The following is a 119,726-nucleotide window of genomic DNA, read 5'->3' on the forward strand; positions in this document are numbered from 1 at the left end:
CTATTTGCTTTAATATCTTGACTTTGATAATGATGCTTGCTGCAGCAATCAATAGTTGTCCTCACAGCTAATGTCACTCCCTCTCCCACACACCTCCTCACTTGTTGGGTGGCGAGATAGTACAACACAGACCCCCCCCCCCATTTTTCTCTCACACGCTTATATGTTTGCACTCTTCTTGTTCCTTTCACACTGTCTTCTTCTGTAATCCCTTTCTCCCTGTCTCCTTCTCTGCTTCCCCCGTCTATGTCTGACAGCTGTTGTTGCGTTGCTGTGTTTGCAGCCTACGCCTTATCTGGGCAAGGATTAATTTAGCTGCCATTAGCTGGCTCTCCACAGACCCTGCCCAGAGCTCTTAGAAAGGAGTGAACCAATTTAAGGAGCACGATTTGCAACACAGAGGACATCAGTACAGCTGGAGGACTTTAATATGTTTAATTCTGTCAATATTGAGTTTACAAATGGCTGGTCATTAACAACTATATAGATGCATAGGTAAAAAAGAAGGTGATGCCGGTGTTATCATACACCTAGAGTATGTCACAGTAAGCGCTGACAAAGCTTTCCCTTTGCATGGGATTTATGCTGAAATGAACCATCTTAGTTTTGGTTCCACTGCATATATGCATGCAAATTCTTTATCACACTTCCCTGGATTTTCTGGCTCTTATGCTTGTCATCAGCATGTTTTAGAACTTTAGAACTCACCTATCCAACTTTGTGTGCCTGATCTCCTGAAACCAAACCAAACTGTTGACCTTTCATTTTTCTCTCCATACATGAAAAAAACAACAGCAACTAACTAGCACGGTCATTTGGCACAAAAAACACTTACACTAAACTACATAGTGAGGAGGAACTGAATTTCAAAGTAAACATTTTAATTATGAACTTTACAACTACATTTACAAAAACACAAAATATTTGCAGTTATGTCAGAAAAATTAAAGAATCAAAAAATGCTGTTCAAAAAAAATAAAAAATCTTGCTGTTGGTTTATATAAAACATAAAGTTGTTGGTACATCTCTGATCTGCATAAACCGCATAAATCTTTCTTTCCATTAACTTACTTTAAATTCCAGTCGTATGCATATATCTAAACTATTTTATGTTTATTTTATGTTTTATGTGAAGCAAAATGAAGTTCGCAGTTGCGTTGCTTTTGTCACTGTTCGGCTCTATCTGTGCCGCGACCATTGCGAGTGTGGTCACTTCCTCGTTAAGCTAAGTCATCTGGCACCTCCGCTCAGCTCCGAAAATATGTCTTCACATCATGTCTCTCATACAGATCTACTCATGCATATTAATTGGAAATCAAATTGAAGGAGCCCCCCCCCCCCCCATCACTTTTGCAGAGGTATAAATGGAAAGCCATTAACCTGTTAATGACTGGCACACCTTGACACTCAATTAACTGAAATTATACATGCATTTATTCTATTTGTGTTGCACAGTTCAAACATCAAAACAAAGCATGAAATGAGAGGCCCCAAGTGTGTGACAAATGCAGATCATATCATATTTTTTGCCTTGTGTCTTGTCAAACCAAATATTACAGTTTTTATTCCTGCAGGCCGGAGGAAAACTAAGCCTCCGTTGAGATTTGTCTCTTCTTGTCATCGCTTCAAAGTGCCGGGTCATTACTGCACCACAAGCAGCTTGGCTTAATGTCTTTTGACTTAACACTAATGACTGACTCTGCATCTGTCCCTGCAGGGAGGAGAACGGGCGAGAGCGCTATGAAAAGTCACGCTAACTCTTATTTGCAACAATTAAGATGGCAATTCTCATTTCATCAGGTTTTTTAAATGACTACCATGAGGATGGTTTCAGTTCTCATTTGCGTGTTAACAAAGAACTCAGGTCCCATTAGAGGACAGCAAAGGGAAGGACAGAGCACAAGCAGAGAGAAAAGGGTAAAAAAAGAAAAAGAAAAGGAAAAGAAAAGAAAAGAGGAGAATAGATGGATGGAGAGGAAAAGAACAGGAAGTAGTTGAGCACAGACAAAATAAATGGAAGGATGACCAAAAAGGAGAGTTGAGCAATAGAGAGAATTTATGAAGGACATAAAATGAAGCAAACTGGATGGGAGGGGAGGAAGTGATGAGAGGAGACAAGAGGGTAGGAGAAGAATGGGAAGTTTAGAGGAGAGAAAAGGAAATAGGACTTTTAGATCTGGCATGTGGTACATGTACATGGCTGGTTTTCTTCCCTCCACCTACCCTCCCATCACTCCATTGTTACTGCTTCTCCTTCAACTCCTCCTTTTCCCCCAGCCTGTGTGCTGTGTTGGATATCCCATGCATATTTAACATAGCTGCATCTTCAAAGCTATGAACTTATTCATTAGCATTTGGAGAGCTCATGAAAGCATGCAGAGTGCTAGCAACCTCGCTGCACCCCTACACCTCCTCTCATCCAACTCCACATCATCCGCTGATTACACAATGTACGCCGCTTCTACGCCCAAGCTGTCCAAGCCCCCTCAGTATATCCGTCTTTTTTTTTTTTTTTTTGAGCACAAAATTTAATTACTGATGTTACATTAGGACTGACTTCCTATTTAAAACAGAGAATGGAGTGGGAGAGGTAACAGGATCTCTATGTACGGGCTTGCAACAGAAACAAGACCGCTTTTTGAAAGGCTCTTCTTCGACAGGATGTTTGGTTGTATTTGTACTGTAATACATGCTACTGTTTGACTGTACTTGTACTCTAACATTCTATCTAATAAATATATTCACCATCATCATTAGGCTTTCTCTCCCTTTATCAGCCACCACTCTGGTTCTTTCTTTATCTAACTGTTCCCCTTCTTCTTCGTGGAAAGACTGGGAGTGGAGGGTAAGGAATGGGAATCTCGTTCTTGTTCTCCCTTTTTCTGTCTTAGCCTCTATACCCACAGAATAGTCAGGAAACAGTCGGATGCTGGCTTAATTGGACAGGAAAGAATGTTTTCCAATTCCCACTTAGTTCCACTCATTGAATTAATTGAAAAGTGGGCATCTTTTCGAACAGAACCCACGTGTGGACACAGAGGATTTTTCACCGTCCCCTCACTGTCTCTCTCTGTGAAGACAGAGGCTCTTGACGTTGAGACAATGCACTCAAAGCATGTATGGATCTCCACGCCGCCTCCATCACGAAGGATTGATTCCTCTCCCACACAAATACACAGGAGACCATGTGGCCTGATTGACATCGAAAGAGAGAGACGAGATAATGCAGAACCAATATAGGAAAAAAGGGAGGGCGGGGGTGTGGGTGGTGGAGAAGGAGGAAGAGGAGGGGAAGGAGTGGGGTGAGGCGCTGGTGGAGAGACGCTTGAGATAGTGGGTGTTTTAGAGAAAAGAGGGGTCGGCAATGAGAGAGGGAGTCTGCAGAGGAACAGATTGGCTTCCAATTCATCCTTCCCTGTCCTTCAAAGCACCAATTCAGCACTCTCTCTCTCTCTCTCACACACACACACACCACATTGTGCATGTACAAGCATGGGCCTCATACTGTTAGTGTGCAAATTCAAATGTACATGGACATCACGAGTAAAAGAAGCTCTGTTGATTCCATCACATGCAGGTATATATTTATAGGCCAGACACTCCTCCAAATCCTTTGCTGCTTATCCATCTTTGACACAGAATCTCTTGGTGGGACCAGAGACTGGAGTTGGTGACTTTAAAGATATGGGTCAACAAAACACAAGGGGCATTGTTTTGCTCAAAAGGAAATGGATTTATGTGCAGCCAGAATGTGCTGTGACCTTCAACACACCATCAGACTAATTTCTCCTTACTGTTGTCCCTTGTTTGCTGCAAAGACGTTCCATTGGTGGCACCTCAGTGTTTCACAACATACCAGTCAATACAGTGGATTCATTAGTTTTTAGAACCACACAATTTGCTTCTCTCCGGTTCGACCCATGGGAATCTGAGTCGGTGGTGACAGATGGAAAAAGGCGGCATTATTTGTTTTCCTATCACAATGCGTGGAGAGATGCACCATTAAAGCCATGTATTGTTTTTGTTTTTTTACATAATGAAAGTCTTTTTTTTTATGTATACTCTTTGGGCACGTTCATTTTGTTGTCAGAAGCTAAGAATCAATGTCATGTGCTATAACATTTCCATGAACACAAACAAATTGTAATTCTACACTCACGTTCAACAATTACCTCTCAATACAGCTATTACATTTTTAGCTAGTAGAAATTATGCATCATTAAACAGTACATGCAAGTTATTGAAAACGCAAGTAAGTATTTCATTATGTTGTGTTTTTTTCAAGCTAACATAAGTTTGTCTGACCGACTCTAAGTTGACTCCTCACTGACTTATGTTGTCTAACCAACCGAGTAACTGCTCAAGGAGTGTTTTGTGTAGCATTAGATCACACTTGCAACCAGTAATCCCAGCTCTTACTTTTAAATATGCAGCTGGAGTCGGCACCTGCTTGGCTTAGTGCTGCAAAAAAGACTGGAAACAAATCAACTGGACTGGCGCCATTCGAAGGTCGAAAATACTACTATATATTTTTGTGTTTTGTCCTCTTGGACACTTGTAGCTGCAATTTGTTTGGCTGCTGTAGTGATATACCAGGACCTTTTGTCCCAATACCTGGTAAAGATGATAAAGTAATTAAAAGTAATTAAGTAAAGTAATAAAGTAGTAACAATATGCTAGTAAAAAGAAGACTTTTAATTAAACCCTGAACATATTAAAAAGTATGTTTAAATGACAAATTCAAACCCACGAGACTGCACCAGCTTGAATGACATCATGAACCGGAGGACAGCTGGAGGGGATGCTGTTTCATGGGTGCTGTGGAGATCATTTAGCCATGTGATCAAAACAGATCACATGGCTAAATGCATTCAACAGGCAACCAGCAAAGACATTTCTTTCCCCAAAATGGATTTAAGTATACGACTGATGGTCTCCATAGTGTTGCCGTCTTCTGAATGAGCTTAGACTTTCTGCATTCGAAGTTCTTCTGTTGTTCTTTTTTTCTCCTTGCAGCTCTGACAAAACTTCTCACCCCCCCCCCCCCCCCCTCCCCACTACCTACACATTTTTCGTATCGTATCGTATCGAGTCGGTCAGACTGCATCAGACAGCGACCGGGATCATTAGACTTGCTGATGTAATGAGCTCATACTGTGCACTTGCTTTGGCAAAGGTTTGAGCTTCTGACATAAACACACAAACACACACACCAAGCGCACACACACACACACACACACACATTAAAATTGATTGGGCCTGTGCTGATTTCCCTGGGCAAATATGCGACGCATGGTTGCTATCGTGGGGAGTAGCTGTCAGCTCCATCACCTGCAATGTATACTGTAGTACATGAGCCATGATATTGGACCCTCTGTGTGTGTGTGAGTTTAGAGAGAGAAAGAGAGAAGGGGGGGGGGGGCAGAAAGTAGTTACAGTCTCGTAGGTTTCGGAGGGATTTCATAATCAGAATTAATTACTTTGTACCCACATTTGTATTTATTTATTTTGATGAAGATGTGAAATCCTTGAGTGCATGCAGGACACTCCTGCAGCGATAAGCAATTATGAATTCACTGTTTAAAATAGCTTTAAAATGTTTTCACTGTTATATTTTTGTCCTCGTTCTCTCTCCCTCTGGCAAAAGTATATTCTTATGAGCAGTGAAAATCTCTTTTAGTCTGAATTGATTCCAATGAAAGCGGTTCCCACCGACCAGTGTGTGGCTGACAACCTGGACAGCGTTGTCCAGAAAAGAGCTCTATAAAACCAGTGCATTATTCTATATATTATTATTATGATCATATCTGATTGCATTTGGGCAGGTCGTTAGTTTTAATTATTAATTCGAGCTTTAGTTATTAATTGATCCTAAATGCAGCAGAGGCAGATCTTTAAAAAAAAAGAATAAGAAAATATTCGATTGTGAGACAGGGTGGCATCTAATCGGTGCAGATTCACCATGAACGTAACCCTGCCACCACTAAGTGGCGTGCCATAAACAAATCAACTTAAAACGGTCCACTTAAGTCAATCACTTCTCAAACTGATGAGTGCACGTTTCTTGCGAGAGCAGATGGTTGAGGGAATAAGACGTTTTATATGACGATATGTATTTTCCCTGCAAAGCAAAACATGTCACATGTTGATTCCAGTTACTGTGTAGCTGCTACACAGAACATACGTGATCAATGGTTTTCAGCTAATTTCACGCATGTTTTGTGGAACCCCTAAAGCTGTGCATCTCACAACTGGTGAAGTGATTTGCTTGTTTTACATTTTTAGGCACATTTGATTTTTTTTTTTTAATGTCAGTTTGCTCATGGTAGCGAGACATCTGTGTCCTTGAATACATATTTAAAATATTCTGAATGGTTTGTGATGTGCAGATTCAAGTTTCTGTTGGGTCACATCGGGAGAAGAGAAGGTTATTGATCATGTTAACTGGTATTCAACAAAGCTCTTACTGTTCTTATTGTTGTTAGTTCTATAGATAATCTTACTATGAGCCAAATCCTTGCTGTTGATTTATTAAAGAAATGGCAGAGGAAGCTGCTTAAATAAAAAAGGAAAGCTGGCCCAATGTAAAACAAGAATATATTTTTAGTTGGAACGTTAACATTTATGCAGAAGTCTGTCTTGATTTAATTAACTTGATCATTCTGGTTATATAAACTTTCTAATCAGCAGAATTTTCTGATGTTTCTGAAGACTGCAGTTCTAATTACAGATTGACATCACGCCGAGTCAAGCAGCCAGCCTCTCACTCTCAAGCAAGTGTTGAGAATCATCTTTGCCCAAAAGACCAGAGAGGCGTTTGTTTTCTTTTCAAAGTCTTGGTATCTTCTGAAACATTCTCTGTGGTTTGAAGTCTAGTTTTTATCCTCCAGCCCTTCTTGTACTTTCATATATCTGTTTTATTCCACTCTTTCATCATGTTAGCTTTCAGCTGGAGGAGGCGCGTTAAGCAAGAGGTAAACAACTTCTATTACATGATATGCTTTGTGATGGAAAAACACTCAGAGTAAAACATAACGGGGTGGAGGAAGTGTTTATTTGCAGTTTTCCGGCCACTCTGTGTAGTTGTAGTTGTGTGCATTAAGACAAGCATGAAATCAGTTGAGTCGGGCTCAAACTACAGAAGGCTAAAGACAATTTCACCTGCCTTCACGCCTCCCTACAATCAGTGGAAGAAAAGTGTTCTGAAGCTTTGATTGTCCCCGGTTCCCGGCCCGGATTACCTGGTAGTAGAATGCGTTTACAGACCCAATCTTATACCTCCCAGTTGTTTTCAAGGACAGTCTGGGCCACCCTGATCAATTTCAAGTCACTGCTTCTCCAGAGTTCTTGTTGCACCCTTAGGTGTGACATCCTGCTGTGTGTGACGGGCCCCACTTTAAATCATTTACTGAGCAGTTAAGATTTGCTTTGAGATTTTGAGAGAAGAAGATTCTCAATATGTGTTGTGAAACATGATTTAAAAAGTCCTCTCTCGCTTCATAAACACCTTCAAGTGGGTACAGTAGCCCCACTCTAATGGAATTGCAGTCTATCCGAGTCACCAGTTGACCTTTACTGCATGTTTGGATGGTGGGAGGAACCCAGACAACCTGAAAGGAACCCTTGCAGACAAGGGGAGAACATGCAAACTCCAAACAGAAAGGTCCCAGGTGAATGCAAGCATTGGACCTTTGTGCTCCGAGGCAACACTACCAATTACACCAGAGTACTGGACTGGCCTTTTTCTGTGTTTAAAATATATCAAATCAATATTGCTGTTTTCTTTCCACCTATATGGTTTTTAAGGTGTTTTGATTGCTTTCAAAAGTTTAAAGCTGCTAATATAAAACGTAGAAATCCATATAAAAATAGACGACTGAGGTGACAGATATGTGTGTTTTAAAATGCTACATCTTTATGTAGCACTATTGAAAATGAATGATTGTTCCACCAGACAGATCCTATTAGTCAGAAAAGGAGTAGTGGAATTAATTTCTCAGGATTTGGAGGCTAATTAATTCCCAGTCAATCTAAATTTGAAATTTGGCCGATTTGTCAATTACTTCTCTTTGAGAGATTTGTCAGCTCAAGCGGTGAAATTCCCCTTTTGTCATCCTTCCCTTGTGTCTGTACAGCTGAACAATGGATACAACCCCCCATAGCTAGGCCAGTTGTACGGCTATATGACCTCCAATGAAGTATATGCAGTAGGTTTTTGCAATATTTCCTTTTTCCATTGCAAATTTGTCATGTCTCTATGTAGCGATGCTTGATGTTCTGGAACCACGTAAGCATCAAGTCCATCAATCAGCATTACCACAGTAACGTTAGAAGAACTTCACTTCCCCCATGTCCAGTGGAGAGGAAAAGCAATTATGCAGGTAGTCTGTGAAAGGGAGAGGTTGCACGAGAGAGAGAAGGAAAACCTGAATAGCAATAAAAGGAGAGACATGAGGATTGCATGCTTATTCCCACAAAGAGACATAAAGGTTTGTCTCTTTGTACCGTATGCCTGCTTGATTATTGGCTTTCAATAATTGACTGTACTTTCAATGCATAAACTGCCTCTCTGGCTATGTGAGGCTGATTACCGGTAATACAAATATCAAGTGTGACTGTTTGCAACGTATTTTCATTATTTGAAAAATGAAAACAGGGAAAGTTCCCGTCTTTAGTATGAGTCTGACTGTCCTGACTGTTGAAGCTTTCAAATGAGTCACTTCCAAAGTAAGTAAGAAAACAAACTACAATGTTGGTGATGTAAAAATGTGAAAATGAAGTGTTTTTATGCTATTGTCAACTGATATTGCTTATGGCAATTTAAAAACAACACTGAATGAAATAAGCGACAGTGTTGCACAAGGTAGCAGTGTCTGTGTGCAGATTATGTTTCTGCATTGGGCAGCTTTCCCTTTGTTTTTCTTCAGAAAACTGTCAGCCAGAAAGCTTTTTGCGGTGAGCTGCATTATGCTGTTCTATTCATCTCTGACTGCTTTGTGTGACTGGTCTGTGCCCCCCGCACATTTTCCTCCTACTAGGCTGACCTTGATATACACACATATATTCTCTATGGGGTTCAAATCTGGGTGTCTGACCACTAAATCCATGACTGTGTTGTTTGCTTTTATCTTTTTTGATAAATGGCCGATTGTCTTTCAATGCTACAACACAAGTTGTGCAGGCTTTCGTGTTTCAGATAAATGTATTTTTTTCTCATGAAACCATCTCGCCACTGCCAGATAGTTAGTAAGTTAGATAGTTTCCCATTTGTTGATTGACTTTCTTGTAATTTACTTAGCCTTGATATGTTCAAGCCAATAACAATACAACTCCAAGAGCTAAAAATATGTTCTCTTTACGCATTTATAATATTGCCGGTATTTACTCTGGCTTTCATAAATAAAAGGCCTCTCTGGGCAGAGCTACTGAATCATTTGGATGGCCATCTACTTAAGCCTCTGTCAATAATTCATCTCAATTAAGGTACAGAGCAGAAATGAGCATGCACTGAGTCCAGGCCGATCTGGCTCCTATCGATTCTGTGCTAATGCCAGACATCCATCCAAGGCTGGTGTACTTCCATGGTGTCAGTCAGTCAACAAGTGCTGTAATCTACTGTTCACATAAAGCCAGTAACAAGACAAAACCATTAGAATCTATTACTGCCGTCTGGGTGTGACATGACGATTGATCGTTTCTGCACAATGGAGGGATCGGATTGAGAGAGGTTGGAGGACAGTTCGCTCTCTATCATTTTACGAGTTGAATTTTGCCTTCTTTAGTTTGTGGGGAATATTAAAGATGGACTTTCTGAGTTGTTTTCACCTGCCAAAGATCAAACAACACACACACACACAAAAGGAATACAAAAATCTCATAAAATCATGGTGGAATTCCTAATACATATCTGGACTGACTTTGTCTTTCTTTCACCAATGTGTGTTTGTGTGTGTGTGTGTGTGTGTTTCAGGCCTAAAATGTTGCAGTATATTTACAAAGGCCAAATATTAACAGTTACTGCTTCTGTGTCAGTTGTCCTATCTTCTGTGATGCATAACCCGGTGGAAGTGTCATCGCTCCTGTCAGCGCCACCAGTGTTGACATTTTCACATCCAGTGACATTGTTGTCAAGGTACCAACATGTAATTTCCACTCACCTGTGTTGTGATAGGACTGTTGGTCTTTTCATCAGATGCAGTGTTGGTCCGTCGTTGTCGTGGAAAGAGACCGCACTATTTACCGACACAATTCTGACTAAAGGACAGGAGAAATTGAAAAGCTTTGTTGAGCTATGGACACATGAGTACACATCACTTTTGAACTGATGGCGGTAGTAGTACACTACCTGTGAGCAGTAGTAGCTTGTTTATCATACTTTGCTCTCTGTGGCGTAAAAATATATGAAATCAGAACTTATTCATTTTCTTAACCGCTTAATCCAAAATTACAGGATCTACTGGAGCCTATCCCAGCTGTCTACGGGCGAGAGGCGGGGTACACCCTGGACCAGTTCATTACAGGGCCACACATAGACAGACAATCATTCACACACACACACACCTACAGACAATTTAGTGTCACCAATTCACCTAAGCTGCATGTTATTAGTGGTGGGAGGAAACCGGAGAACCCGGAGAGAATTCCTCCCAGAAAGGCCCCAAATTGGATTTGACCCTGTTAACCTTCTTGCTGTGACGCAACAGTAATATCCACTGCACCACAATGCTGCCATGAGCCTGGATGGCTCAGTTGGTAGATCGTCAGGCTTTTAATCTGAGGGTCCAGGGTTCAAGTCCCTGTTCAGGTGAATATTTATTTAATGAGCATAGACACCACAGTCAGAGAAACTATTAAAAATTAAAAATGTATGAATGATTGCATGGCATGGGATTTCAGACTCACTTGCTGATTGAGCGTGGTAATGACAGTGCTATCCATAAAGTTGTGAATAGCTTAAGGTCTTGGAGGGAAGTGGGCAGATGCTTGCTAATGTTAGCTGCAGCTGTTGCAGGTATACCTGCGCTTTCAGAATGTTTTGGGACACACAACATTAAAGTGTGGTAAGATTGTGTTTGACCAGGATTTAGCTCATCTTAGACATGATGTAATACAAATACTGCAGCAAGTGTAACCACACCCCTACATAGTATGGAATCCCATCCTCTTTTTCCTCTATATTGTTAGTTATTCACTCAGATGCACTCTAATATAGACATTTGGTGTAAATTGATTTCATGTGAGTTTGTAGTACCAGTGTAATTCTTTCAGAGTATGGTCACCCAAACCTACAATGATGTTCCATTTTAGGCATTGCAAGAGAGCGATTGGATTCAACAATAAAGAAAAATGCATGTAATGTTGCATCAAAACTGACTCAATTGTTGTAATATTATTTTCTTGCCATATCCAGAATCCTCCTTGCCTTCTCTCCTGCTCTTATTTTCCTGATTCCTGCAGTCCCTGGGGAGCTATCTGTGGCAGTTTGACATATATGTGTGTTATTTTGCATCTACTTCTCGAACCCAGTGACTTATGTTGTCTCTTTGTCAATCTCTGCAGTAACATTCTTTTTTATGGTTTTGCCTCAAGCAGAATGACGTGCACAAGTGCTTGACAGCATATAAGTGTGGTATAGCTCAATTATATGAATAACACGCTGTGGAGATTCTCCTTTTTAAAATTCCTTTCCTCACTTGAGCTGGAGAAGAACCAGCAGGTTTTGACAGATTAGCCTCATTGTACTCTTCAAGTCAATATGACTTGTATTAAAACCCATCAGACAGGCACTCACATTATGATGTATGACAACAACATCCTTATGGACACAGACTGTGCCTTTCCTTCTCTGTGTTGCTTTTTGTCAAGCTGGTATTGGTATTTTTATACTCGAACAAGCAGCTCTGCAGTTTTTGCTGTAGACAATTTAGACATTGTTGCTGTTGTTATTCTAAGAACATTTAATCAATCAGGAATTTAAAAAAAAAGACTGTATGGCATGTGCTTCACATGAGGCACTGTGGGCATCTACACAAACACAATGTACACCCAACAAATGCTATCAGCCTACTAAAACTTATTGTTGCACACAGATGGAAAAATGGCCAAATGATGTGGAAAAAAAAACTGAAACATTATAAAGAAAGCTTGCCTTGCCATTTATGTTTGAGCTAAAGCCTCATTAGTTTGAAGAAAGGAGGGGAAAATTGACCATTCTGACTGAAATTATGGGACATTTATCAGTCATAAATTGGATAACCTTTTACTTCTTGCATTTCTGTTGTTCAAGTGTATGAAGAGTCGTGCTTTTTTGTATCAGAAATGTTTCCGCTAAATTGGAAACACGTCTCGCTCTATCTTCTAAATTTAATTTTATGGGGCAAGTGAGTTAATACCTGCCATCTTAATGTCGAAACAATAAGTGGTGAAAATGATTTCAACTAAAAGTACCCTGCCTTGGACTGATAAGGGAGTTCATCCCGAATCCATATTGTATAAAAGACAGTATTTGTTGCTGTGCTGTTGCTTCAGGATTGCAGTCATCTTACATGACTATTATAATAGCATTTGAACATACACTCTTACATGGAAATAAGATGTCTATTTATGACATGTTTTTAGTCATGAACAGGAAATGTTCTCTTATGCATGTTGAAACAGCACTGGAAAGCAAGAGTAAATTCATAAAACAGGAAAATCACATTTAATCTAACGCCAACTGCACCTACTTTATGGCTTTTTAAACAGTGTGTATAGTCTATCTAAATGAAAGATGGATGTTAAATTAGTTTAAAGACCATTCCATTCTTCATTTCATTCCATTAATCTAGACTTGAATTAGTTATTTGATGTAATGAAAAGAGAGTGTTACTTCATGATTGACAGGTGAGCCCAATAGCAGGTAGGATTTACTACACCACTCACTGTAGGCGGCACCAGCCGATCACGGAGTCTGACTCCAAATGAGTTAATAAAACAAGATGTCATTCTCCGAGATACTTTGGCTTCATTTTTAAAGATAGATATAATTGTGCTGTCATCAAAACACATGAACTCCACATGATGTCATCATTGCATTAAATACATTTAGATGTGTTAGTTGCATCAAAGCATCGCCTTAATGCTAAAATTGAAACAGTCAAAAAATAAAATGTGCAAACATTTGGTATCAGTTTGTGCTTTTATTAAATGTAAATTACAAACAGAGTATTTGTATTAAAATATTCCAATTACAGAGAAATGTGTTCATGCATTTATTTGCATTAGCTATATATTACCGTGATGGTGTCTTTACAGGTTTAAACAAGAAATCAATCAAGCAGCTGCAGCTGATCCAGAATGCTGCTACAGATTCCTAAAACCAGGAAACAGGACCATATTTACACCGGTCCTCAAATCACTGCGCTAACTTCCTGTTAGTCCGGGGATGGAGTTCAAAATGTCTGTCTACAAAACACTGAATGGTCTCAGACCAAAATACATCCTGCACTTATTAGCTCCATATGAAGCATCCAGAGCGCACAGGTCATCGAGGACAAGGTTGATTGTGTGTTCCCAGAAGGTGAAGCAGCATTCAGCTATTATGCTCCTCACCTGGAACAAACTTCCTGAACACCTGAGGTCTGCTCAAACTGTCAGCTCTTTTAAATCAGGTCTGAAAACCAAATTGTTAACTGTAATTTGCTAATTCTATTTAATTGACTTTTAATGCACTTTTATTGCTTAAACTATGTTTTATTTCAAAATGTTTGATTTTAACAGCTACCTTTAATCATCTTTATAATTAGTTTTAAAGTTCTTTGGTGAATGCATTTCTTTGCCATTGTAAAGCAATTTGAATTTACATTGAGTATGAATTATGCAATTCAAATAAGCTTACCTTAATTGCATATTTGGTTTTCTGCAACTGGAGATTAAAAAAAAAATCTGGTTAAAATTGGGTCTTGGTTTTGGGAAGAGCAGAAGACAAAATAGCTTGGCCAGAGGGTCCAATTCAGTTGTTCTAATCTAGAGCTTTGGTCTCATCACGTGATATTTATCAGCAGACTTATATTGGCTATTGTGTAATTCTCAAAATGCCCTTTCTTTCCTGAGCACTTTAAGAATGCATTGCCAAGCTGGTTTAAAAACGGATTCAGGAAGCTATATTGTAGGCATCAGGATGAAATGTGAAAACATTCTATTGATTTTCTTAATACTTCGCATAAACGCTCATCTGCACTTATAGGGTACGTTTTAGTTTCATTCAGAAACTGTAAAGGGAAATCAGGGAAAAAAAGCTAGCTTGAACTGGGTTTGGAAATGTGAAAAAAATCAATCAATCCGATAATTAAGCAGTAAGTGATGAGCGGTGAAGTCTGTAATATGAACACCGCCTTTGGGCAGCAAAGCAAATTGACATCCATGAAATCCCATGCGGCTCCTCAGGAACCTGTGGGTGCGCTCCAAGAATGGACACTGCAAAAAAAAACAAAAAAAACAAATACTAAACAGGCAACATGTGTAGTTAAGCATTGCGTGTAAAAAAAAAAAAGTGCCATCTTTGTTGTTAAGCGTGAAGACATCCTCCAGGGAGCTCTGATGACGTAACGTGTTCTCTGTGGAAAACCTGGAATCTAAATCCCATTTCCTTATTTCATGATTCTTTTCTCTGTGATATTGTCTTATAAAAACAAAAACAAAAAGAATATGTAGGTTAATAATTATCACGATTAAAAAAAATGTTATTTAACATAAAATAAATGATTGATTGACATTGAGACGCCTCAGCTCGTCGAGATGTGCGCATTTTTTTATGGCGCGCACAAAGCTGAAGTCTCAGCATCCAAGGACACGAGAGCAAAAGCAGAGAGGAGAGGGGGGGAAAGAGGAGAGAGAGAAAGGTGCCTCCTCGCCATCGCCATAAGTGTCTCGCTCTTGTATCGATGTCGGTGTGAGCGCTGGAGACTGGAGTGGAGGAAAGGAGAAGCGGGGAATTTAACTTACGCGCGGACAAACCTATATGCTTGGATTTCGGCTCCTGTTTTTCTCTTCGCCAATGCCAACGGAAATATGCAGCGAAGCTTCACCATCCTCTACACCAGTTTACTGGGGATGTGCTTGGGTTCAAGCTCAAGTTTCCCAAGTAACATCAATATAGGTGAGGATGGCGCACACGCGTCCAGAGTCTTTTGTCTCAGCATTAAAAAAAAAAAAACCTTTATTTCTAGTTCTTCCCGTGCCGCTTTTCCATTTACGCATTTATTTATTTATTCTGGGGGGGTATTTTCCAGCGTGTTCAGCATTAACTCCCGATTCTTTGTTGCTCAACAGGAGGACTGTTCCCAACCGAATCGCACGAATATGGGGTTTTTCGCTTCGCCCTTTCGCATCACCAGGACATCCCCAAACTGGTGCCGCAGGTGGATATGGTCAAGCTGGGGAACAGCTTCTCCATGACATATGCCTGTGAGTATTATCGAACATTCCAGGTGTTCAGCGTCTTATCCTATACCCACCAAACCTGTTTAGCGACTTTAACGGAGAACTCAGTATCTGTAATCGGAATCCAGCATCGGATGTAATCGCTCAGGCAGCTTCTTATAATAACTGTTGCGTGGGGACCGCTAGAGACTTATTCTGTCCTCGTGATTTTGGGGCTTCGGGGATGCCACACGGGCATTTTGAATCAACCTCCGCAGCCTTACAAGAGATCCAACAGTCACAGTACATCGGGTTGTGCAGCCTGCATGCATTTTAAAACGACTGCCGCTGATCAAATCCGTCTCTAGACTGAGGCTGATAAATAATGAAATAAAGTCAAACAAAGCCAAGAGCGCAAATCAGGGCTCCGAGGCGAGGCGAACAAAAGACGAAAACGGCTGCAAATGCGTTTCTAATTATCCACGGATCACAAGACGATTATCTTTTCTTTCTTTTTTTTGTCTGGCAGAACACGCACCATTAAACCACGGCTTTCTAAAACATTCACTAAAACACGCGCACACACTCACCCACGCATGCACGTACACACAAATACAGGGCACATTTCAACTTTTGAGTCCTGTCGGATTACCTGCCTGATTTCTCTGCTGTGATTCTTGTAGTTATATAATTCGTCAGCAAACAGATCTGAGAGTGTCATTCATTCCTTATTTAAGTGAGGAGTGATTGTGACAGAGTGAATGAAGGCAATGTTTGCAATGGGATGTGATGTCCTAAAACTAGTTTTCATTTATATTGCCTTTTTTTTTTGTTCAAAGTAATAATGATCAATTCTGATGAGAATAATATTTATGTATATATTAGCTCATAAATATAACCTACTGCACTCCAGTTCACCGCCAATGGTTTTGTATTGATTTTGTATTGATTTATTTATTCCAGAGGTCACATTTGATCATAAATAAACTGGGACTTTGAATTCATTGTTAAGTGGGATAAACTTGCTATCGGTTTTGACAAATTGTTAAGGTTGTTATAATTTGAAGACAAAATAATTGTGGCTCCACCAGATCTGTGAGCACTGGCTGAGTGACAAAAACACAAACGCCACGCAAAGGGATAAAAATACGAATCCTTGGTGAGAGCAGTGGGGATGACATCCTCCAGCAGGGGATAATGGGGGGCTATTGTGTAAGCCAAACAATTACTCCATGTCTGAGCATTACTGAAGAAATGCCGGTCTAAATTGTTCCTTCTTTGTATGCTTCCTTTGTATTCCGATAACATTTTGTCCTCCTGCAATCTTCTCCGCTGTGTTTTTCCTCATTCAGCTGCTCTGATTATGCCCATAGCTCACTCAGTCCAGGAGATACCCTTTGACAACTCAGCCTTCTTGTCTCGCTGCCAAGTGTGTGACATTGCCAGAGTGACAGACATTTTAATTACGTCTCGCAGACGTCGAGCGCCGCGTTTCCACTTTGAAACTGCAGTCTGGAATTGAAAAAAAACTGATCTTTATTCTACGCCCACCTTGCTTGGTGACCGCCACGGATATCAATCGTAACAAGGAGAGGGGAAATAACTCAAGTCGGTTTTATGCAGAGAGAAAATACAAACATAATGACATTCTGACGGTCCCATTTTTTTCTGTAACCTTTACATTTTACAGTTCACTGCACAGATATAGCCACAGATGTCTTGTAAGATGTGAGACGGGAAACTGTTTATTGAATGCATGAATCAACATGCTCCACTTTAACACTGTACAAAATAAGCAAAGCCATAAACCAAGCACCATCAATCCAAAGTAAATAAAAAGCTAATATCTTTCACTGCACAATGACAACATCATCAGGTGCAAATCACACAATCTCAGATTCTAGCCATAGAATATGTGAATAAGTGGCTTCTCTTATTCATCACAATCACAGACATTATAGTCACGCTCTTCGGCTGTAAGATGTGAGCTCCTCTTCATCAGCATCAGGAGAGGACGTGCTGTATGCGCATTGTTGGCCATTCATGAGGCATGTAAGAGAAATTAAACTTGTGTAATCGCCTGCAGTCCAACTCGTCTCTCCCAGCTGTCGCCTGGGGTCGTTCTTTTATTTCCAAGTAGTGCCAGGGCTTATGATTCCTGGGCTCCGGTATTCCAAACACACTGACGCTGACAAATATCCCATAGGCCTGGGTTATTGCAAAATGGAGCCTTTTCTTCAGCGCCTATAATAATTGTGTGTCACTTAAAATGGTCCACACATGGAATTGACTTTTATTTTTCATGCAGCCCTTCTTTTTTTTTTGCTGCGAGGAATTTAATCTCAATCCGTCCACCATGATTCTCTGTAACTCAGTAAGCGACTTGAAAATGGCTTTCTAAGAACAGAAGCGTTCTTCTCTTGTTCGCCGACCTGTTTGTGGTTGAGCGTCTCCTGTTTGGCTGGTGAAGGGTAAATTGAGAAGTCATGCTGTCTTACTGCTAATCTGCATGGTCATCATTGTGTCTTGTGAGGTAAGAGCGCCCATTCGACCATGTCGGTCCTGAATAAAGTGTGGATTCACAGGAATTTAGTTTGCCATGAATTCCTTCATCAGTCGCTGATGGCAGATCTGGCATCTGCAGGGAGGTGACTGAGCACAGATGGGATATGTATCACCAACTGTTGCAGTTTAAAGCGTTTAGTGGCCAGTAGTTTGTGAGGCTTTACCATCAGGACTTTGGTGTAATCTGAATTCAAAGTATTGAGGCAGTCGCCTGCATACAATTACTTCTCACCTGCTTACACACATCTGCCGGTTGTTTGTAATCACATGTGCGTTTCTTCTGGGGTTGCATTTGTGCAGCAAAACATTGCGATGATCTCTTTGTTTACAGACTTTAACCTGTCGTCTTGTCATTGTCTTTAGCGTGTCGTTACCATGTTGTGGCTGTATTATGGTTTTGTCCACTGTGGTGAGAAAAAAGATAAATCACCGTTCAATTGAGGCCTCATCATCTTATTCACCACCTTCCCGATGAGGACTATGTGACTGGTGGGTAACAATCATCCGCATCCCTCCTCACGTAAGTCGTAGTCTTCTACGTCCATGGATATTACACTTTATTGCACAGACAGGCTCCTCTGCAGTCCCGCCTTTATTACCCTAAATAGCCAATTTGCAATTCCCACCGCCCGAGCTTGAAGGACTAATAAGGAAAGAACAAATTTTAAATATCACGTTTTGATTGAATGAGCACAGATGTCTGGACAAATATAATGTAATACAATTCAGCCAATAGGAAAAGCCACATACCAAACATTTACAAGTTATAAGCCGAGATAAATACAAACATTATAAGCAAATCTCCTTATCGACCACAGAGGTTAAATGTAATGCAGTCATAGGCATTCTTTCTGAGACGCTCAGAATCGGATTTGGAACAAGTCTTTACATGGAGTAACAATCATGCAGATGATTGGACATTCACTGCTGGCTTCTGCGGAAGGCTGAAGACTAGTTATTGCAAAGTGTTTTAAAATGTTCTATTATACAATAATGGCAGCAGGAATCATTTGGAAACCTGGATATACACCTGCCATCCTCCCGCCTCCGAGCCATTTACACCAGGAGGCAAGCAGAGCTGTGTAATGAAATGTAAACACACCCAAGATGCCTTCATTAATAAGATGGCCCTATGCTCAGAGGGGAATGTGATGTGAATTGGAGGGTCAGGCTGCTGCTGAACACTTCAGGGATGTTGCTGGTGAATCAAACATGGGCCCCATAGCAGAAGAAAGGGAAGAGGAAGGTGGGGGCGGGGTGGCGGTGTCCTAGAAAGACCACAGATCCAGTGCATTACAACAAATATCCAGGAGGTGGCTAATTAACAATCTTGAAATTAAAGCTTCATTCCTTCCTTACTTAAAATTGATTACAACTTGTTACTTCAGGTTTATATCCCGCCTCTCGCCCATAGAAAAGCCGGGCTTGGCAGCACCCGTTATATTTGCATGCCCATAGGTCAGTAAGTGAGGACCATGTGTATTTAATTAGGAATCCTATTTGTGATGAATCCATCAGCTCTGCAGGATATCCACCAATGTTCCCTCCATCCAGTCACGTCTCCTAGTCGTCTGTGTAGCTTCATCACATGTGACATCTTTTCTTCATTGTGTCACGCATATCACAGCAGCTCATGGGTGTGACGGTTGGCTGTGGTGCGGGCATGTCAGAAGGATTCAAAGTGGAAGTCGATGGCATGAATGAAAATGACACCTCTCCCTGCTGTGTGTCATTTGCTCTAAAAGCGTATTTGGATGTGGGGGCTGCAGAGTCGCATTTGTAAAGAGAAAGAAGGATCTCCTGGGGTGGCGCATAATGAGTCAGGAGTGAAAGGAAGCCTATTCCTGGATTTCTATTCATATGTGTGGAGGAGTGTGTCCATGTGAACATGCATCTGGGTGTCCATTCTGGCATTTGTGTGGGGTGTCTTGAGTGAGTGACAGTTCACCTCTGAAAGTGTGTGTGGGGGAGTGGGAGTGGGGAATGTGTGAAAAGCTGGGGGTGAATGGATCCTTGTGCATGAGGATGAATAGCGCTCCAGATTCGGTTAATACTCATCAGCTGGCACATGACCACTTCCTGCGCAACCAAGTCCTGCTGGCACACACACACATTCACAAGCGTGCACAAAACACACTCCATGTACACTTACACACATTCACTGGCACCTGCTTCAAGAGCAGAATAAATGGGGCATGAGGTCGATGAGTTGGGTGAACGAGGACAAGAAAATTACGACAAATAAATGTAGAGAAGAAAAAAAAAAGATATTAAACACAAACTTGAAAGTTGATGCAGAGCTGTCAGGATATTAATGACAGACAGCGGACTGAATCTGTGATTCTCTGGCTTCTTTCTTACCATCAGTTTCATAAAGCGAGTGTTGAGTCATTACAGATCTACATGTGCCTTTGTTTTCACATTTTAAATTACTGACTCATTTTACATGTTTCCAGTGGTTATAAATAACTGCCAGGGAAGCTGTGTACACGGTGAATATTAGTCACAGTTCCCCTCAGCTAGATATCACATTACCATAATCTGCTATTGACTTGGTTTATAATAAGGACTTTACAGAAACGCTAGCTTCATGTCAAATCCCTGCAGGCTCATGCCTATATTATCTACTTTTTGCTTTGATATTCTACATGTGCGCGGTGAGATTTAGACATGGGATATTTTGGGTTGAAAATATGCAGAGAATATTGCACCAAGCAACAACATTTACATTTCCGATGATAGCATTTTGAATTCGCCACTCAGTAACATTTGATTTTATGTCCAGTTCATCTGTCCTGGTGATAAGTCCTTCATTAAGACTAATTATTGCTCGGGGAGAAGACAATTTGTGTTGTTGCCGTGATACGGGCAGCGGTATTTCCCTCGGTCCAAGAAGGTCCTGGGAGAGGATACACTCATGATCAATAATGGAGTACAGAACCCTGCCCAGCTGATCAATATGGAGCAGACGAGGAGGATAGGGTGCTTCCCCCCCCAGACAGACATAGAGGGTAGGCATGATTTATCATTAAGGGACAGGATGAATGTAGGTCTATGTCTATAGCAGTCATTAACAGTTAGCGGTCAGATCCAGGGGTCGAAGAACGTCTGAGTTAAATCAAGCCCTGCATTGCTACAAATAGACAAATAGAGTCATGACTGCATGGTCATGGCATTAAAGGTATTAATTTAGATATTGATAATACTTGAAAAGAAGCAGTATAATACTAAATATAATTTGTAATAAATTAGGAGGAAGTGAGGTGAGACTGAAAACTCATGGACTTCCTAGCTCAAGAGGAATGATTTGTCCGTTTTTCATTTTAATCAAGCTCTCCTGTGATCCAAAGCAAAATGCATTACGGTGTTTGGAGCTGGAAATGTATGGGGAGTGATTTGTAAATACAGAAATGCAACTTTGAGTAATTGCTCGTGAATAAATGAGAAATCAATGAAGAACTGAACAGACACTCCCGAGTAGTTAATGGAAAACTCCAAATCATAGTTCGCAGAGTAGCTTAATGGTTAGTTCAAGATAAGCGGACATTAATCTTAAATGACTTGAAATACGCTGAGTCGACACTTTTTTCAGAACATTTTTCAGAAATGCAAATTGCATATACAATTTTATAAATGTTAAATTTTTGCCTTGATTGAGAGTTCATAATCTTCTCATCAACACTTTAATTCTTTTCTATATTTTCACTCTGAAACCCAGGCGGGGTGCTGAATATGGTTAGTACAGATACTGCAGTTTGCCTTTGCTTTCACAATAAAATGAGACCGAAATCCATGAAAGAAACAGTATTTTGCAAAAGTTGTGACTTTTCCCGTTGCTGAAAGATGTTATTTTAGCCAATGAGCCCCGGATTTTTATTTTATATACCGTAAATTCTGGACTATAAGCCGCAACTTTTTTCCCATGCTATGAACCTTGCGGCTTATATACCGGTGCGGCTTATATATGGATTTTTCCCATTTTCACTAAACCAATAAAATTGCCGAACGGGTCAAGTGAAACAACGTAACTTTTTAGTTTACAGTTCAGGTTAAATTGACTTAAACAACCAAAACAGTCAGACTGTAAGACAGGGGCGATGCTCTCCAAGTTTAGCTTTTCCCGTGTCCTTAAATGTTTTGCCTTTATTCACTATGAATCATACCCTTAGCAAGTTTTTTTTGGCACTTGATGTGATGTTAGTCAATAAACATTTTTTTTTACTGTTTACCATAATGTTTTTATTTTTGTTACAAGCCGTGTTTCGATAAAGCCTTTGTAAAGATTATATATTCAATATACCGGTAAACACCTGCGGCTTATATACCGGTGCGGCTTATGTATAAAATGGTTTTTCCTCTACAAATGTACTGGGTGCGGATTATATTCAGGCGCGCTCTATAGTCCGGAATTTACGGTGTATATATAAAGCTATTTTCAATTGATGACACTGTTTTCATTTTGAATTGAATTTCTTTAGAAATTGTGTACAATTGAATAACCGTCACATTCTGTTTTATTTATTTTTTAAAAGGTAGCCCAACTTTATTTTAATCAGGGCTTTCATTCCTGCGCGCGCACACACACACACACACACACACAAAGCTGACAAGAGACAAAGCTTGAGCAGATGCGGTTAATGTATTATTCATTGCAGCGTCTCCAAAGCAATCCATGATGTTTTAAGCATAAATGTGTTATAATAACACGTTAACTAATCCTTAAGCAGTGTAGTGCTTGAAAATAGTCATCTCTCCACAAAGTTCTGCCTGGAGAGGCTTAAAAACATTTTCATCCTCTGGAGATCTTTATTCTGCATCCCTTTGCAACCATCTGTCCCTTCTCCAGGAGGAGAACCACCATACAGAGTTTGTCAGCTGGGACGGATGTGTAAAAGGAAGAAGGAAGGTTAAGCTACAGTTTCAGACCTGGTTTCATGTTTTATTGTGTAGTGACCATGTTAATCATTGAGGTACAGACGGGCTTACGTCATGTCATGTTCAGGGGGATTACAGTGTGTTCACTGAGTTCCTGTGAATGTGGAAAAAACAGCAGATTGCGACTGTTGAGTAGAAAACAGAGAAGATGAAGGAGAAAAAGTAAAGAAACTAATGCTTGATCTCTCTGGGGCTAGCATCTGGCAGGTGCTGGTTTGATGAATGAGACGGCTTGCGGTGTGTGTTTTTTTGTACTCTACAGATCACTATAGCCCATAACAATCAATGTAGATCAGCTAAACCTGCTCCCCTTATAATTAGTGATGGGGGGGGGGGGGGTCTGTGTTGCTTTTCAAATGGGGGGAGGTCCATGCAGAGGTGAAAAAAAAAGAGTGCAAGGTTTGAACGGAGAAAATAAGCAGTCCATCCTTTAATCCACTCGCCCTCTATGTGATCATTTTCTAACCACCATCTGCCACATGATGGCAGCCCTAACGGCCATTCTGCACCTTGAGATTTGAGAGTTCTCTTGCGGTGCAACAGTCTTTGCCACACGTTGACCTCGCCACATTAACAAGGCACGCATTAGCGATGGCGGCCGCTTGCATCGTTTGTTCCACTCATCGCCTTCCTAAGCCTCGTGCCCATTCCTTCTCTGTATTCATGGAAGCGCACCAAGTATTTAAAACAAGTCTGTCGTCTATGGAAGCAATGGCAGCTGCGATGCGGAGGTCTGAACAGAGACGTGTAGGGCTGGCAATTAGAAAACAATGTGTTAGGAACCAGGATTTGTGCTGCGGGGTGGGAGGGGCCAGCTCCGGATGACGACAAGCTGTCACGGTGTCGCAGCGAAGACAGAATCACAGTCCCTCTTTTGTCATCCGAGGGGCTTCTGTGTACTTTAATGAGGAGCAAAGCGTACAAGCACATTAAGCAGTGTGGCGGGGTGTACCTGCACTTACTGCGACAGCAAAGGACTGCCGTTGTCATCTTCACGACTGCAGTAGGTGCCGCACGGTGCCGAATGACTGGCGCCCCGTGACACCAGGCATTCAGAAGACGCAGACGAAACAAACAAGACAAACGCTTACAATACAACGATGCATTCTCTGAGGCAGTTATCGTAGTCTTTTGTGATCAGTGTCTCCGATCAGAGAGGACAGGTACTATTTCATGCCTGTTCAAACCTGTGGCATTGATGCTAAATTGGTTATCTAGAGCTGTAAGCCAATCATCAGACACAAGTTCAATGTGAGAAAATGTGGCTGTGCAGATTTTGCATTATTCTATTATATTGGATTCATTGAAAGCCGTCAGATTCTGAGGAAAAACAGTGATTGTTAGTTGGACCTCTTGTCAGTTAATGTAAGAAAATCCATGCAGTGTTTCTGGCTGTTTGCAGAGCTTCTGAGACTCAGCTTTGCTATGAATCTTTCATTTCCCAGTAGCTCAGCTGAAATCTGATGAAGACAGTTGTGACCGCCACTGAGGAGATTTTGTTTTTTATCAGCGATTGTCTGTTAGCAGGATTACGCACGCAAATTTTTTTTTTATGAATTTTCATGTGGCTTGGTTGGATGATTTGGCATATGACAGAAGAATTTGTAAAATTCTGCAAAGCATATAAAGGGGTGGAGTCTGGAATTTGATTTCCATTCATCCATCCATCTTCTTGACGAGAGGGTCACATTCATCTCGTCTATAGCCGCTCATCCACCTTGTGGGTTACGGGTCTGCTGGAGCCGGTCCCAACTTGCTATGGGTGAGAAGAAGGGTACTCCCCGGATGAGACGCCAGCTCATTGCAGGGCCACGTGAAAGACAAACAACTATGCACGCTCACATTCACACCGATGGACAATTTATGTGCAACTAATTCACCCAAGCTGGACGTTTTTGGAGGTGGGAGGAAGCTGGAGAACCTGGAGAAAACCCACGGAGAATTTGATTTCACTTAATATTGCAATCTTTTTACCATTTCATTACATTACTTATTATTCCTACCGACCAACTACTTGATGGACTTCAATGCAACAATGGGGTTTCATATTATAATGATTTATCCTCATGCAAAAAAAAAGTCATATCATGGAACAATGACACAAGGAATTTGTAGTTAACTTGTTTCTGGTACATTAGTGTTCAAGTTTTGCATCTGGTCCTTTTTGCTCCACATATCCAACTCCATCACTTCTTTTGTCACATAAATCCACGTGTGAGTGGGCCCGTCCCCTGCACCTGTTGACACAGATAAACAGATGGGAGATAACTGAAGGGAGGATGTTAAGGGGATAATTTTCATTCTATCATCGAGGAGTTGATCTGGGCTGGCTCTCTGACCCGCTGCCCAGGTAACCGTTCATTCAGCAGGTGGCAGGACTCCAGAAATCCAAATTGGAACTACTGAGAGGACAGCAAGGAGGTGGGGCAATGGCCTCAAGGGAGAAATTTGGGGACAGAGGAAGGAGGAGGAGAAACGTTCAGAGCAGAGCTGCTCTCACACCCTCGATTACCCACGTAATGAGGCGATGTGGTGCCATTGTTTTAGTACTTTGAGAAAATAGGAGCGATCTAGATTTCGCTGTGTGGTCTCCGTGTCTGCTAGGTTGGCATCTGTTCTCTTTGTTCACAGCAGTTTTCCTGTCAGCGTTCCTCTCCTCTGTATCAAACAGCTTTGCCTTCGGTCACCCTCACCTATATTTCAAGTCGTGCTTGCTTTTTAGCTTGTCATTATTAACCTTCCATTATCCCTGCTTCAACTAACTGCTCTCTTGAGTATCCAGCCATCCATGCATTAATCTAGATTTGTTTTGCAGCTGCTCCAGTCACTGCTATTCCCAGCGATAGGTTTGGAATTGTGTCTCTTTGGTTGCCCTTTTTCTTCTTTCTCTTCTTCCAACCTTTGCATTAGCACCTGTTCTCCTCCTTTCTCCCTTTTCCTTATTATTATCGCTGTCTCTGTGCCACACACTGGTAACACCAGTGACATAAACACAATTTTATTGCTCTTGCACAGGTAGTAAATCTTCCTGAAGTTTGAGGAGCGGTAGCCGTTTATACCCGGGGGGGGAGAGCAAGTGCACAGCTCTGGAATATAAGGCTACAGGGCTTATGGGTTCTCCAATGAGGCAAAAAGTTACACACTCTGTTTCATTCAGTCATTCAGTCATTCATTCATAAGTGAATGAATCCAAGTCACAGGTATACACTGGAGCCCATCCCAGCTGACATTGGGTGAGAGGCGGAGAACACTCTGGACAAGTCGCCAGTTCATCGTAGGGCTACTTAGAGAGACAATCACCCACTCACACCTACAGTCAATCCACCTCAATCGCATGTTTTTGGAGGTGGGAGGAAGAACCCAGAGAGAACCCACACAGTCACGGGAGAACATGGAAACTCCACAAAGAAATCACCCAGGACCATCTTGATGTGAGGCAGCAGTACAACCCCTCTATATGCAACCGAGCTGCCCTAATCGGTTTGCAATAAATGAATAAATCACCTCCAAATGAATCATCTACTCCAGAATAGATTTCGTTATTTTCTGAGATCTCACAAAGCTCTTCTCACAGTTAAACCCTCTTTCTCAGCGAGGGCTTTAAAACCTCGTCGGTCCTGGGTATTTGGTCCCCTGGGTCCATGTCCTCGGAGTTGTGGGGGATTGATTCCGCTGTGTGAGTCAGCTGTGTTGGAGGGCTCAGAGAACTCACCTCGATCCATCCCCTGGGGGGATTATTCACAAGCACAGGCTGTGTGTGTGAGAGATGCTCTCTTGTCAAACACAGGGAGTATTTGGTATTTAGCTGGGGCGTCTAGAGGAATACAACCTTAGCAGCTCCTGCATGCATGTACTGTATGTGCAGCTCCTGAAATGTTAACTTCTTTTGCTCTGCCCCTTATTAGCCTCGCTGATTGTCCCTCTGAATGTTTAATAGGACAGAGGGAGGGGACCACAAATGCTCTCCGTTTTTATTGCACACATCATTTGACAGTTATTAGGCGTGGGTGGCTGAAGGCTGGAGGGCCACTGTGTGTGTCTTCCAGCATCTGGTGTCAGGTGTATTTATCTCTCCTCAAGAGGAGTCTGTGTTTGATCGAGTGACCTTTTGCCCTTGTGGAGGTGGTGTATATAATTTGTAAAGAATTGCTTAATGTGACAGCAACCTTCCTACGCCTGTCATCACTCTCACGTTTCAAAAGGATACTTCAATAGATCACTTAATAAACAACATATCAAAAATCTAAAAATGTGTAATAAATTAAAAACAATTATCCAAAAATATCAGCAATACATTTAGTATTGTCACATTTTTAAAGATTGTGTCAGGCTATTTTCAACAAAATCAGACATTTTCCATATTAAATGACAAATATAAATCTAATTGATTGTTGTGCTTGATTATTTAATCAGTTGCTGGACTCACCATTTAGAGTTATATTTGTGGAATCAAATACTTGAAATATCTTTCAGCAACAAAAGAATCAGAAAGAGGTACTTATAAGATTGGGTTCAAAATAAATGGGATTTGCGAGGCATGAAGTCAACTTGTGTCATAATAAGTCAAGGTGAGATCAGAAGGCCATGTTCACCTGTAGGGTGCGGTGAGAATGGAGCAGTCAGAAAATTCCCCCAGAACAATAGTTGCAACTTTAGAATGTGAATCTCCATTTTGCTGCCTGTTTTGACTAAAGCTTGGACCTCTATGTTTCATGAGATGGATTACCTAGTTGTAATTTGTAGGATTGAAGCTCATTGTATCTCTTTTGATTTGTTTTAGGCATATCATGCAATACAGATATATATATATATACACTCACCCACACAAAGAAGCTGATCTGTAAACAACAGTCCTAAACACACGTTGCTGAGCAGCTCCAGTGGAGCAGCTGAAAGGAAGGTACTGTTCACAAAAGCACCTTGATACCTTTGACTGATGCAGTTGGCCAGTATTTCGGGAAAAAGATTGGCCTTATTTACACAATTCACCATCAAATTGTCTCTTTCCTTAAATGTATGTATTTCTATAATTTAAAAACAAAATTAAAATCCAAAGTTATAACAAAGGGCTGTTAATGTATTTTTGCCAGATTCAAGTTTAATCTAGTGGCCAACTCGAACTCATGTGATTGAATCTGCTAACGTATTTTTTGTTTTCACCTGCGACTGTCTGTTTGTATAGTAGTGGCTTGTTCATTATCAAGATTGCACGGGCCAGGAAACAACCCATTAAAATTTGGTACGGATCTGGCTATAGGGGCGATATAAGCTCTTCTCACTGTTGACCTTTTCCATAATAACAAGATCACTACTACAATAATTTAATATTTTCAGGAATTAACATAATCAGGAAAGCCTGGGGAATATGAAATGCTATCATGTTGGTAAATCTAGTAGACCCTTCACTAAACAAACAAGTACAAGTGAAGAATTATATGCATATATTTAATTGATAAGGGTAGCTCAGAAGTCACTTCCATCACTTTAAACATGATACATTTTGTATATTTTCTGTCTGTGTTAATAATTAATACAATTTGTAGTGAGTAGAATTTGACTTTGTCCAAGGAGATCTCTGCCCCAGATGTCCAACCAGGCATGTGAGGGGGGAAAAAAACTCATGTTGACCCCTGCAGTAGGTTTGCATGGTTCTGTGCAGAGCAATAAACATGCATGGGCAGTATGTAGGATGTCGTTAACAACCCCTAGTAACCCTCTCATCAACCAAAACGTCAGATGCAGGAACAACTGACACAAACGCACCCTCTTTGTGCAGTCGGCACAGACACATCTGTCATTTGATATTTAGCTCATGCTAAGCAGAAGAACAGCTGCAGGGCACGGGAAACAGAGAATGGGGAAGACGGTAGCTGCGTGAGTTGTGTGTCTGACAGCTCCTCCTGTTAAGTAACTATCAGTCCCTTCAGGATTTGAGTTTTCCTCTCTTTTCCTGCAGCCCAAATCTCTTTGGCCAGACCGAATGCAAAGCAGCTTGTTGTCCATTCATATGGAAAGTTTCAAAGGAATGAAAATATAAAGTAAGGTTACTTCTAGTGAGCATTCCTGCACATCTGTGTGCACACACTGACACATTTTGTTTGTGCGTTATAGCTTGTTTCCAGTGTAGAATAAAATTGTGTACAGCAAAAGTGCTGCAACAATCCATTGTTCCAGAATTATCTGGAACAATGGATTATCAGAATTTGGCAAACCTGGGTCAGTTAGCAATATGCAAATTCCTTGAGAGGAAATCTAATCATGACTAAATATTCAAATGTTCATAATTCCCACTTCATCTTACAAAAGTATTTCAGCATCTCTGAGCAAGACTATAATATGTGCCAGAGAGAAACTGTTGCCCGGGCAACCGCAGTCCAGCCACCATGGCAGCTGTAGCTGCGGCAAGAAGACACAGCGTGCCAGGGTGGGCACGTGTTCCTGGGATCTTCAAGATCACTTTTGGCCTCTCAACCTGGCCTTAAATGTCAGTGCACATGCAGAGTGGCGTTAACAAGATGCTCACTCAAGCTGCAAACACTCAATGTACCACTCGTGTGTCCTGCCATGGGAGCGAGACTTTAGACTGTGGAGTAACACTAATGTTCTGCCTCGCTTGTGTCAAATTAGACAAGCACATGCATCTCTTTGTAAAATCGGCACGGGAGGTCAGTGCCACATGGTCGCTGCTTTCCTTTGTCAGATCGGCACACTGTAGGTATGAGAAATGGCTCATATTCACTGAAACATGGCAACTTGCTGTAGGGCAGAGTAATGGCACGCTACACAAAAAGTCAAACAAGCGCTCATTACCTTTTATCCAGGCAGAACACAAAGGCCAGTGGTGAAATTGGTCCTAGAAAATTGTAAGGGGGGGGGGGGATATAATGTGTGCTACGGGAAAGCGATAGCTGCGAGAGTGTCGATATAATGGCAAGAGCGTGTGCAGACCATGAAGGAAAGATAGTTTTGTCACTGAGTCAGCGTGGCGAGGCTCAAAATGTCTATTTCAGTGCTTGCTTTAAGTAGAGTGAGTCACCAGGTTTTTGGAGCACTAGAGGCTACATATGTGTGTGTGTGTGTGTGTGTGTGTGCGTGCATTCATGTGTGTGCACATTTACTTTTATGTGATACCGCTGAATCCGTCTCTCCTTCCCTCTTTCTCCTTCTGCAGCTATCTCTACACACACACACAGAGACACACATGCGCGCACACACACACACACATGCACACTTGCCTGCCCGGGGGTGCATGTCTGTGACAGGTTAGGCTCTTTGGGTGTGGGCCATCCTCTCCATCGCTGCCACAGCTTCTTGCAGTGAGCTGGACCTTTCATAGGGACAGGCAGCGGCTTCAATCTGTTTGGTAAATACTGTGATAAGTCAGGCCCAGCAAATAGCCACAGCAGAAAATAGCCCAAGCCAGACCTGCGTGTGCAAAGATAGCATGGAATTACAGAGAGGATATTCCATCCAAACACCAGGCCAAGGCCATAAATGAGCTATTTTAAGATATTAGTCAGTGCGATGGAAATCTGAGTGACGAGAAGACAACGGAGAGAGAGAGAGGGAGAAAAGCAAATGAGAAAAACCGCCTTCCGCTGCCGGTGAAATGTCAATGGAACCCACGAGATTCATTGATTAACCTCTTAACTCGTAATCTGTCTTCAGCTCCTGCATCGCTCACCGAACGCAACATACAGACTGGCAGTGCACAGATGGCCAGCATTGCATCCACAGGCTAGTAGCTCAATGGACAAATGCTAATAGAAGTACATCCAACGAAAAATTAATAAGCACTACATAATGAGTACATGTTTAATTGAAAGGATTAACTGTTTGGCTGCTCGTGTTGATGCCGTGTGTTTTTTTCTCCTGCTCCGGATTTTTATTTATTTTATATATCAGAATTGGCATGAAGTAATAATCAACAGTAAAATAGAAGCCATATTAAACTGAATCCAGTCGGCGGTTGTAGTTAAAAATCAATCTCTATCTATCTATCTATCATCTATCACGTCTTTCTCGTATGTAAATATTTGCTGTGTTTATTTATTGTTGTTGATAAAATGTAAATTAAGAGTTTTAGTTGGATTAAAGATGCTAACTCTCTGCGCTCTTTGATATTTTCTCTCTCTCTCTCTGTAACTGTCAGGTTTTCTTTGTTGAATATAGTTATTCCAAAATTCCGGGATTATTCCAGAGATGAACTTTCTCTGTGATTTCTCTCCCTGTCCTTTCTTTCTCTGGTAGTTTGTTCCCAGTTTTCCAAGGGTGTGTACGCCATCATTGGACTGTATGACAGGAAGACAGTCAACATGCTCATGTCATTTTGCGGCGCGCTGCACGTCTGCTTCGTCACTCCTTCCTTCCCCATCGAGACGGCCAACCAGTTTGTCATCCAACTGAGGCCTGAGCTCCAGGACGCTCTGGTGGGAGTGATCGACCACTACGGATGGACCAAGTTTGTTTACATGTACAGTTCTGACTCAGGTAGGAAACGTCAGCCTATATTTCATTATTCTTAGTGGCCATCATAATAAGACACCAAAGTTATTCTCTGAAACATGGAGGCTTTAAAATGGAGTATATATTATATTATAATCACATCTCCTAAAGTAATTATTGTCTTCATTCTCCTTTCAATGCCAGAATGTCTCGTTTCACCATTGGATTTCTTTGAAACATACTCGACCACGTGCTCATGATGACACTTAAAAGCAGACCCAGTCATTAAACCAACCAACATTAGCTGTCTTCATATTGCCATGGCGACAGCATTGGGGTCAATTATAGCCTTTGTGAAACAGTAGCGCATTTATTTTAGACCACCGTGTTCGCCACAGAATAAAGAAATCTTCATCTGCACTGCAGTACTAATCACACAACTAAACAACAATATTAATCTATTCATTGGGTATTTATCAGCAGGAATGTGGTTTGCATTTGTACCTTTGCTCATAGTACACCAGAAAAAAAAGTGCTATAGCTTACTATTTAAATAAATGAACCCCTGCGGAGGCAGCAGTAAACCACATCTGTCAGCCTCAGCTTCTACCTCCTGTCTTCTCTAGGCAATCGGCTTTACCCTTCCCACAATGCCTTGCCATCTGTCCCAGGTGTTGTGGGTATTAGAGCATGCCTATGAAATCTGTATTTTTATGTGTTTGCATGTGTGGCAAAAGCATACACAATTTAACTGCAGGTTTTGCACATTTACAAGTCTAATAAGTCACTTTTGGCCCAAGTGCTGGTTTATGTTGTAATAAACATTCCATCATTTCACTGCAGAGCTGAATATTAGGAACTTTGCCATCCCTCCACTTTGAGTGAAGTTTGTTTTTAATTGTTTGGAGTATGATCACCTTAAAATATTATTGGAATGCAATATGCAAATGGTATCATTCAATTAAAGCTGCCCTTTATAGCTGATATAGTGACAATATGCCTTGTAGCATGGTATTACAGCAAAAGGCGAGTTCATGTAGATGTTTTACTTATTTATTATACTTATGATAACCCTAACCAGGACAAGAAAAAGTGGTTCCAAGTGGTTTATAACTGACCTGTTTTTTTCTAAAACACTCAGATAGACACGTATTGCACAAACTCTGGGTCTCCAACTAATGAGGGTTTATAATCTGCTGTGAATGAAAACATCCCGCAGGGAATGAAAGCATCACATCGCAGGGACAGGGACAGGGACAGGGACAGAGACAGAGACAGAGACAGACAGCCACTCACACACTCACACTACGGACAATTCGGAGTACCGGTAATCAATTCACCTAAATTCCATGTGCTCGGAGGTGGGAGGAAACCGGAGAACCTGGAGAAAACCCACGCGGACATGGGGAGAACACAAACTCCACAGAGATAGGGATTGAACCCAGTACCTTCTTGCTGTGAGGCGACAGCCACCGCGCCGCCCCTGTGCTAAACTAAACATGTTTGAGCGGGGGATTATTTTTTCTGTCCATCCAGCGGTTCACTCTTTTTGCTTCTATCACATTATGTGTGATAAAGTTTGATATAATCAGTACCGCATCCCTTACTTTGATTCAACAGATGCTGCATTTTGCCATCCTTTCATTTGGGCCTTGTTTGAAGGACAAATATCACAAAAATATGCCGAGTGTTCCCATCACGATGTTCTTGCTGTAGCTGTGACTGTGTGTACCAGATACACATGACAATGAGGGCAAGATTGGCCTTAATGCCAACATTTCCCTTAATGTCAATGTGCCAAAAATAAAATGAGATAAAGGTAAAGCTCAGAAAGATTCTAAAATCTTGAGCTTAATGCCTCGGAGATTTTGTGTGTACAAGCAGCAAAGTATCAGTTGTGAATCACATATTCCATCATTTCACACTGCAAAGCACACAACTGATCTGTGGCAAGAGCTATTTTAAAGTGGTCTAAAGCCCTATTGATCCATGATGTGCTTTTTTTGAATCTTGATCCCGTCATTATGTACTCACACACTGTTGGGAATGTGTGTATTTACATGTGTGTGTGTGTGTGCACGGTCACCCCTGTTCGACTGAGGAGATGGAGATGGGATGAAGTCAGTGGAATGCTTATCAGTATGCCTCTGTTGCCTGGAAACTACACTGTAGTCACCATCACATCCTTATTTTAAGCCTTTAGAGAAAAATCACATTTAGTTGCGAGCAATTTCTGTGTGTGTTGCATATCAACATACATGTGTTGGTCCAGTGAATGAGTGATTAGTTACTAACACGCTTGTTGTCTGTATGCGTGTGTATGAGGCCAGCCCTTTGCATGCATGAATCCTGTCATTATTATCTTAAAAACGTTCAATAGATCGGTCAGGCCAGGTCATAAAAAATAGCAGTTTGATAAATAGCAGGTTCCAGGTGGGTGAAATGGCGTGAAGCATCTTCACTTAAAAAGAGCTGCTGTATGCATTTAGGGAGGGAACGTAACAGTGTAACTCTGCTAGTTATTTTAAGTTTATGACACACAGTTAATCCATTCTTCCATCCATCCATTTTCTTGTCGACGAATTCAACTCAATCGTCTGATCTACAGCTGACTACGTGCGAGAGGCGGGGTACACTCCGGAAACTATGCAGAGATGGGATTTGAACCCTGCACCACCATGCCATCCACACAGTTATCATTCAAAATACACACACTACATCACTCACTAATATTTCATATGGAGTATCTTGAACTTATTTTATTCTGTTTTGAAATACCTCCTATATCACATTCAATTACATGTTCAGGTTTTCCTGTGTTTTATCTGAAGCTAACAGACACACACACACCTACACGAACACACACACACACACACACACGCATACACACACACCTACACGAACACACACACACACACACACACGCATACACACACACCTACACGAACACACACACACACACACGCATACACACACACACACATACACACACACATACACACACGCACATATATATATATATATATTATTTCATACGTCTCTGGAGCCAGACTACCGGTACTTTTTTTCTGAACACATCTGTCTTACGCTCTAAGAAAATGCAAGAACAGGAAAACAAATTGGATAGACCATTAAACCCATTATAAGCAATAGTTAGGAAATTATTTTTTATAAAATATCATTTTCTCAACTCGCGTTCCCCGCTGTCCAGTCCTCCGTGCATTGCCTTTGGCCAGAAGCGTGTTTATGATGGCCCCAATTCCATCAGGATGTTATTCTCTTCCACAATTCCTTTGGGAGGCCATTTTTACATTAGCCCGTCCTGAACGAGCCTCCATGTCAGGCTGGCTCTGATGTATAGCTGTACATCAGATGTACATTTTCAAAAAGGCGAGAGGATATTCAGTGTAAATGCAGTGAGACAAAAAAAAGAAGTGAAGGAAGCATTTGATGTATGAAATATCAAGACATCATAATTCCGCTGCAGTGATAACACTGTGGGAAACTTGATACCGGGTTTCTCTGTAATATAACACTTTATCATGCCTCAGCTTTGACAAGGCTGGAAGACTGATTTTAGCTCCTGTTGATTGCTGCCCAGCATTAAGCTCAAGAGTTGGAGCATCATGTACAACATGTAGAACCAGATAAACAAAGAGATAAACGCACGACAACATAATGGGAGAAGTAAGATCATTAAAAAATAAAGTTATCAAATAATTAAAATGAGCTCAGGTTCAGAGGGACGGAGGCTCTGCTGCATCAGGTCGCCGTGCGTGGAGCTGTCCCTGGTGCTGAAACCAGGGCCTGATTATTCACTGATAGTTGTTCATTCATCTCAGGACCCACTGACCTTATTCTCAGCCGCAATTTACTGCCTCCCATCTTGCAATGACTGTCATTAGTTTCACAACTACTATTAAATCTTCCAACGCCAAGGAGTATCACCATCGACTCATGAGAATCGTCAAATGAGCGTAGACACCGAGAGAGGACAAACGACACCCCATGCGGCTTTATGGAAATACTTTGCTACTTTAACTGCTGTGTGCAATTTATTTATTTATTTATTTTGCGTAACAACTGTGTCTGTCAGCTCGAATCTGATTGCTCCGCTGCCAGCAGCGAAAGAGTGCAACAGCGAGTCCAACTGTAAATCAGAGCTCCTCTAATCACCTTCATTCCCCGTCTTAGTGTGAGCCTTTTAGCTTATTGGCTGCTCGGCGGCCTTCTTGCTTCAGAGTCCCAGCAGCAGATTGGTGACAAAGTAATTGAGTAGCGCCACCTGTAATTGGGGCGCCGAGGATGTAAAGCTGGCTGTGAGTGTGTCATCCGTGATGATGCATGGGCTAATGATTTGTGTGAAAGAGGTGATTATTTAGCTTGGCACTGTGTGAGGAGGGAAGGCGCACCTGTGGGTGTCAGTGTGTCTAATGGACTGACCCTCTCTTTGTACTTTATAACCAGAGCTACAGGGGAGATCCCGATTGATAAGCCTATAAAGAGCAGCTTAGTTTTCTGCACAGCTTCTGTATCATATAGCTTTTAGCTCATAATCCAAGAACATGCAACATTAAATCAGCCTGTATGATTTATGTCTCATGCTGCCCAATAGAAAATAGACATTAATACAAACGTCAGTGGACTAGCCACTCGTCATTTTAAGCTTCATTCATCTTAAAGTGTTTAGCAGAACTTAATGAATGCACACATTTAGCTCCTTCCTTAGCGCCCTTTTTTCGCCCGTCTTCACTCTTTGTCCAGGCCTGTCGGTGCTGCAGAAGGTTCTGGACACGGCGGCCGAGAGGAACTGGCTGGTGACATCGGTCAATGTGGAGACCATGACGGAGGCTTCCTTCTTGAAAGTGTTCCAGGACTTGGACAAAAGGAAGGAGGGTCAAATTATCATCGACTGCGAGACTGAGAGGCTCACCGGCATCCTGAAAAAGGTAGAGAGCTCTTCTGTGTTTTGAAACAAGGACAGAGTAATTAATTGTCGTATGCAATTCAGATATGAGACTGTAAACTCATTGCCTAATATAAAACCATAGTGTATGTTACGCTCCTGATTTAACAACAAGGCGTTTAACATGATCAGTGCATTTACCTCTTGGATCCAGACCAAGCTTATTATAAATGCAACAATTAGTCTTCACATTAGGTTTAATTACTTCTTCATAAAAAAAAGACATCAGAGAGCCGTAAAAAGGAAAGGAGGGGATATAAATGGAAAAATGGGGGCTGGTAGGTGGTCTGCTGGGCTGTTTATTCTACAGGAGCATCAAGGACAGGAAAGATAAATAACACAGCGCTGGCATTTAGTGTCGGCACGTCTCCTCTCATAGAATCATCATTTACTCGCTACTAAACAGCTGAAAGAAAAAGCATCATGTTCCAAGTTAGACTCATTCACTGAGATACAGCAGTTTGCATAGAGGAGTCAGCCTAAGAGTATCGGGGAATTGCTTTTGAGAAATAAAAATATTATATTAGAAATAAAATAATAATAAAATAAAAAATATTCAGCCAAATAAATAAATAATACATTTACTTATTTATGTCTGTTCTTATTCCAGCCAATAACATCACTGATTGCAATCCAAAAATAAAGACTGTATTGATCGACCTTCCTCGGAAGGCAATCTGCCATTGTTTGAAACCTTTAGTAAAATAAAAGGATGGTAAAGCTGCTACTGTTATTATCGATATTTTTCACTGTGGACATTTAATTTCAGACTTGTCACAATAGGAAGGTACAGATGTTTAAGAGAGGAAATTGTCCACGCCGGCTCACCGGGACACTCGATGGAGCCGAGCTATCGTCGAGGAAATTGGTGTCACCTGTGTTTTTCTTTTTCTAATCAACGTCAACATTTCTACTCTAAAAATATTACAATGGAAATCTTGCAGCAGTAACACACCTGCAGCCATTTGTTTCTCATGCAGGCCTTCTTAATGCTAAACACATCCATGCATTTGATATTTTCTAGTCTGGATAGTTTTGCTTCTTGATGTTGCTTTCATTTTGTGTCAAATCTTTATTGTTTTAGTTTTTTCCCAGTGATTTGTTATAAACACACACACACACACACACACACAGCTGAAGTGTATGTGAGTCGTGGCTGCTCTGTGTGAACATTATTGATGGCCTGGTGTCTTTGGTTCAGGTTATTGCATCAGTTCCCACCATTTTACCGCAGCAGAGCCAGAGACGTTATGCAATCAGACGGCCACCATCAATCACCCACGTCTCCCCGCCTCCACGCTGCTTTGCCTGTCCACCCAAACAATGGGGAACTGACAGGCACGCACACACACACACACATAAACACAAACATGGAACTCTTTTGCCCTTTAAACTCAGTCGTGAGTTTGTCTCAATCATCTGATAAAGCGCACAGTTTCCCTTATGATAATGTCACTGATGGCATCCTGAGGGTGAATTCTGGCTGAATGATGATGCAGTGTCCTCCGAGAACATTCATCCTGACCAAAGAGCTACCTCCAAAAATGTTTCTCAATGAGAGACGTAAGGCTCTCTTGGCGCTGAACTCTAAGTGACTCTTCAAATTTGCATGCATAAACATCTTCAAACCTCAAACCACTCAGACGGTAATGTTTTTCCCTGGTGTCAGCGCTGGTGTGTGTCTCTCCTCCTTCCCACTAGTTTTTTCCTGGCCTAAGGCTTTGCCAGAGGGACTGCATTGTCCTGGGGTCACCATTAATAACAAATGCCACCTTCTGTCATGACCTACAGCACCATTACTCACACACGGCACACAAATGAGGGAGCACATGAGGGATAGCGCTCACAGGAGAAGAGGGTTTGAAATGTGAGGTCATGCATAATGGCTGAACAGACAGCAGACTGAGCATCTGAACCGCTGTGCTGTTCACCGATGGTGCAGCTTTCAGTAAGTAGTGCACACGCCACTTCCTTTTATGTGAATGACAAGTATACTCACACGTGTATTTATTTTCTATAGACAACTGCAGGCTTTTTATTCAGATTTGGGCAAAATAAACTGGTTGCCTACCAACAAGATGTTTTGGTTGTTTTAATCAATCTTACAAAACATTGAATTCATAAATGTCCATCTAAGCATCGTCCACTTTATCGGCAGATAAAGCAGCTCGGCGGCGCTATGCCTCTGAGCTCAATGTTCAACCTGCCCTGGCACTCCGTGCACGGCTGACCTGTGGCTCCTAATGTTAGAGTGTGACACCGTTACAAGAGAGATTTAGCATCAGCGAGGCCGAGGGCTTTGGGACACCTGCGCTGACAGATCTCATTCTCTGACATTGTCAGAACACGTTTAAGTACTTCCATTCGGGATATTCCACTTGTAGTATATACTCTTTTTTAAATTTCAGATAAATAATAGAAAATCAAAATATTCAGTGCAATTATGGAGGAAACAGAAGACATGAAGCATCAATGCAGGGGTTCCTCAATTAACGACGGCATTACGTTCTGAAGACACCATCGCTAAACGAATTTGTCTTTAAACAAAACCCGTTAACTGCCAACTTTGCCAACATTTATATGTTATATTTGCATACATATAGGCCATTTATACTGTACATATGATACATATTGATCTTGGTATATCTTTTAATGTGTTGTGTGTAGTTCATCCCGACTGTACTATTTCTGACAATTGCGTGTTTACTTTAATCTTCAGCTTTGCTGGTTGGAAGGCAGGACTCACCTTCATTAGTGTTTGCACATCATAATTAGAATATTTAAAAGAATGTATCGCTGTAGCTGCTTCTCTTTAACATGAAAACAACCTCTTTGTTGGTCTTGTGTTTGGTATTTTGTTAATTAAGGTTCCATAGTTTATTTAACCAGCACTGCAGAGCACGTTGTCCGTCACAGTAATGTGCTGCTCATTGGACAGAATGTTAAATTATACAGGGTGGGCATACATGTATGCCTGTTGAATTTTTAATTGGGTGCTAAATCTTATCTCTGGTAAATTATTCACCTTTTATTATATTTAAAGGTGAGTGTCCTTCTGTCTGTCCTACACAAGGTTGAGTGTTGTGCTTTCCACCAGATATACTTCTCTCTCTCTCTCTCTCTCTCACGCACACAGTTTGGTGAATCCCAAGTATTGTATTATGTATCTTTGCTGTGACCTTGTCTTCCAGATAGTTGAACAAGGCAAGAATGCAAAGAGCTACCACTACATCCTGGCTAACTTGGTAAGGAATTATTATTTTACAGTTCACAATTCACACATTTATTGATTCACATATTTATTTAATTTGCATTAATTAAGTTCGGCTTTTCATTACCTTATTGTCAATTTAATAGATATGCTTGTGCAGAACAATTTATCCCCAGATTGCATATCTTTAATGTTCCCTTCATTTCCTCCTCACCATATTTTTGGTCTGTGCACTCTCCCACCCACAGACACACAGCAGGAAGCAGGAAGCCTGTGACAGTCAGAGGCACAAATCTATACTGATACGCACTGAGGGGAAAAGGTCAAGCAGCCAGTGTGTTCGAGTTTATAGCCATTAGATCTCATTCTCTGCTTCCATTGTTGTAGTGTAACTGGCATGTAGACCCCTTCAGCACTGTTCAGACTCAATTTTCTCTTCATTTTGTAGCATTTAGTGACATCAGCAGTAGCTGTAGTAATAACAGCATTATTATGCAGCTGCTGGCTTGAACAATTTCTCATTGCTGGATTTTTAGATTGGCACAATCTCTCTCGTCTGGCCCATTTGCCAGATTTAATTTTAAATGATAAGGCTCAGACGTTAATAACAGCTGACACGCAAAGTGCTGGCCGTCATTTATAATGAGTCTATTAAAAGGTTTGTCCAGAACAAACACAAAATAACTTTTAAATGTCCTTGCACCTTTTTAAAGGTTATTAATTTATTTAAGGATGTGTATGCCGGCAGTCGTGTGCCATACACCTTTAAGGCAGAGCATAGTGTGGCAGAGAAATCTATCCATCTTCTATGGATGAGAAAACTAAAAGTGATTTAAATGTTAACGTGGTTGAAATACACATCCACATCCAAAACAACACAATCTATGTCCAGCATCTACAAAGGCTAGTTTCTATAGTAACCTTTTCAGGTCGCCGCACTGCATTAGCTCATACATGGAGCGGAGAGACACGACTCTGTGTGTTGAGCTGAGAAATATGGACACTTGTTAGCACATGCTGTAACATCCGAGAGGCAGCGGTGAGACGGATCCTTTGCATTGCATTTGTCTCCTGAAGAGAGCTAGTTTTCATTTTGTACCTGTCACCATCTGGACCCGGGGGGGCATAAAAGTATTTGAACCATATGCTAGTTAGCAGCCAGGCACTTCTGTGTGACATCTATTGCTTTCACTACATCAGATATGAAGATAAAGGAGAAGAAACAAGCCACAGTCAGAGGCAGACACATGGCCAAAAGAGAACCGAGGCTTCAAATGGCATGAAATAAACATCAGACTATGGATAGAGGTGCATGTTTTCAGACAGAATCCAATGGGGATCCTTCTTTTCTCATAAGTCAAAAGTGTGTTCTTAAATCTTAGACAAATCACAGAACATTCTGCCCTCCCCCTCACCTGCTCTGCCTCTGATCCCACCCACTCCCTCTTGTCTGAATCTTCCTCTCACCATGCTGACAGGCAGCCTGCTGAGAGGCTGAATCTGCCTCTCCTACTCACTGGTTTTCACCCTCTGACAGATAGCCATCTCCACAAAATCGTCATGGGAGAAAATACAAGTAGGAGATGCTGTTACAGCGTGTTGTTTCCTTTTCTATGCTCGCCTGCCTGAGGCATCCCTTGTTCACAGCAGGCTGTGATGTTTTAATCATGTCATCAGTAACAGCAACCTGTGAGCTCTCAATCAGAGTTTAGAATTGAACCCTGCTAAATATATAGGGCATATGGGGTTACCTTGTCCTATATGTGCATACCTGACAGTGTATGACCGATCCACACATCCTGTAAAACTGTAGACTGAATTCAGTAAAATTACCATTATGCCCTGCGCGGGTCCTCAAGGTGCTCATCTTATGATTGGACTCTTCAATTTGTCGATTACATTTTTGTGCTTGTTGTGTTTTTTCTCTTTCAATTTTGACCCCTTTGGAATGCCAGAGAAACAGAAAATCTTGTCAGAGACAGAAGGATTTGTTAATGTTACGCCTGTACGGACTGAATATTTTGCTCTTGCTGCTGTTTTTTTTCTTTGAGAATTAGTGGATGTTTTGACCTTTTTTTATATATATATAAATTCAAATGAAAGAAGTAGAGGAAGAACATTGAAAGAATGACCCCCAACAAGGTTGTTGTCTCCTTCATTTGCTCCACAGACACATTTTTCTTTATCTGATATTTCCAACTATGGTTTTGTTATGTAAGCACTAACAGGCGATCAAGTGGTGCCGTCAGTCACATTTTCTGTGGTGTGATGAAACGTCTACAACTAGGAATTTCTCTAAGTTCCTCTCATAAATGGATTCCTTACTTTGCACATATGAGCATATACTACTCATCTGACGCCTCTTTGCCTGTCCACTGTCTATGTCAGGGTTTCCTGGACATTGACCTGACTGATCTGAGGAAAGGTGGGGCAAACATCACCGGCTTCCAGCTTGTCAACAATTCAGAGCCCACCGTCAGCCACGTCGTCCAGCAGTGGATGGAGTTTGACAACAAAGACTCCAAAATGCCAAAGATTGGACTCAAAGTATGATGCATTTGCTCTCTAATCCATCGTCTTGGCTTTATTTACTTCTTATAACTTAATTGGTTTAACACAAGAAGTCGTAAAGCGGTGCAGAGTATGTTAAGACTTCTTTCAGCATATGTGTGATCCTTTTACGACTGACTGTCCGTCCCCTAGGGCAGAACTCCCCAACCTCTTTCTTGCTACAGACCAGTTTCATGCCAGGCAATTTTTTTCTCAGATTAAGGGGTAATTCAATTAAAAGAGTAATGTTAATGTAACCACCAAACATTATATTATGCATATGCATATGCACTAACTATTAAATGATTATTACCACCAATATCATTGGTGTAATAATAATATAAATATATATTATTAAGTATGACTCCTGGTATTGTCTGTGAAAAGAAGCGTTCTTTTCTTGGAGGTCGTCGTCTCCTCTTCTTGCTGCTCAGTTGGCCTTTTCCCCTTTGCAAATAAGCTCTCCAAAGCCGTTTGTTTTTTACTCCTTTTCACTATTTCTTTTTTTTATGTATCACATGACCAATAAGATTCACAGGTGATTGTTATGTCAGAGAAAATATGTCCGTTTTTCAAAATGTATCACCTGTCCGACTAACAATAAGAAAGTTATTTATTCTTTCTGTGTGGCCCAGTAACAAATTCTTCATGGACCGGTACCGGGCTGCGATCCGGTGGTTTGAGACTCCTGTTTTAGGGCAAAAAGCATCTGGAGCATTGCTAATCACATAGCGGCCCTCATCGAGCAGCGTTGTGGGTGTGAGCCTTCACTGCTGACTCCCAATACTGTGACCAACAGTACTCAACTTAGGATCTACTGAAGTGATGCTTTAGTTCACGATCTACAGCGAGTCTTCTTGTTTAAAAAACGCAGCTGTTTCAAAATAGAAATTATGTTCTTGCATCCAGCAATCCCCCCAGGAGCTTAAACGATAAGTGTGTCTCTGTTATCTTTGCCATTTTTCCACAAGAAACAATTGCATTAATTACTTAAATTGCCCGACACGGACAGATTGCAATGTTATTAATGCTCTGTGTTCTTCTTCATAGCCAATCTGTGCAATCTCAAAACACACAATCATAATTGTACTGTGCTGTGTGCCATTTTGTGAATACGATAGAAGAAGAAAATTAGTAAAAAAGAACAACAAATAATTATAACTTGAAAGACAATCAGAGATTGCAGACCCTCGCCTCCAAAAGACTATTCAATCTTGTGAGACAGTAAACAGGGCTCCCGGATCAGATGGGCCAAACCTGCTCTAGCTTGCTGCTCCGGAACGTACTACAAGACTCCTTCTGGACTCTTTTTCCCATCATGCCATTCGTGTCCCTCCCTCTTAAAGTGGCAGTTTACAGCACAGGCACAATTCCAGATGTAAAAATAATTCTAGAATCTGGATCCGGATCAAGGCCATTCTCTGGGAGGACCGAGCCACAGACAGAACCTTGCTTGTGTAAAAATTTCAAGTCGATTGGATTGTTAGTTTTTGAGTTATGCGCGTGGACAGACAAACAGACAAACGGACCCAATTGCATTACCCTCGCCTCCCCTTCGGCGAGGGTAACTAAAGGAAAAGCAGTGATATCATTAGGTATAAAATGATGCTGGTGGCTTGTCAATATATATATGCTTGCTCTCCATAGCCTACAGTTTTACCAGTTTTTTAGTTTTGCCTCTGTTTGAACTCTCAGCTCTGTCTTTACAGTACACTGGCGCTCTAACGTATGACGGCGTGAAGGTCATGTCCACAGCCTTCCAGAATCTAAGGAGACAAAGGATAGACATCTCTCGCAGGGGCAACGCCGGAGAATGTCTTGCCAACCCGCCAGCTCCCTGGGGACAGGGCATAGACATTCAGAGAGCTTTGCAGCAGGTCTGTGTGCAGCATACATGGGAAAGTGCTAATGTGCACACACGCACACACACACACACACACACATGAACGTGTATCCATAGGGCTGCACATACACTAATGCATATTCTTGAGTGGCACTTTGGCTAACAGTTCCTGAGTTGAGGCTGGCTGAACAGATTAGGTCTCATTCTGTCGTGTAAACTTCACATTAAGTCGTAGGAGAGCTCTCTAGTATCAAATGTGACATTGCAGCTAGTAAACAAAACCTGCAGGCAATAACACTCAGATGTGATCATCATGGAATATGACATCAGCAATTGAGTTTAGGAATGAAATATTTGGCAGTGGAAATAGAAATGTTAGACTTTTTTGATCTCGTGGAAAGAAACAGATAATCATGCAAATATATTTCAGAATTATTTTTATATTTTGTATGTTTTCAGTATACCTGAAAATATGCCGCAGAAATAAAGATACAGAAACAAATATATAAAATATTTATTTATCCTGGAGCACCATTTACTGGAAGAATACAGGTATAATATATGTAATATACTGTATTTGTCAGGGAATACATGTACCGGTAACTGAATGCATATGTATGCATGTGATCGTGTAGAGGCCTGGTCAGAATCAATCGAGCCATCTGCCTGTGGATAGACGGGAGAGTGAAACCGTGTTCACTCAATTTACTCCATCGCACAGCCAAGTCAAACACGCTGCACCGTGCAAAGACATGCAGCACCGTCTGTCATTCACTTTGGCAACGACTCAGGCCTCGCAGATTTTAATAAATAGCTACTATACAAACGTTTACGTTGTGCTCTAACATGCATTGCGTGTACGCATAACATGGAAATGTCTGTCAGCACAGACATCAAGAATATTGAGCTGTGTGAGTAACATGCCAGCCATTATTTCCTCAGCCTCCATTAAAGCCTTTTTCAATATCTGCGACTCTATTCCAGGTCCGCATCGATGGATTGACAGGTCATATTCAGTTCAATGAAAAGGGACGCAGAATCAACTACACTGTTAGCATCATGGAGCTCGCTCCCTCCGGACCAAAGAAGGTGAGTCTGTACTCTGAAGAACCAATTTAAGATATTTATGCTTGCTCAAATACCAGTTTAGATTTCCACTAGTGAGCAATTATTGGAATAACCCTGACTCATATTAGCTCCTTGTAGAGTTTACAAAGTCCAAGAACACTAAAATTGTCCCTAAATTGTCTTTTAGGAAGACAATAAAATGTGCTGAAGTTCAGCTTTCGAGTAATCCCGTGATTTATTACCTGTTATTGTTACTGTATATCCGGCAAATGGCAGTTTTTATAAAAATGTGTCATTTTATTTTCTATAAAGATTTATTGTAATAATGTAAAATCCTGAATACTATCAGTATTCTGAACTTAATGCAAAAAATAGATTCATTCATTAATTTTCTGTACTGCATACCCTGTTTAAGGTTGCAGGAGTTTGTGCTATCTCTGTAAAATAGATGATGATAAATTATTGATTAATAGCTAATGGGTTGAAAAAAGAAAAGACACACTGATAAAATCAAACTAATGTCTACCCATTATTCACTTGACAAATAAAGACTAAGCATAGTCCAACCAAGTGTTAATGGTTTCAGTGCAACAAGGAAATTAAATGAGTTATTGCAGTGTGAAGAAAGGAAAAGCATTATAAAGTGTTCCTGCTTTAGTTTCACTGAAGCAGGGTTCCTTTTGGGTGTCATAATGACCTTTTAGGAAATATATGTTTACAATTTAGTTTTTCTTTGGCACTGCCACCAAACTTGAACTTTACTCTAAGGCTGAGGTTTTTTCACAGTGTTTTCCAAACCCAGTCACCTGCTGGCATCTGTTGTAAATTTTTTATAAGAATATTCACCTCCACCGAGGCGGAGGTTATATGATCGTCGGCATTTGTTTGTCCGTCAATCCGTACGTCTGTTAGTACGATAGCTCAAAAGGTTCTGGACAGATCTTGATGAAATTTTCAGGACATTTTTGGCAATATTACCAGGTACAGATGATTAAGATTTGGTGATGGTCCAGAAGAGATCCTGGATTATGGATCAGTGTGGAAGCTCCGGTAACATTGCAGTCAATGGAGCTACAGAATTTGTTCCTTAATATCTCGGTCGATTATTGACCGATGTTTATGAAATTTGACACAGTCATGTAGGATGGGGATTTCTAACTCACACCCGAATTTCACCCGGGTCGGAACTGGAATGGAGTCAGTAAAAAATATAAAATTTTAACATTGAAAACCCCATTTAGGTATTCAAAAAAAAAAAGTACTTTTCTAGTTATTTAATAAAATCTGTCTCCCTCTTTGTGTTTAACTTTTACTCCACTATGTAATGTAAAGGGGTAATCTGATAGATGTGGAAAAATACTTAAGAGGTTTCCCTTCCAAATGGCACAAACATGCATGATCCTAGAACTGCTTTGGATTTACTCTCTCTGGATTGAAATCTACACTTTAGACTGATTTCACAGGAATTTAGAGGAACTTTATATGAGTTCCTGCTCATATGAAAGTGAATACGTTGCGGTTACAGTGTCTGCCATGCTTTCTGCATCTTAGGTTGGCTACTGGAATGAAGATGAAAAGTATGTGACGACTGGCAGCCTCATGAGAGGCAGCAACGACACCTACGGCCTGCAGAACAGAACTTACATAGTCACCACGATTTTGGTAAGTCAATGTAAACTGAGGGGATTTGTGGGGTAGGGGTGGTGAGATGGGGGGAGACTGAGAAAGGCAGTGTTAAGCTCATCTCTGAGGCTGTGGAGCATCACTCTGTCCTTCATTTTTCTATCCTCCGATGTGCTTTATGTGGCTCAGCTGTCACCACCAGGGTCTTCAACATGACTTGTCCAAATTAATCTGCTGGGCTCTGTGAGGTTTAGAGAGTCGGGTAAAATAAGGAGATTATGATGATGTGTTCTCAGAAGAAATGAACACAGCTGTTAATACCTGTTCGTTCCACAGTAAATGGTAATCTAGGTGCGTGTAGTACTCAGTGTCTGCTTCTTATTGCATATTTAATATCATAGGATACTGAGATATGTAGAAGCTTGAAAGTCAGCACTGGGGACATATCTTATCTCCAGAAAACACTGTGGGTATGCAATGTTTGTTTTGACTTATTGCTGTTAAATGTCTTTTAAAATGAGACTGGCTGGTTTTTAGAAATCCTGCAGCAGACTTCATGTCTAGCAGGATGATGCATGTCCAGCTTATCACTGCTGTGAGGGTTAATGGAGTGAAGGATTTCAACTACCAGTATCTACTTCCCTTAAAGGAAATTCATGGCTCACAAGATAAAGGCTTAGTGGATGCGATGGAGCTGAGAGACAATGGAGAATAACAGTAAAACAGCACTGGCTCACTCCAATCTGTGTAATCTCTTTGATGAGCTGGGGACCTTGTAGCATCAGCAGGAGACAGATGAGCACAATAATATAAAGTGACATTACCAATGTGTCGTATCATGTAATTTTTCACTCATTTTATTTTACACTGGCTGTAAATACAAGTACCCAAATGGGAAAACTGTTCAGATCAGCATCTCAGTTGTAATTAAGTGTAATTAAGATTTGAGGAGATTTTTACAGCAAGTGTATTTTTCACTTGGGGAAACACAATTGCTTAAGTATCAAACAAATTGAGCTAAATTGGCTGCAATAAAGAGAGGTTAAACAAACCACACCAAAAAAGCTGATATGGTCATTTTGTCTTATTGCAAAGGAGCTTTGTAGCTTTCAGTTTATATGCTACCCGTTACTTGTCAAGAAATATGTCACCTATTAAACGTAGCTAATTGGAGATAATTTTGTAGTGGTTAGCGCTGTCGCCTCACAGCAAGAAGGTAGTGGGTTTGAATCCTATCTGTGCAGAGTTTCTATGTTCTCCCTGTGTCCGCGTGGGTTTTCTCCGGGGTCTCCGATTTCCTCCCACCCCCAAAAACATGCAATTTAGGAGCATTGGTTACTCCAAATTGACCATAGGCGTGTGCTTGAGTGGTTGTCTGTCTGTGTGGCCCCGCGATATGCTGGCGACACATTCGGGGTGTACCCCGCCTCTCGCCGATAGCAAGCTGGGATAGGCTCAGCTTTTTACTCAGACTGACACATCATTCTCATGAAGACATGTTTCTAACCAAATATACCTTTACAGATAATAATGTAGAACATCGTCCTCTCATAATAAGAACTAAGATGAAGTTGTTTTGCATTTACACGCTTGAAAGTGGCATGTGTTTAAGATAAATCAAGTCTTGGAGGTTAATATATATATATATATATTGAGACTATTGGTATCTCGTTTAGAAAATGTGAAAATCCTCACACCCTGAGGATGGACTCTAACATAAGTGTGTTTGACATAATCTCCTGCAGTATCCCCTTTTCCAGGACGATAAATTGGTTCTTTTTCTTGGAACCTGAGAGAAGAGATAAGGTGTTATTGGGTACAGTTTTTGCACTTTATAATTTCTGTGCTCACTGACTCGCTGCATGATGGAACGTGTTATTTTTCCAGAGTGAAGGTAGCACTTTACTTTCTTCCAGTCACATGCCATCTTAGCCTGTGCATACAGACCAGGGCATTCAGAGTGAAGCAGACTCAAGTTCTGTACATCACAGACATAGGTCTGTACATGACTGGAATTGTTTTAATAGGTTACTATATATATATATATATATATCCATTAAGATTGGTGTGCCTACTCCAATGGAGTTTCAGCAAGACAAGTATTAGTTGAGTAAATTATATAATTTCCAAACTTCTCTTAATCTTTGCTGATTTGGTTCTATGTGGGAGGGGGGGGGGGGGGGGTATGGGAAAAATAATTAAACACGCAATTTCTATTTCACAAATTGCCTCTGTTTTAATTTGCATGGTGCTTTAGTGTGGTTGCATTTGCACACAGAATGTGTGCTTGATATGTGTTCTTTCCTGTGTGTGTGTGTGTGTGTGTTGCTAGTTCCGTTTTAATACGGCTGAGTGACAGCTAATCTCAGTGGAACTGTTCGAGGTCGATAAAGCTGAGTCCTGGCGGATCCCGTAGACGCCACATCTCTGTCTGCATGTGTGCATTTGTGTTGAATGCAACGTCTCACATGATCACACACGTGCGTCTCTGTGCAAGCCGTGTCAAAGCACAACATGCTAGTCCTGCTTTGCCACTGTCTCCCTGGGGCGTCATTTCTGTACCGTTGGGCCTCAGGCCCCATATGTAGCAATGATTACCTTCATCTCAGCCATAAAGAATTTACACCCCAGAGAGTTGTAACCCCCCCCCCCCCATCTCCTCACCCCGGTCAAATACGAAGGCAGGATTTGCACAGCTCAGCACAGTCTTAGCAAAATCCAGACACACATAACTTTTGGGAATTGAAGCCCTCCGAGCAGTGGTGGACAATTCATTCTGAGTTGAGTGGAATTCTGTGCAAGATACATTTTTCCTTGAAGTGAAGCTGAGCCCCAGGTGCCATGTCAACTGTAATTTCTCTAGACGTCCAATCAGTGTGAGATGTACAAATGATGGTACAGTATGCTTTGGCAAGAACAACCTGTCCCTGGTGCAGAGGTCAGCAATGTCTGCTTCACATCTATTTGACGCAAACATCGACAGGCACACACTGATACTTCTCCATCGCACATCGGAGGTCTCATCAGCTCCAGTGGTGATTTCAACACTCTTTTCAAAGTGGCAAGACTCGTACTCAGGCACCTTCTGAGTCAGAATTACAAGGAACAAAGACAAAATAAAACCCCATCATTTTGTATCATCATCTTTACGTACAAACCTTCCTCGGTAACAACTATATTAATACTATTTAATTTTCACATAAATTAAATAAGTTTAGGTTTTGTTTTTCAAAGGATTTAAATTCAGAATTGTTTCAGAATCCTTTCAGTGATTTTTGACAAGTAATAACAAAATCTAAATATGAATATTCTTTAAAAGGAAATCTACTTTTGCTCATGACTGACCTGCAGGAGTCGCCATACGTGATGTTGAAGAAGAACCATGAGCAGCTTGTGGGCAACGATAAGTACGAGGGCTACATCGTGGAGCTGGCGGCAGAGATCGCCAAACATGTGGGCTACCAGTACAAACTGAAGGTTGTCTCAGATGGCAAGTATGGAGCGAGAGATCCTGACAGCAAGATGTGGAACGGCATGGTGGGAGAACTGGTGTACGGGGTGAGTGGAAGGAGTTGTCTATTTTTTATGTTGGCCATATTTCACCGAGGGGCGTGGATAATTTAAAGATTATCCACGCTCAGACTAGATTCTGTACTATAGATGTTTTGAAGCGGTCCTATTCTTTTCATCTGTCAGAAAGCAGACGTAGCTGTGGCCCCTCTGACCATCACCCTGGTTCGTGAAGAAGTGATCGATTTCTCCAAGCCCTTCATGTCTCTGGGTATCTCCATTATGATCAAGAAACCCACCAAATCCAAACCGGGTGTGTTTTCATTCCTGGACCCGCTGGCCTATGAGATCTGGATGTGCATCGTCTTTGCCTACATTGGCGTCAGCGTGGTGCTCTTCCTCGTCAGTCGGTTTAGTCCGTACGAGTGGCACGCTGAGGACTGTGAGGAGGAAGGCGAGCCGCAGACTCCCACCCAAGCATCGGCATCCAACGGAGTGCACCAGGGTCAGACGCCGGTGCAGCAGAACGCCAACCAGCAGAGTTTGGAGCAGAGCAATGAATTCGGCATCTTCAACTCCCTCTGGTTTTCACTGGGAGCCTTCATGCAGCAGGGCTGTGATATTTCTCCACGGTAAGACCAAACATTTTGGTGCAAATATTTGTTCTACTTGCTGAATTTCATAATTTATAATTAAAAATGGAAGCAACCATCTGAAGTAGATTGCCTTGTGACGGTGCTCCCAAAAAATCTACCTGATTGTCCTATCAGGAAACTGAGCAAGTTTACAGTTCCATGGAGAACATCATCAGACCTTCAGAAGCGTTGCATTTTAGATGGTGGGTCATAGATATAGCAAAGTAACTCGCAAAGACAAGAGTGTTTCTTGGCGTTTTACCAAGCTGTCCTCCTCTGCATCTGCAGATTTAGCTTCTGACGGCTAATTAAGAGAGACAGCCGAGTGCAAAGTACAACATCGTACAACTGTGACAAATAAGGGTACTACAAAACAGACCTAATTAAAAAAAATCTGAAAATATTCAATTTTGTGAGGTCATTCAAATTAATCATATTTAATTTCAAGTAGTTTGAACTGAATTTTCCACAGAAAGTGACCACAGACATGCAATATAAAAATATGTTTCTGTCTGCTGCATCATCTCTTCAAAATAGCATGTCGCTCTTGGGCTTTGTTTACTTTGATTGTGTTCTTCATCAGACACTTGTCCTCCAGAGCAGCAAGAAGTTTGATGTAGAGCAGCAGATGGATTATTTTTGATGTGGTCGTGTTGTGTTGTGCTTTCACGCTCTTGTCTCCAGGTACTTCCTGTGTTGATACAAAGAAGCACTAAACTCGACAAAAAAAAAAGTATTTTTTGGTAGCTCGCCTTTATGGTTCTGCCAGTTGACCAGTCAGGTAGGAGGTAAAGAGAATTAGCAGACCCCAGCTTCTGTATTACGAAGGATCCTGGTGCAAGCATTGAGTGGCTCCCCTTGAGTCCTCTCATGAGCTGTGGGCATGGAACTGTTCTCAGAAGGTCACCAATTAAAGAAATCTCATTAAGTGTCTGAAATTAGAGACACTGAGGTCACCTTTTTGAGTTTTCCGGGGGGACTAGCTGGAGGAGATGAGAAGATAATGTCCGTGTTATCAGTCTGAGCTGTGAACCGGCAGAGAGGCAGGTTGCGACGCAAACATACAGCTTCTCGTCTCTATAAACATTAAGCTACATTATGCATAGGTGGACTTTTCTGGAGCATGAATGCATAATACATGGACTTTAATTACAATGCTATCAGGACAGTGTAATTCCTTCAGAGACGGAAATTGTGTCATATGTGTTAAGGATCTGAGAAGGTGTTCATGGTTCTAACCCTTCTTGATCATGGCTGTGTGCTCATACTCACCTTCTGGCCAACTCCCAGGCAGCTGTTCTCAGTCAGCGTTCCCTGATTTTGTGAAATTATAGATATGTGCAACCTGCATTCTTATCTTTGCCCTTATCTAAAATATATTCATTATGTTCCATTAGTACAGGAACATTTTATTCTGGCCTACATGTTGTATGCTGGTCCTCGGTAGTGCACGATCAGGATGCTGCACCCCTACGCCCACAGGCATTCACCTGACATTTACCATTTTCTGCCTCGAGACTCTGCTGCGTCTCATGCAGGACGAAGGCTATTGTCCACAGTGCTCCTCTCTCAAAGCTGGAAAATGCGTCTGCACTAACTATTGATTTCCTTCTACATCTTCCAAGAGACTGAGAGAATGTCACCGTGCATCCACATGCATTGTTCATTCCCTATGGTCAATTTTCAAATGTAAAGTATTCATGTGGATTTGTTGCTGTGTCTCTGCGTGTGTTCTTGTGCATATTTGCACATTATTTGATTTAATTAGCTCAAAGGAAAACTGAGAGAAAGGCTCTGAACTTTGAGGATAAGAGAACAAAACAAAAAAATATCTTATTTGTCTGCGAAGAACAATTTAGCTTGATATGCAGCCCACATTGATGAGCCCACCGGCTCTGATTAATGCTCTCATTTAAGTAATTTTCAGGTGGAACAGTGTAATCACTGTGACAGCTTTAAGGTCTCCTGTTCTCCAAGGACTTGTGTCAAATTTGTCTTACAATGTCCTTCCAAGGTGACTTTCATCATCTTTTTTTTTACCTTTGGTGAAAGTGTGGGATTATTTACCAACCACCAGCAGTTTGTTAATGTGTGCAGCAGGCCACAACACAATGGTTGATGCTGCTTCTATCTTAAGCACCAACACAATGAATGTTTCACCCCACTCAGTTTTGCCCTGAAGGAATCGTCCCCTTGAAAATGTGGGTGACCTAAATACTGTAGTTAGCACAGTGCCTGTGAGCACACAGAGGTGCGCGTCGATCTCCGAGTGATCGAGCTCCTCTGCTGGATTTTAAAAAGGTTATGATGTGTTGATTGCATTTTGTCAGGTGCAAGCAGCAACTTTAACCTTTCTGTTGCCAGCAGATCACGGGGAATAATTTAAAAAGATATATATTATTATTATTATTAACTACCATGAATGAAACAGCATCACTTTGAATGCTTTTCAATTCGAACTGTGTAAAACAGTTAAAACTGAATTATTGCTAGTACTCAAATTCAAAAACTGAATAAGCATTGAAGCAACATTCATTCATACTTTCCAACTTCCTCATATGCTTGATCGATGGACTCTTAATATGGAAATGCAAACAGCTTTTAAAACATTTTACCCAATATTTCCCTCTGATATTTAATAAATTTAAAGTCCAAAAATAAAATAAAGCCTGAAACTGAATCTAATAAAATTACTATTAATAGTAGTTGTGGTAGTATTTGATTAAATTACGCTAGTTTACAATTATTGGGGTTTTTTTTGCGATTTCAGAAATTATTTAGGAAATTATTACCTATTATTACCTCTTTTTCTAATGCGTATTAAATTAACTGTCAGGGGAGAAATACCTGACCCTCTTTTCCCGCATGCTGTACATTTCTGAGCAGGCGATGGTGAACCGCTCATTGGTCTCTCCTTTCATTAGCCTGTTCAACTAAAACGAGGGCAGTTTGATCTGCGGGTGCATTCAGCCCTGATCTTAGCTTGTGGAAACACTTCCCATCATGATCCTCCATTCAATCAGAGACAAAAGGTCATGGAACAACACTGGAGTGATCTGTGGCCATGTTTAATCCTCATGTCCTCCTGCATGTGCACAAACCAGTTCTGCTAAAAGCAAGTATTTAATGCAATTTTTTTTCTATAGTGACAAACAGTAATGTGCACGTGCCTCCATGTTTGTATGCACGGCGCGAGTCCTACATTCATATGCCGGTGTGATTCATTACTGTGTACAGTTCTTGTGTGCGCATCCGCCGCTCTGCTCTCTGGGAGACCTTGTTTATTGTGCTCTTTTCTAAATGTCAGCACTGTCAGTCAGGCCATCCCATAAGCTCCAGCCCAGACTGTTGGCCCTTCTTGTCTTTATCTCTGCAGACAGGCGGACTTCATTCATCCGTCCATTTCCCCCATTCCTCTACCGATACCTCTTTTCATTCTTCCTCTCATCTTGCTCTGCTGCCCCAATTTTCTCGATCTGCCTGCGTCTCATGGCTACACTGATTCAGGGTGTTTCACCTGGCACAGCTACCTATGCTAAGGAGCTGCACACACCAAAGACAGACTGAGTTTACACCCCGGTGGAGGCACCAATGGAATAATGATCTGCTGTTGGCAGTCAGAGAAGGGTGTTTAAGTCTGTTAGCTGAATACACAAGTTTAGAAAGTGCAGGAGAAGCAGGAGCATATACTGCATGTTTGACCTGATCAGTGGGTCCATTTAATGTGTTGTGTGTGTGTGTGTGTGTGTGTGTGTTGCCTCTCCTCAGCATCTGTGCTGCTGCCTTTACATTATTACAGACTGAAATAAATAATCTCTGCCGCTCACATTCAATCATGGATTGACTATGTTGTGTATTATGGTAACACTAGAGTGGGGCTTCTACTGTTTCCTGCACTGTTTTTTTAATGCCAGTCCTTGAAACTCTGAAGAGAAGAGTATAAATACTTTAATTTTATCCTTGGCTTCTTCTCTTTTCTACGGACAGCCACCGCTCCTCCGTGTGTCTGCTGCAGCAAATGCTTCAGTACATTTGGAGGAATCTGCCTCTATGTTTTTAAATGTTTGCACCCACAATTTATCTGCACTCAAAAACGTAGGAACGTCGGTGGGACTGGACCAGCCCAGAGTACGCGGGCCAGGTACGGCTCATTATAACATGTAAGCTGATTTGGTAAAATATGCTAAATCAAACATTTCCCCTCATGCGGCATCACTAAGCATTGACATTGCTGGGATTTAAATCAGATGTATTTGTGCAGATTACTTATAGTCAGGCTGTTTGTTTCTATTATTTGTTTTAGGATACTCGCCTTCCACTGCAATACTTGCATCACTTTCTTTCACCCACAGTATCTCATAGCAAAATCATCTCATCCATAGAGCTGTATCGCAGCCAGTAGTCTGTTGGATCTAAAGCAAAAGGCTGAGGAGTTGTTAATCAATGGATCATTGTGATGAAGGGAGTTATTGATCTGGAACAGGAATCGGTTACATATTGCTTCGTGTTCCTGTTGTCATTATCATTAACCAGAAGAAATTAGATCATGCTACACACCACTGGCTTATATAATTGTGGTGATACTGAGTTGCTGTCGAGCAGTTAGGAAAGACTTGGTAGGAGGAATGATTTATTCATCAAGAGATGGTTCACTTTCGTTCACAGTGTCACTTGTGTTTTATTTATCTGGAAATTGCATGAAGTTAACTTTTGATCATCCATGCATGCATACTCAGTAGCATAAACGACACACAAACAGCCCTGGATGATTTTCACTGTTGTATCACACAGACAACGGCGGCATTCCCTTCAGCGGGGGTACGCATCTCCAAGCTGCATATTAAACACTCACACAGAGGGTCACAAATGTTTCCAGAGAAAGGCCATAATCAAGCTGTGGACAGCGTGAATGCCTTTCCTGCAATCCTGATTTATACACCAGCCCTGAGGCCACATGGGAAATCTACCTGCACCACTGTAAACATGGCCAAGCGTTAAACTGGGAAGATGTGCAGTGTGATGCTGACAGGCTTATTTGTCAGCCCTGTGTATGCAGGCCTGAATGAGGCCAGAATGAGAGCCTATCCGAGTATAGGGGTGGTCGCCCTTATAGAGACAAAGACAGAGAGAGAGGTGGAGGAGGCGTGAGGTGGCTGTCGTCTCCCTTTGCTCGGATGCTCTGTTTTGGAGTGCTACCATGGCAACCTTAGGATAAATATTTTTTTTCAGAAGCGTATAGCCTCAGATCAAGTGCGCCTGGTCCCGAGGGCACGTCATCCTTATGTGGTATCACACGGCCAGATTTAATGCTTAAAATTCATTTTATGTGCGTGGTCTTTTGTGATGTTTCTGTGTTTGGAGTCTTGTTCTGCAGCTTCAGTGACTAAGAGGCTGTGCGTATGTGTGTGGGCGCATAGCAAGCCTTCTCACAGCTCACAAGCACCGACTTCTCTCAGGTTACACGAGGCAGAGATGATCATTCAGCAGAACAATGATTGTTGCAGCAGGATCCAAATTACGCCGATTCTTCTGCAACAGTTGGAGCAGTCGCCGATAAATGGCCTGTTTTCCTGCAGCATCCCTCAAAAGCAGACATATGGTGCCAAAGCAACCACTTAGTTCAGATGCTTATATATGAAACAAATAGGCATTAAACAATTTCACATCATTTTGAATACCAATACTTTGACATTTTCCACAACATACTTGAATGTGTGTAGTAGCCAGCTTTCAGCTTGGATGCTGCAGGCTGGTAACAACATTACCATAATGTTATTTTCCCCAGTAACATGGTAATACTGACCTTTGCAGGAAGAACACAGGCGAGAGAGATGTTTTAATAAATCATTATTTCTTCATCCGCCACCCCCATAAAGCCTCCTTGTTATTGTGGCCTTGAAGATGAAAGCGCTTCTAAAATATTAAGTCTAATAATTGTGTGCCTGTCAGAACAACAGCAAAAGCTACCGAGCGAAAAAAATCAGAAGTAAAACCCGCTACTTTGCAACAATATTGGTCACAACACTCACAGCCTCATTAAGCATTAACAAGACACAGAGTAGAAAGCAACAAAGATACTGTCAGCAATAGATATATAACATTTCATAACGTGTCTGTTGTTTCCTGTGGCCAAGAATACACTTTAAAAAATGATTAGGTTCACATTGAAACGTTGTGACATCACCGACACAGTGGAGGAAGAGGTTCACCTCTTTGTGTGTGGTTACACGATTATATAATAAAGGTAGTCCCTCTTATAAATTCTACTTTCTGGTTACATATTCTGATATGCCCACATTATTCTGCATGTTTTTAGGCGGTGTTTGCACCGAGGAGGCTATAGGGTACCAAGAGCTCAACAGAACTTTAATCAACCGTCAACATTTAAAAGTGTCTAATAGGCACAGATTAGGAAACTTCAGTCAACAAAAGCTTTGTGAAATAAACTGTTCAACTAGAAGAAGGCAGCAGAGATGAGCAAAATACACACACAGAGCTGTTAGTCAAACATCACTTCAGTTTGGGCACAGAAACTGCAAAAAGCCAGTAAAGATCCATTTCATTCCTGCCTCTCAGCAGGGCGTTTGGCTTGTAAACTTTATTTTATGAGACTTTGTCACTGTCATTTGTCTTTTTTTTATATATATACTGTATACACTTACACAAAACAAGCCTTTGCCACTTTAGACATATTGGGACAATATCATTAACACACAGATGTCTTGCTCATTTTGAAAAAACGCTAAAAAGTAGTGTCAAGCAAACTTTTTCTGATTTGTCTTATAATCACACCTTGATTTGAGAAATGTTTATTTCTATTTTAAACCTCTGTAATTGCTAATCCGTTGTAATGCGGCAATTTCTGACAAATATATATATATATAATTTTTAAACATCTATTAAAGTCTTGCAGGATGGTTGCGCAGTGGCTTGTGCTGTCACCTCATAAGGAGAAGGCTTCGGGTTCAATTTCTGACTGTGGAGTTTGCATGTTCTTGTGTCTAAGTAATGTTGTTATAGCTCTGAAGTATTTTTTTATTTCTATTACCATTAAGAAGTGGGGGGGGGGGGGGGGGGGGGGGGGATTTATTCTCCGAGTTCCACATTTTGAATAACTATTGATTTCTAACTTTATGTTACATACATTTTCTAAACCAAAAAGGGAATAAATAAGGAATTTGGGTGTTTTTTTCTCATTCACAAAGTTTGGATTAAAGTTTGCTAAAAGGCTATCAAGCCTAGTTAATTTCCTAATCATGTGATTATTTGCTAATAATAATTTCAATAATCAAAATTTCCACCAAAAAATATGATAGTTCTGCTTACTACTTAACCTACTTAATGTCAATGTTCTGCACATAAAGTTGATTCCCATGAATATGTGCCTCCTTCCTGTTCACACAGGGCTGCTGCTGCTGCTGCTCTCATTGCTATTCCTCTTCTCTGTAATGCAATAAATGAGGCAGAGTGAATAATTGATTAATCATTGTCTTGACAAGACTATTGAATAAGACTCCTTGAAATTACTGTGCTTCTTGGAAGATTCCACTTACTGTAACAAGGCCACTTAGTAAATGTCTCACTGAAGCGCAGAGGTCGGCTGCTGTGCAATAATGTATGAGGAGCAGAAACAAGGCTCAAAGAGAGCGAGTTTGGGAGGAAACAAACAGAGACAAACCGGTCTGTGTTTGTCAGTTGCCCCGTTTAACCGTGGATGAGGACTGCTGCAGAGGAAGCAACACCCACCCACCAACAAGCAACTCACAACACACACACACAGCAAATGGTGACCCGGTTTTCAGCTATTCTCTTTGCAGGCAAAGCATATATGCATATATTTATCAATGTGTGTGTGTGTGTGTGTGCATATCTAGCACCAGAGTGTATGTTAAGCCCTCGTGGGTTACCTCCTAGCACATAGGAGACAGGCAGAGAGCCCGGTAGAGATGAGGATTGGGGGGGAGAGGGGAAAAAATGGGACGGAAAAGAAAGACGGACAATTGACAGGGAAGGATTAGACAGCTGTTTGCTGCCATCCCTGCAGGCCAGCAGCAGTCAAAGCCAAGAAGTTTGTCTGCCGCTGGTGGTGCTATCCTGTTCACTCTTCCTCTCCGATGTTTGCCCCTCGCTCCATCTCCATTGCTTGCTTGTTGTTCCTACCTCCTTTTTATTCCCTATATGATTGAGTGCCATTTATCACATTGTGCCTCTTTTTTTTTTTTTTTTTACTGTGAACAAGAAGTTACTGAGGAGAAACAGAAATGTGTCCTAGTTATCATAGGACTACTTTAAGAGGGGTCTTGACCCCTTGTGCTCCCTTTGTTTAAAATGTCTCCTTAGGCTTAGGCCTTAGGGTAACAGTCATAATAGATCAGCTCCCTGGAAAGACAAGAAGCATACAGGGGGGATTCGTTTTCCTCAGCAGAAAGAGTTCAATCAACATTTCTTTCTTCGTGAGCTGCCGTGATTTTGAGGAAAATAATAATATTTGATACATCGTTGTAGATTAGGTGGATCTTCCTCTAGACAGCAATTTGGCTTTAATGAATAATAAAGCTTTTTATTTTAATCAAACATGGGAAATTCCATGATTGTTGCAGGATAAAAAAGATTTATGATGTTCTTCATGATTTATAATGTAAATTTTGGCTGGGTAAATTAAGCTGCCTGAAGTTTGCTCAGATTATATGAAATTACTCTCCATATGATTCCCAGCTATTACGATGCAGGTTTTAAATCAATGTACTGATAAATAATCAATAGGTTAATGTACAGTTAACTTAACAAGATTATATTATATTAATTTCATAATGGACATTTGTTGTTAATACAGAATACAGCTCATTGATCTTGTTTGGATGCAGGGAGGCACTGCTGGAACTGGATGTTTGGTGTGGTTTTCTTGAGCTAAGCTAACACAAATGGACACGATGCCAATTCTGTAGTCTATGAGGTTTACATTACGATGGTCTGGCGAGCGAGATGTTCTAAATTCATAAATATGAATGGATTTATTCAGTTCTCTGACTAAGAGCTAAAAACGAGAGCTCCAGCACGGAAGAATCGACCACTTGCTGATTGGTTTGCTGAAGTACCACAAATCCACTGATACACTTAGAGAAGCTTTTTTTATTTTTTTATTCTCAGTACAAAAAAAAAAAGCTAAAGCAAACCCTCACCCTTTAGAACAGTGATCGGTGAACATATACCACAACACACACACACTCCAGGCAGCTCTGCATTCCCCCCCCAACTGATTTTCAAAGGTTCCGCATTCATTATGTCAGCTCTCCACTCGCTTCCCAGCTGCTCTTTCATCATCAACCCATCATCTGAAAAGCATCTTAAATACTTGTGTTTTGACATCTCACATTTTTTTCGTGCTTAATCTTGCCTTCATGTTCGAGCTCCAGAAGGCTTGACGGCACAAAGGTGAATCATGAAAAGCCCTTTTTGTTTCAGATTTGTGTCATTTTCATTGCGTATAAGCTTTTCCGCTCTGTGCTCCTGCGCTTGTCAAGGACCCGATATGTAACACAGTGTGATTCCTGCTGTTGCTGTTCAAGCCGGCTTCTCTTAAGGTGGAGACTTGCAGATAGAGCGTGGAAAGACAGGGATTTAACTCAAGGGATTTTGCTCACAAATCATCCAGTTGTTTTTTTTGTTTTTTTTGAAAGTGTATTTAGAGCAATGGCTAAGTGTCCTCCTCTTCCTATTAATCCCCAACAATTAATGTGCACGGCTCCATGAAACATATTGGCAACTTTCTTAAAGTGAGATTAATTTGGCAGGCATGTAGCTGAGTGGGCTTTGTGTGGAACTGGTTATCTTTCCTTACCACATTGGACTAAGCTCTTGAACGTGGAGGAATGAAGAGTGTGTGAGTGCAGGCGAGTGTGATGTAATGTAGGTCACTTGGATGGTGTGAACGTCACAAGGTTTTCAGATTGTTATTCTTGATTGTGTGCAATATATATATATATATATATATAAGCTCAAAATGTGTGGGAACATGAAAGCATATCGTTTCTTTAATAATTTACGTGTGTAGTTTTGACCTGACCTATCCTCTCCTGTGTTTTAGCTCTTTATCTGGCCGCATTGTTGGAGGCGTCTGGTGGTTCTTCACCCTCATCATCATCTCATCCTACACCGCCAACTTGGCTGCCTTCCTGACTGTGGAGAGGATGGTGTCCCCTATAGAGAGTGCAGAGGATTTGGCTAAGCAGACAGAGATCGCCTATGGAACATTGGATGCTGGCTCCACCAAAGAATTCTTCCGGGTGAGGAAAATAAATGTGACCAACATACAGTGTCACCTCTGTGACACGGGACCATCAGCATTAATGGAGATAATGATGCATTCCCACTCTTTCTCCCTCTCTCATTGACAATCCTGGCTACCAGAGATCCAAGATCGCTGTCTTTGAGAAGATGTGGTCCTACATGAAGGCGGCTGACCCATCCGTGTTTGTCAAGACCACGGATGAGGGTGTAATAAGAGTCAGGAAGTCTAAGGGCAAGTATGCCTACCTGCTTGAATCCACAATGAACGAGTACATAGAACAGAGGAAACCGTGTGACACAATGAAGGTGGGAGGAAACCTGGACTCGAAAGGTTATGGCATTGCCACACCCAAGGGATCCCCTCTCAGGTAAACCACTGCTGCTGCAGTGTGGCCTCTCGATGCTCCTATTGGAGCTCGTGCATGTGCACCACCTGTCTCATCATCACCTGCCTCCTATTTATTTTCCATCAAGCTCATTTCTTGCACTATTTCCCCATGTATGAGAACATGTGAACATAAAGCCACTTTTTTTTTGTATCTATATTTTTATTTATATATTATATATTTCTCTTTAAAGCATGACACTTTTGCAAAACCTTTTCCCGCCGTTATTTATCATTTACACATCATCACAAACACATTTTAAACTCCATCATGCTCATTTTCACCTCCAAAAGTCCACTTTATCTATGTCTACACACATATATATATATATATATAAATATACTTACTGTATGTATGTATGCATGCAACTAGTCTCTTAATAGCTGATTTGTGAGCACTAGCAGAAGTGTAAAGTAGGAGAATGAGATTTCCCATTCGCAGTAGTTGCCTCCTGCTTCCCTCCAATTGCTTTCGAAACCTAACCATGACTGGCCTCATGTGATTTACGTTGAGACTGAAGTATTCACTCACACCAAATAGAAACATGCCTCTCACACCCAATAGGCAGGATTAATGCTACAAGACTAAACACATTTGACTACTTTTATACTCATGCTGGGGCTCAAACCTTGAATGTGAAGTCAGTGCATGGAGTCAAATTTATATTTGGCCCATGCGATGTGATAATTAACATAATGAGTAATTTTTCATTCTGGATGTACTTTTCTGCCCATTCATGTCCAGGCGCAGCAGATGTCATTTCAAATTACATTAACACCTTAACCGGCTCCCCCATTCATTTTTTCAGCTACGGAGAAAGTGCAGGAGCTGGTGGCATCCGGAGCTTTTAATCTCTCTCTAATAGGCCTCATTCATTTTAATGAAAGGAGCCATATGGGGAGATTTCACTCAAACTCGTCAAGGAGTCATTGAAGTCACACCTTGGTTGACAGCCAAAGGTCAGAACATGCTGTCTGTGAGGCTCCATTTAAGTTCCGTACAAAATCACATTTGCTGTAAAGGCCCTCAGTGTTGCTTTATTGACAGGAAAAGTGGCGGAATTAATCTGCTCTCAAACTGGGTAGTCAGATTGGTCCAAACCTGATGTGTAAAGATGTTCTTAAATGCTAAGGATGGCCCCATTTCCTCGCTATCTCTGTGCTATTAACACATGTCTAATATTGACTTTTGTTAACAGATAATCAACCATCACGACTGGAAGTCTTGTATTAAAGGATGGAAATTTGAATGACTGGTATTTTTATGACTGAATAAAGAGTTGACTTTTTCTGCTAATCAGACATGAGTGAATGTTCAAAGAGCTGCATTCAGTCACACCTGCAGTGGTTTGTTAATGCGTCAGTTTGTGCAGATTGCTCAGTATTAATGATGTACACATTCAAAGTTCCAAGCAACTCAAAATTATCATATCCGAAGGGTTGATTCCATATTCTGTGCCGTCAATCATTATCTAAACAGGATGAGTTACACCGACTTTGGTGAATCCTGGATTTCTCAAATAGCAACTCAGTATGAAGTAGATTCATGGCAAATTAATACATATGCTGTGTTGTCTTTTGCTAATTTGCAATTAGAATGCTGACACGCTGAGATGTGATTGTGTGAGTAATGTCAAAATGTATACTTGCTACACAACAGCCTGTTCTCATTTTCCTTGTGGAGATGTTTGCACAGCGGTGCACAGTCTTTGTAAGATCATTGTTGATTTATGCACAGAGAGACCTTTCAGTAGAAAATGTTCTTTAAATATGATCCCAGAAGTATTGGTAATGATACATTACCAAGGAATAGCACTGTCAACACTAAGCAGTGTCTTCATATTGAAATGCATTTACTGTTCAATGCAGGCCTTACTGACTGTAGCACTTTGAAAAAGAAGTCACGTGACATAACCCTTTATTTTAAGGGCTTGATGACTGCCCATCTTGACATTGCACAACTTGATCATACTGTGAAATGCTCTGTTTAAATGCTGTCCCCTATTTTTTTTAAATTAATTGCAGACATGAATGACGTCCTGCTAAACCCTTGTCTGCCTGACTATTTAGCTCATTCCACCTAACATTTGGTGCATTTCCTTCCCCACCACCCGAACATCAGCACGTATCAGACCAACTGGCCAAACTAGTGGCTGGCAGGATCATTCATGTTCACACTCTTTGACTTCTTCCTTTTCAGCCACTTGGCTAAGAAAGAATTCAAGAGGTTTTACCAGCTCTCAGGATGCATGCATTCCCTACAGCTGTGTTGCTTTCTTAAGGTTGGGGATAAAGACTCTCTTTCTCTGCTGGTGAGAAAGCGGGAATAACACCAAACTAAACTGTTTCTGCACAGAGGAATTTGCACTGATTTGAGGGAATAGACAGCCTGGCAAAGGCTCTAAGCAAGACATCTTGTACGCAAATTCTGAATTCAGTTTTGTCCTTCCCTGATCTGTGCATGGATATAGAGTCTTTGTCTGCAGCCTGTCAGCTATAGGGAACTCACACAAGCACAGACTCACCAGAGAGAGAGAGAGAGAGAGAGAGAGAGAGCAGCAAACCTTGCAGAAATGATATGGTTGAAGTGGATCACATAATTCAGGTTCATGAATACATGACAAAAGCTGGTCGCGCAATTTCCTTTCAGCCTGTTTAAGAATTAGCCTTTAAGTAAAACGGACAGTCAAAGCATTAACGTGCATTTGTCTGTGATGGTTACAAATGAACCAGCACATGCTTCTAGTCCCTCAAAGTACCCTCATGGGATGAATATGGATTAGTTAGTCACCATGGCAATTTGTATGCTGCTGCCTCTGAAAGGAAATTACCTTCTCTGGACAGACTTCCGCTTTCAAGGCATCTCTATTAGTATTTATAGTGTTTGCTCTGCCTGCCCCCCCCCCCCCCCCCCCCCTCTGAGGCCCCTGCTTGGTAAAACCTGATTCTCCTCACATATGGGCACCCAACATCTAAACCCAGCACTCCTTCATATCAGTAGTTATATGTAGGATAATTGTAAATAAATGTTGTCATGATCACCCCCCCCCCCCCCCGCCATACAGTCAATCTGTACATCTGTCCCATAGGGTGTCTCCTAATGGCTCTCGTTTCATATTATTTTCAAGAAACCCAGTAAACCTGGCAGTGTTAAAACTGAACGAGCAGGGCCTCTTGGACAAATTGAAAAACAAGTGGTGGTACGACAAGGGAGAGTGCGGCAGCGGGGGCGGGGACTCCAAGGTCAGAGCCAGTTTGATAAATATAACCCACTCAGCGATGGGAGTGGGGGGTGTGGGGTGGGGGTAACCGGCAGGCCCACACTGCAGAGCCACTGGAGCAACATTTGATCCCTTTGTGGTGTGGCAGAGAGCAAAGGTCCAAATGTAAAGTCTCCCAGCTAAAACAAAATGAAAAACCACCGGTACAGCTAAAGTGCGGCTCCTCGGCTCAGTTTGAGATCCCTTTGTTAACTTGGCCATATCCTCTTGACAAAAGATGCAATTGAGACGTCTTTGCTGCGTTCGTGCGGGTGAGCAGTGTGCCGGTTACCCAAAGTGATATAGTAATACACATCTATTGCCTTAGGGAGCGAGCCAGTCGAGCTAGATGGAGTATTAATGCATATCACTTTGACTCTAATGTTTCTAATCATGTTTATGCCATATTTGTATGTGTTTGAGTGTGCGTGCGTGCGTGTGTGTGTGACAAATATTTCATTTTATTCCTTGACCTATAAGCAAGCTCGAGGATTAATGCCTGTTTGTATTTGCTGCTTTTGATTTCTGGCTGAATAACATAAAATAACATGGTATAATATGTTATTTATGTTATTTCCTTACGGTTGGAAGAATCCCGGTAAACCTAGCGGTGTTGAAACTCAATGAACAAGCCATCTTAGACAAACTGAAAAACAAATGGTGGTACGATAAAGGGGAGTGTGGCAACAAGGACTCCGGAAGAAAGGTTAGTCTCCAACCCAAATCTGTCACCTCACCGCACAACCCTGATCCCAGACCAGCCCCAAGTCCAGCACATCAGCCTCTACAATGATCAATACTCCTTATCGATAATCCTACATTAGCTTGAACATAAAACAGCACCCCCCCCCCCCCAATTTTGCAGCACGCAAGATGTTTAAAGATGAGAAACAATAAATGTAACAATGAAGGCCGAGATGCAGACTTTAAAAAAAAATATTCATAAAAAGCCTAATCCAATTAATTTATCCGATAACAATATTCAAGAATCACTTTGTTTTCTAATATCGCTTTAGTTAAATATTTATTGCTCTCATGAGTTAAGATTAAAAAATGGGTCACCAATCAATATAATGTTTTAGAGAGCCTAGACTAAACTTAGCTAAACGGCAGGTACTGTAAATATATAGCAGTTAAAAAAAAAGGCTTTGGTAATATTAACTGCCAGAAGAAATTAGTAAGACCCAATTTATATATATTTTTCTCTGTCTCTTATTAAAAAGTTACAACTTGGCCTATTGGGTAATTCTGGGCTTGATTAAAGTTGGCAGATAAACAATGAGGGATAATTAGAAAATATCTTGCCCAGAAACAAGCCAGGTTAATGTCGCTTACTTTTAAATCGACAGTTATATTACATTAGACTCAAAGATAACTCATTTGAATCATCTGGCCCAGAAGAAACTGTCTTATATTCAGACCAACACACTGATTGCACTCTGGTGTCGTCAGAGATTCTCATTCCCGCTGTAATCATTGTCTGACGATCAAACAAACAATAATCCGATCAAACAAACGGATTATTTCATAAGAGCTCATAGCAGAAGACTCATAGTAAGTAGACGCAGAACATTTAAAGTATTAATTAGTCAGTGACAAACATCAATTGAGCAGAAGGCCATTTTTAACATGGATGAGAATAAGCCACAACTAACTCTGGTCCACTTACTTTGATATGCAAATTATAATGTTGATCAGTGAGCACTGTTCTGGTAAATAAATAAAGAGTGTTTTACCATGAAATACTTAATACTGCTACTGTTAATATTTATAAGAGCTTGTTTGTCGTCCAAGGATTTGGGGTCATAACGACTTTACGTTAATTATTTGGTGGCTGATTCTTTTTATATTTGCATACTAGCTAGTGCCAATGTCTCTAAGGTTTAGCTGAGCTTATTCTGTTAAATTTATATTTATTTAACATATTGCATACACATGCACATTTAGCTGTTTTGTTACTCTCCAGCTTTACTGAGGCGTTTTTGAACTGTCTGCGCCAGGGAACAGGAGTGTGTATTCTGGGTCAGAGTCTTCCATGGCACATTGGTTTGTCCGGCATGCGCACCCTATTATTAAAAAAAAACATATTTAGATTTACATAATGCTACATTTTATTTACATTTATAAAAATTATTGAAACAAATGAAAACTTAAATATCATTGGGGCTGAGATTACGTACAGATAAAAGCTCAACAGGGATGTAACAAAATGTAAACCATCCTAACAGAATTAAAGATTCCCATGTGGCATGAAACTCTTTCTCGATATTGCACAACTTAAATAGCATCCTCATTAGACCCCACAGATCCATGAGAACCCTTTAGAGTCCATAAATAAGCCTAAAATAAAATAGAGGATGCCACTTTGAGAGCAATGACCCCTAAAATAAAGACTTGTTTTTGCTGGTGCTGCTGCATTAAAACACTTCTTGTAGGGTGTTCATGAACCCGACCTGTACTTCTCTCCTAACAAAATGGAAATTAGAGAACAGTCCTGTCTGGCTATTTTGTACTTGTTGCCTTTGTGATTTGATGTAATTGTCCTGTCACGTGCTGGATGTTTGACTCTGGCTTGGCCACATCTCACTGTAATTATAGCAATTCAAATGTTGATCTTACATCAGTGTCTAGTTTATCTGGGCCTTTCTCACAAAGTAAATCCATTATAGAGATGTTTTATTTGAATTAGTGTCTAAGTTTAATAGGCTAACCCAACAATGGGGCAAAAATGAAGTGAATGTGTTTTTATTTGAGTAAAAATAACGTTTTCTAAATATCTGGTGCCCTAAATCATCAAGTGCTGATTTTAAGCAGATAGACATTCTTTTAAATTAATATTTCTGATTACTGCTTGTGAATAGTCAGTCCTATTTAGTGTATGTGTGCGTGCATGCGTGAGTGTGTGTATCACAACAACAATGCTGATATTAATTACTATATTCAATAACATAAAATAATACCTAAGCCTGGAAAAGATGCATCCCAGCCTCAACATTGTATTTTTCTGTGGAGCTTTCACATCGTCTTCTGCTGTAAATCAATGCCAGGTAGTCCGGCTCCCCTGTATATGTTTGTATGTGTATAGGCCTACTTGAAATGGGTATGGGTTTGAAAGTGTGTGTGTTTGTGTGTCTGTCTGAGTCATATGTAAGTAAAGCTCCAGAGTTGTGTTTCCATGTCGCCCCCTCACCTCTTTGCTCTGCCCGCCACCCTCCAGGACAAGACGAGCGCTCTGAGCCTCAGCAATGTGGCAGGCGTCTTCTACATCCTGATTGGTGGCCTGGGCCTGGCCATGCTGGTGGCACTGGTGGAGTTCTGCTACAAGTCCAGGACCGAGTCGCGCCGAATGAAGGTGTCCACTGCACGAGCTGCTGCCGCGTCAGCCGCTCAGGCCTTTCACTGCTCAGCCTTAGAGAGTGGTGCTAGTGCCCCCTACACAGAGCTGCAGAGCTACGGCCTGTACGCCAACAACACTGTTAAGATATAAGGGCAGAGCACAGCCTTGGGGTAGGAAACGTTGTGCGCCAACCTTGATGATGATGATGATGCTGATGACATCTGCCTCCTCACCTTCCCCGTCTACATCTAACCGTGATCACAGTAGGGCCTCTCACGGCTTCCACTGCAATGCAAATTCTCTCCTGTACCTCTCTCTCCCTCTGCCGCTCAGTCTTTACCTCACTGACCTCCTCCAGTGTTGTCCAATCACTTGATTCTAAAGTTGCCCTTATGCCTTTTGCTGAACACTTTCAGTTTTTAGCACAGAGGCTGAGGCACACTGTGATTTTACCTAAGTTATTGCCTGGCTGCTAGCGTATAGCATTTACCATTAGAATTATCTAGAAGCAAACATCAGAGCTGTGGACTTCAGACTTATCTTGACATAATAAAAAAAATACAAATTAAAAAACACTTGACCCCATCACCCAACACAGTTTCCATTTGGTGAGTAGATCTTTGAAGGTCATGCCCTGCGACCTCCATTCATTAGATAGTAATGCCAGTGAAACCTCGGTTCTCAAACATAATTTGTTCAGTAATACCGTTCAAAGATTTGTTCAAAAACCAAAACTATATTTCCCATAAAATAAATTATGGAAACTAGTTCCTGAGTGGTCTCGAAACTGTCAATTTAAATCTCTACACAAACGGTCATAAATATAATTTAAAGCTTATATCCCTACATTGTGTCTTCTTTAGCAGTTGGTGCATTACTTGGCCCTTGACTGGTTTGACTTGGGATTTGATTTGGAACTTCAGTGCAGCTTACTTGGGTCCACCTCTGGCACAAATCAATTAAAAAATATCCCTGTGCAGGAGAGGTATAAAGGCAATTTGAATCACAGTGGTACATTAATCTGTCACTCTGAGCAATGCTCTCCCCTGCTCTTTCTTCTCTGTTTGCTGACTGTCTTGCAAACGCAGGGCCCATTGTGGTGAACATCCTTTATATGTATGCCATAAGACAGGCCCAGTGGGGCCCGTGTGTTCCATCAATGCTTCAATCTAGAACGTTCCAACACTCCAGTTATTATTGTCCTGACTTTCAGACTGCTCAGCATACATGTTGCTTGCAATGCTGTCCTAGGAAATCTGAGATTTCTCTGATGATGAGAGTTTCTCTGCTGTTTCGAGGATCAATTTACTACAACCTTTTTATCATTCTTGCAACATCAAAGCTGCTTGCTGATGTATTATGTTGGTAAAAACCAAAAATGGCAAAGCTGAGATGAGAAGTCATCCTCTACATACACTGAGCTTTTATGTTTTTAATCAGCCCAGAAATTGGGCAGCTGATCAGTATGCTGATGAGATTGGTGAGGAGCCTGTTAGTCTAGCAGCACCGTGATACCATTTGACTTGAAAGAAACAACAACAGTGATTCAATTAGCCGCCGGTGTAAATCCCGTGTCCTCTTGCAGCACTTACTCGTTGCTCTGGACCGTGGCTGCTCCACCCAATTTAATCAGCCATCAAATAGGGGATGCGAACAGATACTAAAAAGGCTCTCTCACACACACACACACACACACACACACACGTCATTAGATGGGCTTTCGAGCCCGGTAACTTATATCATGCTAGACCAGAGAATGGAGCGATAAAGCCAATAAGTGAAGCTTCAGCTCCCTTCTCACTTCTCTGCTCCTTCTGCTACAAATTAGGACATTGATGCACGCCGGGCAACACCTTGGTCTACCACCCGCGGATATAACTCAGGCCCCAGTAAAGAGGGTGAAAACCAGCACTCTAGGACTTTTAACAGCTCATTTTGCCAGGATTCACATGGCGACATAAACACCTGCTTAAGTGCTTAGAGTATGTCCATGTAATAAAGCCCCGAGACTTACACAATTCTGTATGCTACTCTTGCTGTTGCATTAGCTTTATCTGTTATGATTATTGCATCATGATTAAGCTTATTTGTGAGACTGGTGTCTAGTGTGCAGACCAACTACCATCCGTTTGCTTGTTTCTAACAGCAATCCATCAACGACGCCAGGCACTGCTCCACCCTGACCAGGATGAGTGGAAACGGAAGTGGTGGAGAGAACGGACGAATCCTCACCCACGACTTCCCCAAGACTGTTCAGACACTTCCCTGTATGAGCCACACCGCCAGCATGGGACTGGGTGCTTCCGGTATGTGATTATCACGTGACTATGCTGGTGGCAAGGACTAAGCAGGGTGGAGCAGACGAAGAGCTCAAGACTCTAACGACCTGGCTGTCTGGTTTGACCCATCCGATCCATCCGACCTGGCTGCCGATGCTCCTGACCTGAACAAGACTTACTGCCAAAGTGCACTCTGGAAAACGCTCCTCATGAACTACAGATTCTCAATGTTTTTGTTTTTTGTTTTTTACAAATGGATGTTTGAAAAAAGAAATAAAAAAAAAAAGGGAAGGGAAATGCGCTGCAATAAAGCTGTCAACGGGGTGTGTTTGACATTTTTTTAACAGTGTTCATTTATGTAAAAAAAAATAAGAAAAAAAAACAACTTTATTCTTTATTGTGACACCTGCGCTGTGCCATTTCAATGGAGCTATTGACATTAGTCTGCGTGTGCAATATCTTCATGCCTACTGCTGACCTAGAACTATACCTAGATGATTTCCGATGGATCCTGTTTTTTGCACAGATGTGACAGAGGAGATAAAGAGTTGTGACCATTTTGATGATTTGTTTTCGTTTTGTTGCTTTTCTCTGTCACATTTACACGCCATTTTGAAATGATAAAGTGCTCAGTGTAGCATTACTGGGATTTTTATATATATATATATTGATAGTATATGGTTTACACAGTTGTAATAGCGCAACGAGCTTTGTCAAATGTGGTTTGATTTGATTTCCACCCAACTAGAGGTTTCTGCTGTTGACAACACACATTCATTGCTGCTAGACCTCATATAACACAGCTCGCCTTGTCTTTGTGTCATATGAGCATTCTCACACATGCCCATACACACACATTATATCCTTGTTGATATGGGATCATTTGTTTTACAACAGAGAGCTTCAGTTTTTGATGATGATGATAAAAACAGCCTGAGGGCATATTCAGAAATTACCTGTGTGAGACGTTTATAGAATAAAAACCCATAACAGAAAATGTATAGTACTGAGTGACCTTACACTGTATTCAACGTTTGGGACATTCATAGAGAATCTATTGATATTCTAGAGATTTATTTTTTTTGCAGCACGATGAGCAAATATGGATTCAGAGAAAATATTCCTCAAACTGATGTTGGAGCTACTACGGCATAATCCAATCTTTCGGGTGATGTGTTCACTTTGAATGAAATGGCGAGTGCCATCTTTCTCTCAATATATCTATGACAGATGGAGGGTGGCCTGTCAGGGGGGAAAAAGGAAAGGCAAGGAAAAGGAAAGTTGGGAATGGAATACTTGGCTGACAAATTCCCAGCTGATTGTTAAATGGAAGTCAAGGTTACGGAGGTCGCTGCCCTGCTCGGCTGCAGAGTTTTCCCTTTCAGATCATGTTACATTAACAGAAATCAGAGTGGCAGTCCCTGGAAAGTGGAGGGCAGGGATGACAAAGGTCTGACAGCCTGGGTTGGAGCAAAAAAGGCCTTGTAGAAAGATACCACCAGTACACATTTTACTAGTGGTGATGTACATTCTTGCATTTCCTGGCTTATTCTTGGCAATAACGGTGAATATTCCTCCAGCGACAGACCGACATTGATTGCAATATAAATCAGCCTGTAGCTTGTGATGTAATTCAAGGTAAACATTTTAAAGAACAGAGGGAAAATGACACTGGCATGGCAAAATTCATCTTTCTGTCAATTAGCATTTATGTAAAGCATTGAGGATTGTGTGTGTGTGTGTGTGTCATCTTCACTGATGCAAACATGTATTCAAACAACAAAAACCACCCTCTTTTTCAGTAGGCGCCCCTCTGGTTGAGTCCTACTATTGGCTGACAGTTTGCTGATGAGTCTTCCATGCTGCTTTGTAGCCTTGTTATGAGCAAATTCCGACCAATGCCTCTTGGACAGGGCAGAGACACGTGGCTGAGTAGAACAGTTCAGGAGTCCACATACTGGAGCGAATGTATTAACCAACGTAAGAAAGTCAGCAAGAGGATCTAAGTGGCAGTTACAGCATTTTTCCGTGTTATGCTTAGTCATAACTACAGTCCATCAGACTTTACCGACACTTGTTTTGACAATTCATATTTGCATGGGATTTGTTGACAATGACAGAAACATAGAGCATCGTGGACATTTTATGCCATGCCATGTTAAAAAGGTACATTATGTGCCTTCCTCCAACACGAAACCACAAACCCCTTTCCACTCACTATACCTACACACCTGTTATGCTGCAGAATAAAGCTTTTCAACTTCACGGATCATTATTCAACTCAAACACACAAGTATGTAGCCATCAGGTTAAGTTGCAGCAGATGGAAGATGATGGCGTGGGTGCATCAAAATGGCAAATTACACTTGGGAAATGCCCTAAAATGCACATCATCACACGAGGCTGGTATGAAAAGGTCTGAGTCTCTGAAGCTTTACTTTAAGGTGACTGGAAAGTTGTTGTTTAAAAAAAAGGATCCTCATTGCTGTTGGATGCCGGAGGTCAGCTTCAGATTATGTTCCGCGCACTCTCTCTGACCTCTCATTTCACAGCAGATGCTAAGTAGGTGTACAAAGGGCAACGCTCATCCTCTGCTTCCACAGCTGGTTGTATATTACTTCTATTCTCTGAGTTTCTGCTTTAAACACTATGGTACCAAATCTATGGAATGGCCGCTCTCTTTTCCTATACATCATCATACAAGCAAGGGAAATGGGCAGTCAATGTTTACTGAAATAAGGCATATCTCCACTAATTATGTATATAAAAGACTTTTCTCTTCCCAGGTGAAAAGGTGTGTTCTCCCAAACATGCCTCAGTATACCTGAATTAGTATCCTGCCATATGAGTACTTTTTCCTTTCTCCCTCCCATCTAGGCGTCTCATTTTGCTGAGATGGTATTAGTTAGGACACAGCACAGCACTCTTCAGCGGAGCCTTTACCTTCAGAAAAGATGTTTTATATGCCATTTGTAAAAAAAAGAACAAAAACACAAAGACACTAAATGTTTGTAATATAAAGGTGAGTTTGGAAGTGAGGTAAAAAGTGTTATGCTTTGCCGAGTGCAAAAAAACAACAACAACAACAACACACTGACGCTGATGTTCTATAATTCCGTAGAGGCTAATGTTTAAAGCCAGTTTTGTCTTGATTTGATTTATTTATTTTTATTTGCCGTTTCAAAAAGAATGATTTCCTGCCTGCGTTTAAAAGTGCTTGAAATTTTAAGACGTATGAATATCTCTTTGCCGCTTTCTTTTTTCACACTTATTTTAATACTGGAATCTAATCACCACAGTTTGCTCATCAGAGACATCTTTATTGTTGTTGTTTTTTACGAAATTATGTATTACTGAGTTTTGTAGTCAAAACTACGATCAATAAAAGGGTTCACAGTTTAAAAAAACAGTCAAATAAGACATTAGAATCAGACTTTTGAGGGGGGGGAAATAACTTTTTTCTAACCTAACCTGTCCTGGAAGGAAGTCATCATGTTTTTTGTAACTTAATAAAGGAATAAATCCTGTATATTTGTTTAGTTTTATTTCCATGGGACTCATACATCTCACTCCATGCCTTGGCCAAATGGGATATGACTTAAGATATTACAAGAAGACTGGGAAATAAAGAAAGCAAGATGTCATGCTGTGTCACACCTAATGATTAGCAAAATCAATTCCAAGAGAACAATAAGTCCTTTATTTTCAAATATTGTATTTCTCATGCACTGTTCGATATTATCATTAGTATTAGTACAGTACGGTATTCTCCGTACTGTCTTTGCAATGGTTGTGGGTGTGTGCTTGTAAATGTTGAGCTAGCACCTCAAATGAATTTTATCATAATCAGTTCTAATCTAAAATTAAATCTGGTTGTGTCACTGTCCTGCATCTTTGAGGACCAATAACTCTTCCTTACAATCATGGAGCTTTTTGACACTCGTGTCTGAAGGCGCAAACAAAAATAAGGAAAAGAGAATGTGCCTTAAATTGGAAATGAAGACTTTCATAAACAAACAATGAACAGCGACGGTGGCAGAATATTACATAGAAGACATATTGGTGAGAAAACAGAGAGCTTGAAAACAAATAGATTAAAAGTATACAAATGATGGGGCGGGTTCTTGTTCCAACCAGAGACTCTTTGAGAGGACATGCTGGTTAAATTTGTTCAGATACAGATTTCCCACACACTTGAGCTGCACTTCATTTCCAGCTCCACATCCCATCATTCACCTCCCTTCATCTCTTGGTGTTACATAATAGCATACATTGGACAAAGGGTACAAGGAGAGCATTGGGAAGAGGAGCAGGGGGATGTAAATGGAATGTGCATGCCCTTCTAGTTAATAGTCACAGTGGATTAGCATAAAGTCATGTATGCCCTATATTTTGCCTTCTATACCTCTGCCAAAGCCCGGCAGCCTTTTATTCGGGTTCAAACAGACTTGTGCACCATTGAAATGGCTGCTCTCGGGGTTCTGTAAGAAAGTGTAAAAAAATACAAATATTTATATTTATACTCCCTTCTTCTCTTCCTAGCATTTCAATAATGCTTTGCTCAAGAGAGGTGTCTCCTTCCGGCATGTGAGCCATGTATTGCCAAATGGAGAATGAAGGGAAATCGATAGTGGTCAAGATGCTCCTGCCACCTTGTATTGGAGAGATTGTGCAAAGTCTCAAGGCCAGCTGGGAGGAAATGTTTGCTGCCCTTTTGAGCAGCTTGGGTAAACTGCCTCAAAAGTGTAGAGTCTCACATTTTCTCATGAATGTTTACTTTTTGTCATTATTTTTATCTTAGAAGTCACCTGTCTTCTGTTGTGCCTACCCCTTGTTCATCCAAGTGTGTTGCAGACACCCATATGCAGCTAAAGGCAGCGACTGCACACATTTCTACGTGGGAGTTTTATTCTGCATGAAGGAAACATCCACACAGACAGGCATGAGCGTGCGTGAGCCGAAGCACACATTATTTTCCCAGAGGTGTTGCGCACCGTGTTCAACAGCATGTAGCGCCTCTCACCCCTCATACATCCAGCCCTAAGGCCCTTTCTCTCAATCTAAGATAGCGGCACTCACAGCAGGATGTGAAATATGAAGATATCATTGACTGTCACATTGACAATATGGTATTGCCTCAGGACAGTGTTAGCTTCATTTACACACACACACACACACACACACACACACACGATGGCACGCTAATCACTCTGATGAAATATCAAGCAGGTTATGCTTCTACCGATATCCACTGGTTGGTCGGTTTGTCAGAAGGATTGTGCAAAAATGATCAAATGGACTTCATTGGTATTTGGTACAAGGATGGTGCATGAACCGAAAGAAGGAATGAGCCATTAAAAGGTGATGCAAATAGAAGTGTTGTCAAGAACGCTGAACAAGATGGTATGGAATCAAAACTGTGGCCGTGGCTGTGGCTGTGGCTGTGGCTGTGGCTGCGGCTGCGGCGTGAGGAACAGGGCTGGAACGTGACTGTGAGGTTCAACAAACCGGCAGAGGACTGAACACAGAGGGAGGGAGAAGAAGGCCGGGTGACGAAGGGAATGAGGAGCAGGTGTGACAATCAGGGCAGGTGTGACAACGAGTGGGAAAGAGGTCAGACACAGAACACAGGAAATAATGCAACACATAAAGACAGGGCATGGAAGCAAAAAATAATACAAGAAAAAACAAAACACAAACATGAGAAGTGTGTGGCATGAACCAGGAACTCTGTAGAATTGTGTGGTTCTGCTGGGGTTATGTGTTTTACTGAGATTGATCAAACACCCAAACAGCAGAACCCGCCCTGCACTAACCAGCCAGAACATTAAACACTGATTATAAGTTGATACATTGCTGAACAGATGAATAAATAAATAAATATATACACATTTAATTTGAGATATTTTTTTAAATTACATTTGTTTAATTTCTTGCAAAAGAGTATTTGTTTTTCATCTGGTGATGAACAGATGCAGAAAGGAAATGCATCATAAAAATGAAGCTGTAGCTTCATTTTTATATGATGCATATCCATCAAATGGTGCTTTGATTGCAGAGCTTCTATCTGAAACGGACTTGTCTAATATTATGGTATCGCTACTCTTAACTACTAATTGAAGCATCTTTATTCTTTCACAACAAATCTATTTAACCTGCAAAGGACTGTTTGACATCTTTCCATCCATAAATCCATTATCTTGTAGACAAGATGATCACAGTCGTCACGTCTGCAGCCCAGATGCTTATCCGCCTTGCGGGTCACAGGTCTGCTGAAGCCTGTCTGGCTTGCTGGCTACAAGCAAGAGGTGGGGAACATACCAGATGAGTATAAGATGTCAGCTCATTGTGGGGGACCATTTGCCAAAGAAGTATATACATAAGTATATATATGCAGACTCATGGGTAGTGCTGGTAGTGCGGTTAGACCGTTAGAAGGAGCTCACAGTTCACAGTTTCTCCCTTGTGCAGGTCTCAAGCCCGGATCAATGCAGATAGTTGATTCAGGAATGGCATCCGGCGTAAATATTTGCCAAACTACAAATGATTGTTTATAAATAAGAAAGACATACCGGATCGGTCGAGGCCCGCGCCGTTGTTAACCCACAGGACACTGCTGGAAATTGGATTACTGTGGGTCGAAGGCAGAGACGAAGATGAGGAGGAAGACGGGTACGTCAACAGCGAGAGAAAAAGATATGGAAGAGTTATAGGATTGAGAGTAGGGACTTTGAATGTTGGGATGATGACGGGAAAAGCTAGAGAGCTGGTGGACATGATGATGAGGAGAAAGGTTGATGTGTTATGTGTCCAAGAGGCCAGGTGGAAAGGGAGCAAGGCTAGAAGCTTAGGAGCAGTATTCAAGGTGATATAACGTCATCATAGACTAATGAGTTTGAAGCTGGATATTGAGGGTGTCATGTTGAATATTGTTAGTGGGTACGCTCCACAGGAAAGAGCGTACCAGCATCCTTCTATATCGGTAGAGGGATGCTGAGGATGGATTTGCCAGGGAACAGGGCTAGAGGTCGACCTAGGAGTAGATACATGGACGTAGTGAGGGAGGACATGAGAGTGGCTGGTGTTGGGGACGACGATGCAAAGGACAGGGTGAAGTGGAGAACGTTGGCGACGCCTCACGGGACAAGCCAAAAGTGGAGTATACACTACTGTAGGGGTTATTCCCCGACACACTGTGTAAGAAATAATTAAACGCACACAAAATGAATCAGGCAGACAAACTTCGATACTTTACCGGTAAGGAGGGACCCTGCTCGCCCAGCGGCTGCGAACAAAAGACCTCTCCCCCGAGACCTCTCGGCCTTTTTATTCACACGGTGAAAGTAGGTTGTCCCAGGTATTTACATAGATCCCTACCCCCTTCGATGAAACTAAAGACAAAGGGAAGTTTTCCTATGGGAAAACCTTGTGGCTTCCTCCATCTTTACAGTTTTACAATGAAAATAAAACAATAACCCTAACATTTCCCTCCTGGAATTTTCATTTCACATGGCCTAATATTTATACTGTAACATCCTTATCTCTATGGTTACTACAAAACATTCGGTGTTAACTAAACATGCTTCAAACACTATCAGAAAACAATCACAGAACAAAATCAATACAATCAAAATCAATACTTGAGTTATTACATTCATGATCTGAGTTCTTACATTCAAGATCTGACCTGAATCAGGGAGGAAGGCGAAAAACCCGTAGTTTGCAGATTCCATCTTCATATAGCATACATCTTTCAAACGGGAAAATTCCTTCCACAATCCAGCTGCACCTGCGATTATCTTAACGACCCCCAATCCAGGCATTTTAACAATCCTCCTAATACAATGTCAAACATCTCATTCATCGTCAACAAGGAAAACAAACATGAAAAAACATAAAATCAAATCAGTACAAAAACAATCAACATTCATTTCCACAATCTAAATGTCACTGTCAAACCCTTTATTCACAAATCCTACGTTAGCGCATTACCGATATTTCTCCTAGTTTGAATTACTTTAATATTTTACCAGCACTATCTTTTCTATACTGTAATTTGAAAACAGTGACATGATTATTTTATCTTTATTGCTCCAAAGTTTTAACACATCTGGAACATTCTGAACTCTAAATTAAATTACTACAATGTCTATATTATGTTATGGATGGATAATCATAACAATCTTTTACTGTCTTATTAACTCAACTTGTCACTAGAATTTAGCTACTTTTACTTACTCTAATGCTATCAAAAGTCATATGCCTAGACACTTTTACGTTGTTGTAGACTTATTACTTCTATTTTAGTATAATTGTTAACCTATCTTTCTATTAGCAATTGTTTAGTTAAATTTAGTTTATGAATTTAAATCTACATCCTGCTCATTAGTGTTATTTGATCTATTTTAGGATTCTAATTGCATCGTACGCTTCTCCACTTAATCATAAATTACTGACAGTTGCAATTAATATAGTATAACGATACCAGGTGTTGGTTAACTACTCCTATGAAACTCTCCTAATCTGCATAAATTACTTTATGACGTTCTTCTAGTCACACATCTCTAGACAAACATTCAAACAGATTACACTTTGGAATATGCAAACTGTTCTTGGTGTTAGATCAGTCTGGTTGTTCTCGTTCCTTGTCCATCAGCAAATCTTCTTGAAAGTGATTCAGCTTCACTGTCAGCGTTCTTGTCCTGCGTTACACTGTGAGGGTCTCTTCCTCACGGATCTTAAAATGAGTGTGATTCAATCTCTCACCACCTCTCTCTGATCAGACTTCCTGTCTGCATCTCTGGATCAGTTTGGCAAGAGACGTTTCCTCCTGCAGTGCAACAGATGGATTCAGGAAGAACTCTGGATGTTCACGTCTTGTTGGTGTCGTCAGCATGACCCTGAGTGGTCCTCCGTTCCTCGGTCCGGACCGCCTGCTGCTTCCTGATGGTTTCCATGAAGACGCCGACACCAAACACGCTCTGTAGATTCGCCCTCCTGTCGGGACAAAGAAAAACTTCGGCAGATCATTTGCTCTCTGGACATCGTTCAGAAAGAGTGTGCTTCATCTTTTCACTCAACGCTTCCTCTTCACCAAATCGATGTACTGCATCCATGGCTTTTGGTTTCTTCCGTGCATTGGCCAAACCTCATTTTAGCCTTCTCTACACTAGCCTAGCGCTCTGATATACAGTGACATCTGATCTGCGTGTTGTTTCAAACCTTACCACCTGATTCACAAAATCATTACCGTTATAACTAGTTATTATGGCTACTGGAACAGGATTTAGTGATTCTACACATATATACAGCAAACATTTTTTTTTTTTTTTTTAGTATTATTTTTATTCTTCCAGAGTAATTATTGATTTAATTACTGCTGTGCAATCCCTCCTGTTTGAACTATGAACGTATTCCATGGTTCAAACTTGCTTCCATTAGTAAATCTAGTCTACTCTATCAGCATTAGTCTAACTTGGTTGATACAATGTCTCAAAATAATTCCTACTCTTACATCACATTCACAACATATTATATACATCACTCAATTTGGGATGAAATAAGTTCAAAAGAGTTTCCATGTGCCTCTCACCCTATGCTTGTCTGAGATGCTCCTATTGAGGGCGCCATGTGTTGGCTGGAAGGTTCAACACCTCCAGTCCGTCAGGCATCTCCTCTGCTGTTACTTGTCTGAGATGTTCCTTCGACCGTACAGCGCTTCCGTTGGCTGTCGTTTCTGCATCACAGCTTAGCAGTCTCTCCTGGTGTTCCTGGAGCTGCTATCTGCATTCGCAACTCAGAACAAAACACATTTCTTTATTGACACACGATAAAATCTTTGAACCTCTTCCTTCCTTCATTTCATGTTTCACTATTGAGAACCCGTATGTTGGCAGAGTTTATCTGCTCCCAGTCCAGTCCGGGATCTCTCCTGCTATAGTAGAAAAAGCATTAAATTTACATGTTATATTCACAAATGTCAAGTTCCCAATTCACATCTGAATTGATTCAAGTCTGTCTCTAGTCGTCTCATCTTCCTTCAGTCTGAAGTCAGTCTCTAACCTCCTTATCTGTCTTGTACCGTAGTCAAAAGTCCCTTTAGATGTGTGCGTGTGTTTGTGCAATTACCTGTCCGCCGTTGAATCATCACCAATTATTTTAGATTTTATTTAGATCCTGAGATTACTTTGGTTTTTAATCTATCAACAAACTCTGAACTCCTGCTACGTGTCTCCATGGATTCACCCTCTGTTTCAGAAGACCTTTTGTGGCTATGCATTCCACAAACCATGGACATGGGTCTGCAACCAGCCGGTCTCTCTCAAACAAAAGGCGTCTCCAGAAGAATTTGCACATCAAATGGCTGTGTCGTAGAGTCAGCTACTCTCTCACAGCACAGACATGGATGGTTCTGTCATGCTAATTTGGAATTCACAAAGACTTTTTCTGCTTAAGCCTCCATTTTGTGGTTGTCCTGGTCTCCATCTTGGAGGTGCCATGTGGTCTCAGCATGCTGTTTCGCCATGCTGCGTCTTTGTCTCTTCTGAAATGCTCAAAACAATCTTTACACATCATATTTCTTACATGTTACGTTTCCAACACTTACCACATTCTGGTTTCTTTTCCTCAACTTAGCTGTTCCTCCACACATTCTCAATACTTTCCGTATACTCACCAGTTCCTGCTTCCTCCTCCTGACGTTCTTCTCCACTCCATCCAAGCAACCTTCTCAATCCTTCTTAAATCTCCTCCATCATTAAACATCCTCTTGTACCTTAATTACTAAAACATCACTTTTTCCTTCTTCTTTGCTAGAAATAATCTATTTACAAACAAACAGTCTACTTTCCTAGATGTCTATCTTCAACAGGGAAGGATATCCCCCCTCGCACGAATGTCCAGTCGAGGCCTGCAGAATTGGTCGCCATTTTGGAGTTGTTGTCTGCATGAGGTTTCTGTGCAGCGTCCATCTTCAATTCACCATGCGGCGTGTTTTTGTCTGCTTCTGAAACACTCAAAAATTCTTTAAACACCTTTTAAACATCACTTTTCTTATTTATTTATGTTCTTCAAACATTCACTTTTCCTGTTTCATCAGTAGTGTCATGTGTGAGTGTAGCTGGCTGCGAGGCCTCCTGTTTTTCTTTTGGATTGACTCGTCATGCTGAAAAGTTCCTTCCATTGTTTCTCCTTGCACGACAGGTTCTTGCAATATGTCCTCTTCTGTTGCAGTTCCAGCACAGTCCGTCGTCTTCTTCTGGATCTCCATCTCTCCAACTTACTTCTTGTCCATCTCGTCCCCGACCTCTTCCACGACTGCGCTCTCGTCTTCGTCTGTCGTGTCCTCCAAAATAATACACTTCCTCTGCTTCCTCTTCAAGTTCTTGCCAGAACACATCATTCTTCCCTCTTGTCTTCTTGTTGGCAGTCACTTTTTCAGCATGAATAGCCCAAGTCATGAACTGACTTATAGTTTGATTCGCCATCCCCACATTATTTTTTGTTAACCAGTGTCCGATTTCTGCTTTGCAATTCTGGAGAATAGCATTTTTTAGCTGCTGTTGAAACGGTCCCTGCTCATTATTATCATTGTTAAGGCCACTATTCTGAGCAAAAACCTTTTCCATTCTGTAACGGAAATCTTCCATAGATTCATCATCTTTTTGTTTAGTTTGACTTATCACGCCGTAATCTGCTCTCCTTCTGAACTGCTCTCTTATTTGATTTTCTAGAATCCGAATTCGCTGTTGTAGCTCATGGCTTCTAGCTGGTAATGGCTGTCCATCATCAGTGGGATCCCAATTTCCTCTAATCTTGTGCCAATCTTTTCCCAGGGCTGCCATGAAAGATTGTTGCACCTCAATGCCATTAAGCCAATATGACTCTACGATTTGACGCATTCCCTCCAAGAATCCTTCAGCGTCTTCTTTTGGAGAGGGGATGCCTTCTACAGTTTTTTTTATATCTGTTGTGGTCCATGTTCTATAGACTCTCATTATTCTATCACCAGGATTAAGTCCATCCCATGCTGGATTGGGCACTTCTATAAGTGGGTGCAAATCAAATGTTGCCTTTATTCTATCTCCCTCATCTTCTCCGGATTCCCTTTTAAAGTTACACAGCTGCTCTCTCTTAGATTTTTCATTTGAACGCAGATCATACCTGTTTTGCTGTTTAATCTGATCCTGCACTTCCTCGTTTATTTGTTTATATATAGGTGGGGGAGTTGACCGTCCCCCCGCAGCTCCTTCAAATGGCGGCGACGAAGCCTGCAGTCTTCGCCTCGCCCCTCCCTCATTATCTTCCTGACGAACATAATTTATGTCTTTTTGGTCTTCACCTTTTTTTTTGTTTTTTGTTTTTACCAACCCTTCTCTTCTGTTAAGCGCCTCAGTAATCCACAATTCTAAGTGGTGCAAACCTTCAACTTCCTCCCTCTCTGGATCATTTCTAGTTCTAACCTTCATGCGAACCCGCATCTCCCTCAACGGTTCAACTTTTAAATGACCAGTGAATCCATAAGCTGCTTTCCAGTGTTTAACATGCTCAGAAGAACCAGGGTAGCGATAATTCATGTATTTTTCATCCCCTGTTGGGATCTGCTGCTCACTAACAACAGGCTCTTTTTTCTTTTTCCCGTTACAAATCCCCATTATGCTAAATACAGAGTGTGGTTTATCAAAATACAAAGTTCTCACGGACCAATATTCAGATTCTGAACAGCAAGCTAGCCAGATGAGGCCTCAAATTCAGCCTGTCACCGGAGCTTTTGCTCAGAACTAATATTGTTTTCGATGCAATTGATAGCCACCTAGATTCCTCATAAGCCAAAACAATATCAATCCAAAATGATCTTCAGCCGTTAACGGACCGTCAGCCAGATGACCAATAATGCTCAGACTTCATTCACGCAATACGCATTCAAAACACAGACACACTCCCCACGTGGCTAACCGCTCGCTCGCTCTCTCGCTCTCTCTCTCTCCCTCCCCCTCTGGCCAGACTAGATCTCACTTATTTTTAAGGTAAACATTGTAATAATGATTCCTTCTTGCGCGTAACTTTTCATGCCCACGACCGGCGTGCGCGTAACTCATACGCGTGAACCCGCACGCGCGTAACTATTCATGCACACGGCCGGCGTGCGCGTAACCCATACACGTGAACCCGCACGCGCGTAACTATTTGCGCGACCAGCGCGGGTTAAAGCAGCTGCAGTACTTTAACACAAGTTTGTCTTACCTTCTTTAAAACGTGCGTAGGATCGCTGTTCGGGCTCGTCAAACCGTCCGTCGGCGAACCGAAAGAGAAAGGCTGGCCAGTGAAGAAGTTGCTCCACTGGACTTTAGATCCGCTCCGTCGGAGCGCGTGCACGTTCAGCTTCCTCACCGCGGCTCGGAGACGTCGGTTATATTGAGCGCCGGCACTTCGAAGGACCAACTTATGTAGGGGTTATTCCCCGACACACTGTGTAAGAAATAATTAAACGCACACAAAATGAATCAGGCAGACAAACTTCGATACTTTACCGGTAAGGAGGGACCCTGCTCGCCCAGCGGCTGCGAACAAAAGACCTCTCCCCCGAGACCTCTCGGCCTTTTTATTCACACGGTGAAAGTAGGTTGTCCCAGGTATTTACATAGATCCCTACCCCCTTCGATGAAACTAAAGACAAAGGGAAGTTTTCCTATGGGAAAACCTTGTGGCTTCCTCCATCTTTACAGTTTTACAATGAAAATAAAACAATAACCCTAACAACTACCGTTCAAAGATTTGGGGTTACTCAGGTCTTTTCCATAGCTTCTCTAACCAGCTAAACTGTTTTCAGCTGTGCTAACATTGCACAGGGTTTTCTAATCATCCATTCGCCTTCTGACGCAATGAGCGATGATAGTTGCTGGAAATCGGCCTCTATACACTGATATTGCACCAAAACCCAGACATTTGCAGCTAGAATGTTCATTTACCACAATAGCAATGTATAGAGAGTATTTCAGATTAGTTTAAAGTTATCTTCATTGAAAAACAGTGCTTTTCGTTCAGAAATAAGGGACTTTCTAAGTGTTCCACAAACTTTTGAACGGTAGTGTATATATATATATGACTAACCTTGAAATATTTTTTTCTGTCAAATGTGACAAATTTTCAGAAATTAATGTTAATTAGTGTGTCTTTTCGTACAGTATCCTCTGCACTGGTATACAGTCAGTACCTTTTCTGGCCTGTAACTGGACCTTCTTAAATATTGCTGCAGCCCTTCAGTGGTCAGTACACATATCAAGGCCCACAGTTAAAAGCTCCACTCATCCCAATGATTTATTACTTGTAACGCGGTTACATTGCTCTGTAAATGAAAATGTATGAGGTGTGATGAGTTATTATCCAGCTGGAGCTTTATTGGTCCTCTCATAACGTTGTGGCGTTGAGAGTTACCCAGGGACCGACTGAAAGGAACAGTCAATCACGAAACAGAGCTGGTTAGGCAACTACTCTTAAGATTAACGGTCCCTGTTTGAGATATTTGCTCCCTCATTGTTGAGGGAACAGGAAAGTTGCTCCCTGAAGTTGAGGGATGCCAAAGCCTCGGACCTCGGCCTCTCTTCCTCTGCTTCGCATCTGTCCATCTCGGCAGACAGAAACAGACGACGACCTTGAGGGTAAGATGGATGGAGGTAGTAAACGAGTGTGAGAGACAGAAGGATCAGGAGAGAGTGTGTGGGTGTGAGATATATGGCAGCCAACATCGCTTCAGACAGAATGACAGATGAGGGGGCTTAAGGAGCAGGGATACTTTTCACAATGATCAAAGCAACCGAGGTAGACTCCCACCCAATTGCCCTGTAGTGGATAGGATGAAAAGACAAGGAGTAGCAAATATCCTCTATTTAATTTCACTCAGTCGGTCCACATTCAATGCTTACTTCACATTTATTTTTTTGACAATATGAGGCAGTGGTATTCCACCAGACTTACACACCACAGATCCACAGGGAGCTGTGAGCGGGTTATTTTTTGGTTCTCATTTCCAATGTAAGAGTTCTCTTAAAAGATCATATTTAATAGGTACATGAATCAAATTTTTCATGACCTTAAATGCATTATTTCAGTAATGGTTGTTACACTAATGCTTTTATAGAAATTATAATCTGACTCAAACTGAGGCATACTCCCTCCAGATGTGTGTGCATCTGTATGCACATATGAGTGCATTTTGCAGGTACATTTCCACCAGTGCATGCAGGTGTGCTTTCAGCAAGCGAGCAGAGTGAAGTAAATGGATTGAGCCCCAGTAAGCGTAATCAGTGAACCCTGAGCTCAGTCTATTGAGGTTTAATAACACTGTGAATGTCAGAACACATGACAGCACAGAAACATAATCCCCTCTCCCTACAGAGGGAGGTTACAAACTAACTCTCCCGTCCTCGCTCTCTCGCTTGTGAAGTGTAGACACACGGATCTACACCAGTGAAACCTTTCAGATTTAAACAGCATTCAAAGAGCAGCAAATAAAGGAGAGTTCCAGCTGAACAGAGCTCAAATGTTCCCATTGTTTGCAGGGTTTTGTCCCCTTATCAGGGTCTCTGTTCAATGATTGTAATTAAGGCAATAAAGGCCCCCCCAAGGCAATCTTTCTGATTTGATCTGCATGAACGTTTGGCTTGTGTCACCTATGTTTTTTTTTTTAAATCACAACGTGTTCATAACTCAATCCGTGGAAGTTAATGACAGAAAAAGCTTATCTGTCATGAGACAGCTATATAATGTCTGGGATCAGTTTTGGAGGATGTTGCTGTCGAATGATAGCAGAAGCTCTCAGAAGCCGCTTGAACTTTCACTCCCTCACGTGTTAATTACAGAATATTATTCACATCATTTTTCTCCCACACGAGCCCTTCAGATGAAGTGGTCAGATGGGATTTGCTCTTGAGGACTTATTGTGTGGCAGCACAGTGGCGCTCAGAGCAAGAAAGTCACAGGTTCAAATCCGACTTGCAGCCTTTCTGTGAGGAGTTTGCATGTTCTCCCTGTGTCTGCGTGGGTTCTCCCCGGGTTCTCCGGCTTCCTCCCACCACCAGAAACATGCAAATTGGGTGAAGTGGTCACGCTAAATTGCTCATAGGTGTGAGTGTGTGTGTGTGTGTGAGTGAGAATGATTGTCTGTCAGTGTGTGGCCTGACCCGACCCGGTAAAGGACAAAGCGCTTCGGGGAATGAATGGATGAATGAACTTTGGTATTGTTGCCGCTGGCCATGGGGGGATCCTATGGAGTATAACTTCCTTTTACATTCAGTCTCCAGCCCAGGTGGTATTTTTAAGTGGTAGGCATGTTTGTTCAGTGAAAAGATGCTGACAAAAGACAACGTTTACTTTTGAACGGAATGCAGCATTTGCCACAAATGTTCAGATCAGACAGAATAACGATGGACGTATTATGAACGCTGGGCTTGGATTCATCAGATGGCCAGAGCAATGACTCCAAATTAAGTCCTCGGATGGTCTGTATCTGCTGCATGTGAAACTCAGGCATTTTTAGTATATTCACCATTTCTGCTGTAAATGGTGATAATACTGTATGTTGATCTGCACTATATGCTCCAAACATCTTCATGGAGCTTTTTTCACGAGCTCTGATAAACTGTGATCTTTCCCCTGTTGAATCATTTTTTTTTTAATCCTCCAGTTTAACATATGCAGCCAATTATATATAGACAGCATCGTTCTCAGTTATTTGTTCAATGCATGTGCTTTGCAAAAAATAAACACATAATTAACCTTAATGTCACATTAGCATGTAACATTTCTAGGTAAACTCAATGATCTTTGTTCTCTCTGCTGATTTACAAAGTGATGTCAAAGTCAACAGCTGATTGGCGATGCTGAATCGGAAGACGGGGACACTGAAATCACGATGACTAATGATGCTACTTGTGTCTGAATGCCTCACGACTATGAGTTTGCATTAAATTAGCACTTGAAGGCCTCTTAAATATATTTATTTGTCTCTATAACCCTCACAACTCCCATCTTCATATTCTCTCCCTCTCCCTCTGTAAATCCGTAAATCCACACACACATTGATCATAGGAAATGTCACATTTTCCTGCAGGGACTGGACCATCACACTGGACTGTCAATTGGCTGACTGGTGTCAGGGTGGAGGTATGAAGAGATGGAGTGATGGAGGGGATAAGTGGGCAGAGGAGTGGAGGATGACAGGAGAGGCACTGTCCCATTGTGTACTTTTAAAGACATGGCTTTTTTGATGACTGTTCTAATCCCACCAAGGACCTCTCAGCCCGAGCCGGGTGTCTTATCTCCCCTCTGCAGTCATTCTCTCATTAAACCACAATCACAGGCCACCAACTCTAATAAACCTTCAACTTCCACTTTGAAAGAGGTTTAGGGGTGGGGGGTGAGGTAGAAATTCAGATTACAGTAGGTCTGTCTGCCAGTGCCTCCGTGCGTGACATAGGGAACAGAAATGCTGTTTCTAATCATTTCCAGTGTAAAAAAAAAGGCCATTTAAAATTCATTGGATTTGGTGATTTATTTATTTTTTAATCTGTGTTAAAAAAAAAAAAAAAAGGCCAGACTTTAATAAAGGCAACAGGGATTATACATCGCCTGGTGGGATTTACGTTGTATGTGCCTTGATTGTTTTTGGTTGCCTGGTAGAAGTGACTCTTCTGAAGTCACTGTTGTTGAGGCAAGTTGTTGGGAGTCAAACACCAGCAGGCGTTGATGCTGCAGCCTGCAATCCTTTCTGACTGCTATATTCCACCCCCACTTCTCTGTGATGCTCACACTCAAACACACGCACTGCAGACAGGGTTTTAAAACCTCTTTAATCGTGAGCGCAAGTGAATATGTGGAGCCCTGCAGCTTGATTTGAGTTCTAACGTGGTGCAATAAAGTGCCCCAGATTGTTGCTCACCAAACAACTTCTACATTTTGTTTTATATTATGCGTGAATGGATTCGGACTTGGCAATAAAATATGTTTATATATCTGACATTGTGAATCTCTAAAAGATCTTAATTTACTCTTAATACACTCGCCAATAAATAGTTAGTTTGCTACCTTTGTAAATAAACATAAAGCCCCCCAGGCTTTCAACAAATTAGCCCAAATAAAAACGTCAACTTTTAAAACAGAATTCTAGTGAATGAATCTTGATTTAAACAGCATCTGCAGCAATGAATGCAGAACAACAGTAAACACAGCATGGGTTTAGAAATAGTGTTCACAGATGAATTACAACAAAACATTAGTCTGTTGTTAGATATCTTTTAGAACGGGCTCTGCCGTTTTCCATTTTGGGATCGTGCCTCCTCAGCGCAGGTGGGATGCCTCACAAAACTGTTGTAGCATCATCATCAACACGACACTCACCTCTAATGAACCTCTTGTCAGTAGTCAAAGCATCTGCAGCGCCTCCACATAGCAGTAGCAGTAAAAAAATATATATATATAAAAAAAAGTGTTATAGACACTGAAGCAGCTTTGCTGTTTGAAGGTGGCATTAATAATGCAGTGACGCATTAATCAGTGGTCTGAACTTTTACTGCCTGCGCAGCTCACTTGAAACTGCAACCGGTTCCTCATTATGAAAATAAAATCCCATTTGTCTGAGCAAAAGGTGATGTATTGCTGACACATTTAAGGTTGGGATGACGTGTGCTGTTTTAAAAGATTCGACACGCCGATGATGCGTGCCTTGTTTGTGATTAATGCTGAACCTCTGCAATGCACCTTTAAAGCATTTTGTGCCAGCTCTTACATCCATTCCCTTCATCTTTTCCTCCTGCCCTTTTCCTCCTCCTCCTCCTCCTCGTGAAATCAACAAGTCCACTAATCACCATGCCCAATTATATCTGACAGAAAACTGCAAATCAATAAATAGTGCCTGCTACCCTTTCAGAATGCTGATGGTCTGAGCATGAATTATTTTTGAAACATCCCATTTATTATATCCAGTAACTTTGTCCAGCTATTCTCCCGTCCAGCTCCTCTGCACCTTCAATTTAGCTGCAGATGTGAGCCAAAGCTTTGACGTGTGTCTAGGTGTGACTGCTCCAAGTGGGAGGACTGAAATCTTACAGTGCTATAGTGTTTCTCTTGTTTTCTCAGAGTCTTTTTACTTGTCCCTCGGACCACAGTCTCCAAGCTTGCACGTCAGAGATTCAGCGCTTTGTACCCGGACACACCTTCGAGATGCAATTTATGGAAATAATATGCATTAAAATAAGAGAAAGTAGCCAAAATCAGTGCAGGCAGCTGTCATTGGTAGTGATTCAGAGGTCTATGAGGCCTCTCACTTTGTTCCTAAATTATTCATGCAATCTGTCAATGCTGCTCTCTCGACAGCCTCCTCTTATAATGTGTTCAATCACAACAGAAATCCAGTGTGCGATGTGGAGTGCTATCATCTGCAAATCCCTCGTAAGAGACACACACCAAACTCACAAAGCTCAACCACTTGCCGTCTGCGTGTGACGACGTCACCCTCCACTTGCAGCCACATGCATGTACATACGACTACATGCATGGTGGAATATCCTCTCCTGTGTTTTGTACCTGCATTGTATTCATTTTTGCCTCTTTGCTGTGCCATTTAAAGTCTTTTTGAGTTTTTTCATGTACACCCCCCCCCCCCCGTTATGCAAAATAGAAATGGGATGTGCACACCCACCACACAGAAAAAAAAAGACTGGCTGCCTCCACTTTCGCTCTCATCCCAGAGTGAGGCACCTTTGCTGCAGTTCCACATCTTTTTTTTTTTGTGGGGGACTATAAAAGACAGATATTCCTCAGATGTTGAAAAATATATATATTATTGAAGATCTCCCTGAAATACTGTAGTTCCCCACATCATATGCTAAAAAATCTTAATATTAAAAATAAAAGAAAGATAAACCTCGTCCATTGGATTTTCACACTGCAGACACCTATGGGGACATGCAGATCTCATGGAGTCCATCCAGGCCTCTAACTTCCCATATTTTATTGGTGGGTCTATATACTTCAAACACAGACAGATGACCCAAGCCATTACTGTGTCTCATACATTAAGGATCACCACAATTATTATTATTTTTTTATACACAGTAAAAGGCATGAAAACTTTCCTGGAACTTGTGAATTCAATGGGATAGTTTTGCTGTAGGGTATTTTTTAGCATTTTAATCAAGTCCAATCAAGCCTCACTGCTAACCAGAAGTGCATATTTAAAGTTTCTCTCCTGTCATTGATTAAAACCTTCAGAGCACATTCATCAAAATATCTGTTCATTGAAAAGCACATATTTTTTTTCCATGCCTTGAAATGATTTGGATGTAAGTGCTGACCTTTACCTTTAAAAAGCTCCATGTGGACAAATTAAACTTCACTTTGACAGGGGATCATACCAATGATGATCAAATTAAAACAAATGTCTTTCTTTCTTTCTCGGATGTCACATCAAACTCTTTCCTTCTTGAAGCTGAGCTGCAAACGTGCTCACGTCCGTAGCTTGAACTTCCGCTGTTGCTACTCAGACATCTCCTTATCTTCCAGGAACAAACTTAAATCCTAAACTGACCCGAGGTGAAGCAAGCTCTCCCATGAGGACACAATGATGACTTGCTGCTGGGATAATGATGGCCACTAGGTGATGAGATGAAATTTACTGATATCAATGCATTTATTGGAATAGCTGATAAATTTGACAAATAAAGATATTTGTCAAATTGAATTGGCCCCTGATTACCTCTATCTTTTTTTTTTACTCTTTCCACCAATGGCTTCTTCTGCATCATCTCCCATTCCTTCACTTACTCATTTCTTTCAAAATCTTTTTTCGGATCATTACCCCCAACGTTATATTTTGAATGAGTAGACATGATCTTTAACACAGTCCTTCATTATTCAGACGGTAGCTATTCAATAGTTATCTCTCCCGTATGTCTCCTAGCTTCCTGTCATCTGTTCATTTAAGCCAAATGTCTGTCTCTGGCCTTCTCTATGCTGAACTGAGAACTTGGCCTGACTTGCTTTTCCCTATTTCGAAGGTTCTTGTCACATGAAGGTTTCAGCTTTTGAAGACAGCACCAAAAATGTATATTTATCCATGACTTAATTTCACATCTTCAGGCAGCAATCTTTATTTTATTATATGTTGGCTACTTGAGGGCAGGGCATTAGACCAAGCTGCCAACCCATGCAGCACCCAGTTGATATGGCAGTAAAACATTGCCTTTATGCACACCCAGCAGACACAGCTGAGCATTTCTGGCCAATAAAATTTGTAAGTCTTACCTCTTAATTTTAATCTATTTTGTTCTCAACATCTCTAAATCCAGTTTGCGTTGGACATTAAAGGCATTTACGGACATGCACATCTTGTGCATCCATTATGTATTTCGGTGCATCTTCAGAGGGCTTACAGATACAAAACATATCTATCCATCCATAACCGCCTCCCACTGGTACTGTATATTTTGTTGAGTCTTCGCTTCACTCTTGGTGACGTTTAAATTCCAATATAAATAGCATTAAATGAAAACGCCATTGGAAAAGGAGAAATCTATTCCTGTATGTAATTAAAATAGAAACGGATAGGCTCCTTATTCGCTGCGACAACAAGCAAATCACTGGTGTGTCTGGTGTCGCTGAGCACATTAGAAACAGTTACATTAGGAGGACACAGTCAGAATGACACACCACCTTTCTTTGTTCCTCATTCCAAAGTACTTCCCCCCTCATTCCCAGACAGTGTTGTTTAGGAAGAAGACACAACGTTGCAGCATGGACGACACCGGCACGGATTTGGAGGCACAGCTCTCGTATGCTGCCGAAATTACTTCCACGAGCAGCAATCTTAAAACCCACCTGCATAAAAAAAAAGCAGATAAGGCCGCAAAAATATGGCGTCAAATGGGAAAAAGAAAACGTATAACTGGAAGAGCTGCGTGACAATGCATTGTCACGCACGAAAGAGAGTTGGTCTTTGAGTTATTTAGTTCGATCCATTTTAGGGTTTTGTAGTTATGGCTTTGAGGCACAAACTGTTTATGTTTACATTGTCTGCACTGGCTTTCAGCTTGCACTTTTCTTATTGAACCAAATTTGCAGAAGATGCAAAATTTGATATGCTTTCAATATCGTATATTGTTTTATAACGCTTTCTGTTAAAAACAAAAGAAAATGTGTTTTACACCTGCCAAGGAGGTTGTGATTTTGACGCCGTTTGTCTGTTTGTCTGTTAGCAGGATTACTGAAAAACTGATTGATGGATCTTGATTTTAAAAAATCTGAAGATGATTCTTGGTCTAACTTAGATCCCATTAAAGTTTGATCTGGATATCTGTCCGGGTACCCCAAAAAAATCGGGTTTTTCCCATTTACTTGTAATGGAGGCTTTTTCAAAATTCATATCTTATAAAATATGCATTCACTTCACTCACCAAAAATCACAGTCATAAATATTTGGTATACACTATCATGAAAGATGTATTCTGCATTGGATCCAGAATGAGGTCAGGAAAAAATCTTACATTTTAACATTAAAAACTCAATTTATGGATTCAAAAATCAGTTGAAAATACACATCAACTCTGATTCACTTTTACTTTTCATGGTTGGTGTATAAAGATACCAAGAACAATTTAGAACCTTTTGATGATAATCCAGATCACCATGTGGACGGTGTGAATCTAATTAGGAGGGGAATGAGCTGCTTGGCAGAGGACTGCACTCGCCGAGTGCTTTTCTGTTTTTTGTTGAATTGGGAAGGAGAAACAATGGCCATGAATTAGCATATGAATATGAGCGCTGATGTTAGATTTTCTTTAGATATAGAAACTGTGACTTTTTTGGATCTTTATCGAAGAAGCCTGGAGGACATATCAAATGTTTGAAAAGGGACAAATAATTAGTTGTGCTAAAAACATTTAGCACAATTAACTAATCATGAGGGAAGTCTGGAAAACCCTGCTGAGACTGTTGCCTCCACAGCCCGGCCTGGGATAACTATAAGCAATGGAAGATGTATGGATGGATAAAAACATTTAACTGAAAAACTATTAACATTTTAGACTTTGTTCAACAAAAATTTGAAACATTGGTTTCTTTCGTCAAAAAGCACAAGCCTACCGTATATTTGTACCTCTCTAAATCTTTCTGGAAAATCCTCTGACCGGAGTATTTATGATTCCTTTTTAACAGACAGCGCGGGGCAATATGTTTACCTTGGCTCTAAGAGGCCCTGTCACACAAGTGTGCTCAAGGGTTATCATCATACTCACACTTAAGGGGATTAAACAAAGACGGAAACAAGTAATACTTATCAACTTCCAACCCGTGGGAAAACACAAACGCGTGCGTACACACACACACATGCAACTCTCTTGCTCACATGTCAGCTTGAGCTCTTTCCTGCAATCTCCCTCAGCTGTTTGAACGGCTTTAACTGGAATCCTTGAATTAACGCCCTGTGTTTTGTCTCTCTTGTTGCACAGTAAACACAATACTTTTTACGTCAGATGAAATTACCACATTTCCTGATTAATAAGTCTACATTTGAAGGCGGGGTTTGCTCCTGTATGACAATATACGTGCATCCACAATTTCAGGATTGAAGCGCAGTAGAGGTTCGTTACTCAGCAACACTTCATATACAAACCAGTAAAGTTTTGTTGCAGTTTGGCTTCATGAAAATTATTGTGGTATTTTGGAGGCCTGAAAACACAATCCTTTGGGTGGGCTTGGGTTCTAGAGTGTAATTTATCTTAAAACGCCATTAAAACAAGTGGTGTTGGTTTTGAAAAGTCACACTGCCAGTTACAGGCCTGGCATGCACACTACACCATTATCAGCTGTTATTTTCATATCCTTATGTGCAAGGATTCCTTACTCGGCCTCATCCTGTGAATATAGAATGTTTTTATATGCAAAACATTATGTAAATGTACTTTTAGCACTTCTTACCTTGACTTCTATAACTTTTCAACTTTAATCCTAACTTGAAATTTTAAACGAGCCAAAATATCCTCTCTGTCGAGGATTTTCTTCATCGTCCTGTCCCTGTGAAGAAACATGTCCTCTTAACGGCAGAAATATAAGAATACCATGCATACAAATTATACGCGAGCGCACACACAGCCACCTCACTTTGCAATAACTCCTACAAAACGCCTGTCATTCTTACTCAGTCATCCACAAGCAGCGAGTCAGCCCTGCCGATGGATCACTTTAGTACAGAAAAGCTGTGGCATTCTTCAAATGTAATGGGCTTTGATGTCAACGCTGAGCTGCATTACAGAACCCAGTTGAAGCCAGTGAAACCTCTTTTCATCTCCCTGCTTTCTATGCAGAGGACGTTGGCAGGAAGTGTGGCGCTCTTCTGCGGCACTGGCTTTTCATCTCATGCAAAGAGGAATTGGCTCGTGGCTCAAATAACTCCACTCACGCATCCTCTTTTACTTTTGTTCATATTCTCTTTTTTAGCTGCATATATAATTAGCACTTGCACCCAACTTGGTTCTCCCTACAAGTCAAAATTTCACTTTTGCCCCAATTTGGGTTGCTCACATGCTCATTTGTAGCCTCTATAAAATTTAGAGTTGCTCTTATGAGGTTTCTCTTGGCCCATCTGTGTGAATGTCATCTTTCCACAGCTCCAGACTGCCCCCTGGTGGAGACTTTGTATGTGAGGGAAGTGCACTTTTTCCTTGAATATAAAGGTTTGTTCATACATATATTGCAGGGAGGATGATTGTATCAAAGGCTTCATTGGCCTGGATTGGATGAAAAGTAGGAAGTAGATGCATTTCATGATATGTTGCTGATTACATAATTTGTACTAACAATATGATTTAAAGCCCCTGTTTAGCCCATGCCATTTTATGAGGTTGTTCAATGTTCCAATTTAAACACAAATCATTCAATCAGATATCCACCTGTGATACACAGTGTATTTGTACTCATTTTAAATTCAACGCACAAGGATAGAACCTGTCATCTTTCATTCTGCTGCATCTCCCCTCAGTTCTTTCTAGTAATAACTGATTCCATTCCGGCGTCTTCACACGAGTGTTTAATTATTCTCACTCCCCCCCCCCCCCCCCCCCCCCCCCCTTCCACCCTACCTGCTGTGAATTTGAAACAAATCCCGCCACTTCCTTTTTTCTTGTAACACTATCTTGATGACAAAAAAATAATAATAATGGTGGAATTAAATTGAAATCATACAGATGCATCAAAAGATATTGCATTCATTTGTTTTGAAACACTTTATTCAGAATGACAAATCTTCCTGGGGACAAGCAAATAACAAATAGACAGATGAAGTTGATTGGATGAATCAATACAAATTAGCGTTCCATGAGTTCCCTTAGCTTTGGCGGGTATATTATTAACATATTTATAGGAGCAGATTCTAGTATAGACAATGCATGCAAGTTGTAATACAGAGAAAGAGCAAGAGCACACCGCGCTGCCTGTTACACACTTTGTTCAAGTGTAAAACTAATTTGTAGAGGGGATTCTGCCAACAACTATTACGCTTCCAAGTTCTGTGTGAGAGAAAATGTGTGTTCGGGGCAAGTTGTTAACTTGTATTTAGCAACTATGGCTATTGGCAAACTTATGCACCGGAAGGAGCTCTGATATTGAAACTATAGATGATGGGTAACTTCCTTCAAAGATGGACAGAAACAAGGCGGGTGCCATCATTTATTTATTTTAAATACACATTTAGCACTTAATCATAAGGCCGGTGACACACTGCTCTGGCTGCTGTGTTCAACACATGTCAACATGCTTTTCAAAGAAACACTGCATCCTTAAGAAGTAAAAGTCAAAGACATGAACGCACGTGAGATGCTGCAGGTGGGGATCAGAATGAAAGCCACAAATGATTCTGTGATGCAACCCATTTATATTATCTCACAAGACGTCAGGCAGACAGTGAATTTGACCTCTGCAGCCATAAACCCTGTTTCATGAAGTATTATGAGGCATAACAGGCGAAAATAAAATAAAAAGATATGAGAATCTCAATCCCTTTTTATTCTGAATGATAATCTCTGTTAGCAAGAAACTGATCGGTTGTGTCGCGTGTTATCTTTCAATGAAATCAAATGCAGCTTAGCTTAGAAAGAGTGCCGTCATAACTGGGACGTTTCCATCCAAATCAATCCCAGATGGCTTCCAAACAAAATTCACAAGAACAGCTGAGGATGGAACATGAAACATGTTCAAATGGTGACAGCAGTGCATATAAAAGGGTTTCTTCCCTTATCAGACATCAGTGGCTGTTTATCAGATAGTACTTTACCCATCCTCTAAGGGGGGGGGGGCATATCGTACATATCGCATGTGCACCAATTCGAGTCATTAACTGCCGAACTCGGAGGGGAGCGGCTTGGCATTGTACAAACTGTATCTGGAGTGTCTGGTCCAGCTTATTCTCACTATTTACACTGACGTGTCGCTCATGAAGGGATGGCACTTTACAAAAAGCATGAAGGCTGAAATCTAAACGCTCACACAGATAAACACAATGATTATGTAGCTCAATGTTTCGAACACAGAACATAGAAATATCTATGGCACATTCATCAAAGGAGGCAAAACTGGACATAAGATATTAACGTTTTTTTTGTCACACAATTTACCCCCCCCCCCCAGTTGTATGTTTATGTAAAGTCGCAGCTTCAACATTCCATGGACTGTAGCACTGAATAAATGAAAATCAATGGAAAAAAATCATCCGGCCCATACGCTGCGGCAGTGCAAGGACCGGTGAGCTGACCTGGGCAAACAAAGGCACCAAGGCCAGATGGAGAAGGGCCGGACGGGTGCAAACATGCAGCAGAGGCCAGTCGGATGTGGCCCTCATCAGCAATTCTACTAAAGCGGTGACGTCTGCAAGAGGTGTTGGCCTGTAAGTCCTTCTCCTTTGAGTAGCACTGTGTGTGTGTGAACCCCAGCTGATGGGACTGATTCCTTATTTACAGCTGCATCACATGCATACAGTGCTGCGTCCTGAGACATGGACACACAAAATCACACAGGGTCACAGAATTATAATGCAGAGCTGGCGTTTGGCCAGCGTGTTTCCCTTTATCAAGTCCTAGAGGAAAACAAACTGCATTCAGAGCCCGTAGAAAAGCAGCAGCTTGTTTTTAATTAATTTCAGCACGGCTATTTAGCAATAATTAGAATGATGAAGTAATTTAGTTTCGCATATAATATCCATTTTAGACGGACCTAAATAAGAAGCATCTTTGGTAAACCATCATCTGAATCCTTGAGTTCCCAGAAGGAGGGGGGGGGGGGGGGGGTAGGAAGGATGACAAGAAAGATGCAAACTCAAAAAGCAAAGCCTAACTCTGGATGGCCGTGTCGTACTTAGTTATATCCTCACGGTTTTACACCATCAACCTCCAGCTGTGATGTTTAAGGCAGCCCCTTTCGTTATTCAGCATCTGTGGTGTGAAGCCATTTTTTTTACGCTCTCTGACGTTCGCGGCCACAGTGCTCGTGTGCCCTGGAGTCTATCTCTGAGAGAAATACTCCAGGACGAGGCGGAGGTGTCCCAGGCGGTCTTTGAGTGAGGACAGGGACAGGACAGTGGTTTGATAGGCAGGGTCCAGCTGGAGGACAGATTGCAGCCACCAGCACCACGCTGGACCGTTGGACTTGGCCTAAAGGGCAAAAGATTAACAGTTAGTCTTGTGTCCGTGTGATATTACTGCGACACAGCTTTTGAACACACTAGGTTTTTAGTTTCTGCGTCACATCCCTTTCACCCTCCAACCCAACCAGAGTTTTCCTTTCACCGTATTAAATTGTGAATGAATTTGCATGACTAGTGTATTCATGATTTGGAGTGTGCTAAAGCGTGCTGAAAATGCTGTTTAGTCTCAAAACGTGTTTGACGACTGTGGAAATGCAATTACAAAAGCAACAATAAGTTGAAGGACAAAAGCAAATGTCTCTATTTTGTAACACTGCTGTGGAGAATTAATGACCATTTCTTGCTCGGGGCCCAGACCTGAATGTTTTCCTCCTTTTCTGGCATGGTGCCGTACTGTTTGCTGATTTGCTCACGGACGCGGCTGCCAAGGCGCTGGTACCAGTCCTGAGTCTGTTGATACACTCTGTCGTGGAGATCCTGCAAAAGCTCCAACTCACTCCCCTCAACCTGGGAGAAAGGGGGAGAGAGAGAGAGAGAGAGAGGATATGTAGACAAGAAACAAGAAAAAGGAGGGGGGGGCGGGGCGTTGAGAGTTTAAACTGCAATATCTTCCGCGTGTCTTGATTTAGTGTTTTTATAGTTTGTGATCTCTGACCTTGACGTCCTCCAGATACTCTATGTCAGCAGTGTGGTAGCCGTCTCTCTGACCTCTTTTAACCACCTTGAATCGGTTGCCGCCCACTGTGTCTACGAAGGAGCGGCCATCAGGCAGCAGCTCCAGAGCCAGGATCTCCAAAATGCACCCATAGTCGGCAAACCTAAGGCACACGACACACGAGGCAGAATTACGAGTCGCTTCATAGCCACTGAGGAAGGTTATAGAAACATACTTAATGATCTTAAGTATTATTTTTACACATCAATGCATATCATTGATATGCAACAATCACACAGAAAAATTCAATGACATAACAAATATATGGAGGATTTGAGAACCAGCATCTGGGATGAAAACACACAGATTTAATGGCAGACTGGTGACTAGCTGCTACTTCCCACCCACTCAGGGGTCACTCATGACTCATTTTTAACTGTGTCCTCTGTGATGCATCAACATCATCATCATCATCAATCCCATCAGACTCCAAGGAGGCTGCTGTGAGATTCACAGCCAGAGGAACATCAACCCTAAACATCACCTAGTTCAAAACTGGTTATACTTTTACACTATTTAAATGAGCATTTTATTCTCAAACCCGATGAAATTATTTTATAAAATAGAGTAATATTGTCATTCATTTACCCTTTCCCATGCTCATAGATGCACATTCCAAACTTCTTAGTGCCGGTCTCCATGCAGCGACGAATCATCAGGCGATATCGAGGCTCGAAGATGTGCAGCGGGCACGGCACGCCGGGGTACGCTACCGTGCAAATGAATATAGGAATGTCCTGAGTGAGACTGTGAAGGAAGACAAAGAAGGTGGAGAAAGAATGATTTCAATAAATGAAAGGTGAGAATAAGGTATACTGTAATTCATTTAATTTCCGGTTAGGCGCCTACTTGGACAGTTCGGCCATCTCGGCTTCGTGGACCTGCCTCCTCTCGACTAGCTGAGAGGGGAAGAGATGGGTCATGATGTGCTGCAGCACAACGGTGGGGTTGTATTTCCTGTTTTTAAAGTACTGTGGAGAGAAAAGTGAAAAAATTAGGAGGCTGCAAAAACAATCAGACATTTAAAAATGTGTTAAATGCTCTGTGGTGGAAAAGAAAAGAAAAGAAAACATGAACATTTTCACCTCGCTGTAACTAAGAGAAAAACTAGATTAAATCATATTAATTTGTGGATGTAAAATAAAGATCTCTTTTGAGTGCCATTGACGTCTAAAAATATTGACTACCAATCCTGACTAAAATCTGCCTCTCTTCAACGGCCAAATAACTCCAGAACGGCAAATGGCAGGAACACACTTTTTTTCCCGATGAAAGAAGAGACTTTAATCTTTCATTTGGTACATTTACTGTGTGCATATAAGAAATCATATTTTGTGTGGCTTGGAAAATCGGGGAAAATGCGCAAAAACAGGGGCAATCAGCATATAGCGGAGTTGAAAATGGCTGGCACTCAATGAGTTAATTATTTTAGTATTACTATTTTATTATTGTGCACACACTCATCTGACTAGACAGCATTATTTATCTTGGATGGACACATTTCTCACAAAGGAAACATTAGAGAAAGGAAAATCAGACTGTCACACAATAAAGCAGAGGACTGATGAAAATCAGGATCTGGTAACTTTGCTCCTTTAGACGTGTAAAAGGGCCTCGAGGCGCTTCTACCTCCTGCAGTGGTTGTTTGCAGAGTGGACAGCGGAGGTTGTGGTCCAGACTCCTCTCCATGCAGTTTTTACAGAACGTGTGACCACATGGAGTGGTGACTGGCTCAAAAAACAACCTTCAGGACAGGAAGACATTGAAGAAAGCTTCAATTAGAAAGGAAAGGATGAGAATGGAGGGGAGAACGGAATCCTCCCAGCCATGCTGTATCGATTACTGCGAGTACTCTAGCACGCCGACCTGATGCAGAGAGGGCATTCAAAGTCTGACACAGTGAGAGCATCGAGGGCTTTCTCCCGGCTGCAGCTACATTCATCTGAAAGAAAGGGAGAAGAGACAGACACAGTCGCCTTCAGCTTATGAAGGAACAGTTGGAATTATTGCAGTTTCAAACCACCTGCTGGATGTTACCGTAAAGCTGTTTAGTGACAATGGATGTTTGCAAACGTACCCCTGACATGCCTCCCTTTCTTCCTCATCAGCATCTCCTCATCCTCTTCAGCAACAGGAAGGAAGGAAACAGCTTGGCAGAGGCTGAGGTCGCACTCGGTGCCTGAGTCCTGCTTCATTTTTGAACCCTGCAGACAGTTCTGTCACTTAGGACTTACCGTCTATCTGCATTTATACACCTTTAACAACCCAAACAATAAAGCATGCAAAAGACAACTAAACACTCTGAGAATACCGCACTGGCTGAACAATACTCAAACCGACCACAGAAAGATGCCTTCAAGGTGACATTACAAATTAAAGACAGCAAACAAAGGCGACCTGGTGTGTCTCTCTCCTCTCCTTCACTTCTCCCTCGACCTCATGCGGATGCTGAGGCAGTCCCTGGGAGCCGCTGAGGCTGGTGATCGGGTTGAGCCGCGTCAAGTAGTCCGAAGCCACTTGCAAGACGCAGGAAACCTCATCCGGAACAACAATGCCCTCTGCCTCCAGGATCTGCCAATCAAATCCAGGTCACGACACAAATGAGACTCATAAAGGCCTCATGATAAAAGCTTGTTTCCACCACCGCTAGAAACTAAAATCTAGAGAGATAACTTTAAAAAAAAAAACTAGAAAAGCACTCAGAGCGCAGACCTCCGCCGAGCAGCTCATTCCCCTTCTAATTGTGCTCACACCGTCCACATGGTGATCTGGATCAACGCCCAAAGGTTATACATTGTTCTTGGTATCTTTATACACCAACCATGAAAGGCTTAAGTGAATCGGAGTTGATGTGTATTTGTAACAATTTTTTGAATCCATAAATGTGGTTTTCAATGTTACAATTATATATTTTTTACTGACTCCATTCTGGATCTGAAATGCGGATGAAATTTGGCAGTGAGGTAGAGGCCCCCACCCTACATGACCCATAAACATCAGTCAATAATCAACCGAGATATTGAGGAACACATGTTGAAGCTCCATTGACTGCAATATTAAAAAAAATGAAAAAGTGATCCAGAATCCAAAATCTCTTCTGGACCGTTACCAAAATGTAATCTTCTGTTCTGGGTAACATTTCCCAAAAATTTCATCGAGAGCCGGACAGACAGACAAATAAACTCTGGTGATTACATAACCTCGGCGGAGGTAATGAAATTGAAAACAAATTAATCATTAGACAAAAAAAATAAATAAGTTTGCCTAGATTAATGCACATTACAATGAACTTTCTTGTCCAAAGCACAGGATAAATATGTTTCTTTCTATATATATTTTTTTTAATATCTATTTTTCATGATAGCATGTGTGAGGCAAGGCCTCACCCGCCTCCCCGTCTAGCTCTCCAGTGAGAAGCAGAGCAGCACAAAGATCATAAACAAGAGAAAGACTAGACTAGACTAACAAATCACCTGATATCAATCCCTCAGACACAACACTCAGTACAGAACGTATGTCATGTGTAGAAAACACCAGAGACCCGCAGATTAAACTGGATGAGAGCAGGAGGGACACCAGGAAACTATAATCTATGCTGAGAAGTGTCACAAGGAAACACTCAACTATCATTTATAAATATTCACAACAATGCAAACTATTCAAGTCAAGCCTGGGACATTTAGTCTCCTTCCTCATTTCGGTAGACAGTATTCATACAAAGGGTGTGTGTTTTGCTAATATATATATATGTACTTATTTTGGGAGGCAATTTGTAATTTCAAGTGGTGAGGCCAGCCATGATGGACGGCTTAGAGACAGTGGCTCTGAGGAAAAGACAGGAGGCGGAGCTAGAAGTGGCGGAGATGAAGATGCTGAGGTTCTCCTTGGGAGTGACCAGGTTGGACAGGATTAGAAATGAGACAATAAGAGGGACAGTGAAGGTTAGACGTTTGGGAGACAAGGTCAGAGAGACCAGACGTCGATGGTTTGGACATGTCCAGAGGAGAGACGGGGACTATATCGGTAGAAGGATGCTGTGGATGGACTACTTGATATAACTTAAGAACTACACTATGGAGAATTCCCCTGCTAGTTTTGATTTACAGGCTCGCCTCGACCTTTAGTGTGGCGTCGACGTTTCATGCATTTGTCTCAACGTGAGACGACAAACCTTTCTGATCTGGTTCTTAGCAGGAACAAAGTCAGCTTGCAGATTTAAGCAATGGTGGAACTGGATGAGGGCTTCTGTCTGCTGACCCATTTCCAGAAGAATGTTCCCTTTACGAAAAAAGCCCTGCAACAGAAGGGAGGGGGTCCGTACATCACTGCCTCCGCATGTCTAATGCACATCACACAGCGAAAATACCAATGAATGCTTTTTCGTACTTTTGCACTGATTGTCAGATGCAGATATTTCATGATAACAAATTCAGAAAATGTAAAACTTGGCGTGTCTAAATCTGGAATGAACCTTCCTGCTGTTGCACAACGTGATTGGGTAACACTGGCGCAAGTACCCGTTGGCATAACTTAATCAGTGACATACTTCAATATCAAAATCAGCATGCAGTGAGCTACGGGATCGCAATGTCAAACTGAACAGCAAAGTTTGGGGTGTAAACGTCTGTCAAGACATGCAACAAAAACAAACATGGAGTCCACACGTTGTGTTAACGTCAGCAAAGAGGTAGAAAGTCAAATACAAGTACTACATTTAAGTATAATGGGGATTTTTGTTTTGTTTTTACACTTTACACACAATTGTTTTCAACATCTCACCTCAGGCCAGTTCGGACGAAGGCAGCAGAGGTAGCTGAGGTCTGCCAGAGCCTCAGAGCTACGCATCAGTCCGCAGTTAGCTTCCACTCTGAGCGCCGTCAGACTCGGGTCATCTGGAACTGAGATAGGAAAACAGAAAGAGTCAGAAAAGTACATCTATTTCCACACAATTAACAATACAAGTGTACTCCAATGTTTCTACACACTGTTGTAAACTTAAATAACCAGAATGTTTAACGTTAACAATTACAAGCTGTGATATTTTGGCTGTGCATCTGCGTTGCGTAAAATAAATGCTCCAATTCAGCTGCTATACAATTACGGCTCAAAAGCCTAAAGTGGTTGCTCTGGGCAGTTTCACATGTACTTATAAATTTAAAAAAATTGTAAAAAAAAATAACATATAAAAAATGTCAATATGCACTTGAAACTGAAACAGGAAGTTAATGATCAATTGTTTTGAGCTTGTAAAAGCTTGTAAAAATGTGGGTCATTTAATTTTATATTTAATTAAATTGTTATATTTTGTTTTTTGGCTTGTTTTGTTGTTGAAATCAAAGTGTTGGTGGCGTAGGCTCCTCAAATCAATTGTGTGGTGTGATGTTTTTCTTCTTTTTTAAGGGGGCAGGCTAATATAAGAACGGTTTTGTTCTTGCTGCTCCTTGCCAATCATGAAAGTGCTGATTGAAGTTGGAAGAAAAAGCATTATGAACAAATGATGCTTTCCACTTTTGTGAAAGGAGCAAAAATCAATCAATCAATAAATAAATAATAAATAAAACGTCCACAAATGACAAAATGACCATTAGGCACCAGCCCGTTAAAGTGCGCCTCCAAACGCTGCGTAAATGTGATCGCAGGTATCGCTGTTCTATTTTCGCGCTTTGTTTTTCTTTGCCAACAGATGTTATGACATCATTCACTCACTGAACAAACAAACAAACAAACAAACAAACAAACAAATCCTCATTGAGCGAAGGTGCCTCGCTCCTTACCCGACTCCAGCGCCTCGTCGGCCGCGCGTAAAGCTTCCGTGAACTCCTTGGCTCTGAGCTTCTCCAGGACGTGGCTCTTCGTCTTCGTCTCCTCGGGGCAGCACTTTTCCACGACACTGACGAGCAAGACGTTACTCTTCGTGGCTTTCGCCTCCCTTTGTCTCAGCCTCTCCCGGCATGACGGGCATTTGGACGGGAGGAAGCCCCCCACGCAGCTCCGGCAGAACGTGTGGCCGCACGACATGGTCGCCGGCTCGCACATCAGGAAGAGGCAGAGCGGGCAGTCCAGCAGATCCATAGCGGCTCGGTTCGGCTCGGTTCGGCTCGGTTCGGTTCGGTCTCACGGCTCAGGGAAAGCGCGCACGGAGAGGCTTCTCTGCGTAACGGCGTTGCGCGGACTCTTCAAATATCATTCTGACAGCGACCCAGACGAACTCCCAGCTGCTCCACTGCGGCCCGCCTCCGTCTTAGAATAATTTAGATAATTTCTCTCTTGTATAAAATGCAGCTGCTGACATCAATTTTTAACCCGAACTTCGTCTTTGTTTCGGGACACATAACGCGTTCCCTGTTTGGTTAAAAGGATTCCCCCCCCCCAAAAAAAAAAAAAACTCTGCGTCAATGTGACGCTGCCCCCGCTGAATCAAACACCAGGAACATCAAAGACAAAGCACGACACGTTTCTAGTCCACTTCAAAGTGTCCGTGTCCGATTCCCGATCCGTTTCGCGACGTCTTTCCCGTCACAAAGCTGCGCCCGGTTACTATGTAACACCATTACGTTACGTAAATAAAGACCACGTGACATCGAGAGACGAAATCCGATTGGATAAGACGCCCGCTTTTGACCCTGTTGTGAAACCAAGATATTGCGTTTCATAACGTTGCTCCTGCGACAAGTTCGCTTTTGTTTTATAAACCTTGGAGGGGGGGGGGGGGGGGGTTATGTCACAATATGATACTGAAGGGAATCCCGGCATTGGATTATGATGGCAGCTGGGAGAGTGACGTGCTCATTCTAATTCATTCATTAAGTATACTGTATTACAAAAAATATAGTAAACAATGTAGGACATTATGAACACACCATTACACTGTTTCTGAAATTACACACCTTAAAGTTAGGGGTTCTGGTAGAATTCAAGACTGCAAAAAAGCAAAAAAATAAACTGTTACCTGTAAATATACAATACATATATTTAAAAGGACACTAAATTTGAAACAGCATTTTGATAGGACTATTTTATAAAGTCACTGAAGTAGGTTTTACTTATAAAGCTTTATTGAAATTACACGAAAAACACGAACTACATTATGGAGTATTCTCACCAAAAACTGAGATGAAAGAGCTTCAGGGTTAAAATGACTGACAATTCTCATGGACATTTGCCAAACACACTTATGCAAGTGACAGCAACAGAATACTGTGAAGGTCAACAGATTCAAACACACACCATTTTGTTACTTAACGCCTGACATGGTTGTTTGAACTGACGCGCTATCATGAAAGAATCACACTCCTAACGCAAAAAGACCTTTATTGTATTTTACAAAAACTGAAAGTTGGCAGCTCAGTGACCTGTGTAATTTCACATTCTCGACATCTCTACAGAACTGTGAGCATCTAACTTTTAAATAAAGCTCCACTCAACTCCAAACAATCACAAGCACAATAATCATCTTTATGCTTTCTATAAGTACAGCATACAAAAACAAGTACAGTTTAAATGTACAATGAACACAACTACAACAGATAACTTAAGCAATGTCATCAATAATACTACACATGGCAGCATCCTTGTCCAATATTTTGTCCCTTTTTGAAATAGACACATTCCTGTCCTGCTGACCTGCTGCCATACAGCTGGCACTTGCCCCCTCTAGATCTATCGGCCTGGGGGCTTGCCCAGAGGCGCACCCACCACTCGCTCCGGCTGGCAAACTCCTCGTCCCGTCACAGTCCTGACCCTCCGTCTGTGGCAAGTCATCGGGCAAGGAAGCGAGACAGCCCTGGATCATCTCCACCACCCTCTCGAGATGTTTCTGGAACCTTTCAGCAGTCTCGAGCCTCTGTCTCTTCTGCACCTCCATCATCACTCTCAGTGTCTCCCTGGCTTGGTGTGGTCTATACTCATTTATCAGATGATGCAAATGAACAAAAAGAAGCTTTAAATCCTCCAGCTTCTCTTCACGTTTTGAACTGCCAGGGCTCTTGATAAGGATATCAAGCAGGTCCAGGAAATTCACAAGAATTGACATATTAAGCTTCTTAAGCTCCCGTTTGTGATCAAATTGCATCGGGTGGAGCCTCTCGATGCCTTGGCTCTCCAGAGGACGGATGATGAGGTCGTCACACTGGAATTGGTTGCCAAACATCATGTAGCTATCTCTGATGGGTGGAGGCGGCTTGGGAGCCAGACCCTTCCGGACATTTTCATCCGTGTACTCCTTGATGTACTGCATCGGCGGAGGAGGCAGGGCACTAACCTGCTGTGGTTCACCCATGGCCCTAACCTTGTAGGGAGAAAAAAAATCTTTATTATTTTTCTTAAAAAACTGAGGACAAACATGAATTGAATCCTACAAATGCAGTATTTTTGCAGTTTAACACTACAAAAAATTATGTACATTGCAAAAATTAATATCAAACATACACATACAATAGAAGGCAAGTCGTGTAAGTTACATACGGATTTAAAGTAAAGCGTGAACAGTAAAATGTAAAGACGAGTAATTACAAAAAAGAAAATCAGTGCGCAACAAGATGTATGGATCCGCTCGTATGTCAGCTAGCTTGGCTGACAACAAACGATAGTTATCATTTGTTGTGGATTAAAGTCTCTTCCGGCGCGCACCACAGTTAACTTACCTTTTAATGTACTCAGATCCAGCTAATGTTTGCTGCTTTCGTGCTAACTGTTTGTGCTAATGTTCCGGTAAGCATCCCTCGAGTGGTTAGCTAAGGGATGCTACTCGTAGCGGCTGCGTGAAGGATGATCCCTCACAAGATGTTCTCGCGGGCCATCTAAATGTTTCTCCGCGAAAACACTTCGTTTAAAACTTCCCATGTAACTCGACGCCACAGCGCCGAACGTAGCTAGGGAGCTAGCTCACTCGGACGCGGCTAGGTGCTGGGTTAGCAGCATTGTTGCTAACCTTTGCCAACCCGTTAGCTCCATGTCGTCAAGAACTGAGTAACCCAATACGGGAGGAAGAGACGAAAAAATGCTGATGAGTCACGCACCTATAAATTGAGTCCTCGGCTGCTGAAGGTAAACTTCAGTCTTACGAAGTTTAAGAAGTAAATTATGGAGGATCAATCGAACAATGGACGACACTTCACGACGAACCCGGCCCTTTCCGGTAAACAGGGGGAAGGCTCTTTTTTCTCCCAATTCTATTGGCTGAACAATAATTTACTGTCATGCGGATTGGGTTATCCCGTGGGCAGGAAGTAAACGCTCATTGGTCGTAATATTTGGAGGCGTGCTGAATATTTTTGTGAAAAAAATCATGTCACAACTGAAGTGAACAACCAGGAAATATTGGTAAACACTTTGTTAAATGATTTGATTTTGACGTGTTTAACACAGAAACACAGTGGATGAAATATCGTGTTTGTGGTGATGCGTCGTTTTGTTTTTTTTAACTCCACACTTCAGTCTGAACAAATGATCCCAGCACAAATGGAATCTTGTGTTTAAATTAAGAATGGGAGAGAGACTGAACAAAAGAAACCTCAGAGAGAGAGAGAGTGAGAGAGAGAGAGAGAGAGAGAGAGAGTATTTACAGACAGAACTTATTCCTTGTGGTTGCAATATCAGCGAGTGCAGTGCTAGTGCCTCTTATAGTGTTATTCTTGCTCATATCATGCTCCCTAGGGTGATTTTGAAAGAAAACTTCATAAAAAAATCTCAACAAAAGAAAATAACTTCACCAGCCAACTACAAGGAGAGGTTTTTTGAATTGGACACCCATGAGCTGAAATATTCGGAAATCCATCCACCGGTAAGTTGGCTGTTGGTAAAATAATACGATGGGTTTAAATGTTAATCTACTAAATGTAGCTTCCTGATCGTAGTTTGAATCCTATCTGCGTAAATAAGTGTAAGAAGGTGTGTCCTTTCAGAAACCCCCCATTGTGAAAGGTTGCATCGAGCTGGTCAGAATCAAATGTGTGGAGATTGTGTGTAGTGATGTTCCCATACCATGCTGCTTTAAGTTTCCTTTCCAGGTGAGATTCACAAGCTATCAAAGAACACGCTCTTAAAACATCCAATAATTAAATGTAATGTCACTACTTATACAACATGTTGTCTTACACTTGTCTCGACAGGTTTATTATGACAACTATTACCTGTACATTTTTGCTCCAAGCAATGATTGCCGTCAGAGATGGGTCAGAGCTCTGAAAGAGGGTGAGCAATTATAAAAAAAAACATCAGGCTTCAGACATTAGGAGCAGGACAACAGCTATATTTGTGATTCCTTTTACTGGATATTAAGGTAGAGTCACTGAAATCCCTGAACGTCATTTTCTAAACTGTAAACTATTTTATTACATGTCATATAGAGACAAAGCACAATGATTTGGTTGCAAAATACCACCCAAACTTCTGGATGGATGGGAAATGGAAGTGTTGCAAAAAAACAGAAAAACTGGCTACAGGATGTCATGTCTACGACCCAACAGGCTTTGGTTCGTACTCTTTATTTCACAGAACAAATATTATAGTGCTACGACATTTCAAACACAATGTTGGCACTTGTTGGGGATCTTGATCTTAATTTAGTGGTGTTATATAACTTGCAAATAAAACTCTGTATAAAAACGTTGGTTTCTTCCCTAATTGTTTTTTTTTCCCTCTAAATTTCTCTACAGCGTCTGAAAAGTCACTTCCAAAACTCCCTCAATGCAAGGTACCACTCTCTAAAGGATAAATATCATGTTTTAATGAAATATTACTGATGTGTTAATACTTTTTGGATTCCACAGACTGGAAAAAAACTACCTGTTTTAATATTTAATGTTTCCACACCTTTCTCTATGATTTTGCATCTGTGCTCTCGACACAGATGATCCTTTGCAGTTTAGATGATATCTTAATTGCGTAAATCTTACAGTTGTTAGACCTCCATGCTGACAATTTGATGTTTGATTTGTGTGTGTGTGTGTTTCAAAAGACATGTCAAAGTGATAAAAGGTCACTGCTTGCTCAATATCAGCATATAATTAATACAAATGTGTCAATTTGTCAGAAATAGTATTTTTTATTTGAATCCATAAAACATAACAATATTTCTAAAACAATTTCCTGTTTTATAACAACATAAAATGTCAGAAAATATATTTTATTACCTTTAAATATTTTGTAATTTCTCAGACAATAGAACACAATGATGGAGCGATGACCCTCATCCCTCTTCAAAACTACGCACCACTCGGAGACAATGAATTGCCCCTTGAGATAGACAAGGAGTGTGTTCTGATAGACAGCTCCAACACTGATTGGTGGATAGTAACAAACAGCAGTGGGTAAGTCACATAAAATGTTTATCCCAGTCTAAGTAGCCATTTTTCCTGAACATGATCAAGGATGGTTATGAATCTGTGACAAATGAACATTTTTCCTCCCACCTCATCAGGGAAACGGGATTTGTACCCAGTACATACGTGGCAAAAAAATCTGGTGACGACTATCAAAGATTTGCGTGAGTTTGGTTTCGTCCTCTGTTGTTATTATTTCTAAATACAGATATTTGAACTATTAGCATATTGACATTCATGTGTCCTTCTCATAGATGGTTCAACAAAGATATAACCAGAGCGGAAGCAGAGGATTTGCTAAAGACAGAGGTAACGGTTTTAAAATGAAGCGATTAAAATTAAGATTTCTTTTTGCTTTTTTGTTTTTGCTGTATTTTAACAGAACAAAAAAAAAAAAAAAAAGATCTATCTGATGACAATTGTCAGGATGTTGCCCCCGCATGATGCGGTGCACTTTGCAGAATTACTGCTACTGCACCTGCTCCCCGACAATCTGAAACGAACTTAGGAGGTAAAAAACTCATAACCACAGTGTTTCCTCTCGAGTTAAATTTCCTGCTGTGAAGTGTGTGTGAAGCTATTGCTTAAAATGATGTCATTGCCGCCTGCAGTTACAGACGAAGTCACTAATAATCTTCCAACATTCCTAGTTTATGCTGTAGTTGTTTCTGCTCACAGGGAAGAGAAGGGGGTTTCATGGTGCGTCACTCAAGTCAGGCAGGAACTTACACAACGTCAGTCTTCACAAAGGCACTGGGGTAATGCTTTATTTTCCTTTCACATTTTCACACTTATTAACTTTATGTGTTTTGAAATAATTTCAAACTGGCGGAATGATAAAAAAAAAAAAACATCTGATGTGTAAATACAACAACGTTGATGGGACCCCCACCCCTCTCTCAGGTCCAATGGGGAGCAGGAGCCCAAAGTGAAGCATTACCACATCAAACAGGCTGAAACAGGAGAGGCTGCATTTTACCTGGCAGAGAAACACCTGTTCAGCACCATTCCTCAGCTTATCCACTACCATCAACACAACGCTGCCGGTAAGAGTGCGGTCTCTCCGCATGCCACCTCGCTGACGTGAAAAACTATCTGGCGTCGAAAGCAGTTTTCAGAAACACGCAGTGTGACGAGAATTCGTGAACGTCTCTGTGACAGGCCTGATCACACGTTTGAGACGGCCCGTGTCTCAGGAGGGAGGCAGCCACCAGCACATCGACGATCGCTTTACAGGAAAGTATTACAAATCAAATGAGACACATTTTTGCACCTGAGATACAAACAGTCACAACAAGCTTGTTTTTTGCTGACCTCGTACTTTTCATACAGGTTTTTACTATCACGTAGAACTTACATACATACAGGCTTCTATCTGTTGCCCCCCCCCCATTGTGAACTCTGTGGTTGTTTCATCTTTCGCCACATTCGCCACGTTCACAGATCAGTGGGAAATTGACCCCAACGAGCTGACCCTGGGTAAGGAATTAGGCAGCGGCCAGTTTGGTCTCGTGCAGGAAGGGACATGGAGGGACAAGAAAGTGGCGGTGAAGACGATGAAAGACAAGAAAATGTCGGAGGATGACTTTAGAGAGGAGGCGAGAGTCATGACGTGAGTGGAAGTTATACAGCGTCTCATAAATACCCCACGATATCTGCGCTCATCCATTCATCTGTGCGACAGGAAAGTGTCTCACAGCAAGCTGGTTCAGCTCTACGGCGTGTGCACCCAGTGCTCGCCCATGTGTCTGGTGTTTGAGTTCATGCATAACGGCAGTCTGTCTACATACCTGCAAGCTCGGAAAGAGCACATATCGCCGGGCGTGATGCTCGGAATGTGTGTGGATGTCAGCGAGGGGATGGCTTACCTGGAGAGCTCCAACTTCATCCACAGAGATTTAGTAAGCAGATAGATGGCACACTTTGCGTGACATTCTCATTTCCTGTGCTCAGTGCGATGACTGAATCTGCACCTTTGCACTCTGCAGGCTGCCAGGAACTGTCTCGTCAATCACAAAAGCGAGGTGAAGGTGTGTGACTTTGGGATGACCAGGTAACGCTTGTCAGTCTGTGCATCCTGTGGTCTTTGTCATAGTGTTTTTACACTAGTTAAACTGCTGTGTGTGTGTGTGTGTCCTCTCCTTACTGCAGACTTGTCCTCGATGATCAGTACACAAGCTCAATGGGCTCCAAGTTCCCCGTCAGGTGGTCGGCCCCAGAGGTCATCAGATACGCCAAGTTCAGCAGCAAGTCAGACGTCTGGTCATTTGGTGTGTTCTTGTGTCTGCGTTGTTTGCCTTGTTATTTTGATGATTTGTGTGCGTGTGTGTGTGTGTGTGTGTGATGTCACATCCTTCGATTGTCTGACTTAAAGACAGACATTTATTTTGTGATTATATGAGCAGCTTTCAAAGGAAAGGTGACGCGAGCTCAATCCGGTGTTGAAAAAGATAAGATGAGAATCATTTGGAACAAATGTTCAAAGAGGCTGAGGGTCACGGGATTAAAAGAAATTACAATAGTTTATGGATTTATGACCGTAAACTATCGGTATCTATTTTCATGGTGCGATAGCAAAGAGTGGAATTACAGAAACAAGTCCCCGTTTTGCTGCGGTTTGGGTGTTGGACAATAATTAACCTCCTTGTATTTAACAGAATATAAGAATAAACGTTAAATCAAACAGGATGCATAACATTTGCAATAGAAATGGTCTTTATGTCTGAGGAGTGATATTTCCATTTTAATTTCTCGATGTCAATTCTAGTCCATGTGTAGCTAAAATGGCAAAGTGGAAGAAATCCATGTTTTTATGAAGAAACCAGAGACAAGGTGATCTTGAATTGTCAACCGATCGCTCTAACAGCTGTTCATCCTGGCTCAGGTGTGCTTATGTGGGAGGTGTACAACAAGGGCCGTCTTCCATATGAGAACAAAACTAATCTTGAAGTGATGGAGGCGCTGAATGCAGGCATGAGACTCCTGAAGCCACGCTTGGTCCCAGACGAGGTCTACCTGCTCATGGAGTGGTGCTGGAAGGAGGTGGGTGTGGACGATTATCATATTCCTCATCAAAGTGTTGAAACACAGAAGAAGAAACCACTTCGACAGAGCAAAAAAAAAAACCTTGGTGATATTGTTTTTGTCTTTTAATGTCCTAATTCTCAGAAACCAGAGCAGCGTCCGTCTTTTGCTGTCCTCCTGCATGAGCTGGCTGCCATCGCCGAACCAGCACAGGAGGTGGGGCAGATAACAACGACGAAGAGAGCGATATGCAGTTACAAAATCCAACCCTGCTCATGATGTACTTTATCTGTTTCCCTTTAATCAGGCTCACAGTCCATTTAGCCAGGGCTGCAGGTTTATGCAAGAGATTGGCTTACTCTGCATAGTCTGTGTGTTTATGCTGATGTGTTGTCCGCCGTGCTGGATAGCAAGTAACGTGGCTCTGAGGTTCATTACAAACTTCATTATGTGAATTTTACCCCTTTATGTGCACGCTGCCTCTGTCACCAGTATGATTTGTTTTTGTTTTTTTTACCTATCAGGCATCTATCTATCAGTAAATTGCCGTCTTGTTTATTTTACCTTTCAACCCATAAATCCGGAAATCACAATCTCCTTTCTCTGAACTTTTTTAAGTTCCAAAGAAGTAAAGATGGATTTTTCCACACCTGCTTCTAAGAATAAATCTGCAGGCTGATTTTAGTCTTCTATGTTTGGTGGCCCTAAACAAGTCTTTGATGAAATTCATTGAATCCAGAAGACATATTCATGATTTCTGTGATTTTGTTACTGTATTTCGATTTGCGATGTTATGTGAAACTTAATGTGACTGCTATTCTCGGCCAGGACCCCCCCCCCCCCCTGTAAAAGAGATCTGTGACAGGCGAGGCAGTTATGTTACTGGCAAAAGGAGATTGTCAGCCTGGATCTTAATACAAGTGTGGCATGAATTACAGGCACTTGTATTAACACTGGATGTTTGGTTGTCATCAAGTCAGTCATAAGCAGTCAGTCAGTCCTGGTTCTGACTGATCCTAGATTCCGGATCTCTCATTGGAGCTTCAAAATTTGTTTGGAATGCTTATGGAATTTGACACAGTAATTTAGGGTGGGAATCTCTATCTCACCCCCAAATTTCATCTGGATCGGATCCGGAATGCGTATACTGTCGCGATCCGAAATTCCCTATTTTCTTATTATCTTGTAAAATATGCATTCAATTCACTCACCAAAAATAACAGTCAAAAAGGGGTCTGATATGCACTGTCATGCAAAATGTCTTCTGGATCTGAACCAGAATGAGGTCAGGAATAAAACATTTTTTTTTTACATTAAACCCCATGAGCGAGGGTTGCTATGGTGACTCTTGCTGCCGGTTGATTTCTGCCCCTCCACACCTGCGGAGGTTTTGTTGAACTGAACGAGATGCACCTGTTGCACATCTCACCTGATCAGCTCTTGCCTTTCTGGACAGTTCTCTGCCAGAATATCTTCTCTGTCTCCTCACTATTTTAAGGCTCTCCCATTCTATGTGTCGTCCCCTATCCCCGAGTTCTATCTTTAATACCTGAGGAAACAGATCCAGTTGAAACCGGGGTAATTGTTCACAACAGATCAATTTAGTTTTTGGACACTTTCAATAATGTCTGGTTCAGGTTTTGCGTTTGCTGGCCTTTACCAGGACGCTGTGGAATTAGCAGTGGGCAAACGTACTTGTTGTAACTTCAAAAGCTATGGATCTAGACCCAGAAGAATTACTGAATTACTGAAAGTGCTTTTTGTGAATATCTTCTAGACTAATAATTATATCAATGTGAATCCAATTGCTAATTTTTTTTTTCATGGTTAAGGAATCTAAAAATATGGATAAAATACATTTAGGGCCATTATTATTGCTGTAAATCACAATGTAGGGAGACCGGTGGTGCTCGGCGGAGGCCTGCGCTCTCAAAGTGCTTTTCTAGTTTATGCTGAGAAGAGAATATGTGGTTAGCCCTGGGCTCGCAGTGCACACATGTTTAATCATTAACGTCCTTTAAAATGTCTTCTACACATTTGAAATGATGAGAAGCGCTGTCTCAGACAGGAACATCCTCCGGCTTCAGGCATGAACCACTTTAAATTAATTCTGCATAATATTATGGGCAGGGCAAGGACATTGAAGAGTGCAGCGGGGCTGACGACACATCAGAGTCAGTCCATCTGTGGACAGTGATTCATACACAGCGCCGAAATGACCATGAAAACGCACTCTTTGAATCTGAAATCCAATTGGTGCTATCACTATTTTCATAGTTATTCAACAATTACACGTTTTATTAAGTGTGGGCTTTCCTTGGAATTTATATCCAAGATTGGATGATTTATTCCAAGGCACATGGAATAAATTGACTGTGTTCAGTCGATCCATCTGGGAGTTTTAGTGTAACTCACAAAACCGGGTTAATAATTCTCATCCCGCTTAAATGGCCAGCTTCCCCCTCCAACTTTTATTAAAATGCTTTGTGTTTTTTTGTGTGTGTAGTTGTGATGACAGACAGACAGAAAACAACTCGAGTCAAGACGTCCTCCTCATTGATGAGATGATGCCACTACCACATTTCACCACCAGGGGTCTGAGAGGATGAGCGCTTCACTTTGTCCGATGCAATCACTCTATCCTAGTTTTTGTTTACATACATAGAAATAAAATATAATAGAAAATATAAAAATGTCATAAATACACGAATAAGAATATCTCTGTGATGATTCATTATACTGTACTACTAAAGGATAATTCTACTACCGGTACTACTCTACTTCCGGCTTGTCCCGTCAGGGGTCACCTTAGTAAAGCAACGTTCTCCACTTCACCCTGTCCTTTGCATCGTCCTTCCCAACACCAGCCGCTCTCATGTCCTCCCTCACTCCGTCCATGCATCTTCTCCTGGGTCGACCTCTAGCCCTGTTCCCTGGCAGCTCCATCCTCAGCATCCTTCTACCGATATAGTCCCCGTCTCTCCTCTGGACATGTCCAAACCATCAAAGCCTGGTCTCCAAAACGTCTAACCTTCACTGTCCCTCTTATTGCCTCATGTCTAATCCTATTCAACCTGGTCACTCCCAATGAGAACCTCAGCATCTTCATCTCCACTTCTAGCTCCGCCTCCTGCCTATCAAAAATCATCTGAATCACCTGAATGTATTAAAAACAAGACGCCGTGATGAGAAAGCTGAACGGGACGACACACACACACACACGTATGGGAGCAGCTCTGAAGCGCCTCTTCATCATGCCGGGGTCTCCTCATCATCACCACCGGTTCAGGGTGCCTGTCCCTTTAAGAGAATGCACTTGCAGCCATTTTCTGCTCTTTGTGTGGGGCGGATTAGCGCTGGGCTGATACTGGGCTGGAACTCGAGCATCCATCGGCGCAGAAGACGGAAGCCGAGAGACCCGCAAACGCTGGACCGCCGCCGCAGACCGCGACACCGTCCGCCCGCCCCCGGTTATCGCCCGACAGACATGCAATTTGCACGTAAGTGGTCGAAGTAGCGGCGGATGGAGCCGCGGCGCGTCGGATGAAACGGGGCGGGGGGGGGGTGATGAGCGCCGGGTCAGAGATGGTGGCTGTGGGGGGGGGGCTGTCTTCCTTTCCCTCAGTGCACGTCTTCAGTGTACGAACGGCTCCTGATGGATACCCCCCCCCCCCCCCCCTGGATGACACACGGGCGGGATCCCCGTTAGCTTCCATCGGGATCGCTGCTCCCTCAGTGATGGGTGCGGTGGGGTGGGACGAGGGGGGGGGGGGGGGGGGGCACATTGATGCAAGATGGACCCGCACGGTTCTCTGCGCGGATTCTTATAGCACGGTGTGGCTGCACCTCGCATCCATCCCTCTTCTGCGATATTCTGCCCCCCCCCCCCCCAGAAGATGAAGCCACAGCTATGCCAGTGGCCTGCTACTGATGACACAGAGATGCAATGAGGAGACTGGGGGGGGGGGCACCCCCACCACCACCACCATGTGATGACTTCTGCATCCTCGATTTGGAGGCGTTGAGGAATATTCTCCCCTTAAAATGCTAAAATATGAGAGGAATCCTCAGGAAGAGGGGGGGTGGGGGCTTTCAGGAGGACGGGGATCAATATATGTTATTGGTTGGTCTTATGCTTAAAGATCTATCAATTTGGACAGTCAGTTGAAAATGAATGCCACTGGCAGGTTTGATCACGAGTCAGCGGTTAAGATTCTCTCGATCTATCGTTCCAGCATCCCAAATGCGAGCTTCGGTTCTATAAGAACATAAATTGGTAGTCGGCCTCCAGAGAGCTCCTCTAGAAACCTTCACCTAGAATCAGACTGAGATCCTATCTGTGCAGCGTGTCTATGTCCTCCCCATGACCGCGTGGGTTCTCTCCGGGTTCTCTCCGGGTTCTCCGGTTTCCTCTAGCCTCCAAAAAAAATGAAATTTAGGTGAATTGATCACTCTACATTCTTTATGGCGTATACTTGTGTGCGTGAATGGATGTTTGTCTCTGTGTAACCCCGGGATGCGCTGGTGATGCATTCGGGGTGTACCCCATCTGTCGCCCCCCCCCCCCCCCCCCCCCGAATCGCAAGCCGGGATAGACTCCAGCAACTCCCGTGACCCGCAATGGTCTGGTGATGGTTGTTTGGGAAGTTTATGTAGTACTGTTATAATTACAAATAATAACACACTCTGAATATTATATCCTCCTGAGATCCAGACTGTTGACATGCGTCCTCTGCAATGAACACATGTCCTCTACAGATTGTCCACTGCTAACGGGCTGGCTCTCAGGAGGACATAGCCACCTGTTAGCTGTCTACCTGCTTCTTCCTTCTTTCTTCTTCAGTGCAGAACATTAATTATCCAACCGCTTTATCGGGTTGCGGGCCAAGCTGGAGCCTATCTCAGCAGTCAACGGGCGAGAGGCGGGGGACACCCCGGACAAGCCGCCAGTTCATCGCAGGGCAACAGAGAGACAGACAATCAGCCACACACACACTCACACCTACGAGCAATTTAATGTCACCAATCCACCTAAGCTGCATGTTTTTGCTTGGTGGGAGGAAGCCGGAGAACCCGGAGAGAACCCACGCAGACACGGGGAGAACATGCAAACGCCTCACAGAAAGGCCACAAGTCAGTTTCAAACTTGCAACCTCCTTGCTGTGAGGCAACAGCGCTTGCCACTGCCAGGCCGGGCCACCTGCAGAAAATTTAGAGACCAAATAATTGTCTTTAGGTATAAATAGTCAACTAAAAACAGACACAGAAAAGGGAAGTAGTTCCAAAGTATTTTTGGAAAACTATGGTGGGTAATAAAAAAAAAATAACAGTTCCGCAAATGATTTCCTGTAAAATAATGAATGAAAATTGTTTGCCTGAAAGTAATGCATTTTATGCTGCGGATGTACAAAGCTGTTTTATTTTAAACATGTGTAAAAAAAAGTGTTGGCGATGTTTAGGTTTTCTATTTACTGCCCCCCCCCCCCCCCCCCACCTGTCAAGAATCAGAAGGTGTTTGTTGCTATTGTCAATGAGGGTTCACAGACTAGGAATTGTTCTCGGTGAAGTCGTGCAACATGTAACAGTAATGACTGAGATACAAAAACATACAAGTACAGACACTGTGAGCCCTGCCGATCGGATGCCTGCCTCTGAAATGTCAGCCTGTCAGCGAGCAGCCGCCCCCCTCACATGATCAGGACTGAAGCTGCTGGAAACACCTTGTGACTGTCATCTGTGTGTCTGTTTGTTAGTGCATGTGTGCTAAACAGTCATGTGCTCCAAATGCAAACCACTTTTCCGCCATGCTGATTGGCTCTGATCGTGTTGTAAAGATACACACACACATATATAAGTATATATATATATATATAGATGCATAGGAATGGGCTTTTCTGTGCCTGGACACTGAAGTGTCATCACGGGGGGGTGTGGGGGTGTGGGTGTGGATGAATCGGTCGCTGGCATCGAGTCTGGCGCTGTGCATCGCTCAAATTGAATCTGCACATGTTGACTTTGACAGTTTACGATGACAGGAAACCAAAACCGCTTCTGTTCTGGCTGGTTTTGTCACCACGCGAGGGTTAAAGTCCAGCTGTGACTGGTGTTTGTGCTGACTGGGCAGATTTATTACTGTCTTTGGGAGGAGGAAGGTTAACTTTTCTCTTCATGCTACTCGCTCTGTGCTCGATCTCAGGAACAAAAACAAAAAGGTTGCTCAGTATTTTTACTTTCTTCATCCCTTACTAGTATATGAACTTTTTTCTGGAGTGTTGCTTCCTGTCTCTTTCAGAAGCGTTCAGCGTTTCTCAGGGAAATGTCCCCCGTTCACATAGACAAAAATGTTGAACATTTCTAGAAACGCTGTTCTAATTTTAAACAGTTTAAAGAAGCCTCTTCATTTCTCTAAATAATTGCACATTTTATATCACATTCAGATTTTGGAACAATCAAATGGTACATTTGATTTGACTTGACTTTCCTTAGATCTCATTAACAGAATTTGCCTCAAGGATTTATTTTTTCTATTTTTTATTTTAGCAGTGAGAAAGTTTCATTTGAGTTCGGCCTCTTTCGTCAGCGCTGTTTGAGCTCAGTTCCTCTTCTCAGCTCCGGCTCTGCTCTCTCTGGCCGAGAATATTAAGCTGTCTACAAATTCAGATTTTAAAAGCACGTTTCTCTTTTCT

At 41.7% G+C, this 119,726-nt stretch overlaps 4 protein-coding genes, 1 long non-coding RNA gene and 1 other non-coding gene across 7 annotated transcripts; 3 read left to right on the forward strand and 3 right to left on the reverse strand.

Annotated features, from left to right (window-relative positions):
- Positions 1-10,734: 10,734 nt before the first annotated feature.
- On the forward strand, positions 10,735-10,807 carry trnak-uuu (transfer RNA lysine (anticodon UUU)). Its single transcript has one exon. It is a non-coding gene; the product is annotated as a tRNA-Lys (tRNA).
- Positions 10,808-15,048: 4,241 nt separating this feature from the next.
- gria1a (glutamate receptor, ionotropic, AMPA 1a) lies at positions 15,049-70,333 on the forward strand. Its single transcript, XM_068740130.1, has 16 exons — positions 15,049-15,136; positions 15,310-15,444; positions 31,150-31,389; positions 36,109-36,293; positions 39,502-39,555; positions 41,910-42,068; positions 43,781-43,948; positions 44,899-45,003; positions 46,534-46,644; positions 49,957-50,163; positions 50,302-50,747; positions 60,835-61,033; positions 61,158-61,405; positions 64,551-64,665; positions 67,900-68,034; positions 70,166-70,333. The coding sequence occupies exons 1-16, from the start codon at positions 15,049-15,051 to the stop codon at positions 70,331-70,333; spliced, it is 2,763 nt and encodes a 920-aa protein (XP_068596231.1).
- On the reverse strand, positions 24,626-30,256 carry LOC137894959 (uncharacterized). The gene is made up of 3 exons (XR_011105529.1): positions 30,135-30,256; positions 25,033-25,136; positions 24,626-24,820 (listed from the first exon to the last, which is right to left on the reverse strand). It is a non-coding gene; the product is annotated as an uncharacterized lncRNA (long non-coding RNA).
- Positions 70,334-97,056: 26,723 nt separating the features above from the next.
- Positions 97,057-104,767, reverse strand: lonrf4 (LON peptidase N-terminal domain and ring finger 4). The gene is made up of 12 exons (XM_068740410.1): positions 104,470-104,767; positions 103,475-103,593; positions 102,867-102,989; positions 101,093-101,266; positions 100,773-100,899; positions 100,562-100,637; positions 100,325-100,439; positions 99,545-99,666; positions 99,284-99,442; positions 98,636-98,798; positions 98,338-98,487; positions 97,057-97,987 (listed from the first exon to the last, which is right to left on the reverse strand). Exons 1-12 carry the CDS (start codon positions 104,765-104,767, stop codon positions 97,838-97,840), a joined length of 1,776 nt encoding a protein of 591 aa, XP_068596511.1. The 3' UTR covers positions 97,057-97,837.
- A 1,008-nt stretch (positions 104,768-105,775) lies between these two features.
- Positions 105,776-107,797, reverse strand: med7 (mediator complex subunit 7). Of its 2 annotated transcripts, none has more exons than XM_068740492.1 (2): positions 107,713-107,797; positions 105,776-106,982 (listed from the first exon to the last, which is right to left on the reverse strand). In XM_068740492.1, exon 2 carries the CDS (start codon positions 106,971-106,973, stop codon positions 106,227-106,229), a length of 747 nt encoding a protein of 248 aa, XP_068596593.1. In that variant the 5' UTR covers positions 106,974-106,982; positions 107,713-107,797; the 3' UTR covers positions 105,776-106,226. The 2 variants fall into 2 exon arrangements, with proteins under 2 accessions (XP_068596593.1, XP_068596592.1); XM_068740491.1 differs by having other exon boundaries at positions 107,338-107,796.
- A 541-nt stretch (positions 107,798-108,338) lies between these two features.
- itk (IL2 inducible T cell kinase) lies at positions 108,339-115,742 on the forward strand. The gene is made up of 18 exons (XM_068740087.1): positions 108,339-108,476; positions 108,598-108,702; positions 108,805-108,886; positions 109,042-109,167; positions 109,351-109,388; positions 109,853-110,004; positions 110,115-110,180; positions 110,271-110,325; positions 110,695-110,774; positions 110,920-111,062; positions 111,178-111,203; positions 111,384-111,628; positions 111,701-111,917; positions 112,005-112,069; positions 112,168-112,286; positions 112,901-113,058; positions 113,185-113,256; positions 115,547-115,742. Exons 1-18 carry the CDS (start codon positions 108,339-108,341, stop codon positions 115,550-115,552), a joined length of 1,893 nt encoding a protein of 630 aa, XP_068596188.1. The 3' UTR covers positions 115,553-115,742.
- Positions 115,743-119,726: the final 3,984 nt, after the last annotated feature.

Source organism: Brachionichthys hirsutus, chromosome 6 (assembly GCF_040956055.1).
Source record: "Brachionichthys hirsutus isolate HB-005 chromosome 6, CSIRO-AGI_Bhir_v1, whole genome shotgun sequence".
Taxonomy (NCBI): domain Eukaryota; kingdom Metazoa; phylum Chordata; class Actinopteri; order Lophiiformes; family Brachionichthyidae; genus Brachionichthys; species Brachionichthys hirsutus.

Coding starts and splice junctions, on each gene's coding strand:
- lonrf4 (XM_068740410.1), bottom strand. CDS start 104,767: ATGGATCTGCTGGACTGCCCGCTCTGCCTCTTCCTGATGTGCGAGCCG. Junction 99,443..99,544: donor GAGATGGCCGAACTGTCCAA/GTAGGCGCCTAA, acceptor CTTCCTTCACAG/TCTCACTCAGGACATTCCTA. Junction 98,799..99,283: donor ATCTATGAGCATGGGAAAGG/GTAAATGAATGA, acceptor CGTGTGCCTTAG/GTTTGCCGACTATGGGTGCA.
- med7 (XM_068740492.1), bottom strand. CDS start 106,973: ATGGGTGAACCACAGCAGGTTAGTGCCCTGCCTCCTCCGCCGATGCAG.
- gria1a (XM_068740130.1), top strand. CDS start 15,049: ATGCAGCGAAGCTTCACCATCCTCTACACCAGTTTACTGGGGATGTGC. Junction 15,137..15,309: donor CCCAAGTAACATCAATATAG/GTGAGGATGGCG, acceptor GTTGCTCAACAG/GAGGACTGTTCCCAACCGAA. Junction 43,949..44,898: donor TTCAGAGAGCTTTGCAGCAG/GTCTGTGTGCAG, acceptor ACTCTATTCCAG/GTCCGCATCGATGGATTGAC.
- itk (XM_068740087.1), top strand. CDS start 108,339: ATGCTCCCTAGGGTGATTTTGAAAGAAAACTTCATAAAAAAATCTCAA. Junction 108,703..108,804: donor GCTTTAAGTTTCCTTTCCAG/GTGAGATTCACA, acceptor TTGTCTCGACAG/GTTTATTATGACAACTATTA. Junction 111,918..112,004: donor ACTTCATCCACAGAGATTTA/GTAAGCAGATAG, acceptor TGCACTCTGCAG/GCTGCCAGGAACTGTCTCGT.